Source organism: Rhamphochromis longiceps, linkage group LG20 (genome assembly GCF_057381845.1).
Source record: "Rhamphochromis longiceps isolate RC_006_pf linkage group LG20, R_longiceps_female_GT1.1, whole genome shotgun sequence".
Classification (NCBI taxonomy): Eukaryota; Metazoa; Chordata; class Actinopteri; order Cichliformes; family Cichlidae; genus Rhamphochromis; species Rhamphochromis longiceps.
The window spans coordinates 36,048,249-36,192,427 of NC_140576.1; the positions used below are offsets into that span (position 1 = coordinate 36,048,249).

The 144,179-nt window shown below is 41.6% G+C and overlaps 3 protein-coding genes across 8 annotated transcripts in view; 2 read left to right on the plus strand and 1 right to left on the minus strand.

The window, feature by feature from the left end:
• Positions 1 to 6,984: 6,984 nt before the first annotated feature.
• On the minus strand, positions 6,985 to 53,261 carry ptpn18 (protein tyrosine phosphatase non-receptor type 18). Of its 5 annotated transcripts, none has more exons than XM_085393371.1 (17): positions 52,810 to 53,261; positions 40,325 to 40,433; positions 39,838 to 39,914; positions 39,485 to 39,580; positions 38,127 to 38,165; positions 37,710 to 37,778; positions 37,480 to 37,542; positions 36,639 to 36,781; positions 36,170 to 36,236; positions 35,671 to 35,748; positions 33,692 to 33,781; positions 33,513 to 33,548; positions 30,734 to 30,771; positions 23,682 to 23,807; positions 22,919 to 23,103; positions 22,093 to 22,182; positions 16,316 to 16,815 (listed from the first exon to the last, which is right to left on the minus strand). In XM_085393371.1, exons 1-17 carry the CDS (start codon positions 52,879 to 52,881, stop codon positions 16,742 to 16,744), a joined length of 1,452 nt encoding a protein of 483 aa, XP_085249497.1. In that variant the 5' UTR covers positions 52,882 to 53,261; the 3' UTR covers positions 16,316 to 16,741. The 5 variants fall into 5 exon arrangements, with proteins under 5 accessions (XP_085249496.1, XP_085249497.1, XP_085249494.1 ...); XM_085393368.1 differs by lacking the exon at positions 33,513 to 33,548 and having other exon boundaries at positions 52,810 to 52,996; positions 53,027 to 53,259; XM_085393370.1 differs by lacking the exons at positions 16,316 to 16,815; positions 33,513 to 33,548 and adding an exon at positions 6,985 to 9,650 and having other exon boundaries at positions 52,810 to 53,260.
• A 1,166-nt stretch (positions 53,262 to 54,427) lies between these two features.
• Positions 54,428 to 100,073, plus strand: gripap1 (GRIP1 associated protein 1). 2 transcript variants are annotated; one of them, XM_085392776.1, is made up of 29 exons: positions 54,428 to 54,556; positions 55,972 to 56,038; positions 57,417 to 57,478; positions 57,653 to 57,679; positions 58,392 to 58,499; positions 58,589 to 58,754; positions 59,941 to 60,107; positions 60,434 to 60,473; positions 62,226 to 62,392; positions 65,168 to 65,215; positions 65,351 to 65,382; positions 65,719 to 65,766; positions 65,917 to 66,016; positions 67,119 to 67,196; positions 67,951 to 68,043; positions 71,890 to 72,024; positions 72,148 to 72,243; positions 72,345 to 72,455; positions 72,717 to 72,818; positions 72,957 to 73,070; positions 73,310 to 73,387; positions 79,783 to 79,878; positions 82,824 to 82,880; positions 83,121 to 83,220; positions 86,717 to 86,847; positions 89,694 to 89,810; positions 90,240 to 90,333; positions 93,207 to 93,379; positions 97,212 to 100,073. In XM_085392776.1, the coding sequence occupies exons 1-29, from the start codon at positions 54,509 to 54,511 to the stop codon at positions 97,290 to 97,292; spliced, it is 2,736 nt and encodes a 911-aa protein (XP_085248902.1). In that variant the 5' UTR covers positions 54,428 to 54,508; the 3' UTR covers positions 97,293 to 100,073. The 2 variants fall into 2 exon arrangements, with proteins under 2 accessions (XP_085248902.1, XP_085248903.1); XM_085392777.1 differs by having other exon boundaries at positions 62,322 to 62,392.
• Positions 100,074 to 135,469: 35,396 nt separating this feature from the next.
• Positions 135,470 to 144,179, plus strand: part of kcnd1 (potassium voltage-gated channel, Shal-related subfamily, member 1) — an 83,337-nt gene continuing 74,627 nt past the window's right edge. The window contains exon 1 of the mRNA XM_085394132.1: positions 135,470 to 135,686. The gene's annotated coding sequence lies outside the window, so the exon portion shown is untranslated. The remainder of the gene's footprint in view (positions 135,687 to 144,179) is intronic.

Sequence of the window (144,179 nt, forward strand, 5' to 3'; positions counted from 1 at the left end):
GTAGACGACTCGCTCCACTTGAGCCACAGCCGCCCTCCTAAAAGCAGACACACATTTAAACCCCTCATTGATTAATGGTTATTATAATGACATATAATCAAGTTAAGCATCAAAACAGTAAAAACAATAATTTTTCTATCAGACACTAAAATCAACCATCTAAAGTCAGCTATCAGAAGCTAATAGAAGCTAACTCCAGCTGAGGCTACGCGATCTGTGTCATTCAGGGCGTCGTGAGGATGATTTAGGGCAAATAAAACTGAAATAAAAGCAGCAGAAATGAGTGAAGTCGGAGAGAGTTGGATGTGGTCTGTTAGCAGCAGACTCAGTGTTTCCACACCGAGCATGCTGAGCCTAAAATAACGAGAGGGGGGACTCGGGCTGGTCCGGGTTCAGGTTTAGGCTGGGGTTACTTCTGGGTCTGCAGCACAGGGTTGGCCCTGTAATCAGCTGACAGCTCTGGTTTCGCCTTCGATCTCTCTGTAATTTTCTTAATTGAAGCCACTTGAGGGGTCGAGCGCTCAGTTCATCCTCCTTTTTTTCCCTTCTATGTTGCCTGCATCCTGCTTCCTCTGTCCTTTCCTTTATTTGGTCTCCTATTTGGTTTCCTTTCAATATTTCTTTGTCTTTATTTTTCTTCTCTCCCCTGACTTGGTTTCATTTTCTTTCTTTTCCTATTATTTTGATTCTTAAGTGCATTCCTTTCCTATCATTCACTTTCTCCTTTCTATGTTTCTTCAGTCTTGCTTTGTTTACTTTTCTGCTCTTCCTTTCCTTTCCTTTCCTTCCCTTTTCTTTCCTTTCCTTTCCTTTCCTTTCCTTTCCTTTCAATAGTAACTCGGGGTGAGAAAGAGGAGGAGAGTATAAGGGTCAAAATAAAGTGATGATAAATGTTTTTGTTTTGTCGTTTTTGTTTGTTTTCTAATTTAAAAATGAAAATAAAGCTTGGGAAAAAAAGTGACGATAAATGTTTAAATTAATGCTCATTTCCTTTTTTTATGTCAGTTGAACCAAAACTTTGTGAATTTAAAAAAAAGAAGATAAACTCTCGTCTCCTGCATTTGTCTTTTTATTTCTCCACCAGGCTTGTTTTCGTTCTCTCGATCATTTTCTTCTCCCCCTCCCCCGTCCGACCCCCATCTCCCCCAAAACTCCCATTCTTCAGTGTAAATTGATGCTGATCACCCGTTAATCTTTTTAAGTTGCCGTGAAACAGCCAGCAGCATGCATGACAATGGTCCTCTCTGTGAGTCTATGTGCGTAAATGACAATGGCTCTGTGTGTGTGTGTGTGTGCGCGCACATTGTGGTTTCAGGGCCTACTGTATGCTTCCTTTTTTACATCGCTGCTACTATTACTGCACATCTGGACCCTGCATGTGTGCGTGTACTCAAATTACTTGTGTTGTGGGAACTCTCCTCCATTACAGGGACTCAGCCCCGCTGTGTAAATTAGATTTATGCATGTAAACACAGTTTTTGGTTAGAATAAATCTTTGGAAAAAGAATCAAAGTTAACATAATGTCCTCTCAAGTCTATCAGCCATGTTGTGAGGGCAAAATCCAGATTACACATCGCATTGTGGGGACTTGATTTCCTTTAAGAAAATAAACAAAGTTATTTATTCATTTTTGGTGTGAAGACTGAAGGAGTAAGTCGTCAGGAAATGAATGGAAAACGGCGTAAAGTCCTCTGAAGTGATGGAAAACACGTGTGTGTGTGTGTGTGTGTGTGTGTGTGTGTGTGTGTGTGTGTAGCTGTTAGTTTAATCCTGAGTGGAGTTTACGAGGTTGAAGCCGCAGAGCAGAACAAATTCTCTGTGTCTCTGTCTTTATTTATTTTTACTTCTCTTGAGGTTTGCCTGATATCCAACACATCTGCTTGTTTGTTTGTGTGTGTGTGTGTGTGTGTGTGTGTGTGTGTGTGTGTGTGTGTGTGTGTGTGTGTGTGTGTGTGTGTGTGTGTGTGTGTGTGTGTGTGTAATCCAGAACCCAAACACACTTAGAACAGGGAGCACAGTTTGCAGCTCTAAGCTTGACGTGCGCCCTGCCCTCGTAGATTTGTTTCTGGCGGCGTCTGTTTTCAGTTTAGGAGCTGTAAAAACCTCTGACTCTGACCTGCCCATGAGCAAACAGCAGAATGACACAGTTAGAGATGAGCTCGTGAGCAACCAGTGAATCATTCACCAGCTACTTTCCCTCAGGCACTGGTGGAGGCCAAAAACTGAGCTAAAACATCAGGACTCCTTTACTAGGACTCATCAGCCTAACCAGATCATCCATTGCCCATAAGCACTGCAGTAGCATTACATGTTTGTTAAATCAATCAATCAATACACGAGTAGGGATGGATATTGATACGATTTTTACGATTCTGATTCCATTTTCGATTCTGTTTTCGATTCTTATTTTTAAAAAAGGAGAACACTAAGGTCGATTAGCTCAGAACTTTGTTTTATATCTTCTCTTTGAACAAGATAGAAATTTAGGAGTAACATGGCCTTACAAACCCAACAGTGAGATCTTAACAGAGCCACAGCCTACGGCTCTTCAATGGGGCGTCACAGGGTCCCCAGGAAAAAAAATTGTAAATGTAAAATAATAAAATAAATATTCTTCTGTAGCAATAACAAAGTATAACATAAATTATTCTGTAGCAATTACACAAGAATATCCAGTAATGTCCCTGCCTACAATTAAACACATTCACTTACTGAAAATCGGGGCATCTGCTGCGGCAAATGGGTGCAAGCCTTTGACCACAAACTGAGTCACTGCTCGGTGACATTCGTCTATCCTGGCCTGAAAGGAGACGCTACTGGTAGATACTGGTAGAGCGTCTGAGCCGCCATGTTTCCTGCCAGGTAAATGATGCGCCGCAACGTGGTGACGTCATTCGGGGCGACTGGAATCGATAAATCAGAATCAGAATCAGAATCAGAATACTTTATTAATCCCGAAAGAAATTAGGGTTACAGCAGGCAGCACGCTAATGGCGAATGCACACTTACAAAGGAACCTTCTGACCAACTTTACACAAACATCACATTGGGGAGACATGTCAGAAAGGTAGGCTGATAGGAAAAAAACAACGAAAATACATAACATTAGGTAAGAGAAGGAGAAAAAAAACTCCACTCAGACTGAGCTCCTAATGGGAGAACAGTTTGATAACAGAAAAAACACCTCAGCACAAAAGCACATGACTATCAATACAGCATAGAAACACAAGACAAGCAACAGGGGCGGGTAAAGGGTAAGAGAGAGCCGGTGTAGACAGCGCATCCGGTCCTGCAGCATGTCTGCGCTGGTCCAGTCGACTGCCATCTTCCCCGGTAGGGCACAAGCATCGAAGGCGTTTGGAAAGGGAGGGGGGATCAGTGTGTGCATATCAGTGTGTGTGTGTGTGTGTGTGTCCAGAGTTCAGCTGAGACAGTGTCCTTCGCCCCGCCAGGCTAAGTAAACAGTCTTCCAGCCAACCCAGGTGGCCTTGCATGGAATGGGAAGAAACAGACTAAACACAGTCGTTATCAGGGCGTTTTGTTCAGCTCCAGCCTTGAGGCCGCAGCTGGCGCCGAAGGGGTCTCCGCATGAAGTGATGATAGTTTTTACTTTAGTGCGAACAACTCATATGAATTTCAAAGCTGTTCTAACAGTCCAACACTGGTCTCTCAATCTCCCGTTGGAGAGCCGTGAGCTTTCTATGATGTTATCCAAACTTACGTTCCGTGATGTTGTCGTTCTTTTTGCTCAAAGAGCAGGTTCTGAGAACTCACGACCGCAGTGCACTTCCCCAAGATGTGATTGAATTTGCGCTCAAAGGTGTTGTTCGAGCTAGCCCCTCCAGATGTAATCCAGTTTTTCACTCAGAGGTCTTATTCTGAGTATTCACGGCAGCCATCAGCCTCTCCAAGATCTTCTCCGTGCTGACTCAATGAGCCCATGTTTAGAAACTCACGCCTCATCCCATGATTTCAATCCCAGCGGGCAGCCTTGTGGGGTTTGAACAGCCAGTTCCGCTTCCTTAATTCTTCGATAAGTCAGGGCCGAGCCAGCTCCGATCAGCAAGATCCCTGTTATCATGGTTCCGAATAGGTAGATATCTTCAGCAGTCAGGCTCACCCGAGCCCAGACTTCTCGTTGAGAAGGGGTGTCAATTGCATTCAGAGACCAGTTGATCAAATCCAAATCCATAATTCCTCCTTTAGGTTTTAGAGAACAGACTGTGAGAGAGTGTTCCAGGGAAACGTAATACAAAAAAACCCACGAGACTAGACAAGGACATAAGAGGCTAAGCAGGGAAGCTAAGGGAGAGGAGGAGAGGAGAAAAAGTGCGACAGCTGAGAGCCAACTACTCGTTGGGAATAAGGGAATCGTTTGCAAAAATGTCAAACAATTCCAAGGAATTGAAACAGTGGGAACCGGTTCTCAACAAGAACCGGGTTTTGATACTCATCCCTGTACACGAGTTGTGAAATTAGCTGCTTATTGGACTAAATAAGACACATTACTAAAGACACCTTTTTGTCTTTGGCCCTGCACTTATTGTTTGTGGCACAGTTCTACAAGGAAACAGAGATTGTGGTCCATAATAACATGTTAGCATCACACAGATTTGCCTGTCAGCTGAGATTCTCCCACAGAGGGATTTCCTGAATAGAAACAAAGGACAGACTCATTGACCCTGTTTTACAGCACCTGGAACTGAATGGTCCAGCTTTGCTTTGATATCACAGGAAGTGATTTAAATGTCTCAACTTCAAAGCAAATAATTGAGACATCAGTCAATGAAAGTGCAGCATATCTTTTATTGACATGTCAGAGGGTGGGGAGGGTTACCAAGGCAACCAGAGCCTGGAATGCCTGCTAGCGGTCGACCATCATCAACAAACTGATGTGCGATGAGTAAATCGTTTCTTGTCTGGACCCCCTTAAGTTCTGGAAATGTGTTACTGTAACTTTGGTCCATCCAACATTCCTCCTCGTCCTGTGGGTCGTTACAGGTGAACATTTGCGGCTTCCTGCCTTTAGCGTGGTCCAGGATCAACATTGCAACTAACCAATCCTGTTGTCTGGCAGTTCAGTTAGCGTTAGTGAAAAAGTTAGTTAATGCAATTAAAAACAACCATGAACAAGTTAAATTTGGCTAGCAGCAAAACTACTTTAATAATATATATTTTTATATTGCATAAATTAATAAAGGAAACACTTTAAATGCTTAGAGAGTTTTATATAAACAAAGACATGTTTCTTTCTTTTCCCTCCATATTCCAAAGCTTTGACATCACCACATGATCAGTCAGTAGCAATGCTGATCCTGGGCCGACATTATAATGATGATGCAAGGACAACAGCAAAACTGGGATATCAGATACAACTTTAGTTTATGTATGTAGCTGTCATACTGCGGTGTGTTATTAATGTTGCTGACTCAAATGCAGGAGGTGAGAATCAGGAGCTTAAACACAGAGCAGAGCTTTTAATGTCAAACAATCGTTACAAAGTCCAGAAAACAGGAGAATAAACTAAAGCAAGTCTGGGAATCCAAGGTTTCCAAAAGTTAAACATACAAATACTGAACTAAGAGACACACGCAGAGGAGGACTTGACAAAGGACAAAGGGAGACTAGGCAATATATACAAAAGACAAAGACTGAAATGGAAGCAGGACAACTAACCAAATCAGACGAGAAGCAAAATTCAACACAAGACAGAGAGCAACTAAACTATAAACGGGAAGAGGAAAGGGAAAACATGGTCAACTAAAAAGGGGAAGAAGAAGGACAAAAAGGTTAACACAAAGATGAGCTCAGAACAGAAAGGGAACCCTCAAGTGGTTTCTGCTAAACCACCATCTGTCTTTTATAACAAAACAATAAAGAATAAATAGTCATCAGAAGATAATAAAGCTCACTATAGTGCAAGGAAACACAAAACCACACTAATAAGCAGAAAACTGTAGAATGTGAACATAAATCACTTCTCAAAACCCAAAAGGAATAATGAACTAACCGCAAAACCAATGGCCCCAAACCAAAGACACCATAACAGTAACAGGACGAAAGCCTACATTTCATATTTGGTGTGAACGCACCGTAACAGAAAGCACCTACTGTGGAGCAGGGAAATTATTTTACTGCTATTGTTAAATAATTGTCATCATTACCATTGCATTAATAATATAATCTGGAGTTTATATTGCATTCAGATGTTTAAACAGTGTCTCTTTCAGAAAGACTGAGTTGCAGGCTGACAGGAAGTTGTATGCAGAAGTCAAAGCAGGAAGTTATTTTGAGCAGCAGGCTAAGACGAGGCTTTAACAATGTAACAGATAGCTTTAAGAAGGCTTTAAGGTTTTATGCATACAGGTATTAAATTAACTTTGTATTCCAGGTGCAGTTATAACTATTTTATACATATTGCATATCTGTGCTTATTTGAGTTGATGTTCAGGTTCTTTAAAGGTCTTAAGCTTCATCTAGTGAGAGTGTCTAGATGATCCATGCTGAGGGAAAACTAGAACATAGAAGGAATTGCAATACATGCTTACAAAACACTTATATATCAGATCATTTTATATTAAGGTTTTAGTAGAGGTTCTTGGTTAAAACATTTATTTAGTAGAAGACATACACATAGTCTCAGTGAGCCTCCGTTCTGGTGAAAGGTCAGAAGTGCAACAGGTGACACAGAGAGCATGTGAGGTCAACACACACACACACACACACACATTAGTTAGAGAAGAGGTTACTCATGTCTGGTTGTAACTACAAAAGTGTCTCGGTAAAAGAGGAACCGTTCCTTGTTGTCTCGGCAAGAAAGAGGAACAAGACAAGAACTGAAAGGTAGACAGGAAGGGCCAGCCATGAAAATAGAAGATGATCTTCTGGGGTAAAAGCCAGAAGATCATCTTGTATAAATCTATGTATAAAATGTATCTGTGACGCATGAAGGGGCGTCAGTAAATCAAACCCTGATGCTATAAAATATCTGTTCATGCTTTGATTAAGTCGAGGACTACTGGCTGTCTGCGTACAGAGTGTCTTCCCACACGTGTGTTCATTAAAATCATTGTTTGACCAAAGAGCTTCTGGACCAAGAGTGGTTTGTACTCTCCCTCCTCAATTTTGAACCTTAACACTACGAAGATTAAAAATAGTTATCCACTTAAGGGAAGGAAGGAAGGAACCACAAACTGACCCGGATAAGAGTAGAGGTCATGATTTCCTCATGTTGCAACAGCCAAGTGAAACCACCTTTGCATGGCTGCTGCAACATTAGGCAACTACAGCTGAAACACTTGGTTCTTCAAATATTTGGATGCAATCTATTCTTCTTGGCTTTGTGACAGTGATTTCTGACAAGTTGTTCAGGGAAAACCAAGCAGCGATTTAAGGTAAGTGCTAACTTACCTAGCAGCGTTGTCATTAGCCAAAGCTAATGACAACAAAGAAGAACTCGTAGACTGCGGCTCGCAAAGGTGAAGAAATCGTGACAACGAACGCCATGAACTCATGCCGTGAGGTTTTCTTTAAACCTTAGAAGTATGCAGCACATACGAGGAATAAGATGAAATACTGTGCTGAACAGGTGTCAGAGCTGAGCTATGATTAGCTCTGACTAAAGAGGATGTTATACTGAATAGATGTGTCTTCCAGAAAAAGAATAAAGCTTCGAGATAAACTTCTAATTCTAAGACAAAATCGTAAGTGAACAGCCCGAGGTTATTAAAAGAGGTGCTGAAGGATCAGATTCATGTTCTTTGTCTACTTTTGGTTTGGTTTTTTTGTAAAAAAGTGGGTGCTTGCATTATTTGAGGTTAACGCGTCACCGAGCTGATCATCAAGCTTCTTAGTGACAGAGTCAGCCTGAAGGAAGTCTAAGCTGCCAGGGTGAAGACAGACACTCTGTTGTTAACAACAGAGACAGAGTCATTGTTATTTACCGATGCATAGGATGGATTATGAATTAAGTTGTTTGAGGAGGTCTCCGCAGAAGTTGCTTGTCAGAAGTTTACACACATCATGGGCATGGTGGTCACAGTAATTTTGGACTTTTAATAATATTTTTGGACTGTTCTTTTCCCCGGGCTGGAATGATTGTACAGCACGAGTTTAAAAAAACATAAACTGGTTGCCCAAATTTGAAGACATACACAGAAATACATACATGCACTCACTTATTTTAATGAGTGGTGCTGAAGGTTCTGCAGAGTCTTTTAATTTGACAAGGCCAAAACCTATTAGCTTCCCATTAGTGACCATGATTGACTACAACTGGTAGTTTCACTCTGCCAGCATACAAAGGTTTTGTTTAACACTCTTCATCGGAGTGGCCAATGTTCCAAACAATGAGAAACTCCAAGAGACTCAGTAAAGATAATAGAAGGAAAACTGAAACAGTTGTACGCACGTTATTTGAATGTGTAACCACTTTGTCAGCCTCTAGTTTCACTGCCAGGAACTAAGAGGACCAACGAAGGAAGGTCTTTCTCCAAATTCAAAACATTCAAAACCAGCTGAAATTTAAAAGCACTCACATGGAGAAGGCAAATATCTTTTCCAGAAAAGTTTTATGGTCAGACCTAATTGACCAAAACAATAAAAGGTATGTTAGGAGGAGTAAAGGTGAGGTTTTTAAACCCAAGACCACGATACCAACTGTCAGGCATGGTGGGGGTAGCATCATCCTCTGGAAGAAGGAAGGAGAGGAACTATTCAGTTCAATTCAGTTTTATTTATATAGCACCAAATCACAACAACAGTAGCCTCGAGGACCTTTATTATTAAAGGTAAAGATCCTACAATAATAGGGTCTACTTCCAACTTCTTCATCTTCACCTCAGATCAACAGTTAGATGGTTGAAACTTGGATCAGGAGTTTGGTGATGGCTACCAAAAGGATATGGTCAAGGTACAGCTCGCTATGACCAAATATTAGTGGGGGGTTCTGTAAGCGTTTGACCCTGAATGGATTACAGAAAATCCAAAAATAAATTCAAACTTGTTCACCTAATTCTTGAGTTTTTAAAAGTCATTGAAAATGTAGGAAAAAGAAAAGCTCAAAGAAATAATTAAAAGAAGAAAATTGCCCTGACACTATGCCCATGATGAGTGTGTGTTCAAAAGTTTGCCCTGTGACTATGATAACTTATGGATAAGATTTCCACCACACAGTTAAAACTAGTAAAACTCTACTGCGCATGTGCCAGCACAACAATACGATTGGTACATTTGCTTCCTGGGTCAGCTGTGGATTGGCTCTCTTTGACAGGAGGCGGAGGCCAACTGCCATCTTTGCCATCACACAGATTTATATTTAGTGTCCTCTGAGTACCCGATGTCTCCGTTGTAATGTGTCTGCCCCCAGCTCTCCTACACAGGAGCACCACCTCTAACTGAAGGAGACACAATATGTTGTTTTCAAGGTTTTTAAGATCGTTTTCAACTCCAAACATTTGGTGAATGTCTTGTTTGTGTCTACAGACACTGGTAAAGTCGTCTCTGCTGACACCGTGCCATCTGATTGTGGTTTAACTTCAACCTCAGAGTTTCCCCCGGCCCAGAGTTTCTCTTTCTCTTCAGGGATGGGATGGCCACCAGGCGTGGTGCTGAGGTGGTTGCTATGGTTGCCACTAAGCCTCGCTCTGACCTGATTGTTCAAAAAGAAAAAGAAAAAAAAAAAAAAACAAAAAAAAAAAACAATGAGGGAAAACTTCAAAGAGGAGCTGCTCAGTTGCCTAGCAACAAGGCTCAGTGGCAGGACTGCGCTCTCTCTCTCTCTCCCTATCTATCCCTCTGTTTCATCACTCTCTCTTTCTGCTAAACCACTATCTGTCTTTTTCATCACTCTGTAGGTCTGCTTCCATCTGTCTCCGTCTCTCCTTCAGCCCTCACAGGCTTTATCTCTTCTCTCACTATTTTATCACTCCATTGCTAGGCTTCTGTTTCCCTCTCTCTCTCAGTCTCTCTCTTTGAGTTTCAGCCCCTCGTCTCCTCATTCATCTAAAGTTGCTCTTTCCCTCGGCCCCCCCATTTTTCCCTCTCTCACTCTCTGTCAGCATCATGTAATGGAAAATATGTGATGAACATTTATTTTTTTATAATTTAATTATGGATAAAAAAAATAAAAACAGGGATAGATTTAAGGCACGAATGTGGGATCTGGAAAGGGAAGCTAATGCAGAAGAGACTGCATGTCCAGCAGGGGGCGCCTCCTGTGGCTGTAAAAAGAAGTCCCTGGGTAAACGGCTCAACTTTTCCCTTGATCTGTGAGCTCAGCACGCACTTTCATTATCAGTGTGTGGTGTCTAGTTTCAAGTCCTAATGAATAAAACATGATTTTAAAAAAATTACTGCTCCCAAGGTTATGCTTGATCATGTGACTGACAAATTCGTTACACCAACTGCACAGCACACGATCAGTACTGTGACACAAGTTCAGTCAGAAGCTGATTAACCAAACGATTAGAGTTGGAACTATTCCACCATTTTCTTTTCATCACACTACACTAATAAAAAACTACACACACACAAACACACAAACACAGACTAATATTATTTGACCTTCCCCCAAAATAACTACAAATGTTAAAAGTTTTATGTAAAACACATTTTTGTTTAAAAAATGCATTGACTTCTGTTAATTAAGGTAACAATAACTCACTATGCAAAGACAAACTGTGCTTCCAACTGTAGAGTGAGCCCCCCACAGTCCACCAAAACCCCCTACCTCTTTCCTGAAATTACCAGGAAGAACTGGAAATGTATAAAACTTTGTGGAGGAAGAATTTATGGTAAATGGTAAATGGCCTGTATTTATATTAGAGATGGCACGATACCACTTTTTTATGTCCGATACCGATACCGATATCATAAATTTGGATATCTGCCGATACCGATATGAATCCGATATAGTGTTTTTTAATCAACAAAACTGTTTTTTAAATATCTTGCTGCATTTTGTATAAGTTCATACTCAAGTTTAAAACAACAACTACACTAAAGCTATTCTGTTATACCTGTATGCAAAAAAAAATATTTCATAGTTCAGCAATACTGATCAATCTAATAAACTTAAACCTACACCATCCTCCCTATTCTGGTATTTTAAAGAGTACTTAGCATAAATATTAAGCAACCTAACTAATAGGGTTCCAACTCCCAGCAACAACAAAAATAAATAAATAAAAAATAGGGAACCACCCCTCACGCTCCACCTCATGATGCTTAACCAACGTAATCAACCTTAATTTGATGCAGTGTGAAAAAAAATGCACAGAAATCAATTATTTTTCAAGAAATATTAAATAGATTCAACATCTTTCTTCAACAAAATTGCAGACTGCACAGATGGTACCTTCCCAAAGGAAAAAGTACTATAGCTTACTAGGGTATATATATTAGACTTAATAGTTACTATATACAGTAATTGACTTCTATTCATTTTACATCAAATTGAAACTTTGGGTGTCAGATAATTATTTATTAAAAGCTCGACATTTTAAATGAGAATAAGAAAGAAAAGTATGTCTTTGTGCCCCCTTTTCCCTGTTAATGCCCTATCGGCCCCCCTGGCTAAACTTTGCTAGATCCGCCCCTGCACAGTTACCAGCGTCAGCTACGTAGAAAAAGATCCTGGTGTAGAAAGTAATATTAAATACATTCTAACAACAGCTTATCAAGCTTAAACGTGCTGCTGTTGTTCAGCCGCTGGTTTCCTCTTTCTGGTGCAAAGTGGGCCAAAAGCAAACAAGAGACACGGACTCGCGACAGAAAAGCCGATCAGCTGATCATTATAAGCAGTTTCATGATTGAAGTAGCAGCCGGAGAGCGAGAGGCAGTCGCTTGTTAAGCTTAACGCAGGAATGCTTTACAAACATTCAGAGATGGACTTACACACTTGCTTTACTTCTCTCGGGATAACTTTGTCGGAGATGAAATGCCGGGTTGCTAGCGAAGCTCCAAATGCTATCCAGACCACCGACAGGTCCCGCATGCCACAGCCGCTCTATCACGTGATGCATACTGCTCCAACGTGCTAACGTTCTGAGGTGAGTTACGGCGTGTTGCAAGTTTTGTGATATTTAATGGATCGGATTACATTTTTTATTTTTCTCCGATATCCGATCCAGTAATTTAGGTCAGTATCGGACCGATACGTAATATCGGATCGGTCCATCTCTAATTTATATAGCGCTTTACTAGTCCCTAAGGACCCCAAAGCGCTTTACATATCCAGTCATCCACCCATTCACACACACATTCACACACTGGTGATGGCAAGCTACATTGTAGCCACAGCCACCCTGGGGCGCACTGACAGAGGCGAGGCTGCCGGACACTGGCGCCACCGGGCCCTCTGACCACCATCAGTAGGCAACGGGTGAAGTGTCTTGCCCAAGGACACAACGACCGAGACTATCCAAGCCGGGGCTCGAACCGGCAACCTTCCGATTACAAGGCGAACTCCCAACTCTTGAGCCACGATCGCCCCAGTGCTGTTGGATTGGATTGCATTATACTGCACAGGTGTTCCTAATAAAGTGCCCGGGAAGTGTACAGCTCACACATACACACAGGCGTAGATATGTGGACATGTGAGTGATGGGTTTAAAAAAAATATCCTCCTTTAATTTCCAATATCGCAGTCTATCACTCGATTTCATCGCTCTCCTTTTCCCTTTCTCCCTCCCTCTTTCTCCATCTATGGATGCCTGTGGTCTCTCCTCCACTGAAGAAGCCAACACCCATGACCTGTGTGTGTGTGTGTGTGTGTGTGTGTGTGTGTGTGTGTGTGTGTGTGTGCGCGCACGTGTAAAATGCCTGTAATAAATGGAGTGTGCTTTGCGGCAAACTGGCAGCGCAGCTGGCAGCACGAGAGTTGCATTTAGTGGTTTTTTAGACTCAAACCGAGGGACAGACAAGTGTGTGTGTGTGCATGTGTGTGTGTGCATATGCATGTGCATGGATGCGTGCGTGTGTTGGTAGACTTCTTTGATTACAGCAAGGCATGATAGAGAGCTCAGCCCTGTGGTTGCAAAAGACAAAAGACACAAAAATGCACACTGACACACACTTTGTTGTACAGTGTGTGTGTGTGTGTGTGTGTGTGTGTGTGTGTGTGTGTGTGCTGAATCATCTCCTCTTTTTTTGAACCTGATTCAGATCTGATGATGTCAGTCTCTCTCTCACACACACACTTTTGTGTTTCCATCACTTCAGAGGACATCACTTTGACTCATTTCCAGCATCACACTAAAAGTTGATGATTTGCTTTATGGGGACTTCTTTTTATCCAATTAAAAGAGTTGCGTTCCCACAATGTGGTTGTGTGAACACATTTATGTTCCCACAACACGAGTAATACAAGTGTGTCCACATGTCGCTGTGGCAAATAACCCAAACCTGAACCCTGAAACCAGGTCTGAACCCTCACATGGCTCTTTGAAGCTCTGTGCCAAAGTCAGCAAATGTCCTCACAAGGTCTTAAACTGACAGTGGTTCTCACAAAGACAGCCCCACACACGTGTGCACACACACACACACACACACACACACACACACACACACACACACACACACACACAGTGACCACAGTCCATTGAAGCCAAAAGTTTAATTGAAACCACCTTTTTCCCTCCCTCAGTGTGTTCTTTCTGTTCATTCACACTGCTTCGGGAGCCTCTGTTCTTCTTCTTCCCTTTATTGCTTTCACACACCAACAGGCTCCAGGCCTTCCTGCTGTTGGTTGGTGTTGCTCTGCTGCCTCCTGGTGGTCATCTGGGACACTGTGTTTTAGACACCAGGGGCCTGTTCTTCGTACCTCGCTAAGTAAATTAGCTGGATTAGATTGTTGACGATTTCGCGTGATCTTGGATCGTTCGGTTCCCCGAAGCTCATCCGGGACTTGCTGTCATAGCAACAGAGCCGTAAGCGTAAACCTGCTCGGGAGCAGGTTTACTTTATGTAAACAGGATTAGATCGCGGCCACTCAGGTATGTCCGCTTCATTTATACGAAAGCAACAGCGATAAATAAATAACATCAATGTAACTGAAGATAATGCAGCACCTGATCCATTTATTGATTTCACACAGATACATACAGGTCATTTCCTAAAAAAGGGAAATGTACTATTAACATTCTATTACATGTATGTGATTATTACAGATGTAATTCATATTTCAGAGTAGTAATTGTAAATTACTTCGTGTAATCAAGATGAGAGACCACGGCTATAAAAGCGAAGGTGGATTTGGGAAGCCTGTCGCAGCCATGTCCTGTCCGTATACGCGAGCCACCCATTGCGGAAGGTGCAAGATTGATAAGGAGAGTCCTCAGAATTCAGCGTATATTGCGGGACAGACAGGATCCTTCAGCTCAGCGTGACAGTGTGCTCATTGAGAGATATCGATTTTCCCGTGAGGATATTATTTACTTAACCAACTTGTTGACGAGGGGGTGCAGGACCACCACCTGTCTTTTTTTGCTCTGCCCTTTTCTTGGTTGCTGTTATAAACAAACAAACAGATTATTTCAGGCTCTCTTTCCAAGAGACGAAAAGCAATATAAGTGATAAATATTACCATTCTGTAGAATATTCTTATATTTCACTTTTACTTGTTCCCATGTTCTAGTGGGTCCTGTTGTGGCTCTAATGTGAAAGAGGATATAATATAACAATATAATATAATGTAATATAATATTGGATAATATAGTGTAATATAATAAATCTACCCTACCGCCTACTGGTGTTGGCCAGAGGGGCCGATGGCGCGATATGGCAGCCTCGCTTCTGTCAGTCTGCCCCAGGGCAGCTGTGGCTACAACCGTAGCTGCCTCCACCAGTGTGTGAATGTGAGAGTGAATGAATAGTGGCATTGTAAAGCGCTTTGGGTGCCTTGAAAAGCGCTATATAAATCCAATATATTATTATTATTATTATTATTAAATTACTTACGAGTTTAATTTGTCAGCAACTTTCTGCCAGCCCTCTCTCCTTGCTTTTGCAGCCTTTGCAGTGTTCCCTTGCGTTCTGATTAAACTCTGAAACTCCTGAAATCCCTCACTCAGGAGTTCTTGCTCTGCTGCCGAAAAATACCGAGCCGAGCGCACTCCGTCGACATTTTCGCCGACCAATCAGAGGGTTGCCGATCAATGTTTCTACTATCGATGCGTGGCCCCTTTTACGACACCCAGTGATGTCACATTACTGCGTCCAGCTGTACTAATCGTCAACAGCAGGTGTGTTCGGGGAACCGGATTAGCGAGCTCACGGTTAGCGCGATGGTTTGATCTTGGATGTAGTGAGCGACGTACGAAGAACGGACCCCAGGTTCAACAAACATACACAACAAGTGAGTTTCATAGGGAACATGTGTAATGTCATCAAGGTTGCTTTGGAACGGGTTACTTGAAAGTCTGCATTACAAAGTGAAGAGGCTGCCTCTGCATCCCATGTGTTCTTTGCCCCCGTGTATTAAAGAGGGGCGGTACTCCTCAGGAGGAAGGACTCCTCTACAAACAGCCAGGCCTTTGTATTCAGCAGCTGTTTCAGCTTCATGCTCAGACTTTGTTCTTCACCATGTGTTTGTGTTTTAAAAACAAATGTGTTCATGTTGTTGTGAATTTAACCCTAAATATATTTTAAAAAGTCAGGAGCACTAAAATGAGATGATAAAATACAGCTGCAGGGCTCGAACAAAACTATTTATGATGCAGTTGGCTCAAATATATTTAATTGATTTCATTTAATTGCTTTAAAATGAGGCTGCAAAGCAAGGTGGTTTTATTTTGTTAAATCCCAGTTTCCTTGGCTCATCCTTAGAGTGACAAGAGGAGTCAGGGATGTGCAATCTAGCACATGAGGAAGGCCAATATGAGGTGTGGCGTTTGGACAACCTGGCTGCAGGCAGGAGCTAATGAAAAATCCCATCAGGTGTATGATGGGAAATGTAGGCAACCAACCAGGAATATTATTCCATAGTGACTGACTGTACTGAGATTAGCTCTAAGGACTTCGAGGACTTCTGCTTTGGTGTGTTTGAGAGTACTTCACTTGTTGATATAATTTCCTTTTTTTAGGTACTTCACAGACCAAAGAACCAGGTTTTATCTTTTACTTTTCACCATTTTGTGAAAAGCAATCCTGCGTGGATCAGCTTCTTGTAGCATTTGTTTAAAATGTACAAAGCACAAAACCTTCAAATATAAAAACTTAAGGTGTGTTGAGCCAAATTAATCCTTTTCCCCCATGAAACCTTATAGTTAACAGAAATCCTTTATTAGTAAAAAAATTAATTACGCTCAGCAGATGTGATGTTCCATTTTTATTTTTACAATTTGTCATTAACACTCACGTTACAAAATCAAATGTTAGTGATACTGAGCTTTTGTGTCTTCAAATGATAGTGACAGTGAAGATTCAACATCTAAAATAAGATAAAGTCCCTGGTCAGAAGGTCAAATATGATTTAAGATTGTGGTCAAAGTCTGTAAACGTCTATTCGAAATATTTAACATATTAAATTATTCCCACCAAAAAGGTAAATTGAACCTTTAAATACATAAAATACAGACACGTCAAGCATGATTTCGATAAATATTTACAGGCAGCTTTCTGAACCCGGTCAGATGATCACAGTGACACCAGTTTAGCAAATCAAATCACACAAACAGTCAGATTCAAGTCTAATTCAGTCCAGTCCAGTCCAACAGTCTCTGATAAACCAGTTAAACCAGTTCATCTCTCCACCCGAGTCCACTCAGCTGGAGGATCTCTGGGTCCTCTGGGCTTCTGAATCCGACAGTTAAACCCTGAAAAATAACAAAATAAAGAAAATCAGAGAAAGTATAACTTCACTATGTGACACACAAATGCAGCAATAAGAGAGCAGTCCAACTGTGAGTAAACCGTCTTCTCTTCTGTCATCACCACTGCCAACTAGCACATTTTTTATCACCATCACCTCCCCCATACCACCTACACCATGTTCAGTATTCATAAGCAAAATTTAAAATAGTTAGTAGCACACCACAGTGTAGCTGTCAGATAATAGTAATAAACATAAAACAATCCTTATTTCTGAGCAGCTAGAAAAGCTCCAATGGAACACCCAAAAGGTTTCCAAGAGCACCTATTTGACATCTTTACTCATTTTTGGAGCAAAATCTTCCTTCAGTTCTGAAAAACAGAGACCAGAGAGTTAAACAGTCCAAACTCTTTCTCTCTTCGCAGGACTACTGACCAGATCGCGACCCCCTGATAATCCTCAGTCACTTGGGAAAATGCGTTTTCCCCAGCTGGTCAGCAAGTGGTTCCCAGTCAGCAAATAAGTCAAGTCAAGTCAACTTTATTGTCACTTCAACCACAGTTAATACACAGTGAAGCGAAACAACGTTCCTCCAGGACCAAGGTGCTACATGCAACATAAATTTACAACATCAATAAACAGAAAACACTAAACTAGCTAACTAAGAGGCGTAGTTAGCTGGCTAGCAGAGACAAGACAGACTGACCTAACATGAATTACAACATAAATTAACAAAAACTAACTAACTATCTAAGGATGACTTTTTTTCTTTTTTTTTTGTTAACAGACAGCAGACAACAAAATGCACGTGCAAATGTGCAAACAAGAGCAGCAAAGTGACAGTGTGACAAAACAAACAAACAAACAAACAAATAAACATTTTTAACTAGACTGACAGGTCTCCAGGGTTGGGCAACAGAGTTTAAATGATCAGTGTAACTAGTCACAGGTTTTATAATATTGCTTAATCCTCTTTCATCCATGAAAGAGAGGATTTACAAAGTTTAGCTAGATGTTTAGCTAGACGTTTAGCAGTTTAGCTAGAAGCTAGCAGTTTAGCTAGTTTGTTTCCATCTAAAGATTAAATACATCAGTAAGAACATGTTTTAAACTTTGGACACAAACTAAGATGGAAACTAAATAACAGTTTGGAGAGTTAGTATAGTTTGAATGGCTGACAAACAAAGATGTGATACCTGGTGACTAGCTATGGTTAGACTGGTTAAAAACACATTAGCACAGCTGTGTCTATGCTGAACGAGGGTTAAATTGTTCTTAAAGAAAGTTCATTTTTAAGGTCCCTGATGGGCAGAGTGTAACACATTAATCAGGCGGGAAGAAGAAACTGAAAACCGACCAAACTTGAGCCCAGACAACGTCTGAGACGATCCATCTACACAGAGGTCAGACATGGTTCACATTACTCTCTATAAAAAAGTCCTGACCCAAAGCTTAATGTCCACACCGAAATCTCAGTCTGAGTATTTCTTGTCGTTCTTGTCACTCTTTATGCTTAGCTTAAAGACTTTCTGCCTATGAGCAGCAGCCAGTCAGAAGTATGTTAGCTTAAAAGTGGCTTGAGTTTGATTGAGGATGAACAGCACCAGTAAAAGACATAATTATTTTGAACTGCAAGTCCTGCCAACTACCCATTGAGTCCTTGGATAAAAAAAAATAATATATGAAGCTAGAATGAGCACAATACATGCCCTTAAAACACTAACATGCAACCACTATATCATTACATACACATTAAAATGACATTTCTTAGTTGCTATTACTCAACCTATATTTACACACATGCTTTTTAGACACACCGACTCTCTAATTGGCCTAATGTGACACAGTGAGCACTACAACACACATATTGTGTAGTCCGAGCCCGGCACCGAGAGTGTGGAATCTCCCATTCAGGATCTTGTGTTTGTTTTCTTTTTTTGCTCTATTTTTTCTTGTGTGTTAGCTGGTTAGTTACAGAATCCACAGAGTATTTGATTAGGTTAGGAATGAGTTGGACTGGGTTAAACGATGCCCCTTCTCTGTGTAGAAAGATGATGCTTACTGAGTGTGTTCAAATGTGTCAAGCGCAGTGTTGGGTAAGTTACTTTAAAATAGTAATTTAGTTACATTACTAGTTACTTCTATCAAAAGTAACTCAGTTACTTCAAGTTACTAGGCAAAGTAACTTTGACCGCCGCCATGATTCTAGCCTACGTCACAGCGTCATGTTCCCTTTTACATCCAACACAAAAACTGCAGTCGTGGTGCTTTGATTGTACTCAGAACTCAGAAATTCTGCCGTCTGAATAGGAAGATGTAGGTAACACCAGACTGCAGATGAGCTGCATACAGGGCTGGACTGGGACAAAAAAATAAATAAATCGGCCCGGGCATTTTGACTAGAGACCGTCCCGCCATTATAGGAAAAATCATAAAGCCTTTGAATGAAAACAAACGCTGTTGTGACAGTGATGTACACTGTTCTGATGGTATATATGTATCAATCTATCAATCATTTGTTGTAAGATTCAGATAATTATTTATTAAAAGCGAAACATTTTAAATGAGAATAAGTAAGAAAAGTATTTCTTTGTGCCCCCCTTTCCCTGTTAATGTCCTACCTGCCCCCTGGCAACACTTTGCTAGACCCGCCCCTGCACAGTTACCAGCTGTCAGCTGCTTAGAAAAGGATCCTGGTGTTATTTGCCTCTCAGAAACAGTTCATAACTTCCCTTCAACTCATTCATGTCACCTAAAAGGTAAACCTGTTTCTCCATCACCTGTTCAGCTCTGATGATTCAGTAAGGACATCTCCTGGTTTCATCTTCATGTTTCCCTCTCACCACATATCCAAACCAACATCATGACCAGCAGCTTTACAGCTGTGGCTCCAGCAAACATCAGCTGATCCTAGAAATTAATATTAAATAAATTCTAACAACAGCTGATCAAGCTTAAACGTGCTGCTGTTGTTTAACGCGATATCCGCTGGTTTCCTCTTTCTGGCCCAAAGTGGGCGATAAACAAACAAGAGAGAAAAGCCGATCAGTTGATCATTGATCAGTTTCATGATTGAAGTAGAAACGGGAGAGGGAGGGGAGAGGATGAGAGAAGAAGAGGCAGCTGTGCAGCGTAAACACAGAATAACTCCAGCTTTGTGTCTTTTTCATTGTAGCTGAAGTCCGGGACAAACTGTGTTCCTTTTCACCTCAATACGAAACGCGTAATATTTTCTCTGAATACGGAACGATTCCGTTTTTTTATGGGACGGTTGGCAACTCTAATAATTAACCTTATGAACAAAATAAAGTTTAACATCAGTAACATAGCACCCACCCAGCTGTATAGAAACTCTGTCATGCTAGCTAGTAAAGAAAAGTCAGCATAACGAAAATAAACTCCACCTAAACTTGGTTTATATCTGACCCAGATAGACTGCAGGTCATAACTTCTTACCTGAAGTTCAGTTCACCTGACACTCGGACCGGCGGCCGCTTCGGGTCTCTCCTCCTCCTGCCTCCCCTTTCCCTCATCCACCTGCTGGCCTCCACCACTTGCTAATGTTACTGAATCTGTGGAAGCTCCGCGATAGCCACCACACGAAGCAACGAATAACGAGCCTATCTAAATCCCAGTAACGACTAACGCGTTCCTGGTTTTGGCATAATAACTAGTTACTGTGCTCGTTACCACAATAATAACGTAGTTACTGTAACGCGTTACTTAATAACGCGTTAGTCCCAACTAGAGATGGACCGATCCGATATTACATATCGGTATCGGTCCGATACTGACCTAAATTACTGGATCGGATATCGGAGAAAAATAAAAAATGTAATCCGATCCATTAAATATCACGAAAGCACCTCACAAAACTTGCAACACGCCGTAACTCACCTCAGAACGTTAGCACGTCGGAGCAGTGTGCATCACGTGATAGAGCAGCTGTGGCATGCGGGACCTGTCGGTGGTCTGGATAGCATGTGGAGCTTCGCTTAGCAACCCCGCATTTCATCTCCGACAAAGTTATCCCGAGAGAAGTAAAGCAAGTGTGTAAGTCCATCTCTGAATGTTTGTAAAGCATTCCTGCGTTAAGCTTAACGAGCGACTGCCTCTCGCTCTCCGGCTGCTACTTCAATCATGAAACTGCTTATAATGATCAGCTGATCGGCTTTTCTGTCGCGAGTCCGTGTCTCTTGTTTGCTTTTGGCCCACTTTGCACCAGAAAGAGGAAACCAGCGGCTGAACAACAGCAGCACGTTTAAGCTTGATCAGCTGTTGTTAGAATTTATTTATTATTACTTTCTACTCGAGGATCTTTTTCTACGTAGCTGACGGCTGGTAACTGTGCAGGGGCGGATCTAGCAAAGTTTAGCCAGGGGGGCCGATAGGGCATGAACAGGGAAAAGGGGGCACAAAGACATACTTTTCTTTCTTATTCTCATTTAAAATGTCGAGCTTTTAATTATTTAATATTTATCTGAATCTTACACCCAAAGTTTTAATCTGATGTAAAATGTATAGAAGTCCATTATTGTATATAGTAACTGTTAAGTCTAATATACCCTAGTAAGCTATAGTACTTTTTCCTTTGGGAAGGTACCATCTGTGCAGTCTGCAATTTTGTTGAAGAAAGATGTTGAATCTATTTAATATTTCTTGAAAAATAATTGATTTCTGTGCATTTTTTTTCACACTGCATCAAATTAAGGTTGATTACGTTGGTTAAGCATCATGAGGTGGAGCGTGAGGGGTGGTTCCCTATTTTTTATTTATTTATTTTTGTTGTTGCTGGGAGTTGGAACCCTATTAGTTAGGTTGCTTAATATTTATGCTAAGTACTCTTTAAAATACCAGAATAGGGAGGATGGTGTAGGTTTAAGTTTATTAGATTGATCAGTATTGCTGAACTATGAAATATTTTTTTTTGCATACAGGTATAACAGAATAGCTTTAGTGTAGTTGTTGTTTTAAACTTGAGTATGAACTTATACAAAATGCAGCAAGATATTTAAAAAACAGTTTTGTTGATTAAAAAACACTATATCGGATTCATATCGGTATCGGCAGATATCCAAATTTATGATATCGGTATCGGTATCGGACATAAAAAAGTGGTATCGTGCCATCTCTAGTCCCAACACTGGCCAAGCATAACTTTACAAGTGTCTATATACAAAAAGTTGAGAGGGAAAGACCTGAAATTATGAGTCTGAGGTGTGACAACATGAACAACAAAATGAGGTACTATTACATTAACTGTGAGAACAGGTGTACTGACCGATGCTACCAGGCGAACAGAAGCTGGTCACATCTGAGACTGAAGAGGAAAAATCTTCATAATCGTTACAGTCCATTGAAGATTTCTCAGCTGCAGGAAGAAAAGAGTGAATTTACTTCTTTAGTAGGCTTGATTACTGTAACAGCATCTTTACAGGTCTACCTAAAAAAAAAAAAATCAGTCAGACAACTACAGCTCATTAAGAGCTCTGCTGCTCGAGTCCTCACTAAGACCAAAAAAGTGGACCACATCAGTCCAGCTCTGAGGTCTTTACACTGGCTGCCTGTCCGTCAGAGGATAGACTTTAAAGTCCTGATGCTGGTCTATAAAGCTCTGAATGGTTTAGGACCAAAATACATCAGTGACCTCCTGACCCAGTATGAACCTTCCAGATCCCTCAGGTCATCTGGATCCGGTCTTTTATCAGTTCCCAGAGTCAGAACCAGACACGGAGAAGCTGCATTCAGCTTTTATGCTCCTTATATCTGGAACAAACTCCCAGAAAGCCTCAGATCAGCTGAAACACTCAGTTTATTTAAATCCAGGTTGAAGACTCACCTGTTCTCAGCTGCACCAAATCCACACTTTTAAGCTTAAATTTCAAAACTTATATTTTAACTACTGATTTTATCTACTGATTTTTTTAATCAATTTTAAATCATGCTTTTTATTGTTGTTTTTAATGTCTCTGTAAAGCACTTTGAATCACCTTGTTGTTGAATTGTGCTATACAAATAAACTTGCCTTGCCTTACATTTCGAGTCTTCACGTCCCCTTAAATCCCAAACAGCACTCGCCCGCCCCTCCTTCACCACCCTCTTCTTACCTGCAACCAGCTGATAGTCTGAGCCCTCCCCAGGCTTTTGACCGGTCGGTGATGCTATGTCATAGATGGGTGTCACTGAGGGTGGCAGGCTCTGCTGTTTAGCTCGGGGTTTGACGGTGCTGTAGATGGGAGCAGCTGACACACTCTTGGGGTCGTTGTCATAGTGATGGGAGGTGGGCATTGTCCTGAAAGGACAAAACAGCCATGATCAGTGAGTGGAGGTCTTGTGGCTCTATAGTGTAACAAGTGAAAGATCCTGGGACAAATCCCTTTGCGGTTGTGTCAGGAAGGGTGTCCAGCAAGCATGCCACGCCTTTAGGGTGGAGGTGTAAAGAGGCAAGAGGGAGTGAAGGGGTCAATCAGCCAAAGCAACAAAGAAAGGTCGGGAATAGACTGCAGGCAGAATGGCGAGGATAAGACAAAGTTAGAGAGGCAAGGCTGTGATTGGTTGGACATGTCCAGAGGAAGGAGAGCGGATACACTGGACAAAGGAGCTGAAGATTGAGCAGCCACGACCACGGAGAAGGATCATGTAGTGAAGGAGGACCAGCACAGGGTTAGTGTGACAGAAGATCTGTCCACACAGGATGCAAGCGATATGCTGAGACGACAGCAGACGAACTGCTGTGGTGAAGTAGAAGACGGCGAGGATTTAGGGTGTGGAATGAGACTTTTCATAAACAATAACCATTTATTCTTTTTACATGTTTGTGCATCACAAAATCCTAAAATGTCTGCATAAAGCACACTTTAGTTTCTTTACCTGCTTCCAGGATTGGATCTGGACAGGGGTACAGCTGAGTAGGTGGGAGCCGATGGGGGTGGATGGGCGTGTTTGGGCTTGTTGACCACAGCGTACGTATCATTCATGACAACCTGCTGTGATAATCTGCATGCAGACAGAGAGAAGGACAAGTACATCTGAGCTGCTGTATGAGGCCACATTTTCAATCGTGTGCAGCTCAGTGATGATCAGGACCAAGCGGTGGTAAAAATTACAGTAAAACGTCCAAGTACAGCAGCAACAACTCCACAGCCTGTGACTAAAAACAGCTTTGGTTTCTGCAGCTAGTTTCCCCCTTTGCAACACTTCTTTTTAGGGGAATGACACGTAACCGACGAACGCTAACACAGGAAGCTGTAGCTGCTGCTCACCCCAGCCAAGTCTCTAAACTGGACCATGTTTGTGCTGTTGTTGCCTTTTGGACTGATTTTAACAACGCACCAAATAACATGTCAGATAATTCCACAGCTTGTCCACAAAGTTTATTTTCCAGTTTTGGGGTATTAAATCCCAGCATTTCAATATGTTAATTAGTAAGTGCGTGTTTATTTGTGTACATTGCACCTGTACGGCGCACCAGAATTAGCTCCTGAGAGCACCTGTCAAATGTGGCCACATTTAGTTTCAGAAGACCAGATATAGAATCCACAAAACCCCTGCATCACATCTTCCTATTTACGTCAGCTTGTTTCCAGTTTGGATTCTTTGTATCCAGTTTGGTTTTCACAGAAACATCTTTATATTCTGACTTCAGAACAAAGATGCACCACGTTGTTTATTAATAGTAGGTATGTTTCTAGTTTTGGACAGAGATAGGTGACCACTTCCTGACAGTAGCAAACACAAAAGCATGACGTTAGCTTCCTAAACTAACCTGAAAATGACTGTTTAAGGCGTGACATGCTTTCACTCTTCTCCCACCAACAATATGACTGTTGATTAACAGAAGAAATAAAAATGTTGAAGTAGACACAATTTGAAAAGTGCCAGAGGCACACCAGAAGTGCGAAGAAACTGTTAGACTGGTGCGATCAGAGGAGAGGAAGCTTGAGTTTCACAGGCAAAACTAAAAAAAAAAAAAAAAAAAAAGAATTAAATATCGCAATTAAAAGTAAGAACTCAACAGCAGCAGTGTGGTTTCATATGTGATGAGCTGCAAAACTGAGCAGATGGGGAGTGCTGCCAATGTGCTACTCAACACCACATGCAACAGCATACCATCCCACTCGTCAACAGCTTTTCATTTTTATTTTGAGAAATGTAAGTAATATACAGTACTGTGCAAAAGTCTTGTGTCAGTCTTTGTCCGGGCTTTCCGAAGGTTTTGTGGCTGCTGTCTCACCCAACGTCAATGCAAACTTATTACTGAGCATTTTCACATGAGTGGTTCATTTTTGGGGTTTGTTTTTTTTAAACGCCATTTAACACTGACCGATGAACCATTTGCTAAAAATGAACTCAAAGTAGCGTCAGTCAGATTTTGCTCCACCATAACATCTAACTACAAAATGACAAGAAAGCCGTCTAAGAGCTGGGATGAAGAAACAATGTGGTCAAACTCAGTACAGCAGCTAAATGTTAACACGTATGTTTGCATTTATGAAAGCTGATGAGTGCGTCTTGGATATGAACACAGTTTCTAATACTTAAATGAGTTCAAAGCAGTGGGTGTATCATTTGATCCTCTACTGTTAACTGAAAGGTTTAAGGATGGCGTGACCTTTTAACTCCTATTATTAAAACTTTAAAATAAGCTTCGACTCAAATGTGACAAACGAGTCATGTACATGAACAGTTTCTTCCGGCTCTAAAACCTACAGACTAGAAGCTTTTTTGAAAACCCATCAGATTGTGGAAAAGGTTACGCATGGTTACATTTACTCAGGTTAGTCAGTTTCACTTCCTCATTTGCAGTCAGCCCAGATTAATCACTTGGACTCAGATTACTCAATGTTAGCACCTTTGCATGGGATCCCTGTGGTGCTGCTTTAATTAAAGCCTTAACACTCCCTCCAGACGTCCGTCATCCTGTGCTCAAAGTTCACCTCAAAAGGGCCTTTTGGACTGTGGGAATGATCCATGTGACCTCAAACAAGCATCAGCTGTGACCCACTTTAAATCAAAGATAATTAAACACTTCCTTCTTGGTCGAGCTTTTGGAAAGTGCTGATATCCGAGTTGTCATTTTATGTAACTAGCAGAGCATCTCTTCACCATCTACACTGCAGACTTCTCCCACAATTCCACCCAGTGCTTCCTGCAGAAGTTCTCTGATGACTCTGCAATAGTCGGCCTCATCACTGATGGGGACGACAAGGAGTACAGAGGTCTGACCCAAGACTTTGTGGACTGGTGCCAGCTGAACTACCTCCAGATCAACACCAGTAAAACCAAGGAACTGGTGGTAGACTTCCGCAGGCACAAGCATTCTCCACTGCAACCACTGAACATCCAAGGTATGGACATTGAGGCTGTGGACAGCTACAGGTACCTTGGTGTTCATCTGAACAATAGACTGGACTGGACTCATAACTCAGACGCCCTCTACAGGAAAGGGCAGAGCAGGCTGTACCTGCTGCGGAGACTCAGGTCGTTTGGAGTGGAGGGCCCACTCCTGAAGACCTTCTATGACTCTGTTGTGGCTTCTGCTATCTTTTATGGTGTGGTCTGCTGGGGCGGCAGCATCTCTGCTGGGGACAGGAAGAGACTGAACAGGGTGATCCGAAGGGCCAGCTCTGTTCTAGGATGCCCTCTGGACCCAGTGGAGGTGGTGAGTGACAGGAGAACGGCGGCTAAGCTGTCATCCCTGTTGGACAACATCTCCCACCCCATGCAGCAGACTGTGACAGCACTGAGCAGCTCCTTCAGTGGGAGACTGCGGCACCCACGGTGTGGGACGGAGAGATTTCGCAGGTCTTTCCTCCCCACTGCTGTCAGACTCCATAATAAAGACTTTAACTGATCAAGCACACACATCCATACATATGCAATAATACTAAGTGCAATAATCCTTTCTGGCATCGTTGTATTTTTACTCAGTTGTATATAGTATTTGTATTCTATTTTTATCTTATTGTATATTTATTTTATTTTATTCTACTGTATATAGTATTTTATTTTATTCTATTCTGTACAGTTGTGTACTGTATTTATTCTTATTGTATTCTAATTTTTGCCTCATAACTTTTGCACTGTCCACTTCCTGCTGTGACAAAACAAATTTCCCACGTGTGGGACTAATAAAGGTTATCTTATCTTATCTTATCTCACTGGTGATGTCCACAGGTTCTAGACTTCAGCCACTCGCTGAACTTCACACAGTGGACAAAACATGAAGTGAGTTTTTACAGCACAGCACTGTGGAACTATAAAAATGTATCGTTGTAAACTACAAGCCCCATGATGCATTGCAGAACCGAGCGTTCACATTAACACCGTCGATCTGATATCTTTATATTGTGGCTCATGCTGTCACTGTAGCACTGCTGCCGTCGGTTAAAATTTGCATCTCTGCAGGAAATCACAACTCTACTTCCTGCTGCAGCCTCGTGATCACGGTCGTCGTGGTTACAATGATTGCAAACACTGTGCACCAACTGTGGTCCCGGAAGGAAGTAAAGACTGCTTAATTGATTGAGCTTTGATCTGAGTTTCATCATTTGCTCCTACTCTAACCTCCTTGCTCAGCTGCTTCCTTACTTCCTCATGTTTCCTCTGCGCTTTCATCATTTTCTCCCTCTCACATTTCCCTTCAGTTCTCCTTTTTTTCCTTCCCCTCTTCTTTTTATGTCATTCCTTCAGCATCCCTGTCCTCCAATTCTCACCTCCTACATCTACTTCCTCACCCCGTTTCCTCCCCTTCTTTACCCGCTCACTCTGTCTCCACGGAAACATGATAGCATATGGGAATGGAGGGTGGGAAGGTGCTAATTTAACACCTCGGGGTGAAGCATGCTGTCTATATCGGTCTCTCTGCCTACACAGATGGGTGTCAAATTAAAGAAAGGGGCTGAACTCTCGACCCCCTAAAACGAGGACATTTTCCTGTGTGGTGAATTTTTATGCACCAATTTACAATCTTGTGCATGAATTTATGGTGAAAATGTCTTTGCAAAAAGAAAACACACAAAAAGACTCTTAGAAAGCCTAATTCTCCTCGACGTTCTCATTTATTATTGCCCCTCACACACATGCAGGCGTGATTTACTCTTCTGGTTTTTTGCCCGTTGTCTCATATGAAGCTGCGTGTGCGTCTTTTGTTTGGGAAAGAAACCTGCTTTAATGCGCGTGTGGCACCTGTCTCCCTCTGTGATATCTTAAATCTGTGTAATTGATTTTTGATCCCTGGATTCTAATAGCTCAGGTAGGTTTTAATTAAAACGTGCTGCACAGTCACAGATCTCTTATCGCTGCGCTTTAGATCGCAGCTTTGTCACCGAAGCTGACTGAAAACAAAGATGACAGGATTATCTAAAGACTTGGTTTAAAGCCTGACTGATATTAGGCCTCCTGATTTTCCTTCTGGCTTCTCCACGTTTGTGATCGCAGCTCTGAATGTGTGCAATGCAGCTGGGATGACCACTTATCACAAACACACTGGGAGTTTCCATGAGACTCAAAAATACCGACTGATACCAGCCGAAAGAACATTGTGAATAATCTTGTAACTATTCTGCCTCCTTAATGCTTTTACTGCAGCAGGATGAATGCATGCATTATAAACGTGTATGCGGGACTAAAATCTTTGCCCCTGAGTGAGGGGATGAGGTGACTCTGCTGCCGCGGGGGTCGTTTTGCTGACATGGTTTGGGTGCTCTTGTCTCCTCAGGGCAAAAGGTCAATACAAATCAATGAAAAGCTGTTTTAGTGAAACATTTCCAATCTGATGGATGTGCCCTTCTCTGCAATGACAACGTCTCCATTCATAGGACATGAGTGCTCACTGAAAACGATGTCAATCTAATGCCATAACTCGATCTCAGACCAATTCTACTCCTCTGGGAAATACAAATCACATGAGGGCCCGTCACGCAGTTTATCGACAAGCTTTAATTTAGTCAATAGCGCACGTGCCATAAATCATTTCCTTGTACATTTTGGTGCATATAAAACCCTCAGTTCTGCTTCCAGAACAACTGATTACATTTCTATTCAGCTCATAGAGCTGAATCTGACAGCTGCTGGTTCTATGGAGCACTCGCTAACACCAAATATATCCTGACGCTAAATCAAAATAATGAACCCTTACATTTGTTCTTGCAAATGTGCATGCAAGTGTCTCTCAGCCTGATTCGCAGGCCTGAACATGAAAGCTCCCTGATGGCATAGATCACTTGTAACAAACAGTCCAGCATTATACCATGAAGCTGGCTGCACATAAAACTTAAACCAGCCTTTGGCGCTTCGTCCCTTTGAGATTTGCCTTGAAGTAACATTCTGCTGTAGCTGCATGCCTCTTTTCAGCTCAGTGACTCTCCGGAGCGCCTGTTCTCTCCCTGTGACTCCGTCTCTCTGCTGGTGTGTGGATTCGAAAATCAAAACAAGAACGCAAATTATGCTCTTTGAAGACAAGGCGGCTACACGGGCCTCCGTTTACACCCAGTAAAGTTTTCAGTCTCCCACCTCAGTGAAAACCTTTCAGACCACAGCTATGCTGGTTGGGCCAGAACAAAGAGAGCAGGTCAGCTACTATTCTGCAAAATATCCTTGTTCTAGAAACGAATCCCAAGTTTCTCTCTGATGCCTTCACTGGAGTATTAATGTGTGAATGTTAGAAGCACTTAAGCATAGAAAAAAGTGGTTGTAAGAATTGATGAACGGGGCATGTTGTATAAATAGCTTTGAGTGCTCAGAGTAGAAAAGCGCTATAAGAACCATCCATTCACCTACTGAACCTGACACATGTGCCTAAGATGGTACAGGCCACAGTCTGCTGTTCTGAGACCATCATGGTAAATATAACTGACTCTTTTCTGGTAGCACCTGATGGCTCTACAGCTTCCTCTACAACTTTTCCACACGTTACCTGCAGGGCACGCAACAAAGCAAATGACTCAAATTCAGCATTAAATGGCCTTTAATCTACTGGCTCCCCATTACGATGTGTGTGTGTGAGTGAAACTGGTGTGTGCCTGCGTTGTGTCTGACAATGAAAGGTTAAAAGAAAGACCTCTGAGTAAACAACTTGCCTGCTCCAACTCCTATAACCAAAAATAAACAGTTGGGTCGAGAGTTAGCTCACCTCACTACAACTTCCAAGCTAGCAAGACGTACTAACAGTGCCTATATACACACACACACACACACACACACACACACACACACACACTCACTCACAGCATCTAGTAAAGACAGGTGTAATGACGACAATAACAAACTAAAACACACAATCAGAAACATCAGGGTGGATAAAGATATAATTAGTTTTTGGAAAATAAATGACACCGACCTCTCCCACAGGGGAATTGTAGCAAAGGGGAGAGGCCAAAGGGATACCCCAAACCTATAGGGCTGCACCAAAGAAGAAGAAAAGGATGAGGAGGGGCTCTAGCTTAATAGTCTGGAGCATTCACAGCTAGTGAGTGTTTGTCACGCTCACTGGCTCCTCCATGTTCTATCCGAGCAGCACCCTCACTAAACCCAACGGAGCATTTCCTAAACATTGTAGAGACCAAAGAGGTCCACGTGAGGAGGTCGGAGGGTTGGCAGGGGCACGTGCAGGAAACCTTTTCTGTTTTGGGACTTTTCCAATTACACTTTACTTTCAGCTTTACTCACTGGAAAGGTTTTGACACCATGAACTACGTGGTTAAAGTGCTTTGGGTTCACATTACTGACAGACACCTCTCACCAATGACAGCATTAGGCACGGATACCGAAAGACACATTTTGTAGAAATCAAACACACCAGCAGCTTTGGCAAAACCGCATTACCAAAATTGCCGGGAATGAGACAGATTCATGTGTAAAAGCAGATTGTGTGTTTTTTTTAATATATGTATGGTGCCTCTCTGTAGATAACATGCACGCACCTGTTGCTGGAAGATGCAGCTGTTGTGGTTTTCTTTGTCTGAAAATAGAAAAGAACAGTTCAGTTCATCTTGAAGAAGAAATGAAGGATTTCTGTACAGCAGATGGAAAAGGGCTTCTGGGCAGAGTGAGACAAAGATGACTGAGTAAACGTATGTAGCACACAGGCCTCCAACTGTGGAGCCAATCATCACTTTCATATTTATGTGGTGTGTCCCAACGTTACCCCTCACAGAGTAAATGCAGCAGCAGAAATTCAATTCAGTTTTTTCAGATCACCCGTGTTGACAATATGCACATCGATACGTCTCATTTCTGAACTTAAGCGCTTTCCTTTTATTTATTTCGGACCTAAATCCACAGAAATGAGGTCACGGGAGATGAAGATCACCTCCGAGTCTGACTTGAAAACGTGTCGGCTTCGCAGGCTGGGATTTGCATGTTGCAGCTTTAGCAGAGACTGCTGCAAGTGAGAGAAGATGCTCGTCAGCTTTGTTTGCGTCGAGCACTGTAAGTGGTTCATGTGTAGATCAGAATAATTCAAACCACAACACTGGAGAGGCTGCTTTTAAAACTCTGATGTCTGTTGTGTGTGTTTAGATCTAGAATAGCCATTGTGTGTCTGCAGACAGCAGCTCAAACTGGGGAAGGAACACTGATTTAAGAGGTTGTTTATGGGCTTTTTTGTGCGTTTTTTCCCCCCCATTTGCCGTCTTTGTAAGGAAACAGGACGTGCCGCTTCATGTGCTTTGATGCAATGGTTAAAAGGTGCATGAAGTTGTCATTTATCTGATGATCATGATGTTATGTTGTCCAGTATAATTCAGCAAGTCCTTCATCAGATCCTTAATCCAGTCACAGGTACAACATAATAAGGACGGCCCAACAAACCTCTGACTGTGTTTATCGTGCTGTTCGGCTATTTTAATACACGGATCACAAACCTGCAGCTTCCCCCGTCTCAAGAGGTTTGATAAAACATAAATAGAAATAACACAACATGACTGAGCTATATTACTAAAGCTAACAACACGTTAGCCTTCAATCAGTTGGACTTGGAGGGTAACTACACACCTAAACAGCACACTGCAGAGCACTCGTATGTGATAAAATAGGATTTATTTGCATCTAATAGTGATGTTGAGAAGCTAATTTATATGTAACAGTCTAAAATATGTTTTGTTACTCTATTCATGTGGTTTTAAATTTAAAACTCAATATAGGTTTTTCGATTGTAAACGTCCACAAACCCACTGATGGGCGAAGCTTCTTTGTCCTGAAAAAGACCCGATTGTTTAGAAGTCGATGGGAAACAGCCCGGCGTGGCTCTGTGACCTGTGTGACCTGTTTGTGCTGTTGCAACAGTGAAAACACAACCTTCACAACTGAGTGCTCTAACCCCTGCATCTGTCCATCATTTATCTACAGTCTTTGCGCAGAAATAAAAAAATATTTTAACCTAAAATTCAGAAAATGGTTCAGAAACGCTCATTCTGGTCTGTTTAAAAACTTACTGCTGTATTCAAAAATTTACATCAGAGTTTTTAAGTTATATAAAATGAACTAAAAACAACAAACGTGTTAGTCATTTAAATATACTACATAAACTCTTAAATTTATTTACTTACACTAACACAATACACAGTTTTAATGTGGCAAATTTTCTGTAAGAAAAAGTAACATGAGGCAAAAGCTGGTTGTACGTTTGGTTTGCATACGTTACAAGTTAGAACTGCACTGAATTTCTTTACACGCTCACGCAGCACTAATACTGGGTCCTGTCCCCGGACAGGCTTCCAGAAAGCGAGCTTTTGGAAGAGAAGCCAGTTAAATTTCTTTAATGCAAATACTGTGTACATATATTACTTTACTTATCACAGTAAAGACACAGATAAGTGTACAGCTGTCATTTTTCCTCGGGGTCCTGTGTCCTTAAAGTGAACTCTCACAGTATTTATGAGAGCTGCTGTTCGTGTCGGCGCTCTGGATCGAAGGTTAATGAATCTGTAACGTCACAAAACGGCGCACATTTGTAGCTGAAGGTGGTGAAATAAAAGGATAAAGATCATGAATGCTATTTTGTGGCAATGTCGACAAAAGTTTGATGCCCAGAAGAGCTTCGAGAATGAAGCTGTAGTACCAGGTAAAGAAAAATATTTACTTTATTAATGCCAATATGATCCACTGGAAATCACCCCATCAGCCTTAAACGTAGAAATAAATAAATAAATAAATAAATAAAGGCATTTGAGAAAATTTGGAACTACATTTACATTTAATAAAATTAAATGTCAATTATTAATAATTGTATTTATGCTACTATAAACAGAACCATCTGTGTGCTACTTCCTATCAGTTTCTCTCTATTGTGTGACCCACTGCTGGATTTTTGTTCCATTTGTACTCATTTTTATTATGTCAGCTTAAACACAAATACATAAAAAAAAAAAAAAAAAAAAAAAAAAAAAAAAAAAAACATTCTTGCACAAATAAAGTACAATTCTAACTTAAAAGGCGGCTCTCAGTTTAAATTCAAGTCCAAGATAAAAATAAAAGAAGGAACGTGCCAGTGTTTCTAAATATCACCAATTCCCTTTTTTGTTCAGCAATAGAAAAGCGAGCCATGGCTCTCAGCTCGCGAGGTGAAAGCAGAGATACCACTGAAGCAGTGACATAAACAACAAGGTTAGACTCAGATCACCTCAGAAAACTCTACAAAACTGATGTAGCACAGAAGAAAAGCACAACAAAAATAAGCCATGTTTGTTGGAGTGGACCTACCTTCCGCCTCTGTGCTCCGAGCACTCTGCTGTCAAACTGCGTGCAGCAGAGGATTTGCAAAGAGGAACTCTGAGTTAAAGAACATTTCCTCTTTCTGCAGCTGCTCTCAGTCTACTTCCTCTGACTCCAGCATACTCATTTTGTTGTTACTGTAACACAAATAGATATTCGTGTTTTACCTGTAGGGTGCTGTAGACCTGCTCCTTAGATGTCTGCAGGAATTGTTCAAACATAGAGATGGCAGCTGTGTAGATGAACTGGAACTGATCCTGCGAAGAACAAAGGAAGAAAAGTTTCCTCTCAGCGTGGAAGACTGATGGAAGCTGACCGCGCTGGGGTCGGAAAACAAGACGAGTCATAAATGCAGAAATAAAGCCACTAACAAAAAAAAAAAAGAAAAAGAAAGAAAGAAAGCCACTGTTATTCTGACGCTGTGCAACACAATACATTTTAATCTAAAAGTCACAAAGTAGGGAATGAAATGTTTCCATTACAGAAATCTAAAGTACGAGGAAAAGAGACAAACTTTCTCCATAAATATACACCAACCAGACGTAACATTCTGACCACTGACAGGTGAAGGGAATAACACTGATTATCTCTTCATCATGGCACCTGTTACTGGGCGGACTCAACCTAACATTTTATCCTCAAAGTTGACATGTTAGGAGGAGGAAAGATGGGCCAGTGTAAGACGGTGTGATGGTTAGACGACTGGGTCAGAACATCTCCAAAAATGCAGCTCTCGTGGGGTGTTCCCGGGCTGCAGTGGTCAATCCAAAGTGGTCCAAGGAAGGAACAGTGTTGAACCGGTGACAGGGTCGTGGACGGCCAAGGCTCACTGATGCATATGGGTAACGAAGGCTGGCCCGTGTGGTTTGATCTGACAGATGAGCTACTGTAGCTCAGACTGCTAAAGAAGCTAATGCTGGTTCTGTATAGCAAGAGACCCGTCAGGGTGCCCGCGCTGACCCGTGTTCAAGAATGGGAACATGAACATCAGAAGTAGACCATGGAGCAATGGAAGAAGGCGGCCCGGTCTGATGAACATGCTTTCACATCCTGGTGGATGGCTGGCTGCCTACATCGCTTATCTGGGAGGCAGCCAGCTGGTGGAAGCAGTGTGTTGGTTTGGACGGTGTTCTGCTGGGAAACCTTGGGTCCTGCCATCCACGTGGATGTTACTTTGACATGTACCAACTACCCAAGCATTGTTGCAGAAACCGTGCTCGCTGATGGCTGTGGCCTCTTTCAGCAGGACAGTGTGCCCTGTCGCAGTGCTGCCCCTCAGCCTGTCAGCAGATACAATTATGGTATCAATTTCAAAAACCATTGCTTTGTTTTCAAGTTGTTGCATTCACGAGGTTTTCAGAGAACCTGAAGCCGACCTTGAGGTTCACAAACTAAGATGACCATGCTGCATGCCGCTGACAATACCCCATCAGCCTTTTACGGGTGAAGGGTAAAAATGGTTGAGGAATGGTTTGAGGAGCACAGCTACAAGATTGTGATGGTGACTTGTCTCCAAATTCCACAGACCAAATCCAATCAAGCATCTGTATGATGTGCTGGACAAAGATCCACATCCCAGCGTACAGGACTTAAAGGCTGTGTTGCTAACATTTTTGTGTGGACACCACAGCAAACCTTCAGGAGTCTATGCTTCAGGGGGGCATTATGGCATGATGCTATGCCTGATCAATGTACATCCATCCATGCATTCCTATCCCAGCTACCATTGGGCGGAAGGCAAGGTAAAGCCTGGACAGGTCGCCACACAGGGCTAACACAAGGACACCAGAAACATTCACACCTATCCACAATTTAGAATCCCCAATTAACCCAACCCCACTAAGCACCTGTCTTTGGACTGTGGGGGGAAGCTGGAGCACCCGGAGAGAACGAATTCATGAACTGAAAAAGAATAAAAATTTTAAACTTTAACTTTTTAAGCTAAAGAGTTACAAAGAGAAAGATGTTGTGTGTCATGGCTGCTGTTGCGTTATGAGATAAAGTGATTTCACAACATTTTAACCGAATACCATTATAATGTGAAATTGACTCCCTTGCTGTTAAAAAGCAGCTGATGTTCTTTAAGTGCTGTTCCTGGGGATTAAATAACTCCTAAACTCTCACACTTGCTCGATGAAGCACTTACTTTAGTTTGCACTGTTGAGGGTCTCTGCCTCCTGAGCTCCAGGACGATGTTCAGGATGCTGAACTCTGGTGTGATCTTCTGCAGAGCGAGCAAACAAACACTGAAGAGCCGCCCCAAAACACAGAGAGGCTGCAACATTCACACGTTACATCTGACATGCCTGATCTCCTGGAAAACAGACTACGTGCTTTTATCCGGCCTCATCTTCTGGTTTCATTAAAAGGTTTACTCGTCACATTAGGAAGCTTTTAAACACACTGATATTAGCTCAACTCAGGCTTCTCAATCTGAGACGTTTGTATCTTCTGATCAAACTCCATTTATTACTCTTAGGTCACTAAAAGAAAACCATTTAAAATCTTTAAAAAGGGTGAAATGTGTATTTAAAAAAGTGAAAACATGAAAAGAGAACAAAGATTCAGGACACGTCAGATTCAGACATTCAGCAGCCACACGGCGGACCAGCACTGAGGCCATGTGATGTGTTATCATGTGTTACCTTGGTAACCAGCAGGTCATGGATGTAGTCTAGTGCACAGATGACTCCTGTCCTCCCACAGCCTGCGCTGTAACACACACACACACAAACATACACACACACACACACACACACACACACACACTCAGCAACAGATGCAGCATGCATGTTAACTGTGCCATCATTAGCAGGTGTTACCTGCTGCATATTCACAGCCTCCTGCTTTCGATGTGTGGGCATGTGTTTGCACGTGTGTGTGTGAGTGCGTGTCTGTTTGTGCACGTGTGTGTGTGTGAGATAAGCTGCCATATGTGTGATCTATCCTGCTGAATGTTAATGACCATCTGACCTGCGATCTGCACCAATTTCACAAACAAGCTGCAGTAATGATGAGGCATTACCAGCCGTTTGTGTGTGTGTGTGTGTGTGTGTGTGTGTGTGTGTGTGTGTGTGTGTGTGTGTGTGTGTGTGTGTGTGTGTGTGTGTGTACCTGCAATGTATCAGCAGAGGTGAGACGTTGGCTCCACGGCTGCTCCTGGCTCTCTCCAGCATGTCCAGGACTCCAGCAGTCTCGTAGGGAACGTCATGATCCGGCCATGAAAGGAACTGATACTGAATCACTGACCGGCTGGCCTGGAGGAGGAGGAGAAAACAAATTATTTTAAAACTGAAAAGGTCAAGTCATTGATATTAGCATTCATAATGATGCTTTAAGTTATTCAAAAGGTCCGTTTCCAAAGAAACTTCGGAATTAAAAACAAAATGCAACGAAAATGAAATCATTCTCCGTTTAACTGAAAATGGTACAAACTGAAAAAAAAAAAAACTGAAATTGAGATCATTGTTGGATGTGATGCCAGCAGTTCTTTCAAAAAAGGTTTTGATGGCCCAGAAAATCCTGGAAAATGTTTGTAAAACTAAAAGGAGAAGAAAGTTTTGAGTGCATTAACCCATAAACTCGAAACACTGCTGCCTCCTAATTAAGACTAAAGCAGAAACATCTCGTCAGAAGGAAAACGTCTCCTAGAAATCGCTGCCACTGTGTCCTCTGGAGGCTGTGCGTCTAAACTGGTTTATTCCAACAGGATGGCTCTGTATTGAAAAATTTGGGAGCTTAAGTGGCCTTTCCAGATATCCCGCCCATTGAAAGCACAGATTATGAAACAGAAAGGAGAAGTTTGGATTTTAAAGAACAGTTTCCAAACACACAAAAGAAGGCGTGATGAAAAACGTTGTCTTTGAACTATAGCCAATGAAAGCATTCTGCTTTGTAAGGTCCAAACTTCTTGTTAAGCTTTTTGAAACCACTCACTCATGTGAAAACTTCCTACCTGCTGGAATGTGACGGTCAGATTTCTCACCACTATATCTTCATTGGGATGTGTCTCCTCCTGCTGGAGACACACAGGAACAACACGTCAGAATCACTCCAGATTATTCTGGATTTGTATTAAATAAAAGGACTCAATACAGTCTGAACAGTTAACATCGTTAATGAGGAGGTGAACTGTGCTGTATGTTCTGTGTTAATCAGATTTATTAGCAGCCTGTTTGTTCTTACGTTGCTGACAGTAAACGGTCCAAATGAAGCCGACTGCTGAGCTGCAGCCCAGTAACACTCACACTTTCTCTGCAAAGGAAAATACAGACTTGTTAGTTAAGAACACGAACCTTTAATTCTGTTTTTATTATTTCTGGTTGCACGCAGCTGTTCCACATGTACAATCAGTGATGAAATACATGCATATGAAGTGTGAGATTCCCTTTCATTATTCAGGTAAGACTATGCCATACTTCACTCACTAATGCAATGATATTTTGGTAGTTATAGATTTGCATATTTGCTCTATTTGAGTAAACTTGAAAAAGCTTTGAGGTTCGAGAGGTTAAAGAAAATAAAGTAAAAGAGAAGAGTTTTTAAAATCTGAAGTCAAAGGTCTGAGCCAAGAAAGAGATCAAAGGGCAAAAAGGAGTTTACCTTTCCCATCTCTATCTCTCTGCAGGCCATGACTATCACCTGAAACACAGAGTCAGATGTTAGTCAGAGCCTCCTGAGGAGAAGCTGCTGATCTGATGAAGAAAACGTCCCTGTGCCTCAGCGATCACCGACTTCAGCTTAACAGTGCGTCTGACATGAACAACCTCAGAAGCTGAAAAGAGCACAGCTGTGTGTGTGTGTGTGTGTGTGTGTGTGTGTGTACACGCTTTGTTCCCCTGCTACACATTTTGGGACACATTTCTAAAATCTGGCTTTTATTCAGCGCCTGTGAAAAACAGGGAAGGCTGTAATCGTGGGCTGAGTTCAGGTGGCAAATTTCAGGACACTGCAAATCTCAAGTTCTCCAGATTTCAGCAAATATGATGAACAGGACAACAAAGAAAAAGAAATGCAGCTACAATAATTATTTACTTAGAAATGTAGAGGCATGCAAACAAAAAGGTGTAAATTTATGCTTTGTGTGCTAAACCTGGAAATCCAGGCTACCTTCAGGGTATGAACAACAAAGACAGCTTCTGATTTCCCATTTTCAAGTCTAGACTTCTACACACAGCTCACATGGTCCAGACAATCCTTAGTTTAAACTAGCAGACCCTACTTTCAGTCACTGTATTTGTTATCATCAGAAATACATTTCTTTGGGCCTTTCTGGATCCATATTTTGGATGCTTGCAGTCACATATTCAGCCACCATCAGCCACCATCAGAAGAACATTAAATAAGACGGAGAGAGTTTAACTGGTTACTAGTCGTCCATTCGTGTGTAGGCAGCATTTTATTGCACCGTCTGGTTGGATTAGAAGCAGCCAATCACATCGCGACACATTTGGGATGCTGGATCTGAAAGAACTGGCAGACTGTTACAGCGCTGCTTACTAATGTGAAGTTTAGCGTGAGCCAAAACATCATGCTTCATCTGTTTGGAATCCAAAAATCTGAGCACAGAAAACACTTAAAAATTTTCCCTTTAAATGCAACAGAGTGGAAGCCCTAAAAAAATAAGATAAAATAAAAATCTAGTGTTTCTGCCAGAGTGGCTTTGGTTGATTTACATTTCAGTACAAGCCTTGTTTGTCTCATCATGCATCTTGGAGCAGCTTCCTTTTAAGCCAGCTTTTGCTCTGATTGGCTGCCCCCCGTAAGCAGCAGGGCTGAACAGTATAAGACCTGCTCTTTGTGACGTCATACCAAAACCTGAAGCCTAAGTTTCAGGAAGAATAACAAGAAAAAGAAGAGTCCGCTTTAATGATTAAACTAAAGTTTATAAACACCATTTGTAGCTCAGACTAATTCGTGGATATTAACTGAATGCTAATGGTTTGCGTTGTGCGTTTGACCTTGACGTTGTACTGCCAGATCATCCTCCAGAAATCAGTCACAGTGGAGCTGAGGGGCCCCTGACAGCCAATGTATTTGCAGTCTCCTGTCGCCCCCTGCAGGACAGACGGCAGCATTACAACCCCATCAGAAACAGCCAAGCACGAATCGTTAAACACAGCAAACTGAACGCAGTGTGACATAAATCTGATTGTTTGACAGGTGTGGAGTTAAAATGATCTAAAGAGCATGCCTAATAGAATACAGAAACATGTAAGGGGCCTCAAACCGTGCTGCACGTGTGAACCAGGTGATGTTTTCACATTTAGAGGAACAGCTTTGAATGATTTGTGTGAAGGCAGACAGCGTTTACCTTGATGAAGCTGGCGTTGATGTAATCAGAGTTGGAGTCTGTGGTCGGCAGAGAGAGCTCCACCCGAGACTGGTCATCTACAGACAGACACACACACACACACACTTACTTAAAGGACACGTATTTGAGACCATTAAAGCAGGTTTCACTATAACTGTTCTTCATAAATATTCGATCAGTCTCTGCTGAGCCCAAACTGATTTCGTAAAGCACTTTGTTAGGATCCGTGTTCACTACAAGCAGTCGAGCTACAGAACAGCCACAGGGACCCACAACAACCAGAAAAAAATGCACGGCAATTGAAAGATTTCATGAAAGTTTCCAGAGATGCAAAACAAAGCTTTGTGTCTCTTGATAAAATGTTTTCCTCCTTCGCTGTTCAGCTTGTTTGCAACTTGAAAATAAGCTAATCCTTACAGGAGAGGGAAACAAAGGAAAGAGGATGGAGGTATGAATGAGAGAAAGGCTGAGAAGAGTGAGGACATACATGGCAGGATGTCTTTATATCTGTTCTTCTTGATGTTTTCCTTCAAAGCTCCAGCCTCAGAGGTCAAGCCCAGCTCTTTCTTATACCCCAAAGACCGTGAACGCACCATCTGTCACAAGACACAACAACAACAACACACAGGTTAGTGTGTGTGCAGGTCTAATGCACACCAAGTCCAAGTCACAAAGAAATGAACTTTTTCAATTCATTCATGTTTATTTCAGGGACAAAGTTGATCCTTTTTGCTCCAGAGTATGTAGTTAGAGGTCTATTCGCACGTGCATGTTGTAATTGTGTAAATGTGATGTGAGAATTTACTCCTTATGTATGAATGCAGTGCAGCACATTCATGTATAAGAGACAGGTGGCAGCAGTGAGTCAGGACTGTGTTCACATCATGAACTGAACATTTTGTAAACTTATTACACGGTGCTGTTAAAAAAATAACATAAAATAAATTACATGCGCACGCACGCACGCTCACACACACACACACACACACACACACACATTATAGCATTTGAAAAAAAATGTTGAAAACTATTCTCAGTGTTTGAAATGGTTACAAAAAAGGTTTGTAAATTGAGTCCAGTCTAATAGTCCACAAAGTTCCCTCCTCTTATTCCCATAATTTTTCTTTGACCTGGAAAATATCACGAGGTGAACGAAAGGAGTGAAGCAGACTTAAAGTGTTAAATTGCTCAGTATCAGTTTTCTGTTGCATGTTTGATGAGACCAAAGACTCATACATCAGGGTACTTTTTTGTTGATTACAGCTCCGCCTTCAGTACCGTCATCCCACACAAGCTGGCAACACTCGGCCTGCACCCCCACCCTCTGTGACTGCAGGACTTTTTGACTGGCAGGCCTCAGTCCGTCAGGATCAGCAACAGGACCTCAGCCAGCATTATCACTAACACTGGCATTCCACAGGGTTGCGTCCTCAGTCCCATCTACACCCTGTACACCCACGACTGTGTCGCCTCCAACAGTGATAACAGCATACTGAAGTTCGCGGACGAAGGTTCAGGAGTGTGAAACCCAGAACATCTCGACTCAACAACTCCTTCTTCCCCACTGCTATCAGACTCTTGAACAGCTGACCTATTTTAACAGTAATAATAATTTTTGCACATCAGGTAATCTCACATATCAAACCAGCATATTAAGCTCATTGATCTTTTGCACATAAATCTATTTAATACTTCAATTTTTTTGTCTCCATTTATTTATTCATGCTATTTGTATTGTATTTTTTATTGTACATATTAACTGGCATCTGTGTGTGGACAGCAGAGAAAGAATTTCATTATACAGAGAAATACTTTTTCTTTGCACACATGACAATAAACACTTTGAATCTTAAATGTTTGGAAAAGCAGCCTCAGATTGAATCATTGGAATTTTATTTACCATTTAAATAAAGTCCTTCTTGGGGATACATGTCAGTTTCACAGTCAAACTAAATTGTAAACATGTTTTAATTAGTTTCATTAGTATAACCTACACCGGTGGGACAAACAAGCATTCATTTAAATCCATTTAAATTCTGAAGCAGACATGGACCAATCTGACTGCAGGCGTTTTACCTCAAGTGACCACATCTTTAACTGTCCTGTGAGAAATCAAGCCTCACTGCCTCAATGGAAAATAAGAGGCTCAGTAGCAGCAAGGTTCAGCATGTCAGCACCTCTGCCAAAGCAGACGCTTTGGCAGTTTGCTGGTCCGGAGCGTTCAGCTGTGTTAATGACACGATGACGCTAATCAGAAAAAGACTGAACAAAGGAGGGTTGCTAGCACGATGCCTCTTATCTCTAAAAAGAACATGGCAGTAAAGTTTAAGCTTGATTTAGACTTCTGCAGGAAATCTAGTTCCAAACTTACAGTTCACCTAGAAACCTCTCAACCCTAGACCGCAACTTTCCCCTCCGTCTTTGCGGGCTGCGTCCACCTGACGCACAATGACATCAGATTATGTGAAAGGTTGTGGCGTAAGATGAAAAAGGGGTTTCTGATTATGTTGTAAGTTACTCATTTGCTACAGAAATCTACGTGATGGATTAGGTTTGCAAAGTAACATCTCAACAAACCACAAGTCTTCTGGTAGAATGTCCTGTGGACAGACGAGACCAAAGTGGAGTTTTCTGGCTGTCATGCAAAATGCCACAAGTGGAGAAAACCAAACACAGCGTATCGGCACAAACACCTCGGACCAGCTGTTAACCACAGCAGTAGATGGGTGATTTGGTTTAGTTTGGCAGCCACAGGATTCTCGGCACCCTGCAGTCATCGACCTTGAACTCTGTTTCGGATAATTTCATTGATAAAAGTGAGGACGTTTGTCTAATTGCTAAAACTTTGGGTTACTTAGCTGTGCTCGGACAATGATCCTGAGGTCAGCTGCAAATCTCTACGTCCAGACCCCGACATGAGTGAAAGGCTGTGGTGGGACCTTCAGACACCTGTGCATAAACAGGTCTCAGGTTCCCCACAGCGATATGAAAGACTAATGATAACTTATGTATTGTGAAAATTATTTTTCACATGTCATTTTGCACAGTTTATATAATGTATTGCTTTATTGTAGGTGTTTCTGCATGTTTATCGTTTATGGCTTCCTATCTTTAAATAATAAGGACATCAAACAGTGATGTCACAGTTGCTTCAGCCTTTTATATACAGGTCACGGACCCGGTGTCTGTGAGCAGTGTGGATTATTATTATTATTAGTAGTAGTAGTAGTAGTAGTAGTAGTAGTAGTAGTAGTAGTAGTAGTAACTGTCCCTGAGACAGTTAAAATAAAGTTGTTTATTTCATGTTGCTGTAATAGATTCATGCTTAATTTAGTTCATTTATTTATAAGATACGATGATAAAAGTGTAACACTGATTAAAAAACATGTCTAAAATATGTGATTACAAAATATGGGTTTGTTAAATATGTAAAGTGCTGTAATGTTTGTAATGGTCACATGACCAGGTTTGGTTGAGAGCACAACCATGGCACGGTGGAGCTAGCATGGATACATGGCTACAGATGCATCTACAGCCTCAACGTTAATGTCATTCTGCATGTGGTCCAAGAGGCGCACACGGTATGCTTTCATGTATATTGTTTGCATAATGTTGCATACGTGTTCTACACTGGTAATAAGAGGACATTTATGTTGTAAACATAAATGTAAACTTTGTGTTTCTTCAGTTTTCACGGTGTCTGAAGACAAGAGTGAGAGAGAGAAAAATAAATTTGATGCGTGGCCATTGTTTGTTGGACCCCTGTAGTTACATTATTATTATTATTATTATTGTGATGTGTGCGTCTTCTGCACGATGCTGTCATGTCTGTGTTGCACTTATTGTATGTATGCATGTATGCATGCATGCAGGGGCGGAGCGTGGGGGTGGCTTACTGGGCTTAAGCCCGGGTTGTTTTGTCAGAAGCCCGGGGTCTTTTGGAGTGTAATTTTTTCATAGTTAGATGTCTGGCTGACAACAAAAGTACACACAATATTCGAAGCACATAGTGCACACTGTGGGAATTTACGACTGTGCGTGAATCCCCCCTGATATTGGTATGATCCGAGCTCAGGCACTGAAGACTGAGCAGAGGGCGGGGCAGCTGCTACCTGTGAGTGCGCTGTTGGAGAAACGGAGCCAGCCATACTAAGGAGAGCTTAAGTTTGACCAGGTACCAAAGCAAACCATTCGTACCGTACAAATAATGTAAATATGACGGTGAATCACGAAAGATTGATATCAAACTGATCACTTGACCCATATTACGTTACTCGCTCTTCAAGTGAATCAACAAATGGCGAAATGAAAAGCCGAACAACAACAATGCTGTTTTTTTAGAGTCTTAGCTTACATGTGTTTATTTCATATTTTCAGTTGTTTCCCTCCATGGCTAAATAAATCGGTTTCAGTTATGTACTGATATACAAGAATGGACATAAGGGGCTTCTTTCAAAGAAAAAACTCTGGTAGTATTTGATATATTATGCTTTGTATATATTTTGTATATATATTTCTATGCAAAACAAGAGGAACTTCAATACACAGCAGGATATTCACAGTTGAAACCAGATATTTACTTACACTTTATGGAAAACACAAGAACATTTTTTTACTGTACAACATCAATTTAGAGTAAACTTGTTTGTTTTGGTTAAATAAATATTGAAATATATTTTGAATTAGTTAAATGTCAGAATAAAGAGAGACAGCTGTCTATTTTTTTATCACTTTCATCAAATTTAAGAGTACATATACACTAAGTTTATTGTTAATTAATAAGAAAACTCCAGACGATTCCATTCTGAGCTGAAGAAGCTTCTGATAGGTTAGTAGAGTCCATGTGAGTAAATTGGTGGCACAGCTGTGGATGCATATAAGGCAAAACACAGAGGCTGTTTCTGTGACATGGGAACATCAAGAGATGTCAACCAAAACACCAGGAACAGAACTGTGGAGCTCCATAAGTGTGGCTCAGTTTTGAATACAATTTGGTGCCATTTACAATTAAGAAATACAGATAGTTTCTCTCTTTACTCTTAAAGTTAACAAATATGTTATTGATAAATAATATATTTATCAATCTAAAAAAAAAACATTTAGTCTGATTTGATGTTACAATTAAAAAAGTGTTTTGATCTGAAGCGTTTGTAAATATCTGTATATTTGATGATTGTCAGCACAAAGAGGGACAGAGAGGGAGATGGAGAATGAGGACAGAACAGAGATGAACAAGAGCAGGTGAGACACACATGTTAGTCAAATGGTGGTTTACCAAAAGTATCATAGGTACTCATGTATCTCGTACCTAGTGTTTCTTTTTAGGTTTGTTATTTTTCAAATTCTACATTTATTAAGTTATGCAGCTTGTTTGCACAACAAGGCTAAATAATTATATAAACTTTTCTCAATTTAAATATTGTACTTTGGTAGAATTAAAAAATAAGTGTAGTGCAGGTCTATGATGATTTTTAGTGCTGCTATCATCTAGTTCTGATTCTGGTTCTGTCTTGGTTAAGTCCTCAGTAGTCCTGATTTTGAACTCTTGTAGTCCTGTTTTAATTCCGGATCAGTTCTGGGTCTGGTTGAATTGGGGTTTAGTCCTCGTGTCTTGATACAGCCCCGACTTTGCATATGTGATATATATTTTTCCCTATATGAAGTCATTCTTTTTTGAACAAAACTCAAAACAGAGCCAATTAATCTTTCAGTCATTTCAGCCGTACCAAGGTCGAGGCTGGTTCATAGAGGCGATCGAGCATTTGCAGTCGTAGCGCCTAAGCTGTGGAATAATTTGCCCCTATATGTCAGACAGGCTCCTACTGTCGGTCTCTTCAAATCTTATCTTAAAGTCAAGTCAAGTCAAGTCAAGTTTATTTATAGAGCACATTTAAAAACAACCAAGGCTGACCAAAGTGCTGTACAGTAAATACAGATAAAAATACAATAGAACACAATTTCGTAATAACACCTCGCTGATAAAAATAAAATAAAAATATATAAAACAAATAAATTAAACCTTTCTAAAAGCCAATGAAAAGAGGTGAGTTTTAAGAGCGGTTTTAAAAGTTTCTAGGCTTTTGGAGAGTCTGACGTGAGGAGGTAAACTGTTCCACAGTCTGGGTGCAGCCACAGCAAACGCCCTCTCTCCCTTTGTCTTTAATTTATACCTGGGAACATCTAAAAGCATCAGGTCGGCTGACCTCAAAGATCTCCTGGGGCGATAAGTACTAAGGAGTTCTGACAGGTAAGAAGGTGCAGTGCCATTTAAAACCTTAAAAGCCAGCAATAAGATTTTAAAATCAATCCTAAAGGCAACTGGGAGCCAGTGGAGAGAGCAGAGAACCGGAGTGATGTGTTCTCTTTTTTTTGAACCGGTCAACAGGCGAGCGGCAGTGTTCTGCACCAGTTGAAGGCGATGTAGACAGGAACGATCTAGGCCAGCATAGAGGGAATTGCAGTAGTCTAGCCGTGAAGTAATAAAAGCATGGACCACTCTTTCTAGATCGTTCCTGCAAAGGTAAGACTTGACTTTGGCTAAAATCCGCAAATGATAAAAAGATCCCTTAACTACAGAGCTGATTTGTTTATCAAGTTTAAAAGCATTGTCAAAAATAACACCAAGACTCTTAATGGAAGAAGTACAATCGGAGGTTAGGGGTCCCAAAAAGTCAAGAGAGAAGTTGGGATCTTTAGGAAGCCCAAACACAATGACTTCAGTTTTGCTTTCATTAAGGTGTAAGAAGTTAAGAGTCATCCAAGTCTTAATGTCAGACAAGCAGGAGAGTAGCGGCTGCAAAGAAACATTGCAGTTCAACCTCAGAGGGAGGTAGATCTGAATATCATCGGCAAAGATGTGGAAGGACACATTATGTTTACGGAGCACATCGCCCAGAGGGAGCAAGTACAGAATAAACAACAGGGGGCCTAGTATGGACCCCTGAGGTACGCCACAGGTTAAAGGAGCTCTGGGAGATGACAGTTCACCAAGGTGAACAGAAAAACTCCTATTATTCAAATAGGACTGGAAAAACTTTAAGACAGTGCCCTTTAAACCGACACAATGTTGAAGGCGGGATAGCAGTATGTTGTGATCAACAGTGTCGAAGGCTGCTGTCAGGTCCAGGGTTACTAAGACAGCAGCACAACCAGAGTCAACAGTTAAAAGCAAATCATTAAAAACTCTCAGAAGGGCGGTTTCTGTGCTATGCCGAGCTCTAAAACCAGACTGGAAAACATTTTTATTTACTGGCTTTTAATACAGAGTTATTTGTTATTTTATTAGGTATGTTGTATTCTTGTACAGCACTTTGGTCAACGCTCCTGTTGTAATTAAATGTGCTATATAAATAAACCATAATAATCATGTAGTTATGTTGAACTGCAGTGAAACAGAAGTGCAAAGGCACCACAAACAGGTCCCTGTTCCCCTCGTTCCAAATCTCACTTGTTGCCTTATTAAACCTTGCATCGACATGTCCTGCACCAGTAAGCAAACACCACACACTTACTGCAATCTAAAGCTGAGACCAGTGTGAGGAACAGTGGTGTGTCCCTCAGCACTTTCACTGGATGAGTCATTTCAGGAACAACAACAAGGAAGCTGCTGTGGTGGGTTAATCATAAACCAACCTGAGGGACAGAATGAGGAAGCAGGATTATTGACTAACCAACTTCTGCTGCCACACAGGAACAAAAAACCAACCTAGCAGCTCACCTTAAAACAGACAGCCAGAAAAAAGCTCAAGAAATGCAAAGCAGCCTCTGTGTGCACGGCTAAAACAAGGGTGTGTCTCTGTCGAATTAGAAAGTCCCTCAGGGTTTCATATGCTCCGACAGGTTTTTAGAGCAGGAAATTAAAATCTTGTAATGCGTGAAAAATAGTAGGCTACTCAGCATTTCAAATGAGCTCGAGGCTTTTTGTCACGTGAAGGTGGTTTTATTTTAGAAGCAGGTTGTTTTCAGTTAGATGCTGAAACCAAAAAAGGCTGCTGCCGTAGCCAAACTGAAACTCAGGACATTTCCTCTCCGTTTCGATCTCATTAGCTCCCTTCAAATAAACAACAAGTTCTCTCCTTTTTCCAGAGAAATCTTGGCGATGTTTTCAATCATAGTGTTTGGGAGTCGCTCCAAATCACAGGAAGTTTGGGAAAACCAGGTCTTATTAACGTGATGTTTCCTGAACAGCTCAAGGAGACATAATAATAAAAAGATATTGAAGTGATGATGTTTTAAAGCCACATGGTTATGCACATAGACTGTATATAAAAGATGGACAGTGTCACCATGGCAACCACGATGAGACTGTACCTTTCTTAGTGTTTTGAAACCAGATGTCACAAGTCTGGAAACATGTCTCAAATGAGCAGTTTGAACTCCTGTGAGTCAGCCTTCTTCTGGTTGGTTGCCCCTCTCAACAGAAGTTGTGAACTACAGGTGGGTGGAGCTTCTGTGTCTGAAGTGGAATTTATAGGCCAGCATATATCCATCTGCATACATGTTTCGGTTCCGAGAGGGGGTTTCACACACCAGAGTTGCACTCCTGTGCAGTCCTTCAAGATCTTGACTGCGTGTTGCTAGAAACAGATGATGTATGCGTCTGCCGAATGCTGATTGGTTAACACGTAGTCCAGAATAGGGCGTAGAGCAACAGAAGTTCACCGAGAACGTGCAAAAAGCACAGACAGTAGCTTCAGTGGACACTTTTCATTGTTTTTAAAACACCAATTTTCACTTCAGCTTCTTTGTTTGCAGCACAAGCAAGAGTGAGCGGTTGTACAGACTTTGTACAGCGCCTCCATCTGGCAGCGGAGCCTTCTGCAGACAGACAGGCCTGATCCCAGACTGGAGTAGACGTGTTGATGATGATGTTTGCACTGCTCTGTTCTGATTAAAGAACCAACACATTTGTCTAGTTGAATGTGTCGTCATGCTCGCTGGAGCACTCGGTGCATCCCACTTCCTTCTCTTTGGGGTAAAGATTATTTCTGGTGTTCTGTGGGTGAGTATTACACACTGTTCTATGAAAAGTTTTTTTTTTTTTAGGTGAAAGAAAAATCAGAAGAAATGAATCAACATTTCTTAGAATCAAAATAGTTTTTCCAACATGTTAAGATTATAACGAGGCACGGAGGATGCTGCTTTGGAGACTCAGCTGCGGTACTGCTCTTATATTCACCCTTTGAGCCTTGCTCACATACTTGGAAAATGGCTTTGTAAGAATCACTCAGCCTTGATCATTTAACGTGTCACTCAAACACAGCAGTCTTGGTTACTAGAGGGAAGCAGATTTAATCTTAAATGATTTTAATTGTCATTGAGAGCATGCTCACCTCATTTAATGCTATATTACATGAAGAACACTTTTTTTTTCATAAAAAGATTGTAGTCTGTATAGACGTGTGTAAATTGTAGCTTCATGTTTTCTGCTGCTGTCATTTAATTACACGAAAGACAAAAATAGCATCATTAAATGTCATTATCCAAAATAAAACCACACAAATTTGAGACAAATAACAGCTTTACCTACAAAAGCTACAAAAACAGAAACCTAGGCCTGTGGGTTAAGCTAAATTTATGTCACAAAGTAAGTCTCAGCTCATGTTGGATATTTTAAGAATATTGACCTAAAATGAAACCAAGTTCTAAAATAGAAGGAAGACAAAATAAATTTGAACCAGTGTTTAGATTTAATTACTGGCACTTCATCGCTAATATAGAGCTACAAAGGCAGAAACAACAGAAAACGCCTAAACTTAATTTAAGTTTTCATTTTCACATGTTTGGTTTGAATAAAATGTGATTGATTTTTATTGTAGTCCATGAGTACATGAGTTAGCGTCATGGCCCCTGAAGAAAAAACAGCAGCTTGCGTGCGTATGTTTTGTGGTGAATGGTTTCAGTGTAATGTTGACACTAAACTCTGCTTTTAGTAACTCCGCAGGTTGTTTCTGCTCATTTCTAACCTCACCGTGAGTTTAAATTCATCTTCTCTCAGAAATATGTGAGCAGAGCAGCAGCGGCAAAGTGACAGGCCTGAACACAAATACGTTTTGTGCCCCAAAATAATTAATTTAGCAGCGCCATGCGAGTTCACATCACTATTCACTCGATCCAATTACATAGGATGTAATGCCCGATCAGGCCATGTGACTCAGCCACACACCGATTAAAAAGTAGCAGAAAAAAGGCCCTAAAAGGTGTGAACTGTACTCTGATATAAAGAGACAGGAAAACAATAGCAGGGTGACCATTTTAAATATTGGATTATGAAATATGCCGCACACAGATTAACCTAACATCAATAAAATTAAAGAAAATTTGCAGAAAGCTGCAGTTTCCTTGCAGCTCAGCAGCAACAGCTGCACAATGTCACCATGCTTCATCGTTTCGACTAAGAGTTGTAATGTGTACTTAAATGTATGAAGATAAATAACACATTTAGAGGACAACACCGTCCTGAAAGGATTGTTTGGATGTTCCTCTGACCAGTGAGCCTGAGAGCAGAGGACAGCATCAGTTTGATGTCAGGAACATTTCATCTTAATTAGCGAGTACCGCGCTGCACTGCAGACAAAGCAAAGGTGGAAATCTCTCAGCATTGATATTTCAGACACTCGTCTGCTGTTCCTCCACAGAGGGACGTTGGGTTTGACATGTTAAATAATGGAAAACAGTTTGAGCAGTTTAAGGTCAGCGCTCACGCGACATACATGACTTTCAGACTGACCACAGCATTAAAGCATTTATAGTCCGAGTTATTGTACGTCCTGCTGCTGTAAAATAAATTAGCCAGTCCTCTCAAATAAAATGCATTTCCTTCTTGTTTTATGTTATAAAATAAGGATGTAGTTTTAGTTTCACAGAGAAATAAGACGATAGTTGGACAATGTCAACAGTTTGTTTTAGCAAAAACAGGCTTCCTTGTTTGATTCAACAGTAAAATGGAAAATTAGTTACCTGATATTTAAATTTATAATTACACTGGATTTGTTTCTGGACATAAATTGTATGTGACTTTGAAGCTTCATTACACAACGTTTTTAAAGAGTCTCTTATCCAAGCAGCCATTTTGGAAAGACAACAGGATAAAGGACACTGTGCAGTGGGGTCGGGTTCATTCATGAACAGAGCACAAAGTGGACCCAGAAGATGCAGATGGAGGACAAGTTAAAATTTCTGAAAGCCACAAACGAGGGAATTTACTACAACCCCCCCCCAAAAAAACAACGCCTTGATCCCCGAGTCTGACAAAAAGCCAAAGACTCACCAGCACGTATATCGACACCTTGACATCCACCTTTGTTGTAGCGTTCGTGTTGCATACCATCACATTACTGTGACAATGACCACGAGCATTAGGTGGCACTTGATTGCAATGGAAAACTGGTCAGTCCAGCTCGCCCTGGCGAGTTGATCCAAGTAGGTAGTGATGGAAAAGAGGCTATACAAAGTTGATGGAACAAACAGGGAAAACAGACAATGATGGAGACACAACTCTGGGAGACCAGACAGACATGGGGACGTGACCGGGGAGAGAGAAAGGGTAACGACACAGAAACAGGAGTGACTTCCACAGGAGACGCTGATGATTGAATTTTTATGCAAACTGGCCACCTGCATATAAATCTAGTTCCTGCAGCTTTTTCAGGAGCACGAGTGGATATTCTGTCAGTGTCTATCTGGCACATGATGATTTGGACCATCTACAGCTTTGCTGGTAAATTACCATAAGTGTGTCTGTTTGTATGATCATGGTAAAACATCAACCTGGAAACGCCTACAGAAGTGAGTCTCGTCTCTTTGTCATGTTCCGATAGCTCACAGTTGCTGTGGCTTTTGTGATCCAGTGGAAATTATTTTTAGTATTTTCTTGGCCTGAGTTTGACCTCTGAGGCTGAACATACACTTAATAACATACTAAAATTAAAAAGAGACATTATTTTTGTTTTCACTCACTGTTCGGGTAAGGTACCAGTGTGACTCGGTTCAGATTAGAAAAAGGCCTTATTTTGGGTTCAGATAAGCATGTTCACAGTCTTAACCCTTTGCATTTTAAATGGCATGCCGAAGAGTATCGTGTAATTGAAAGTGACACAGAGGAGTTTGACGTATGATGGACCGAGTCATAACCTTTCTGACAATGAAGAGGACTATTGGACCTGTGTGAGGTTTGTAAAGAATTGGTCTGGACCGCAGGTGTTTATTCTAAAAATAAACTTTGAAGAGAAATGGACCGAGATTGGACCCCTGAGGAACACCCGTGCAACCTGTCAAAATCTGGTTTGAGGTCATTGAGACTTAACTGAAGTGAAAGCAGGAATCTTTGTGTTGAATGAAGACAGGTAGGATTAACAGAGCAGGTTTTTGAATAGGTGGAGGAAAAGCTGGAGCTCTTAGAGAATTCAGGACCCTCTTAATGTCTTAATGTTAATGCTTAATACTAAAAACAGGGTATAGTGCTGATGGGGGTTCATGAAAATAAGAATATCTCCAGTCTGAAAACAACCTAACATGGTGTGCATGTTAGACTCGACCTATTTAGCTTTGCATGTTTTACACACACCAGCCTCACGTGACTGAGTTTATCTGATTATTGGCTGCAGCTCATTTAATTAGATGGGTCAGAGTTGAAACTAGGGGCAGGTTTTTCCAGGAAAGCACATAAAAGAAGTCATTGACAGAGATGAAAAGCAGCGAAAGGTCCACAACATACAGAAGTTTGTGCCAACATACAGAAGTTTGTGCATTGCGTATAAATGTGGCGTATAGGAGAAAACCTAACCTCAAGCACGACCTCAGAGTTACTCAAGCTGTTCTCAATCGTTATCTGAACTTCACAGTGCGTTATTACTGCACTTTTATTTCTATAAATACTTTTCTGACAAATAAGACGTTGGACTAGATTGTCGAGGATGTGAAAGCTCTCAAGCCGGCTTTTCCATAAACTGAGGAATGAAAACAAACACTCACACTGTACTCCTGATCCACAGTCCTGGAATCGACTGTCTTCAGTCTGGACAGCAGCGAGGGCAGCAGCTCCATGTCGAGTCAAGTAACATCCAACACCTGAGCCGAGCTCGTGCGCCTCACTGACTCTCCTCTCCTGGCTGCAGGCTGATCAGCCAAAACTGAAATTGAAATAAGCCTCTCTCTCTCTCTCTCTCTCTCTCTCTCTCTCTCTCTCTACCTCTTAGTTGTCTCTTTCCCTCTCTGTGTCTCAGTTCTGCCTCTGTCTGTCAGTTAATAATTTAACACCAGCTAATTGAGCCTCTCTCTCTTGCTCTCTCTCTCTCCCTGTCTGAAGAACAAGGAAGTATGTGGACAGTTTGAAGGAAATACAAAAACTTTATGACTGGTTACTTCACTGAATTTTAAAGCGTGTGTTACAGAAATATATTTCCTTCCTGAAGCACACAGCTAGTGAGTAATCTGGTACAGGCTGCATACCCATGTATGCAATCAGGCAACCTGTTTCACCTGTGTGTTCACCAGACAGCGTGCAGAGATAGATAATCTTGATAGAGAAGTGTTGACAGACGTGGAATTTAAAACAACTGCCTTGTCTGAAGCTGAAAGATATAGGCACGTGTTTAAAAACACTGAACTGTGATGGACACGTGATTAATTCTGCTTTTTGCCGACCAGGCGTGGAAAGGTTACTAGATAGAGATCTTATGTAGTTCAAAAGTTGAATAACCACTCTCACATAAATTGGAGGCAATCTTATCTAGCTCTTTTCTGTTCTACCTGAACACACCTCATTCACACACACTCATATAAGCATTTTTCTTTTCCTGTCCTTAAGTGCTTTCTATCTAACAAGGATATTTGGCATGCCAGGGCTCAAACCACCAACCTTATGGCCTGCGCTACCTCCTGAGCTACAGCCCCTAAAAACACTAGAGGCAAAAACCATCAAATACACTCAGACACCTTGCAAGAAACAGGTTTGACTCCCTTTTACCTTCTTCAGTGAGTGCTGGAAACACTCCTCAACAATTTTTGTCCATATTAACATAATTAAATATGGATACATTAAAAGCCACATACACAACTAATTCCCATTACTCTGGATGTGATATTTTCTTTATTCATTTATTAATTCAGTAATGAAATGACCCTGGCTCACCATTGCACATCTATTACAGCTGTCCAGAACCTAAAATGACACCTCAACAATGCTTGTTTTGCTCAGTATTCAAACAACAGCCTTAAGGAAACCCAGAGTTAATCTATAATGAAGAACCTCAGAAAGAAAAGGACAGCACGTCCTCACATGTGAGAAGCTGGGAGCGAAAGGTTTTTAAATTTATTTACTGGAATTATTTTGTAAAAGCATCACTCATTTGGCCTTTGAATGTTAAACAAAAGTTCGTATTTCGTTATCTTTCATGACATTTATATGGACATATTGCCATATATTTAAATCTGACCTCTTAATATTCGCAGGTCTTGAGTAAATGTGATTTGAGTGATCGAGGTTTCTCTTAGGTTCTCGGAAACAGCATCAGAGTGAGCGCTCTGTCATGGCGGCTACTCTGTCAGCTGCTCGGTTCTCAGAAACTGCGTCAGAGTGAAACCTCCATCCTGTCTCTTCCTCTGTGTCAGCTGCTGCGTCTCCTCCTCCGCTAGCTTAGCCTGCTAGCTCGCAGCAGCAGGGAAGGTAAACATGGCTATGTCGCAGGCTCTGTCCGAGGAGGAGTTCCATCGGATGCAGGTGAGAAAAACTACGGCGATTGTTCTTTTGGTGTGTAGGTGTCAGTGTGGTGAAAAACACCTGTGCGGTGCAGCATCACTGCCAGGGGCGTTTGCCCAGTCTGCTAATCGTGAGCCGTTGCTAGGTGGGAGCGGTTAGAACGGCTAGCTCGGCTGACATTATTCATTTAACGTTGGCAGGAAGGTAACGGGCAGCCAGAGCTTTGACATGCCTCCGGGCGATATACTTAAGAAGGGGAGGAAGCAGACACAATGAGAGAGAGCTCAGTTCAACACTTAGCCTAGCTTACACCCCCCCTGTAAAGAAAAGCACAGCGTAGCTAACCGTTATTTCTATCTGACAGCGGGCTAACATGTTAGCATTCACGGGACTCTCGCCCTGCTGAGAGTCACGGGGTCCTAGGCAAGCTGCCGTGGGCTCCTCTGTATCGGAGACAGGGCCGGGAAGCGCAAACACCTGTTAACATACTAACCACTGACCTCCCCGACTACTTTAATAGGACTGTTGTTCTCTGTTGTTGCACGAAGTGTAAGAACAGGAATCTTGACTGTCTTCACACATGGTAAACAGCAGTAGGGAAGAGTTCAAATATATTTACCACAAAAAAGCCGTTAATACAGCTGTTATACTGTAGTAAACGCATTTTTTAATTTCTTTAAATGCAGCTGTAAGGCCCCTCTGGGGCAGTAAGGTGGGTCCCCTCAGAACGTCATGCTGTTTATGAAATATTTAGGAAGAAAGATCTTTCTAAAAGATGGAGGTAGCCACTGGTGTCAGCAGCTGGTTTTGGACTTTTATAACTGTCATTGTTGTGTTTTTTGGTGTCAGCAGTGAGTGTATTTAGGCAAGTGAATAGAGTGCTCTATAATGAGCATAAACAGCATTTTGGGTGGGTGTAGCTGCCATGATGTCACCCGTTAGTTTGCGAAGTCCTGCTACAAAGCTTCAAGATCAGGGTGTTTAATGTCGCCCTCTTGAAACTGGATATCTGGGATGGATCCGACTATGAATCCACTTGTGTTAAGTGCTTCAGTTGAAGGCAGCTGGACTTCTTGGTTCATGAAGACATTTCATCTCTCATCTCAGGGGCATCTTCAGCTCTGAAACCTGATAGGGGGTCCCAGGTATTTAACTCTTTGGGGAGGGGTGGGACCACCTGTGCATCACCAGCGGTTATTTTGCCTCTTGCTGACATTCATTGATCTCTGGTCACCATGCTGCTGCTTGTTACAGTAATCAGTTTATTTACATGTTAGATTTGTTTTTAAAAAGATGAATAAGCTCATCTTCAGTTGACCTACTGGCCAATCAAAAACACAACATGATTCATGCAGTTTCTAAGTAAAGCCGGTCATAAATTAATACTGGTGTGTGTGTGTGTGTGTGTGTGTGTGTGTGTGTGTATCCTTGTGCAGGCCCAGCTGTTGGAGCTGCGGACGCAGAACTACCAGCTGTCTGATGATCTCAGGAAGAACACGGCAGGTAAAACCTTTCACTCTTTGTCCTTCTTGTTCCTGCTGTTTCATCTCATCAACACTTGAAATGACCACAAGCACACGAGAGGCTCTTTAAAGCAACAGATTTTTTAAAAACACTGATTAGAAGACCCACAGCATAAAACCAGTTTTCCTGCTCCACCTGAGCAGTTTTTATCCAGGTGAAAGTTTTATTAAATTTCTTTTTCGAGAGCGACCTTGCCAACGGGGCAGCAGACATTATAAGAGACATTAGAGGACAAGTGCAAATGTCACACAGTGCATGAGAGAGAACACAACATTGAGATTATATGAAATACAAAATAAAAGGTCAAGGTCAAAATGACTTCAAACTCATTTTGTTGCAAGTTTCAGAGAAACCACACTGACCGAGAAGCTTTTGTCTCAGGGTTTACAAGTGACTGATGCAAACCGTTAACTGTGGGGTTGTTTACGACCGTTTCAGGTCCGTCTGCATATTATTCCAGGAAAACAGGACCGGATAGATGAATCTTTGTTTGTGTAGAAAGGGCTGGGATTAGCTGGATTTTAAAAAGTCATAAAATAAACATGTGTAGTTGGAAACACTGTAAGGCCAGAGGAGGATTTTGGTGTAGTTAACTTGGAGCCGTCCTGTGTAAAATGAATCCGTGCCTTGAGTAACAGGCCCTCAAGAGTGCACAGATCTGGGTCAAAAACTTCTGGCCTTATTTTGCCAGCATTTTTAAGCCCTCATAGGTCCATGAGTACAAGGATATCCACAAATTTCAGAGTTAAAAGACACATTTACATGGCTGGACAAAAAAAGAAGACAGCATAAATAGATAAACAGAAAGGTCTTCTTTCTACCTACATTTTGATATCAGGCTCATCTCTAGCCACAATTCCTTCTAGGTCGTAATCATTCTGTAATATAGTCATGGTATGAAGGTAAAATTTCCATGGCTTTGTTAAATACACGGAGGGGCTCAGGTGGGAAGCATTTTAAGTGGAATGGTCCAATAGTCATAGTGATGGTATTTTTATTTCTGTCCCACTTTTTAAAATGTACATATTCACACAAAATAAATTGCACACAGATAAGTGTGTACATATCACAGCATAGCCTGCATGAAAGCAAGCAGGGTCCTTCACTAGAATAAAATAACACAACATGAGACGGTCTACGAAAACGCAAGCCTACAGGAGGGAATCTGCCCCCAGCCCCCTGACATTCACCGATACAAGCAGGCTTTAAATGCAGTCGATGTACAGACTCCACTTCAGCTAACGAACATGAAATCATTCATCGGATAAATATTTGATTGGCCCATGTTAGCAGTAAAACTTTAATGAAGAGGAAACGTGTGTTTTCTATAATTAAATGTCGTCCTGGTGCATTTCAGAGCTGAATGCCGTCCGTCAGAAGAATGTGGTTTTGGAAAGAGATTTTGTCAAAACACAGAAGGTAACGAACACTTTATTACTATGTAGTTGTTTTTGTAGATGAGTAATTGGAAAAAAATAACCTGCTGACCTGAATTTGGGGGTTTATTTTCTAACAAAGCTGAGCGAAGAGTTTTCCTCATCTCTTCATGTTGTTGATTTACATTAAATGTTTTTCCGCTTTTCTTCTTTTCAGGCCTTGACTAAGAGTAAGAAAGCTCAGGTAAGCTGTTGTTTGATGATAATTGTTACCTCAGTGAATTTCTAGAGTAAACATCTTTCAATTATGTCCTTTTAATTGTTCCTTATTTTGTCATTGTTAATGCTTTATGGCTTCCTTATTATGCTAACACAATCACCAATAATCTGCTTATTGGAGGTTATTTCTGTAACTGAGACAAACCGCAGTGCAAACATCGCGTCTTCTTGTACCGTCACATCCCAGGAGCTGTTTAAGCTCTGCTTCTCTGGTGAAAGCTGTAATGTTTAAAGGTCATTCAGGCAATAGGTGAACTGGAAGTGCATCAGAAAAATAAGAGTTTAGTTTTTGGCCGTGTGTCATTTCTCTGTTCTGAAGAAAACCTGAAGTACGACTGAACTGTGGTTTTAAAGTTTGTGTTTATTCTCACCTGGTGCTGACGTCTTCTCTATTTTTGGCACTGTAGTGTTTTCACCGAAAATGTTAATTCACTCTGACTGCAACATGTTCCACTAGCTTTCTGTCGCATTGTTTGGCACAGACACCCAATCACCCGCCACTGTTTGGATGGTTTAGTTGCAAAGAAATGACAGAGATATAACAATATGTCAAAATACTACATCATGAAAGTTTGGTCAGTCTGTCTGTGTGAGTGATCTCAGTTGGAGTTTCTGTAACCTGCAGTCAGCTTTTTATTCTGAATGTATTATTTTGTGTGTTATTTCTCTGTGTGTAGGAGGTGGATGCTTTGCTGAGTGAGAATGAGATGCTTCAGGGGAAACTCCACAGTCAGGAGGAAGATTTCAGACTACAGAACAGCACACTGATGGCTGAACTCTCCAAGGTGAGTCTGAGTGTTTGTGTGTAGTTCAGGCACTGTAGAAGCTTCATATCATTATTGTGATCTTAACATTATAACATTTATTTTTCCAGCTGTGTACACAGATCGAGCAGCTGGAGCAGGAGAATCAGTGCCTGAAGAAGGAAGGAGGAGCAGCCTCTGCATCCAGCCCCCCACCTAACCCTGCATCCAGCCCCGTGGATGGAGAACTGCTCCGCCTCCAAGCAGAAAACTCCACCCTCCAGAAGAAAATGAAGGGTGAGGTGACATTTAAAAGGTGTAGATCTATCATCTCTGCAGTTTTAGAGGCTCATATTTTAATATTTTTTTCACATAAAAATCGTCCTGAAGGTGTGTAGAGCCAAAGACAAGTAAAGGAAAAATATCACGATCTGATAGTTTATCTTCAGGTGTCGAGCTGATATTCGCCCACCTGTGTTCTCTCTCTCTCTTCCTGCATCAGCAGCAGTGTATTTAAAGACTTTGACACGCAGTAAGCAGTGTTGGGGGTGGATAGAGCTCCTTTAACTCCCCACAGCGTCGTATTCTGTGCAGTTCAGGAGACAGACAGAGGCTACTGTTGTTTTTCGGCATATAAGTATTAATTTTCACAGGTTTAGAATTCATCATTTAAAAAAATGTAATCATAAACCTTCCTGACACATTACAATATAAACTCAACTCTTCGTCCACAGAAGGCCTTTATCATTAAACATTTGCTGACATATGCAAACATTAGTCATTTTCGTCTGCTGCCCTCAGTTTTAACTGACCAGTAATTTTTGAGGAAATTAGGTAATTTTGAAAGGAGAAGTGTTGTATGAAACAAAACCCCAAACAGGACTCAGAGAAGGATGCTAGAAACTAGACTGATGAGACGAGCTTGTATAAATCTGTACGGATGGAGAAACGGCACATGTGTTAGCAGTGTGTAATTAGCTGGGTGTATTGTGTACTGATGACTGAAGGTATGGACAAGAACATTGTCATCATACTCATGAATTCTTAATGTTCTCACTGTGAGAGTTAACTTGTGTGTGAACGTTGTCGGTACGTGGGTGTGATTTTTAGATGCTCTTTAGATTGAAGTTTAGGTAGAAGCTCCTATTGGCCAGACAGACATCATTTACTGATCTGGTTGATCACAGCATGTTTGCAACATCAGGCATTCACGGTTGACCTCGTTCACATACAGTGACAAATAATTTGTGACAAGTGGACAGATGAACAAGTAAAGTTGGTTTAGAGTTATAACTTGTGCCTGGTTATTTATTTCCCTTTTTGAAGGTTTTAATACATTTTCATGTAAAAAGTTATGAAGCTAACCTGGGTGCAGTGACCGCTGGGCTTGTAGTACAGCTGTGGAAACCTTGTGATTCCTGTTAGTCCTTCATGAAATGAATGACTGAATGAATGAATGATGTGAGCTGCAATTCTCCTCCAGCCCTGCAGGAGCGCTTCGACAAGGAGCTGCAGAGACAGGCGTCCGTTCAGGGCACCCAGAGTGCGACCACAGAGACTGACGGATCAGCAGGTACCAATGGAGTCTCTGATGTCACAGGGACAGGGGAGGAGTCATTGCCAGGAGGATCCAATGAGAGACTGGAACAGGTGATTGGAAGTCAAAGACACAGCCGATGCAGCATGTTTGTGATATTTTCAGCCATCGAAGATGATGCGTTCAGATTAAATATATTCTTTGACCAAAAATCCAAAATCCTCAAATATTAAGTTTACAGTTTAGATATGATGAAGAAGGTGCTTTAATCTTTTTAAGTTGAAATCTTGTTTCAACTTTAGTGCGAGTCACCTGATGTAGTGCTGCTGGACTAGAGTTTACTGAGTGCTTCTAATATTTTGTCCCGTCACGTGTGCTCATGTTATAGCACACTATACTGTAATAAGTTTTTTTTTTTTATCCCTTGTCTGTTTTTCAGGCGGAGCCTGAGCTGCGGCAGACGGAGAAACAGCTACACGGTGAGTTTACAGTTCGCTCTTTTGCTCACACGGTGTTTCCACTCAGAGGAATAACTCCTGTTCTTTCATGTGGTAATTAGTAACTTCCTGAAGAATAGCATTTAAAATATATGCTGTTTATTACATAATTAAAGACTAAAGTATTGAAATGGTGTCTGTCTCACTGTAAGTACTTTTATTGCCCTGAAAAAATGACCATGACGTACTTATAGAAGACAGGAAGCTCAATGAACCGTATGAGCTTCACATGCAGAGACAGGATTTATCCTCCACAGTGGGTTACACTGAGCTTTGCTTTCTGCCTCCACTTAACATAAACCTCGAAACATAAACACTGGATTTTGATGTCAAATGGAGTTTTGAGTTACAGAGAGAATTTTCTGATGGTATTCAGGGTTTTTCTTGCAGTTGGCAGCCCCTGTGCAACAGGACCTTAATCTGTTTTACTGAACGTTCTAATTGTTGGAGCCTCTCAGCTTTGAGCACACTGGCTCTAAAAACACTTGAGTGTTTTTTCCCTGTCTTGGTAGTAATGAAGGTGCCTGAACAGCAGTGTGATTCACTGATGTGTCTTTGAAGCAGCAGTGAGCTCTGAGTTGATAGATTTATTTTCTATCTGCACAGGGGGTTTGTTGACAAGAAGAATAATGCTGAATATCACAAGATTTTAGGTGTAACATGTGGGCTTTAGCATTTGAGCTATTTTTATTTATGTGCTCATTACCACATTACATGCAAACTAACTGTATCAACATGCTGCACGAAGATGATCAAAATGGTTTTATTTTGTGTGTGAATGGATCTGACAGCTCAGACTTCAATAAGGTCATCTTCGTGCAGCGAGCTTTATAAACCGATTTACACCTGAAGCCAGCAGCTGAAAGGAAAACAGTCTAAAACCTGATCGCCACGCTGGTCTGAAGAAAAGCTTTAATCTGTCAAGCTTACAAACGCACGCTGTGTTTTAACAGCCGTCTTTTAGTTTGAATTTTTGGCTTCTGTAAGGTGAACCCACAGCTGGCTTTATAGGTGCAGAGCAGCTAGCTGGCTCAGGGCAGACACACACTACAAGCTGAAGCAGGGAAAAACAACGAAATCTGTTAGGAAGCCGCAGATTAATTAGGCTTTAATGTGGATATAACAGCTGAGGCTGCTTGAGCAGGTATTCCCTGTTAGAGCTGCAGAGCCAAACTCATTTCCACCTGTTATAAATAAAATCTTTGTTTTTGGCAGTCACTCCTGCAGTCTCTGCACTTTATGGAGACGCTCAGAGAATTTCTTGTAATATGAACAAGTGATTATTAATTTCAATACATAATTAGTGTGAGACAATCATACTGAAAATGGTAAAAAATAGCTGTATTTTGCAGCAGCCTGTGAGTCAAAGTTACCACTGGTTATTTTTCTGGTAACATATAAGTGAAGTGAAGAAATGTTGCGCTGCTGTTCTCTGTTTTGATCAATGTTGGATGACACCGCCTCTCTACAAACAAATGGACCTGAAAGTGAAAACCTGCAGAGTTCATATAAGCATGCTGTCAGTGAACGCAAACTCACAAGATGCAGCAGTTGATGTTTGACTTTGCAGCTCACCCGGAAAATCCTGGGCTCCGACTCTGTCTGCCTCCTCCAGAGATTAAAAACAAAACAAAAGAAAAGCCCAACCTCTCAGACGGCGTGTAAAGTGAGGAGCTGGTGTAGTGTGTGTCTGGCCTAACGGACTGCCCCTGCTGTGTGCGGCGCCCCCTTTAGGCCTGTCAGAGAAGAGCGTAGAGAAGATTGTAGCTAAGCAGGCAGCGCTAGGCTGGTCGGCTGCTCTCTGTCCAATAACTCACTGCTTTGGACCAGAGCTGGAGATGGCCCTGAACACCGAGCAGGAGGAGAAGAGGCTGCTGAAGGAGCAGATCCACACCCTGGAGGTACACATGCACACAACAAACACAAAAAACACATTTGCACTCACATATATCAGAGTAAGTTCTACTCGAGTACTTCCTTTATATATTTACTTCACTAAAAGTCTAAAGCGATAAAAAACTTTCCCCAGAGTAATGCTTTCAAATTCCCAAGAAAAAAAATTCCAATTAAAACTACTTAAAATGAACTGTTTTACTCTGTAAAATCTAAATGAGCAAACCAAAGTCAGGTCATAATTTCCTGTTTTATTGTCCAATGTTTGTGTAGGACATGTGCAGAAGTGTAACTCAGCGTTAGTTCACCTTCACTTGTGTTTCTTCTGAGAAGTACATGGATGCTTACACAAGGAGGCTGCTCCAACACTGCGGGCTCAATTAGTACACTGGATCATGTTTACCAGAAATAACTTTGAAGTAACAATCAATAATTATTGTTCGATAATACCTTAGCAAGCTAATTTTAGGTAGCATCCCACACTGAGCCAAACAAACATGTTTTTGATGGATTTAGCTGAGAGTGAACTCCTAAAATTTCTCCTCCTGAGTTTTTGGCTTTGAAACAACACAAAAATATGACGTCTCAGTCTGTGGACGTCTGCTGCTGGACTCCATAAGCTCCACGTGTGGACTGGTTCAGTATTTTCTCTGGTTCTGCAATCTCAAATGAGAATATTCACAGATGAACGTATTGACGTATTGTATGGAACATATCGTATTTCCAGGCCGATCACAGCAGATCATCGGATCAAATTTTAAAATTGATTCCATTCTGCAGTAAACGGCATATGAACAGGAATAACGTTTAAATATTAGACAACATTATAGAATATTACAGTAACATCTACTTCTTCTTTTTCATACTGCTTCTTTGTGGTGTAATGTTGCTCGATCTGTTGTGTAATTAACTTCCACTTATCCAAAAAGCCCAAAGAATAAAAAAAGTCTAAATGTTGGCAGATGAAACAGTTGTATGTCGTGAGTGAGAGAGGAAACTAATTAATTCATGACAGGAACATAAACGGCAGATGGAGAGCAGCGGTGAAATGTCAGCGTGACTAACGGACGACTGTGTCCTTTCCTCAGCGTTCACCCGCTGATGGAAACACTGAGGCTTTTTATGGGAAACATGCCTGAAGATGATTGTGATTTCTTGACCTTTAAATTGGTTGAACATTACAGGTTTGACAAATGAGTACTAAGGAGGAGGGGACAAAACATCTCGAGTGGTAAATGGTCTGTATTTGTAAAGCGCTTTTACTTGGTCCTAAGGACCCAAAGCGCTTTACACAATCATCCACACATTCACACACTGGTGATGTGTAGCCACAGCCACCCTGGGGCGCACTGACAGAGGCGAGGCTGCCGGACACTGGCGCCACCGGGCCCTCTGACCACCACCAGTAGGCAACAGGTGAAGTGTCTTGCCCAAGGACACAACGACCGAGACTGTTGGAGCCGGGGCTCGAACCGGCAACCTTCCGATTACAAGACGAACTCCCAACTCTTGAGCCACGATCAAGAGTGTTCGTGCTGTAAACCAAAACAGCTAAAACGCTGTGTGCTGCCCCTGTTTGAGTCCAGCTTTGAATTTGAATGCTTGAAAGTATTTAAACAGAAGAGCTACAGTGTGCATTTCAAATGAGCCAGCAGGCACAGCTGACAATTTGAGCCAAAGTCACAAGTCTGCTGTTAACGTGTCATTAAATTAGGTTTCTGTTTTTACTTTTTGATTTTGAAAACTGCTGCTAGCTCTGTCAGGGTCACCCACACTAGAAATGATTTTTGTTTGGTGGATGATGACTGTGTGATTGATACGTGAACCCTGAGCTTGGACAGAAGGCTGCACTTCTCATAGCCTTTGTTTCCACATCATATAAACACGTTTCTGCTGCCACAGCTCAGCTAGATTTTCTTTTTTGTTGGATTTCCAAACATGTAGCTTTGTTTGGACTGTTTGACTTGTTTTGCTCTTTTTTTTTTTTCCTTTTTCCAAAAGTGTTGGTGTCGAGTTCATCAGCATGTCATCGTCATGCTGCTTTCCTATTGGTTGTTCAGTCGTAGCGCATCGTGGTAGAAGTGCGTTATGAGATGCTCTGATTTAATCTCTGACACACTCCTGATTTTTCACACATTATATCACCACAGATCTTTCATGATTCCAGATTCTCACGGTTTATATTCAGCTTAAAGGTTTTGATAACAGAAGGATCTGTTGGTCACATGACACCTGTCAAAATCCACTTTCATCACCCAAATGCGATTTAAGATTACTTTAATATGTGAACTGTATTTCTTTTGGAAAGTCATTTGTGAATATTTGCTGCAGGATTATCTGTTTAACCAGAGTTATTAAAGTTTTAAACCTGGGCCTTATTTTCATATCACCTTGATGGTAAAATTGTTAATGGGAGCAAATGAATCTGAAAGAGCTGCACGTAATCCTAAAAGGCTCAAAGATTTTTGGAAAAACTTATCGTGATGCTGCAAACTGAGTTTCTTTGTGTTCGGACTTCCAAGAACCAAAACTCTGACTGCAGTTACCGTCGTTGGTCTAGGAACAGACGAGACATCCATTCAGAGGAGCAATAAGTTCACTTTGATTAATAAAAGTTAAGGAAATGTAATTCAGAGCAATACTTTTTAGACTCTTTGGACATTAGCCTGCATCGGTGTACTTAATAAAGTGGGGAGGATCTATAAAGTGAGCACTGAGCATGCTGTAAGTGTAAGTGTCTCTCTCCTCAGTTGACTGAACGTTTGCTTTCTGTCTGCCTCCAGGCGTCCAAACAGGCTGAAATCACCAAACTGCAGGAAGAAATAACAAAGGTAAATCTTCTCAGGGCTGACAACACACAACCACTGTGTAATAGAGATTTATTTTGCAGTAACTATGCCAGTGAACTGATATTGGCTATTAAAGGTGCAGCTTTTTAATGCTGTTTCCGTCTCTTTGTCCTGCAGCTGTCTGACAAGCTAAAGAAGAAGCAGGAGAGGTGAGATGACCTAACCGCAGTCACATTCACAGCTTTTTGACACAGTTATCGGCCAGTAATGTAGCAGCAGTGCTGTATAAACTGCTTCAGGCGTGGCTCAGTTCACTTAACCTTCACAGCAGCTGGATATTGTAGGTAGAACACCCTGCAGTACTAGAGAGAGAGAACCCCAGCCAAGTAAGAAATGAATAAGGATCGTCTTAAACTGTGAATCAAAGCTACTTGAGTAGAGGTGAAGATTTAAAGAATATATATCCCGGTCTGGAAACAGATTCACCATCATGTTAATCTGTTCTGGGCAACTAAACGAAAGCTTATGTTTTTGTTCTCCTGCAGTTTCCAGCGTCTGCAGACAGAAAAGGAGGCTCTGTACAACGACAGCAGGTCAGGACTGCCGGCACCCCGCTGCTCTTACTCCCACTAGTGTATTGACGGCTCTAATGTCCACGGTTCAGGGTGTCTGCTTTTTTTTCCCCTTTAAATGTGCTGCTTGTTGTGGAAATGTTGACCTTTTGTGGTTTTGATTCTCTGCAGGACAAAGATCGATGAGATCAACCAAAGAAAAGAAGAAGAGCTGAAGGCCATGAATATCCGTGTCCAGAAACTACAGACGGACCTCATGGCAGCCAATCAGGTTCGATCTCGCTAAGAAATCGCACCAGTCCATTACTATGTACATTCCCCCAGCTCCTCTATGATTCTTTCCCCAGTCAGGGTAATGTCCTACAAGGAAAAGTAACCATGTTGGAATTATTTATGTACGATAAAAGTTTACAAAAAACTAAACACAGGAAGTCTTGCTCGATGTTGTGTGGTGTAAGTTTAACCACTGAAAACAAACAAAGCACTTTCTATCTGAAATGAATTTTTTATGTGCAGATTGTTCATAACGAGTAATCCAAACCACGCAGCAGCATATTATTGACTAACCTGGTGTTGTGGATGGATCATCACAGATGTTGTCTTGACTGAAGTTGGGTCCTCTTTTAGTGCTTTTTTCCTGTCTTATGATTTCATTTGTCTCTGTCCATCTGGGACCACCACAATAGCTTTTATTGAGGGGGAAACTTTAATGTTCATCCTCCATCTTGGCTGTGTTAATGTGTTTATATTGTCCTAGCTATAGCTCTGTAGCTAGATACCAACTAGCCCAGCGTTAATGACACCACAGATATTGCTGCTGTTTAGTTTTCTTCAGTTATGTCTGAAGTGAAAGCAGAACAATACTTTTGGGTCTTATCTAACAAAGAAAAGAATCAGTGAGCTGCTGAGATAATTACACAGTGATGAAAGTTTGGACTTGTTTAAGAACACACCATGTCTTCATTGTTTGGACTTTATGTTTTTTTTAATTGACAGAAACTCTTAAAAATCAGACTTTGTATCATGAAAAGTAGTTCATGTCTGTGGCTGACGTCTGTTGAACACCTTTGGGTGTTATTGGAGAATCTGAATCAGACTGAATCCATTGGACACACTGAATAATTAAAACATGCATTAATAAAACATTCATGCTGTTTTTCATTTAAACGTGACGTCACATTTTCTGTACGAGTCCAAAAACAAAAAAACTTTGAATTCCAAAGTTTGCACACTTCACATGTCATTGTGAACATAGTGAAAGAGTCACTTTCTGTTCGGTTTTCTCCTCTGTAACGATCATTTCACCCTCGTTATGAACTTTGACTTTTTACTTTATAAACTAATCATTTGTGTTTGTGCGTTTTCTTGTTCAGACGGTGTCAGAGCTGAGAGAGCAGCTACAGAGCAAAGAGAAGGAACATGAGGTGGCTCTGCACACACTGAAGGACGAGGTAATGCATGCGTGCACGCACACACACACTCTGAGTCAGAGATCGTGAATCCTGCCACAGACAGGCAGACTTCTGAACATATTTCCATGTGTCAGGCGCAGCAGGAGTGCAGTAAAACACACACATATAAAGACGTGACGGCACTCTTATTTAGATATTTGTCCACATCCAAATTCTGCACACACATATTAGAATAGTTTTCTTTTTCTTTTTTTTAAATTGAAGAGGATAAGGTTGAGGGAAAAGGGGACAAGGTAGGAAACAGTGTGAAGGTTGTAGGAGTTTGATTAAAGCTGACTGTTTTCGGTTCTTTCACTTCTCTGTGAAGCTGCTTCTCTGCCAAAGTGATATAAATGTTTAAAAAGAATCCGTTTTCACCAAAAACAGGTTTTTAAAATGAAGGAAATGAAATGAGAGATGGTGGGATGGAGAAAGCTCCTTAATACAGATGATTTTTTCTTAATAAAGTACAAATATGTTTTGGAATATCACTCTGGTAGTGGAACTGGTACTTCTGTGTGTTTCTGAACTGCTTTATCCTTCTCTAATCCTCGACTCTGTTCTTTCTGTCATCTTTGTCATTTAAAATTTCTTTACCTGTACACTCTTACGTTTGTGTGTGTTCTTTTTGTTTTGTTTACCTCCTATATTGCCTTTGTTTTTCTCGCTTTCTTTATTTGCTCTTTACTGGTTTCTTTCCCATCTTATCTTTTCCCCTCTGACGCCCCCTGCTGGTGGTTTGGTGCAACTGCAGGTAGCCAGTCAGAGTGCAGTCAGTCAGGAACAGGTGGACAACATCCTGCAGGAGAACGATGCTCTGAGGACAAACCTAGCTGCTCTAGAACAGGTAATAAACGTTACACAGCATGGAGAGAGTTAACGGCACTAACTTAGTGGCCATGAAACCCGGAGAACCCCTCATAAGCATGACGTCATCTCTGAGCACTAACCCAGCTACTTTTAACATGTAATAAAACTGATGAACAGTACCATAACCCTGACAGTACATCATCTCTGTGTACTAGAGAAACTGACAAGAACGTTACACTGACCAATGAGGAAAAAGTCATTAATACCTCAAAGACCATCACGCTGCTGCTAATCACACAACAGTTACCTGATCCCAGTTGTTGCTTTAGAAAGAAATGACAAAAATGTGTCAAGTGGAAAAATAAATTCACATTACTGTGATTGTCTGCAGCACCTGGACTTGGACCATGCTAACACAAAGCAAGTAGTTAAAGATCAGAGCCGTGCGAACCAAGCAGCTGAAGCTTTTTAAAGGTTAAGAAAAATCTACAAAATATTAGCATCTTACAAAAAAGAGGAAATTTTGCTTATTAGAATGAACTGCTGTTACAAGAATTACTTGTAATCGACTTGTTCCATATATACACTGAACAAAAATATAAACGCAACACTTTTGTTTTTGCTCCCATTCCCCATGGGATGGACGTAGAGACCTAAAATTCATTCCAGATACACAATATAACCATCCCTCCCAAACAGTGGTCACAAATCAGTCCAAATGTGTGGTAGTGGGCACATCTGCTATATTGAGATAATCCATCCCACCTCACAGGTGTGCCACATCAGGATGCTGATCTGACATCATGAGTAGTGCACAGGTGTACCTCAGACTGCCCACAACAAAAGGCCACCCTGGAATGTGCAGTTTTTTGCGCTATTGGGGGTCTGGGGACCCAGAACCGGTCAGTATCTGGTGTGACCACCATTTGCCTCATGCAGTGCAACACATCGTCGCATGGAGTCTATCAGATTGTCAATTGTGGCCTGTGGAATGTTGGTCCACTCCACTTCAATGGCTGTGCGAGGTTGTTGGATATTCGTGGGAACTGGTACACGCTGTCGTATACGCCGGTCAAGCACATCCCGAACATGCTCAATGGGTGACATGTCCGGTGAGTATGCTGGCCATGCAAGAACTGGGACATTCTCAGCTGCCATCTGCCCTGAACAATGTGAACCATGATTCATCCGTGAAGCGCACACCTCTCCAACGTGCCAGACGCCATCGAATGTGAGCATTTGCCCACACAAGTCTGTTACGGCGACGAGCTAGAGTCAGGTCAAGACCCCGATGAGGACGACGGGCATGCAGTTGAGCGTCCCTGAGACGGTTTCTGACAGTTTGTGCAGAAATTGTTTGGTTGTGCAAACCAATTGTTCCAGCAGCTGTCTGGGTGGCTGGTCTCAGACGATCTTGGAGGTGAACCTGCTGGATGTGGAGGTCCTGGGCTGGTGTGGTTACACGAGGTCTGCGGTTGTGAGGCCGGTTGGATGTGCTGCCATATTCTCTGAAACGCCTGTGGAGACGGCTTATGGTTGAGAAATGAACATTCAATGCACGGGCGACAGATCTGGTTGACATTCCTGCTGTCAGCATGCCAATTGCACGCTCCCTCATTGCTTGTGGCATCTGTGGCATTTTGCTGTGAGACAAAACTGCACATTCCAGGGTGGCCTTTTGTTGTGGGCAGTCTGAGGTACACCTGTGCACTACTCATGATGTCAGATCAGCATCCTGATGTGGCACACCTGTGAGGTGGGATGGATTATCTCAATATAGCAGATGTGCCCACTACCACACATTTGGACTGATTTGTGACCACTGTTTGGGAGGGATGGTTATATTGTGTATCTGGAATGAATTTTAGGTCTCTACGTCCATCCCATGGGGAATGGGAGCAAAAACAAAAGTGTTGCGTTTATATTTTTGTTCAGTGTATATGTGTATATGTATAATATGGAACAGTGGATCAGGCTGTGTTAATGCAAAGAAAAGCGTGTCATGCTCCGCGCATTCAGCTTCAGCTGTTTAATAGCTTCATTTACTGGTTACAGGTTAAAGACAGACAGCCCAATCAGAAAGAAGTTTAATGTTTTATATAATTCTGACCTCAAAACGCTGGTTTGAACCACTTACTGTTTTTTGTAATTGATGTCATTTCACGTGAGGTTTTGTAAATCTGACCCTGAACAGGATCATCCAGAACACTTTACTCACACACTATCAAACTGTAACTCACCTTGTAGGAGAACAGTGCTCTGGGGACTGATCTGTGCACGCTTGACCCTAGAGTAGAGCCCTCATCTAGGACCCTAACCGTAGCTTGTTTTTCTGGACTAATGTGACTCTCGAAAACTAAACTACATACTGCTGCACCGAGTGCTAACAACAGAACACTTTAGAGAGGCTTACATTAAATCTTTTGTGCAAGTGTAAAATTCAAAGCGCTTGCAGGAAACTAGATGATAGATCTGTGAGGGCTGCCCAACTAATGATGGTAGGTGGAGTTAATCTAGAATAGCTTTTTTAGAGAGAGTATCTAGAACCTGTTTGTTTATTGTAGCAGCTGTCTTTAATGTCAGTGTGGAACACGTGTTGCAGGAGAACAGTGCTCTGAGGACTAATCTGTGCGCTCTTGAACAGGTAATTATTTCCTGACTCCTCATGTAGAGTTTAGCATTAGATTGAGGTCCTGAAATGAACTTTGATTCCTAGAATCTTTTCTAGAGGCTTTTTTTTAAAGATTGATCCCCTTAAAAATAAAATAACATGACTGTGTATGCTGAGTAGAATGTGTTGATGTCCTGAACCAGAAGCCTAAGTAGAGTGACTGGTTACAGTGACTGAGATTAGTTGGTTGGAGCTCCTCAAAGTAATCACGATGATCAGTTTTTCCTGCTTTCCAGCAGGTTCCTGCTTTAATTCTGATTTATGTAATGAAAATGTTGATGCTGGAGGAGGTCAGTAACCTCAGCTGTAGCTCATTAGGGTTCACATCCATGGTCCATGTTGCTTTCTTTGTTTGTGTCTAGCAAGATATATATTTGATGAAATGTACGACCTTTGGCCTGATTAGATCTGTTCGTGTTGTTCTTTGTCGTCATTCTGAAACACTTTATTTTGGAGAAGAACAGAGGATGAAGCATTTGGAGCGTCTCGCTCCAAATGCTTCATCCTCTGTTCTCAGACGAAACAATCCATGTGCTGACTTACACAAATCTTTGTGTGGTTTGTAAAGCCAAAGTATACATTTACACTCTTCTCACTTAAAGTCACTGTGCTGTACACGTGAATATTCTGACTAGAAATCAAAATAACACAAAAACATTTTTCTCCCAGGAACTTTGTGATGGTAGTAAAATGTTTTTTGTGTTTCCTCTGAGACCTACACACACACACACACACACACACACACACACACACACACACACACTGATGTTCACACCAAACCTGGCCGTGTGGAGCTGTGCTGCTTTAGAACATGAGAGCATGACTGCTGTCAAAGAAACTGGAAATTAAAATGTATTTATCAGATTCACTGCTTTGGGTCTTACTAATGCCGGCTAGTTCGCTCTCTGAACTGGACAATGTTATGTTTAAAAAACTGAAATGAATGTTTTGAAATTGTTATACCTAAAAGGCCAAATGATTTAATGCTACAACTTACATCTTATTTAACCTGTGGTCATTTACTGTTCTCTGCTTCATCTTAATCATCTGTCGTCATCATTCTTTTCTATCTAATATTTTCTGGCAGTTGTTATCTGTCCAGGACATTCTTGTACATGTACGTGTTTAAGTTGGACAGGTACTGCAAAGAGTCGTTCAGGAATTAAAGTGAACACTGTAAAGAGAAATAAAGTGTTTGAAATGTGTTTGTAGATCCAAACGGTGAAGACGCAGGAAATGAACCTGTTGCGAGAGCAGCAGGAGGCGCTGACGGGCGAACTGCAGCAGAGACGAACTGAACAGGAGAATCTGCTGGCTCAGAGGGATGACCTCAACTCCCAGCTGCAGGTAGATTAAACAGTGGTTTGTTTAACCTTTGGGTTTTATCTCAGCTCGTTCTGCCGATATAAACGACTCTCCAGCTGTTTGTTTACACGTGGCTTTCTGCTTCTCTCACTTTACGTCCTTCAGGAGTCGAGTTTTGCCAACAGGAAGTTGTTGGAGCAGTTAACCGAAGAAGGACAAGAGAAGGATAGACTGCTGAGAGAGCTGGACGAGGCTAAGAAGGTACACACATAAACAACAACAACACACAGAGTGCCACATGGTGTCTGTACACAAACCAGCTGAACCAGTAAACACACTTACACCTGTTTGTGTGTGAGCAGACAGCAGAGAAGAGGAAGGCCATGCTGGATGAGATGGCCATGCAGCTGAACCAGGAAAAGTCTGACCACAAGGAGGCGCTGTCAGACCTCAAACTGCAGCATGAGAAAGAGGCGAGTGGCCATGGATCTGCTGCTTTTAATGGCTTTTATCCATCACAGTTTTCATGTCTTCTTTGTTTGGTTTCTCTATATAGTTTCTTTGCTTTGAATTATCGCTGATCTGTTTTTGTTTGTGTGGTTTTTAGTTTTTAAAATGTGCAAAAATAAAGAAAAGCCACAAATTTTCATCAGATTTAGTGAATTCTTTTTGCTTTTGTCTCTTCTCTGTATTCCCTGACTCATTTTCTTCTTCTGTCTCCTCCTCTCTTTCAGGTTCTTGCAGTGAGGGCTCGATACGAGAAGGAGCTCAGAGGACTTCATGAAGACAAGAATCGCTCTGAGGAAGAAATCCGACAGCAGCTTAGAGATGAAAAGGTAAAGAGGCACGCAGGAGGTGAAAGTGGGTAAGGAGACAAAAGAAAACTCCTGATGTGTGTCTTCCAGATGTCTCGTATAACACGAGCAGCAGAGTTGTTATCGCACAAGTTCACGATACGCTTTGTGAGTTTTCAGGCTCGGACGAAGGAGCTGGAGGGTTTACAGCCCCGAGTGGAGGAGCTGCTGAGTCAGGTCCAGTCCATGGAGGGAGCCAAAGGATGGTTCGAGAGACGGCTCAAAGAGGCTGAGGTCAGTATCTGCTGAGTGCTGGCTGGTCACCCTATAAACCAGCGGTACTTTTCCGCCAATTCGTCCTCCAAATCCTCCGTAGTTTAAAGGTCGAGTTTGCACATTTGCATCATTATTTTAAAGTGAAAATGCCAACATTTACAGTTTTTAGCTTCTCGGCTGAGCAGATTCTGAGTTCCTTTGATTCCAAGTGTTCCTCTGTGACTGACTGTACTTTATCTGTCTGCTGATGCGAGCAGGAGAATATAGAGAAGAACAATCTGCAACATCAGGAGGAAATCAAGCAGCTGTGGAAAGAACACAAACTTCAGCTGGAGGTACACACACACACACACACTTTCATTTTGTTTTATTTAATCAGGTAAAGGTGTCACTGAGAAGAGTAATGTGTTTTCTGTGAGCACAGAATGAAAGCCGGTGTTATAAGAACAAAAGCAGACAACAGACGATGACTGTCACACTTGATGAGATTACACACATTAAAGCGAGCACAGAAACATTGATTAACAGATCCTGTAGAAGTGACTTAAACTCAGCAGCAGTAATCAGCTCTGACAGTTTCACCTCCGTCTCTACTTCGCCTCAGGAAAAAGATGCTGAAAAGATGCCGAGACTGTCTTCACTCAACATTTTATAGATGTCGCTTCTTTATGTTCAGCACAGTTGAGGAAGATCATCTTGGGGTGGAGTTACAAACATGTATAAAAGTCACTCGATTGAAATGACGGACAAGAAAAGCTCCTTATATCCAACCGTCACACCTTTGACAGGCGTTAGGTCAATTTTCAGGCACTGTGTCAGTTTTTCTGTTTATCATCAGTAAACTGTGTTTTATCATAACCCACTGCATAACCGTTCCTTTGCATAACATTACGTTTCCTCCTGTAGCCTGTCTGGTAGAATAATCATGTCTCTCTAAACTCCAAATGGAGGATTTGTAACAAGAAAAGTAATGAATACAGTGAGCTGTGTTTAACATTTTGCTCCATTTGCATTTATTTTATCGAATCAGTTGAACTCCTCGACTAAACTGCTGAGCAGTAATGTGGATGAGATGATATCAAACCCAAACTGCCTGCTGCACACCTGTGAACTATAAAAATACAGTTTCCCATCTTAGTAGTTATTATGGATATTTTCTTCTAGGAGATATTGTGCTATTTATCCCAGCGTGTTGGTCTCATGGACCCAGAATACACACACCATGTATGCAACGGTTTTAAACTGGATTCCTGTGTGCATACGTGCAGTGATTGGCCTCCTGCATTAGTGCACAGCCTGTAGTAAGACAGTCGCTTCAATCACTTCACAGCGATGTCGCAAACCTGCTGTTCAGTTACGGAGATCTGACGGGCTTCAGAGGTTTGAAATGCAGATACAACTGCAGAGCCGGGCTCAGCTAAACCTGCTCTCTGAGACACACAGCAGTGGTGCATCAGAGAACCGTGCAATGATTTGTGTGATTGCTTCCCAGCATGCACTGGGACAGAGGATTTATCATAATTTTTCATGTGTTAGTGTGCTCTGTAGTGTTTCCACAAGTGATGCTTTCCTCTGTGATTTTTTTTTTTTGGTCCCCATGACTGCATGAAACATTGATAATCTGGTGAGACATATGCAGTTTAATTAATGACTCGTGCTAATCAGCACACATTTAATTTGTCAGAGAATCGGTTACATTTCTGTGCAGAATGAGATGAAATGATACAGAATCTGTAGCTGGTTTAATAGTAATTCACTTTAGTTCAGTCTTATTTATATAGTAAAGCTCCAATTCACAACAGCAGTCATGTCAAGGTGCTTTAGTTAGATTAAGAAGCCTGAACTCCAATATAGGAGAGAAGACCCCATCAGTCAGACCAACCTCTATGAGCAACCCCCAGCAGAACCAGGCTCAGGGCTGGGCAGCCATGTACTATGATCAGTCAAGCGGTGAGGGGGAAAACAGGAACAAAAGGGATAGAAAGCTGAGAACAAAATATAAACTACAGGAGAGAAAAGGCACAAGATGAGGGCTTGCAGTAGTGGGATATAATATCCATGGAGAGTGGATGTGGAGAAAAGTGCTAAGTGTTTCTTGGGCCATGAGCAGGACTAAGGGATGGTTGAGGGTCAGCTGATCCAGCCCTACCTAAAAGTTTTATCAAAAAGGAAAGTTTGACGCCTGTTTCTGAAAAGTTGAGAGAATCTCGTCTCCCAAATGTACAGGAACAACTGAAGGCTCTGCCTCCATCCACAGAGCACAGGCAAGGCTGCAGTCTGAGAGCGATGTGATGTGAGATGGTGGCGCTTGATCATTCATGCCTTTGTATGTGAGAAGAAGTATTGTAAATTAAATTCTGGATCTAACAGGAAGCCAATAAAGATGAGCTAATGCAGGAGAAATATGATCTCTCTTTCTGGTTCCTGTCAGTACTCAGACTGTGGCCTTTCTGATCAACTGAAATCTTTCAGGGAGCTTTAGAACGGCCTGCTGATAAGAATTGTAGTATTTCAGCCTAGAAAAATCAAATGCATAGACAATTTTTTCAGTAATTGTGACCAGTTGCACTTTTGAAGCTTCTACGGAGGCTTGAAATCATTTCTGAATGTTAAACTGCAGCTCAGGTGAAGACGGAGCATCCGCGTCCAGAACAAGACGTTTCAGAAGGCGCCTCTATAAATATCAACACTTGTGTGCGTGTGTGTAGACAGGCACACAGTGCGTGTAGGCATGTACGTTTGTGTGTGCGCTCTAATTGAAAACGTTTCTAATTAAAGCGTAGTTGTCTCCATGGTAACTTGGAGAGGTTAAGCTGTGTTAACAGCCGATCAGAGTGGAGGCGGCTCATGTGAACGCTGACAGTCTGCTGCAGACACCCTGAACGCTTCACGCCATCTGTCAGCAGGACGGAGTTCAGCTTGTTGTTCAGCGCCGTGATTCTCGTTTCCACACTGACCCGTCGTCGTCGTGCACTCACAGCACAAAGACGAGGCTTTGTTTACAGCGTGCGACGAGTGGATACCGCTCGACGCGGTGGTGTTTGTTTCCAGTCTTGAAGCTGATTGATTTTGTTTGCAGTGTTTACAGACATCTCTGTTGTGAAACGAGGATGGATGGAGGGCGCTTTTTGGACCGCGCTGCTGTAATTGGTCACTGTGACACACTGTCAGTATTAAGAAGCACTGGATTAGCTCTGTCAACACTGTTTCTAGAAGAGTTTTGTAAATGAAATGGCTCCACTAAACAGACAAAAGATGCTGAGATTTTTAAACGTTGCAGATGTTTGTTGTTATTGATGTAAGGTGATGTGATGGGCCGCCAGGCTGCGTACAAGTTCAAATAATCCAAACATAAACACTAAATGTAATTTGCAGCTAAAGCAAAGACTGAAAGGAGAGCGCTTGCCACCTGCTCTGATTCCTGCAGTGGATATAAACACACTTAGTGTACAGAACTCCACAAAGACTAACTGAAAGGAGTAAATCAGAATCAGAATCAGAATACTTTATTGATCCCTGGGGGAAATTATTTTTTGTTACAGTGCTCCATTTTAAACCAACATTAAGACAAGACAGACAATACGCTAACTAAGAATAGTACAATATATACATATACATACATACATACATACATACATACATAAGTCACTTATAAATAAATATTTGGAAAAGAAACATGTGTAGTTGTAGCAGCAAACAGTGTGTTAAGTGGATGCGTTGTACAGGGAGATGGCCACAGGCAGGAATGATTTCCTGTGTCGTTCAGTGGTGCTTTTCGGTAATCTCAGTCTCTCACTGAACGAGCTCCTGTGACTGACCAACATGTCATGGAGTGGGTGGGAGGTGTTATCCAACATTGTCTTTATCTTGGACAGCATCCGCCTCTCCGACACCACCTTGAGGGAGTCCAGCTCCATCCCCACAACATTGCTGGCCTTACGGATCAGTTTATTAAGTCTGTTGGCATCTGCGACCCTCAGCCTGCTCCCCCAGCATGCAACAGCATAGAGGATCGCACTGGCCACCACAGACTCATAGAAAATCCTCAGCATTTTCTGGCAGATGTTGACCCAAATATTAACACAGTCTGATTGTGGCTACAGCTTGTGGAGATACAGAAATGCTGCCATATAACCTGCATCATTATAATTGCATTAATAACATTCTTTACAGCATTATTTCATCTAATAATATTTCTCACAGTATTGATACTGCATTACAGTTGTTTATTGAAGATGTTCATTTGAGGATCCTTCCATTATGTTAACTTTTATTACAAGTACGGTTAGAAGTATTTCATACACATTGCATATCTGTGCTTATTTCGAGTTGATGTTCGGTTCATTAAGGGTCTTAAGCTTCACTGGCGTGACTGTCCAGGTGATACATGCTGAGGGAAACCAGAACATAGAAGGATAACTGCAATGCATGCTCACAGTACATATAACACATATAATCTAGGAATGTGTCCAGCCTGAGGCCTTAACTCATTTGGTGTCTTAATATATTTTATTCTACTTGGTAACAGACGATCAGAGTCAATAATTAGCCTCAGAGACCCTGAGGGCTTGAAGTTTATTACCTTGTATGGAAGGTGTTATAGAAAAGAGAAGTTCTATGTCTGTTTATAGGCATTAAAGATGTATGATTAACTGTGACTAATGTCTGGAACCTATTTTAATCTGTCATTGACGCCATGGGGGGGCGTGTACCCCACTGCTTTATAAGTGTCCACAACATGTATTTTGGTCAGAAGACATAGGCTGATGTTTTCTCCGGGCTGTTAATAAACTCATCGTTTGATTGCACTTCTCTGGGGCTTCCGTGGTTTGTCTCACTGCTCTACATTGATTGATTTCGCGACAAGCTCCATATGTGGTTACCATTCGAGTCTCATAACCAATAATAATTCTCATTACTGATGAGCGTAATTATTGGTTATCAGTAACGAGCCCTTTCAGCAGATTAGATGACCACGGTGATCGTGTATACGTCTGTGAGAAAGTCTCTCCTCAGAGACCTGCTGCACTGATTAGTTTGTCTGCGTGTGTGTTTTATCTGCTGGATAACAGCCTGGTACTGAAACCAGAGTGAGGAAACTTAATAGGAAAAGTTAATTAATGATGGAAGAAGTCTAATTAGAGGGCAGGTCAGGTCCCGGGCAGGTGCTCCACGTGTCGGGGGTTTGAGTTTCAGCCGTCACATGTCGTTTCCTGTCTTCGTTCCTGAACATCAATGCTAAGGTTTGTTAAACCGAACGTTAAATGGCAAATTAAAAATAATCAGTTCACCCTGTTCTCTCCAGTTACATCAGAACATGCTGAAAAAAATAGCTGATTGTTCATAAACCTTAAAGCACACGAGTCCTGCAGCCTGATTTTACAAATTTAAATCACTCAAACTGCTCGAAGCATTCTGTTTGTAAACGCTGTTCACCATATCTAATCATCTGCATGAAAATACATTTTTTCCGATGTTATAAATTATATCTTGTAATATGTTCACCTGATGCACACAGTTATAATAAAAAAAAATGATAGTTTGGAAGAAATTAAGTCAAAATTATAGAGGCTGGAGAAGCAGGTATTTAAATGCAAGTCTTATCTCTTATTCCACAAGGCTTAATCCTGGAATTCAGGTGTTTTAATTCCCATTGCTACAGATGTGTAAAATCAAACACTTAGCCATGAAGTCTGCTTTCTTTTGTAAAAGAATGGGTCACTCTTAAGATCCTGCTGAAGTTAGGAGTGGTACCGTAACAGGATGCCACTGTTGCAAAACAGTTTGTGAAGTTTCTTCAGTCCCAGATGTTCCACGATCAGCTGTCAGTGGTGTTATTTCAAAAGTGGCCGACCACAGAAAGCTACCAAGGGGAGCCATCAACCAAAATGATGAAGAGTCTCCAGCGCTCTGCTGACTCAGTAGCTGCAGAGCTCCAAGCCTCCTCTGGCTTTAACATCAGCACAAAAGCTTTGCACCGGGAGCTTCATGCCAAGGGTCTCTGTGGTCGAGCAGCTCCTGCAGGTGTAATGTGTAGGTGGCTCAGGGTTTTTGTCCACATGCTGTACTTCTTGTAAATTTCTGTATTTGAGAAACTGTTTCCAATCTTCCAAAATAACTAATGCAATTAAATCGAGTATGAAAAACTGTGTCAGTGCCCTTATGTCTAAAACATCTGTGTGCTGCAATGAAGAGGGAACAGCTGGCAGGTCATCAATGGCATATTTTTATTTACAGTAGCATCCTGTAAGAAAGCAAAGAATAAACAAGTTTTCTTACAAAATGAGTTTAAAACCTGCAGTTTAGAGTTTTTATTATTATTTGTGATTTTTTTTTTTTAAATAAATAATGTCATACATCTCAGTAAAGTCTCAGAGCTTCTCTCCCACCACGTGGTGAGCTGTTGATAGAGGTGTAAGACGTTACAGGGAATTAACAGACTCTTGTTTTCCTCCAGAATGACATTTCCCCCTCCCTCTGTCAGGTGAGCGGCTACAGCCTGCAGATGTTTTTAATGTAGATTTTAGTCAAATTAATTAGCGGCAGAAGATTAGAAGGGAATTAAAAGCAGTTTCCCTTTTCAAATTAATCTCTGTGTCAGATGGATTAAGAGCATGGGGGCATCGCTGGAGGTGCAAATGTAGCTTGTTTAAATGTTTTTCGCCGCATTTCTCCTCCAGATGTTTGAGCTGCTGAACGAAATCCTGATGTGTCGCTTTGTGTCCTGCAGGAGAAGCAGTCAGAGATGGAGAAACTGAAGCAGCAGCTGGTGGAGGTGGAGAAGCAGAGGGAGGAGCACGGGGACACCATCGGGAAACTCAAACAGGTAATAGCTTTGTATCAGAGCTGATATATCTCGTTCCTCCAGTGTCCAAAGACTGCAAACTTTAATTCAGACCCACTCACACGGTTCTGTCTACGAGACCAAATGTGGTTTAATACGCCGCTGTAAATAGTCCCTTATAGTCCTTTTCCTACTGTTTATAATGATAGAACAGAGAGCAGCTTTTAGGAGCTTTATAAAAATGGAACTACATTTGTGATTTTTCGTTTTTTTTGTAAATAAAGGTTGATGTTTACAGTATGAACCAGCGGGCTGAGACCATACACTGTATGTACAAGATGGACATAAACAGACACAAATACCTGCTGTTTCATATGCAAGTAAAATGCTATGAGAAACAAACATAACAGAAATTAATACTCGTAAATTTAAATTGATTAATTTGTTTTTTAATTTGTCAGAAGCAGGTAGCACGGTGGGATGGTGATTAGCACTGGTCCCTTTGGGTTCTCCAGCTTCCTCTCGCAGTCCAAAGACATGCAGTTAGTGGGGTTAGATGAAGTGGTGGTTCTAAACGGCCCATTCAATTAGATTTGAATCGGGGAAATTTTGCCTCAGACAGTCAGAAATATTATAATTCTGATCATGCATCAGTACATTTCCATATTTTTATATTTATAAAAAGAAAGCTGAGACTTGTGAGACTTTATCAAAGGTGTGAGCATCACAGCAGAGGCCTTTGTGTCAAAGTAGCTGAGGATGAAACAGAAAAACATGAAGGAGATTTTCCTGGCCTGAGATTTTATACAAATATTCTGCAGTCGATCAAAAACGGAGGAAAACCATTAATCAACATATGAACGTGACCTGATGCTGCTGACGTGAAGCAGAGCAAAGTTACAGAGGTTTGATTACAGACACAGCTGAGAGTTTTGCAATTTTGCATAAATGTAAAAAGTTTACATTTGTTCAGCAGCCTGTTGAACGGCAGAAATTAGGTTTTCTTTTTGGAAGTAAGTAAAAGAAAAAAAAACAAACCAGGGGCCGACAGGCTGTAAACAACTTGTGCGTAACAAGCAAGTGAATAATGCAGAAAACAGACTTTTAGACGGGAAACTTCTTGAAGTACTGAGAGAGAGAGAGCTGTGCATGAAGTGTGATTTTATCCTGGTGGAAGCAAAACAGCAAAAGTCAGTGAATTCATGACGATGTTTATGTGAAGCGCAGTTTGGATCTTCTTTTGCTGCCGGTTCAGTCAATATTGTTTGGAGAGAGATAAAACCTGCAGCTTTTGAATCTAGAGCAAAAAGGGCGTGAACACAAAGCTCGACCCACCGAAACATCAGAATCAGCGCGCTGTCGGCTTTCAGCCCCGACGTGTCGGTGAGAAAGGCGACATCTCGCTGATTCTGATCGGTCAGCGGGTCGAGCTTTGTGTTTACGTCTGTGTTCCTGCTCTCAGTTACTGTTTTAGCTGTTTGATGGTTGTTTAAATTTTGTGAGGTTTAACCTGAGGGCAAAATAAATGTATATTTAAAAATCGATTCAGGATTTTAATGAATCGATATCACGTTATCCAAGCTAGAATCGATTTTAATCGATAAATCGATAATCAACACCCACCCCTACACAGAAGCTGTCAATCATGAGTCTCTGCCCCGCCCCTCCCCCTTCTTACATACACTTCTTAATAAATGACAAAGAATTTTACAATAAGAAATTAATAATACACAAATACATTTACTTATTTATTTCTAGCCTTTCGAATGCTCTTTAAATCATTGTAACTCCGGTAACCTTTGTGCTACAGACAAAATTCCAAGGTGAGCTTTTCAGGGATCACAAAGCATTCACAACGCACTGCTGTCTGAACACGGGCAGGAAAATCCGTTCTGCCGAGACTTGAGTAGGTACGCTTAACGTTAGCGCTGCTGCTCATCTTTTTTGAGCTAGAGAGAAAATTCAGAATTCTAAAACAAGTCTATCACTGTATGATACTTGGATGATAAAGGGTGAAACACTTCTACAAGAACAAAGCAAAGAACATGATAAAAAGAAACAATAATGAGGAGACACAACGGGATCGAAAACATGGCCACACCAAAGATTCACAAAAGCCTTTTAAAAGAGAAAATTTAAAGACGAGATTTAAAAGAGTATTTTGGTGTGAAGGGGCAGACGGTTCCACAGTTTAGGAGTCCTAATGGAAAAAGCCGATCACCTTTACTAGGATTTCTCCCAGCAGAGCTGAAGTGGTCTGCAGCACTGCAGCAAAGCTTTGAGCAGGTCCTCTGAAAGGTCTTTACATGGTTGATGCAGCGGCCCACGCTAGAGATAAAAGGAGACGGTCCCTTTGAGGCCGAGGTTTTTAACCTTTACAAATGTGTCACTTTGAACCCAGGAACTGTGGACCTGTTTAAAAAGCACCAAAATCTGTTTACTCTTCTCTTTGTTTATTCACCCAGCTTATGTGTTTTAGTGTCTGCCTTTAGCGTCACCCTCCCTTTATGCTGTGTGGAGGTGCGAGCGTCTGTTTAGCTTGGTGTTTGCACGATGCTCTGCAGATCACAGCACAGAATTTGTGGGCCAAAATGTTAAGGAACCAAAATAATTTGCTGAGCAGATTTAAAATCAGCTACAGGCTTGCTTTCACTTTGACATGGTTCTGGCTGGTGTCTGTGTTTTTGCTGGTTTGGGTTTTTTTTTTTCGTGTTTAATAATTTCATCAATCGTGACTGCAGATGAAAATGTCCATTTTAAGCTAGATCTGGCACGTTTACAGTATGGACCCAGGTGTTCATGTTTGGTATTGTGCATTTTTTTTAATAGTATAAAATGCCCTGAAAAAGTCAGAAAATATAATGTCTGACAAACAGAAGCAGTAAATTCTCAGTTCAGGAAATGTTTCTGGCGTTTTTACTTTGGAAATGAACTAGAACGATCAGAGTAACTGACAGTGATGTCTCTGACCTGCTTTCTTTGTTTAGGAGATAAAGGACACTGTGGACGGTCAGAGGATTCTTGAGAAGAAGGGAAGCGCAGCGGTAAGTTTACTGTTTATCTGACTGATGCTGCCAGAGACAAAGAGACGGATGGACTGTGTGAGTGACAGACGCAGACTGATGAACCGATACTGCAAGACGAGAATCTGAATAGCAATGAGAAAGGAAAAATATTTAGCAGAGTAATTTGAGAGCAGTGGTGCATGGAAAATAATAATTAGAAAATAAACCTGTGTGTGTGTGTGTGTGTGTGTGTGTGTGTGTGTGTGTGTGTGTGTGTAGCTGAAGGATTTGAAGCGGCAGCTGCAGCTGGAGAGGAAGCGAGCAGACAAACTGCAGGAGAGGCTCCAGGAGATTCTGACCAACAGCAAAACCAGGACAGGTACTGTACGCACCCCGAACTGTGATGCTGTCCTCACGTCTGCATGCCCCTACGTTTAGTTAAATGCTGGTATTGTCTGTTCATTCTTCAGTCCCACTGACGCAACATCAGCTTCAGAGTCTGAAAACCTTTAATCTGTTTCCTCTCATTCGGTGAAATGGTCAATTTTCCCATCAGGATTTACAAAACCAGAAAGAAGCCCCACCTATTTGCTCTGGTAGTTGCTGTTAGCAGGGCAACCAATTAGAGGCTTAAACAGTGTGACGGGGAGGCTGTGGCTCAGGAAGTAGAACAGGTCATCTGTTAATCGTAAGGTTGGTGGTTCTCTCCATGGCTGCTCTGATCTGCGTGCCAAAGATACTGTAGTTGCTGAGTTGCTCCTGATGCATTTGTTGGAGTGTGGAAGTTAAATAGAAAGGCCTTGGATATAGAAAAATGATATGTGAATGTGTGTGTGAATGGGTGAATGAGACATGTTGTATAAAGCTTTGTGCCTAGTATAAATGTGCTGTACAAGAGCCAGTCCACTTGCAACCACGCAAGGGAGAGAGTGCAAGCTCCACACAGAAAGACCGAAGGTGGCTGTGGATTTGAGTCCAGGAGCATCTCGCTGACAGGGAGGTGACCGTGCTAACCACTGTGCTCCTGTGCTGCCTTGTAGTACACTTTAAAAGGAAACTATGGAGCTTGATATGTGCGTACATTTTTTTTTGTTCATAGCACTGCTGTCTATCGTTACCGATTCTCTTTCATGTGCACATTATGCTCAGAATCGCCCTTTTTCACAGAACAGATGTTAAGTAAGCAGCCCGTAGTTTTAAAAGGTGAGTCTTCTGTGGAGTAACACATGTACATTACATGGAGACTTCAACATTATTGTATGCCTCCAGGCTCAGGATGTTTTGAAAGGAAAAAACTGCCCCCTTGGTGTAAATAAGGTTTTTGATGACGATTTGATAAATTCTAATAATAGCTTTTTAAAAATGAGTCTACGTAGGTTTGTCCTGATTTATGCCTGTAATTGTTAAAAACGTTCCAGTAAAAAAACTAAAAGTCATCACAGAGATGCCTCAGGACACAATGTACAAGATTATGCTGACGTCTGCTGCTGACGAAACATTCACAAACACAGGGTATCTGAGAAGCATGAAACATGTTGACACCATACCTGAAGTCATGTCACAGTTATTAGGTGTCGTTTCAGTAACAGTGGTCCAAGCTTTTGCTCGATGATACACTTGTCACAATCATGCCTCCAACCAATGAGCCAAGAGCCTTGTGCTCATGCAGCACAAGTTCATCCATGATCATCAGCATCTGTGCTGGAGGCTGGAGCCCTGGATGGCAATCAGTCGGTGTCTAAAGCAGGCGACCCACTTATCCTGGAAGAGCTGGGCATTTTAAAACCAGTTTCATGTCCTGTAAAACACCTGGTGTGATGTGCTCTGGATGGGAAACTCTGTTCCTCTCTCGAGTAATCTGTAGACATTAGCACTGCATGTTTCTGCAGGTTATCGATTGCTGCACACTTAGAGCTCCATAAAGCTGAACCTGACGGGACTCTGAAACTTAGAGGTAGAGGACGTAAATCCCCGAACAGGATGGTGCTCCCATTTAAATACTCCAGGAAGGAGAGACAGCAGTTTTGTGTGTGTGTGTGCGTGTGTGTGTGTGTGTGTGTGTGTGTGTGTGTGTGTGTGTGTGTGTGTGTGTGTGTGAGGCCAAGATGTGATTGTAACGTGACCAGTCCGATAATAAGCGGCATGCTAGCCCTGCGTCAGGAGGTTCTGGCTCAGTCCGGAACCTCCTGCTTAATATTTAATGGAGCGCTCTGGTTCCCAGAGCTGAGCTGGACACACTGGCGTCTGCTGGCAAAACACAAGCAAATACACACACAACCAAAACACTTCTTGCCCACACCTGCATCAAATGGAATTTTGAAAGTTTTAACTTTTTCCACTTAATATTATTTAAATGTTATTCTTTTATTGCATATTTTCTTATTCTCTGGTGCTTATTTAGCAGACTCTCTGTTGTCACACACAAACACACACACACTCTCAGTTGGAGCGGTGCAGGGTAGTTCTGAGCTTCATGTATAATCTATGAGCAGTGCTGAATGTTTAAAAGCCTCTTCTGCACAAACCTGAGAATCAGACATTTTAAAGTAGCTACTTATCCATCTCTCCCAGTACCTGCCTTATAGGGACGTCCCAGTGCCTTAAAGGGGCAGTTTGTCGTTTTAACAGGACAGCGTGCTGCTTTAAAAGTGACAGTCCACGGTCTTAATGGTAAAGTGGGATGTCTTATAGAGACAGTTCATTGCCTTGGACAATAAAGGGACAGCCTGAAGGGTCGGCCAGTTGCCTTAAAAGGACATCCTTAAAGGAGTGACTTTGTCCTTTAAAGGGACAGTTCTCTCACTGCTGTCTTACTTGGACAACTTGCTGCTTTAAAAACACAGTTTCACTGCCGTAAACAGACAGCTTACTACCTCAAAGCAACAATCACACTCTTACAGGAACTGCCCACATTTAAATGGGCAGCTTACTGCCTTAAAGGGCTGTTTGCATTCCTACAGAAACGGCTTGCTGCTTTAAAAGGATGTCCACATTTTTTTAAAAAGATTGTTTGACAGTCCAGCAGCTTAACAGAGCAGTTTGCTTTCTGAAAGCAATAACAGCCTTTATTGCCATAAATAGGTCTTATATGAACAGGAGGCTTTAAAATGATGTTCATATACTAAAAGGAATAGTCTTGGTCTTTAAATGGACTGTCCACATGCTTAACATGGTGGTCCAGTATCTTACAGAAACACTGTGGTGTTTTTAAAGACAGTTTTCTGCCATAAACGGCAACTTGCCACTTTCAAACAACAGTCTTAAAGGGGCAGTGTACGTTTTAATAGACAACTTACTGCCTTTAAGGGATGTTTGCAATTCTAAAGAGACGGCTTTCTGCTTTCAAAGAACGTATGCTCTCTTAAAAGGTATATTCACCAATCCACTGCTTAAAGGGATCATTTATTGCCATAAATAGACCTTATGTTACTGCTGTGCTTTGAACAGTGTCCTGCTTTAAGCACACTGAAGAAGAAAAGAATCAAGATGTTGCAATGCTCCAGTCCATGTCCAGACCTCAGCCGGATTATAATGCTCTGTCAGGACCTTAAGACAGTTGTGCGAACATGAACGCCCACAAACCTCAATGAACTGAAGCAAGGTTGAGTGGGCCAAAATTCTTCCCCAGTGATGTGAGAGACTGATGAAGTCATATAGATGCTGCTAAAAGTGTTTCTACGAGCTACTGAAACATGGAGTGTTCTTAATTTCTCACAGGACTGAACAGACTCAAAGTAAAAGGCTACGTATTAAAGGCAGTTGAAGTAAAAGTCTTTGTCAAACAGCTGGGGGATTTAGAGTTTGTCTGGGGTGGACTGCAGCTTTAAAGAGGTGAATATGTCCTGATGCTTAGAGTGAAATTGTTGTTCTTTCAGGTTTGGAGGAGCTAGTTCTGTCAGAGATCAACAGTCCCAGTCGAACTCAGCAGACCGGAGACTCGTCCTCCGTGTCCTCCTTCTCCTACAAAGACATGATGAAGGAGTCTCAGTCGACCAATCAGAATAAGGTGGGTGGAGCTCCTCGCCACCTTAAACACAGAGCTTGATGTCTGTGACACTTCAGGCTTTGGTGTGGACATTATCCCAGCCAGCACACTCAGCTCCAACTTACAGAGCAGGCAGTGTTTTTCAGTTTGCCTGATCATGGTGCGTTTGAATGGCTGCCATGCACTCATCTGTTCTCTCTGTTGACTGGTGTTTGGACCTCGTCTGGTTCAATATCTCACGTTATCATTTATTTATTTTTCATTGTACTGATGGTGGTTTATGGCTGAAATGTGATCAACATCATGAATCTCAAAATCCAAACACAAACATGAACATCTGAGAATATGTCCTGTCAGCCTGGAGTCAGCAGCTGCTTAAGCCAGAATGGCGTTCTGGCTGAACGCCTGAAAATGCTGAAAACGTTCCATCAGTACTTCATACATGACCAGCAACAGCAGCTGGATCGTCTTCAGGATGTGGAGATTCCGGCCGGCTCTGGATTCAGCCGTGAGCGAGATCACAGATCGACTGATTGAGGAAACAGTGAAAGGAAAATTTTCTGATGGGCCTTTTAATGCTCCAGCTGCAGTTTGCTGATGTTACTTTGTGACAGATTTACGCATCATTAAAGGCTTTACTGGATACGACTTCTCTGCTGTTCAGCTACTGGAGCACACATTGAGTGCTTACACAAAACCTCAGGCAAGTTGAAGAAATCTCAATTTCAGATGAAGGTTTAATTGAAGTGCTACTTTGTGTCTGCAGCTACAAACTAATGCTGTTGGAAGGACACATTGTTTTCATAGCAACAGCTATAAAAGGTTAACATCTGAGGTTTTTTTTTTTTAACCTTCTACAATAATAAACTGAGTAAAATGTGTGATTAAAATATGTTCACATTCAAGGCCATCTTCTTGTTCACCTCTGGACCATTTCCTGCAAAGACCCAGGTTCAACTCAAAGTTCAGTTAATGTGATGTAAAATTTCAGCCATGCTGGAAGCTGTGTGAATATGCCCAAGAGTAGGATTTTAAACAGGTTTTTATGGAGCTGCTCTCAGAACCTTCTGATAACTTTTGCCTTTTTGTTTGAATACTTCAGGCTTTAGGAAAGTGAAGCAGAAAATTAATTTGGCAGAATAATGGAGAATAGCTCTGACCGGCTGTGCGCTTTCATCACATTAAAATGTAAACAGTGGTATTTATTAAAGCTGTGTTAAAACTAAATGTAAGAAAAAGTCACAGTTTGAAACCTCGACAGATAAAAACTGTCGTGTTAAAAGTGGATTAATTAGTGTTTTTGGTGTATTCAGTGAAAGCTAAACAAGCTTCTGCTCCTGACCTCTTAGCTCTGTGTCAGGTCAAATCACGACCTCTGACCTCCAGGTTGTATTGAAAGACAGATTTAACTGTAACATCCTGTCATCCTCTCTTTTGTTCTTTTATTACGTTTTACAACTGATTTATCTTTAAAGTTCCTGGTGCCATATTTATCTCTGTCAGTGGTGTGTGTGTGTGTGTGTGTGTGTGTGTGTGTGTTTCTATTGATAGAAACACTGTAAATAGAGCTGACAGACTCTCTGTATGTCGATGAGTGTTTCTGTCAAAACATGACACTGCAGAGTCCTCCATCACTTCAGTTTACTGTGGTGATGCGGTTGTTATTAGCAACAGCATCACATGAGAGAAAAGAGGGTTTGATGATGTCCTGCTGCTGCAACGTTTCCCATCAGACACCTCTGTGATGATTAAAGCCTCAGCGTGCTTCAAAGGTCCCGTTTTGGTCCACACTTTAAATTTTAATGAGAAACTACAAACTGAATGCTTTTGTGTGCATTCAGACATATAGATCTCAGTGGGCTGATGATGATGACTTTTTTCGCTTGTTTCCATCCGACTTTAAAGTTCGGCTCAGCAGAGTTTAACACGCGAGACTACAAAGTCTGCTTATTATCTTGAACCCAAACTGTGATAGCAGCTGCTGTACCGAAGTGTAAAAGCAGAACAGACTGTGGCAGCAGTTTGATCCTCTCGCACACAACTGAGGTAATGTTCATGTTAGCAAGCCTGTGAAAGGCAGCAAAAGCTTCTGGCACAACTTCACCTGCTTCCAAGATGCATAGAGAGGATGAAACGATTCACAATGCAGGAACTCCAGGAACACTTAAGAGAAGAGGAACAACTTTATTGATTGACCAACGTGTAAATCTGCTAATAAGCTCTCTTATCAAATAGCTCACATGCCTCCATAATGGAAGAGGAGAAGTTCTGTCTTAGAAACCTTTTCTCAGGTGGAAATACGACACTCTCACAGTTGCATTTGAGAGTCTCCTCATGTGGCACCATAAATTTTTTTTATTTTTTTAAGACGTCTGTAGTTTGGCTTCACTGTCCTGCCATTAGCACCTGACTGTACCAGCAGGAAGCTGCACATCAGACACTGTAACCTCTGAGATACAGCGAATGATCAGCTTTTGAGTTTGATTAAACACAGAAAAAGCAGTTACAGCGACGAGTCTATTACCAAACATTATTGTGTCTGTTTTCCTGATGATTCTGGCCAGTGTGTTTAACCCAACTTAAAAGAGTGGTTATAAAAGTGTTGTTATTTCAGTCCTGGCGTTCCACACATGTGCAGTACATCAGACACAGCTTCAGTACTTTTTCTTTACAAATAAACTGTTAACGATAAGGCAGCCTCAACCTCATCCGATTCTTTAGGACTCTTCCCTGTGACGTGTCCAATAATGTGACGAATTCCCTCTTGGTTGCATAATGAGCTTCTGGGTTTGAATGAGCTCTGAAGTGCTATAAAGCAAGGCAGCAGAGCTTTCACATTAACTGAAGCCTCTGTGTGTGTCTGTCAGTCCGGAGGAGGCAGCCCTCAGTCTCAGCGCCCCGCTGAATTATCCGATGATGAGGTCGGAGAGCTGTTCCAGCGGCTCGCTGAGGTTCAGCAGGAGAAATGGATGCTGGAGGAGAAGGTGAGGAGTCTTTGGCTAAACCAGAAAGCAAACTATATGTCCTGTTCCTGAAGTCCTAAGCACATGACACAGGAGTGGAAAACTAACAGAGAAAGCAGAACATTCTCCACGTCCTGATTTAACGCCTCACTTGTGCCTTTTAGAGGCTTTAATGCTTCTCTTTGTTATTCGAGTCAACAGTAAAACGTCTGTCCTGTTTTTAGATGCAGGTTTGTATTTTTAGATGCATTATTAATGTCTGTTTAATATTTAGGTAGTTTGTATAGTAGCACTGTGAGGCCAGTGGATAATTCAGCAGAACTTTATTAATCACTTAAATATTAATAAGTTGTTTCAGGTTTAATGATGCTAAAGAAAGGACTTAGTTTGTTGTTACATAAACACATTGTGACATCAGTGAATACTAATTGTGTTTTTTGTCTGTTTCAGGTGAAACATCTGGAGGTGAGCTGTTCATCGATGGCTGAAGACATCTGCAGAAAGAGCGCCATCATAGAGACGTACGTGATGGACAGCCGCAGAGGTGAGAAATCGTTTCATCTCCTCACAGAAACATCTGGAACTTAACTGTAGTTAGTTATGGAGCATCTGTGATTCAGTTTTTGTTTCAACCACAGACCAGGAACATTTCTTTTAGCAAAAAAGGCAAAGACATGTCAAAGACGGCTGTTGGCGTCATGAACGTGTGTGCAGGCAGGAGTGGTCAGAAAGTGGAGATGTGGTGTCGAGTCCCAATTCATGGGAAACAGCCATGAATGTCATGTCAGGACTGCTGTGGACATCCACTCTGTGACTCAGCATTATTAATAATAGTTAGCTCCTGACCTAGCTAGCTACATTTCAGCTTTTTTCTTCTGTGGAGCCGTGCTCGATGCTCACAGGTGTGAGGTGTGGTGATTTTGGGTCTGTATATTGTCACTGAGAGCTGAGCGTTAACATGGTCATCTCATCTTTAACTGTGAGTCACGAAAAGCTACTTTAGTTGAGCCTAAGACTAAAAACATGGAGCTGGAAATGGATATGATATCTATCGATACTCTGTTTGCTGCTACAGTTTTGTAAACACCGGAGCTGGAAATGCTGTCCTCACAAACTTTATGACATCACCATTGCTAAACGACTCCGGGCTCTTTTTCTGCTTTATGATCTGTAAAGTAAGCACCAGGTAGGAGTGTGATGTAGTTCAAAGAAAAAAAGAAAAAGATTTTCTTTAAAATGCTGATTATCTTCATTTTTAGTGTTTTGGAACATTTAACAGACCGAGGTACAAAACGGTTATTTAATATGTCTTTGAAATAATCCTCGTCTCAGTGGTAAAACTGAGAGAAGAGTCGCTGGTGCAAAGTGCTAATCCAAACTCTGAGGTACTTAAAGTGCGTCAGTCAGCAGAAAGTTAGCCAGCTCAGCACGTCGTTTATCTGACAGTGACACTTAATTAGAACCACTTTAATCTGCCGCTTCACTTACCTGCGCTCAGGTTTACATGGACTCTTTGTGTTTGGAGAAAACAGGAACAAGCGGTGGAAAAAACAGGCGTGCTTAACACTTTCATGTGCCGCTCGTGCCGAGCCGTTTCCACTGCAACACGACGGAGAGAAGTTCGTGCTGGACGGATGTCAGGACGGAGAAACTCGTTGGTCTGAGTGATTTTCACTTTCCCACGTCTCTGTAAATACATTTGTACGTCTCTGATGTTTCACCGCTGCTATAGTTATCCGCTCGTCCGTCTTCAAAAGGTGACGCTGCCGTGTGTGAAGTGTTTTTAATAACTTGTTCAGCTATCAGCAGACTTATTTTTCAATTAAGTATCGTCCTCCTCGTCTGGCTGAAGTTATGTTCAAGGTCATCATTCCTGGCCTCACATACACTTTGTTTGGTCACACCTGGACCATTTGCCAGATTTTGACTCACCTGAGGAGCACCAGTGTTCACCGCACAGGTGTAAGAGGTGCAGAGGTCCACTTCAAGCGACTGATTTCAGCTTGTGTTGTAATAAATGTGGCTCTTTAGAATGAATTAGAAAGTTGGTCGCTGCTGCAGAAGGATATGATAGATATTGTGTGCCTTATTTTTGTGGCTTTGATTTCTGTGGTAAAAAAATCAAATTAAAGCCGTAAAATAGAACAATCTGAACAATCGTGCAGTCTGAGTGTGAACTGCAGATGGACTGAAACGTGGCAGGTTTGGATTTTAAACAGAAGTAAACAAAAAGCAGCTTCTCATGTTAATCCTCTCGCTCCCCTCAGTGTAAAACTCTTTGAACGACTCTGTGGGAAATGTGCTGTATAAATAGTTACCTTTCCTCCATCCCTCCCCCCCTCGTCCCGCTGCCTCACGCTGTCCTTTCTCTCCTGCTGTTTTCAATTTCATGTTTGACTGCTTCAGCCCTCCTCTGTCTCTCCATTCCACTCCCATTAACGCAGTAATGATGGTAAATCTAATGGGCAGTAAAACTGAGAGCGGAGCTGCTTCTCTAAAGGCTGGACTGTCTGTGTGTGTGTGTGAATATTTCAAACTGCACTCGTTAGAAAAGCACTCGCACACACAGTTATATGCTTTACATTCAGTGTTCATTTACATTTGTTTAAAACTTGTCTTGAAAAGCTGACTGAGCGCGCTGCAGTCCGTTTAACCAGCTGCAGAGTTTCCAGCATGATACGAGGAGCAGTTGAGTGGGCGGTGCCTTGCTTGAGGGCTTCTCGGCAGCTCCTGGCGAGATGATGACTCACTGATATTGTGATCGCCAGAATCTGGGTGAAACAGCTTTGGAGGGATGACAGAGTCACCCCAGTAAACCGTATAAACGATTTATTGTGATGATAGGAAACACATCGAATAGATGAGCTGCCGATGATTGATGACGGGGTTAGCTGACCAAAAACGAAATGTTCAAAGCCACCTGTAACTACCCAGAGTGTCCTGCACCACAGACCTCGTAGATAATGTCCATGATCTGTGTTGCAAACTAGCAGCGTGGGAAGATTTTTGATGTAGAACATAAATGGCTGTGTGTCTGCTGTGCTCGAGTAAATACAGACGTAACTATTCAAGCGGTGTGTAACCAAGCAGGTGAGCCTGCTGGTACTATTAGCACTGCTAATGTTAGCCACGCTGTGTTTTCTTACCGTTAGAGTCAGTTTTTAATGTCTGTTTCCATGATTGGTGGCGAGCTTCACCTCTGTGTTTTTGTGTGCAACGTTTGGTTAGAAATAAAGGAAAACACCAAAACAAACAAACCTCCTGTTTCCACTCCTCACCCTCCTCTTCATCTCCTTGTTCTTATCTCCTTATTTCCCTGTTGTGACTGCTTCTGGTGTTTTCTTCGGGCCGTTTGACCAGCATGTTTCTTTTAAAACGAATCTCTGTTGAATCTCGCGTCTTTGCTTTTCTGCTCAGATGTGTCGGGGAGCACGGTCGGAGGTCACGGAGGCTCTCAGGGAGACCGGGGAGGTCTGGGTTCGGTCCTAAGAGAGCTGGTGAAACCAGGAGACGAGAATCTGAGGGAGATGAACAAGAAGCTGCAGCACATGTTGGAGGAGCAGCTCACCAAGAACATGCACCTGCAGAAGGTAACGGTCCACACCAACATGCTACATGGACAGTTTCCACGGGGTGAGGGTTTAGTTCTATAAAATATCCTTTAAATTACCGATTCAAACACACACAGGGTGGATGATTTTCATCTTCACCGACTTGACTGTTTAGACCAATAACAGCAGAAAGAACAGCCTGGAAGTTTCACAGGTGGCTAAACAATGTTTTTTCAGATTGGCTGAGACTGATTGAAGTGTTTCCACAGGTCTTATTATTAATTTTTAATCTGCTAATCCATCAGTTTGCTGCATTCATCTTTGTCCAGGAAATCTTCATTGATCTCATTACTGAGAATGATTAATTAATACAGCTGAAAGAAATCTGATAGAAACATCAATAAACACTTAATAAAAGACTGAAGATGAAACACGTAAACAATGTATGTACAGTTTCATTAAGGTAATGTACACACACGGAGACCATCAGCCTTGTGGGTTTCTTTATGTGGTCACTCCACCCTTTTCCAGCTAAGAACCATCAGCTCAGACTTGGAGTTGATGGTTCTCATCCAAACCACTTTGCCCCAGTGCGAGGTCATCGCCAAAACAGCGAATGTCCATGGTCTACCACTCGCTTTTATCTCACACAAACAATTACACACACGCAGTAACAGCAAGTGTAGCAATCTGTGCTGTGCATACGGGCGCTTTGATGAAAATCTAACAGCACACCACGTCAACGCAACTGCTGTGATTGGCCTGTTCCGTAACATTGATTCCTCCTATGCTTTTTCCTCATATAGCATTTCACCGCAGGTTTGAATGAATCACTGAGAGAATATCAATCATTGTCTCAGCATAAGGAATAATCATCGCTCTTTCAAGTGTCAGATCTTCCTAGAGGGAGATCGTTGAAAGCATCAGGCGTGAGGTAAAGTCCAAAGATGTGGAAACACTTCAGGGACAAACACGTTTGACTTTGAAAAAGAAACAAAAAACACGCTACAAGAAAAAATGGGGGGAAAAGTCCTGACATATTATTTTTTTCTATCGTGGCTGGAACACACACACACACACACACACACACACACACACACACACACACACACACACACACACACACACGCACACACACACGGCGAAGGTGAAGTTGTACAAAGATTCGCTCAGAAGTCTAAATCAGCCATAAATGGGGATGTTCATGGTTTTTGAATAAAAATAAAATAGCTTACAAAGCTTAACCTTACGCAAAAACAAGTTTGTCATAAAATATAAAAAAAATTTACGTTTTTACGGACATCTGTCCGATCTGTCTTGTGCATGTAGTGTACCACTACCACCACAAGGTGGCTGTAATCTATCTGCCAGCTGTTTGCCAGCTTACAGTTCCGACAAAAACGGAGGAAGCAGATGTTGTGTGTTGGATTAGAAACGAGAGCACAAACAGGAGAAAGATGCACAGCCAAGGACGACTTCAAAAAGTAATCGAAAAATTCGGCCAGGTGAAGCCCAACCCCCCATAAGTCTGCTGCATCTAAGATCAGTTTTTAGAGAGCGAGTTGGTTTAGGGCAGAGCTTCCCAAAGTGTGGGGCCCGCCCCCTAGGGGGGGCGCAGAGCCATTGCAAGGGGGGCGTGGCATGAAAAGGGGAAAAAAAAACAAAAACGCTTGGACACTGCTAGCGTAATGGACAGGTTTTTGACGGGGCTCCACACGAACGCAAAGCAGGAGATGAAGCATCGCTGAATATGTTTCCAAACCAGCTTCCTTCCAAGACAAAGACTAGAAAATATGGTGAAGCATCTTCCCTTTGGTTTCACCTGCACAAGTGCCAAAGTAGGTCTCCCTGCAGAATTGGTTTTCCCTTCATCGGGAGCAGCGCTGGGCTCTTCAAATCACGGACAAACAGGATCCCACATTCTTGGCTTTTAGTTCACAAACACTTGTTGTAATGACTAACTGCTCCGGACTAGGGATGGGTATCGTTTAGGTTTTATCCGATACCGGTGCCAAACCGGTACTTTTGAAACGGTGCCGGTGCTCAAACGGTGCTCAAACCGGTGCTTAAAGAATGGAGAACACAAAATTGGTCCAAAAACCTCTCATGTTCAGCTGTTTTTTGTAAAAAGATAACAATGTTAGCCTTTTCTGCAGCTATGGGGCATATATGGCATCACTCTTGGCTGGAAGCAGTGCTTAAACAATGGAAAAAACACAAACTTTGTCCAAAACCTCTCATGTTTAGCTGTTTTCCACTTTTTCTTTGGTCATTTTAGCCTTTTTGGCCAGGGTGAAGGGAGTATCTGCCATCAAACAAGAAGACAGCCGCATGTAGCTATGATGATGTTTGCTAGTTCACCTTACATGCATTAATGTAATAACGTGGTTAGCCTACTCAACGTAAATTACACACGAACATTAAGCTACTCACGCAGAGAAGAACAGCTGCTGCTGCATCATCATCCTCATCATTTCTGCTATACTGGCAGGGCTAGGGGCCAGGACTCTCCTCTTCGGGCACCGGTACCCATCCCTACTCCTGACAGTTTAGAGATGTTTGCTCTTTATACAGTAAAGTTACAGCAGGATACAAATAACATCAGGCTGATCCTGCCGTAATTTGTTCCCCCGGTTCAAATCACAGACAAACAGGATCCCACAGCTGTTTGTTTTTGAACCCATTTTGCACAGAGAGGCATTTTTTGATTTGATAGTAATGCTGAATAATATTACACAGGAAAAAAACAACTACACGCAAAATAATCACACCGTGACACCTCTGCCTTTGTAAATGGAGGGACAGTAACTGTGTGTGTATGTAAGCCTGTAAAACCTGCAGACAGTCAGATTAACAGTATTTTGTCTCTATCTGCTATTCATCTCATGTAAACAATAACGTGGCCACAGCATGACGTGAAAAAAGGGTCATACCTTTGACGCTGCGTGACGAACTCTGTATTCCTCGTCCACACATAAACGGAAAAAAGGAGTTTTAAAAAAATCTCCGTTTTCGGTGATTCGAAACGCCGTTTACGTGGACGAAACGGCTGCGTTTTCAAAAATACCCGTGTAGGTGCGGACGCAGCGTAAAAGAGTCAGTAGATTATTTTCGTACTACCTGCAGATTACTTGTATTTGCTTAATTGTTTAGTAAATGTTTGAGGTGTGAAATAAACCGCAATGGAGCAAAATATGGGCGTGTGTGGTTGGAGGACGTGTTTTGTTTTTTTCTTGGGGGGGGGCATTTTTCTTGTAAAACAAAGAGGGGCCTAGCGAAAGAAAAGTTTGGGAACCACTGGTTTAGGGGGAGAAATTCAAAGAATTGACTTTAAATGTCCCATTTGTCAACATTTTATTTTGAAAAATCGTTTTCTGCTGACCAGTGCAGCCACATCCCATTCAAAAGAAAATGGCTACATATCTGATCAATCAGCTGAGAGAAAATTCAGTTTTCAGAGCCTTCAAGCACAGATCAGTGGCTTTAATCATGGAACAACCTTTTTCCATGAAATGTGTCTTATTAAGTACTTGTGTTTTTCACACTGAGCGTACTGCAGCTGTTAGTAACAGATGTTGTAAATTACAAAATGATGTTTTACTTGAGGCACTTGCTTGAAATCATTTCAATTACTGAGTTTACAAATTTATAGCTTATAGGTTTGTAATAATTCACTTTTGTGATACAGACTATAGTCTGGGCTCTGCTGTTATTTTCTTTTAGCTGCAGATGAATTAAATGATAAAAGATTACATCGTATCTCCTGGTCTTCATGTTCAGAGTAAGATTTTATCCAAAAACGGGTGCTGCTGTTTCAGAGATGGGCTGTAAAGCTGTTGATATATAAACATTTTCTTTCTGTTTTCTGCAGGACCTGGAGCTGTTGTCCCAGGAATTAGTTCGTCTCAGTAAAGAGAGCAGTCCCGGTAGCAGTGCTGCTGGGTCAGGATGAGGCTATCACCTGGATTAATCCATGCAGTCACTTCCATCTCACCACTACCATTCACCTCAGCTGGAAGGTGTCAGCCAGACTCAGGCTAACACCTGGAACCAAGTTTTCTTCCTTACCCCATCTCTGCGCTAAGACCTGCTGTAGGCTCTGACTACTGCCTGAAGCTGTTATGTTTTCACCATTTCAGCCTGGGTTGTGACTAAATGCTGAAATAATGTCCATGTCATGCTTTTCAGCCTGGAGGAAGCAGTACTTTTTAAAGGCGTAGAAGAAGACACTGAATGGAAACACTGAGGATATTAAAAGCTGGCCTCAACTCATGTACGTCTATGTTGAATGTACTGTCATTAGAGCGCACTGCTCAGTTTGCTCTGAGTCCTGGCTACGACCTGCAGTGGTCACATTATAACAGACTCGTGCTTTCTGTTGTCTGTAAATCTTTGCTTTCACTGGTTTCTACTTTATGTCTTAACACTCTGTCTGTCTGTCAGGGCCTGGCTATATCCTGAAGGACGCTTATCCTAAATGACTGACATTGGTTCCTGTATGCAGTAACTCTGTTGTGATCTGATTATGTCCCGTCTGCTAACGAATCGCACATTACTGAGTATGTGGGCTATGTCTATGCTGTCAGCTGACCTTTTTGATCTTCTTAGGGAACCAAATGTAAGATTTTTATGAGGTCATCATGACACCTGAGTACCCCCCCAAATTAAAAGATGCAGTATTTGCATATTTTATTCTGAAAGTTCAGTTCGCCACTGCCTTGTCTTTCCTGCCTGCATGGTGGTCAGGTCTCTGTTGTGGTGTCCTCTATGTCGTTCAAACTCTCGTCCAGATGTGTTCACTTCTGACTTTTATATCAGTGGCTACGACCATCTAACCACCAACAGACCTCCAGAGCAGACCGTAGACTCTGAGGTGAATGACGTCAAAGACACCACAGAAACTAGGCCAGGAAAGTAGTACGAGGCTAGCTGTTTGTCAGCAACTGAGCTTTCAAAATAAAATACTTACTTTGGACTTTTTAAGCAGTTTCAACCAGAGATTGAGCGATAATCCACCAGCTGTTGCAGCTTTAATCACCTTTTCTTTGGTGAAACTCAAGTTTTACACGTTATAGTGAAACTGTGATGACACTAAAAAAAAAAAAAACACTTCTTATTAAGTGTTTTTCTAAAAGAACTTCATTCCATAGGAAAGCTTGTTTGCTTTAACAGATTTAACATAACCACCAGAAAAAATAAATGCCTGTACCTTAAAGACTACCTACAAATGTTCACGTTAAACTTCCTGTTAATCTGTCAGCTGGTGTCACACGTTAACTGATTGTGTCCTTAGATTAATTAAGAGTTGCTTTATCTGTCTGTGTTGGGCTGTGGCTACGTCCAGGAGTTCACAGTGTGAAATGTCTTAGGCGTCACAGGTTCTCTGTGCAGCTATTTTGCGTCCCGGCCTTTATTTATTGCTTTTTATACACTTTAGGATGCAAAATGGTCTCCCGTGTGTTTCAGCGCCTGCCACCAGAACAGTCATTAAAATTCATCAAGGATGGCAAAGGGATCCAGGCTTAGACTATTAGCTGGATTTTCAGACAGTTTCTTTTGTCGAACCTAGTGTGACCGTGTTTCTGTGTTTCGATGGCTTTTATTCAAAATAACATCTCCGAGAAATAAAAACTGAAATGCTAAAATATTAAAACACCAGATTTGGTGATTATGTTTCCCTTTGTTTTAGTCGGGTTACTCTGGATAAAACCTGGTTTAAAAACATCATTGATGACAAACAGCAATCAGTAATAGCTGGACAAGGAAAAATCTGCACAGCTTTAATTAGCGTGACGCAGCCTGGGATCCACAATGGTTCAACAAAAGCTAAATGACTGCCTTGGTGTGGTCTGTGTCTATATCCTGGATGAAAAGAGCTCTAACATTTCTTGCACTATTATCAGTTTGTGAATACTTCCCTCTTTACCGGAGTCACCAAATGGCACACAACAAAGACAGTTTTCAGGGGTTTTTTTGCTTTTCTGCAGGGTGGGTCTATTTCCTGCTCTATAATGTTCACTGACTTTGACTGTATCGTTGCATTTATTTCTGTTTCGTGAAATCTGACAGGAAGTGACAGACACTTCCCTTTTGCTTTGCCTTTGTTTCTTCTGGACTCTGGCCCTGGGCCCTGACTATGCCCTGGATTATACTCTGCCCCAGGCTAGCTCCATCTAACTGGGCTGTGATTATATCCTGGACATTATGCTTGTAACAGATTTTGTGTTTTATGTTATAACTGCCTGTATATCACTGCTTTTTTTTTTGTTTTTTTTGGGTACACTGCAGCACATATCCAGCACCGTCTGATGTAAGGAGTTTAAAATGTCAACATGTGGGAGGAAAACTCGAGCTGTTTCTGGTGCAGCTTTAAGGATTTTCAAATCTTAAGCTCAAGGGTGTTTAAACCAAACGTTAAGCAACTGAAAATTCCCCCAAAATGATCACTTAGCAGTTGAGCTGCACCACAATCAGATCTTTTTTTTTTTTTCCACTTTTGCTTCAAAGATGGCACTAACCTGATCCACTGGGATTGGTCTATGTGCTGGACAGGGACTCGGCTGGAGCTTTTTGTTTGCAATGTTTAAATCTGTACATAAACGCTGCGATATGACTTCTAACTGTATGAAAAATCAACTGATCTATTTATGAAGCTGATAATGATCATGACGCTAATTATTGTAACTATGACGAAATGTGATTTAAAAAAAAAAATACTGTCTGAACATGATGATCACGTGTTCGGGTTTTTTCGGCTCAATTTTTCCAACATTTTACTGCCTTTAAATCAAAGCTTGATTTTGGGGATCTGAACGCAGAATTCTCCTTCATGCCGTCAAATATGCAGGACGAATGGTGGTGCTGATTAGGCCTGGACATTTTATCAGATTTTAGTTTCAGTTACGACTTTGCCTGCCAATGAATATGAAAGCGGATCTTATCAGGCGCGCCCCATTTCTAACAGGGCTCAGTGGTGGCATTTGATAAAGCAGCTCAAAAAGAAACCAAAGGCTTATTTCTCTTTAGTTTCAGCTCTTTGTGTCAGTCCAGACTAAACCTTTCTAATATTATTAAATTCATCCAGTGTTGAGAAGTCCTACCAGACTGAAGTTTAAAGACTGTACAACAGCACAAAAACTCTCTGTGGGGTCATCGAGGGGTCACCAGCTGTTACCACCTAAAAGTGAGATGTTGCAAACAGTAAACATTGTAAAATATTGTAGGTTAATCTGTGGAGGATGATCTGGTTGCCTGCAGCCGTCTGTTTCTCAGTTGTTTTTGCCCGTCTGCGAGACAAAGGTTGGTTGTTGGCTGCAGCTCGCTGTGCTGGATTGGTATCTGTCTCACAGACATCGGGCGGCTCAGGTGGTCGACCAGGTCGTTTACCAAACTTCAATCAGAAGGGAGTGGACGGATCCCGTCCTCCTGTGCATGTGTCAAAGTATCCTTGTGCAAGATGCTGAATCTCAATTTGCCCCTGATATACATCGGAGTGTGTGTGTGTGTGTGTGTGTGTGTGTGTGTGACGAAAGACTGGTTCGTTTACCATGATTATCACCCCCAGTACAACCCTGTCTCCCCTGTTACCCCAGACTTTATATTTTATCTGTTTGCCTTTTGAAATAATTTTTAAATTCAATGAAATCCATATATTTTTAAAGTTTAAAGTGCCCGACGCTTGTTATGAATAATATGAATCATCATGTTGAATAAAATCCTAATTTTGGAGTCTCCCATAATTTAGCAGCAGTGTCTGACCAGTTTGGGAGGCCCTGAAATTAAGATAAATGGACAGAAAAATAAGAAACAGAGGAGTGAAGAGGAGAAAGGGAGCAGTCGGGCTTTGAAGGACGCTGTAGGAAATCACACACAGGTGTTTTTCAGAGTTTTAGTTCTTAAACATTTCTGCTACTTTAATCAGTGGCATGGCATGAAGTTGAAGTGTTAGTTTTTTTTCTTTAGCTGGACAGTCCTGATCAAAATAACTGAAGAATTATTATTTTGAAATGATTTAGGGCTCTGTCTAAGTCCTGGATTAGGAAGGAGTCTGAGTTCTGGCACCACGTGTTTGAGGATCAGCTCCTAAAAATCTTCTAAAAGTTGAATGAAGTTCGGTTTCTTCTGAAGTTTCACTCTTCAGACAAACGTACAGGAGGGTAGACTCCGCCCTCTCTGCCATCCCACAATCCTCGCTGTTTCCTTTTTTTCAGAATCCAACTCTTTGTGTTCCCAGTAAAGTTTGGAGATGGAGGTCGAGCTTCGCGGCTCTCTGCAGGGAGATGCCGCCTGGCTCAGCACTAATTAGCTCTCGGGCGCTTCCTGTCCCACAGAGAGAGGCGGATTAAAGAGGTGACCGCTCACCGCAGACGGGGTCCACCTTAACGAGATAGCGCCTGATTGGCCAGGCTGTGGGTTAATTGAAGGGGAGAAAGTGATGAGTTTTAATTAAAAGGAAACCTCAGAGGGAGGCCGACAGCCCGAGAGCTGTATTTCTCTGATTCGTCACCAGCTTTACTCTCAAACTTTTTAACTATTCGTTTTTTGATGACACTGATCTGAACCTGCAGTTTTTCAATAAGAAACACTTGTTTTCTACTAACTTTGTGACTTTAATCTTCAAATTTTCATGAATTTCTAACTTTATAGAGGCAGCACGGTGACGCTGTGGTTTTGTTGCCTCACAGCAAGAAGGTTCTGAGTTTTCACGGGTTCTCTCCGATACTCTGGCTTCCTTCTTTTCTCACATATTAATCATATTCTGATTTTGTTCAGTTGTCAAATTTAGGCCTATATTTGGATCCAACAGTGTTATTGATGCTTTGCTCCCTAATCTTGTGAATCACTGCCTCATTATTAGTAACGTTTCCTAAACTCTTCCTTGCAGTAATTATCACTGTAACTAAATGTTTTTCAAAAGAAGGACAAACTGCAAAAAAGGCAGGAGACACTGGGAAATGAAAGAAGAGAGGATGGAATAAAAAATAGAAATGACAGGAGGAGATGAGTGGAGGAGAGAAAAAGGATGAAAGGACCTGAGGCCTAGAGGGCAGGAAGTGAAAGAAGAGATGAGATGAAGATGACAGTGATGAGGGGAGGAGATAAGATGAGGAGGTGAAACAGTAGCAGAGAGATGAGGAGAGGAAGGTTATCTTCTGGTGATCGTTTGCATTAAAATCTCAAATTCACTCATTTCTGTTCATAAAGATGCTCAAAGAACCTTAAAAGGGTCCTGTAAACTGTCTGTTTTGTTGCTATGGGTTACATGAACTTTACACTCTCCGTCTCCATTGTAGAGATTTGAGGACTTGAGTATGTGGGTAAAAAGTGCAAACTCACTCTTCTTATTTTCTTTCTTTGAGGTTCACTTTAGAAATACACGTCAACGTTACGGTCTCAATCTCATCAGATGCGTCACAGCACCAAGCGCCAACGGTGCCCAGCTACTCACTGAAAAAATAATATAGTGCTGGGTTTATTTTTTATTGAAGGGCTGCACAGAGCGGATGACAAGGGCATGAAGTCCGACAGAGGAACAGAATAAAGAATGTGCTCAGATTTCAAAATAAAAGACCCCATGCAGAGTAAAAGTGCGAGTGGGAGTCATGCAGACCGCTTCACAGACATGAACCAGGTGCACTGCCAGAGTTAATCTACCGTTTAACCTCGACATGCTCATGCGTTACACAAAAGTTGGATGTAGCCACTGTGACATCATAAAGTTTGAAGCCTCAATTTGAGTGTTTGGAGTTGGAGACAGAAGAGACCATATTTAAGAGTGTAATATGGAGGGTTTCATCTTGGTTAGCAAGGTGGAAGTCTCACAGACTCAGATACAGATACCTGCTGATTAGTGGTAATATTTTAGTACTAAAACACTAGAACTTCATTCACCAAGTGTGGAAGAGACATTTGTCGAACTGACCACACACAAAGCTGAATAGCAGAGATGAGACCTAATGGAAAGTGGCCACGCCTCTAATAATGCACTTAATTATTACTCACACAGACGTCTTACATAGATGCTTACTTAATTCAAACCATTTTCCCCAACGGGTCACCAGGAGATGGATTTACTTTAATTCTGGATTTGGTGGAGATTTCACAACAAACCGGCCTCCTTACTCAAGCTTCCCGTTTATCCAGGCTGCTTGTCTTTACTCCCAGCTGTGACACAAAGACCTTTTTCTTTCCGGACACACGGGTGAGTTATGACTGCACTTTTATTATGAAAAGTAATATTAATTATGAAGACCAAAAGCTATTCTTGTAGCAGACTGCAAACCTTTTAATTCTGCTCTAAAGTTGAACATTTCAACTAGTGATGCCAGCCTCAAGTGGCCATTTGGGGAACTTCAGTTTTTCGAGCACTGCCTTTATTTTTTCAGATCACTGCTGTTTCCTGAGTAAAACGTCGTCCACACCGGCATTTCCAAAGTCAGACTTTCATTCATAACAATGCCACAGAACAAAGATTTGCAGACTGTAGGATCAACTTATTAGTGGATGTTTGATAAGTAGTCAGACTGAAGACTTGATGAGATGGAAGCGGACAGGCTGAAGCTCCTCAGGTGAAAAGACAAGTTGTCGTGTTTCCTTTTGGTTTGAGGGTGTCGGGGAACGTCCTCACAAATCCAGATGCAGAGACGTGTGTGAGGTCGGGGTGATTATGTAACTGGACTCTCTTTTTGCCCCGGGAAACCAGGGGCTTGCCGTGGAGATCCCCTCATATCTGAATGAGGGTGCGACAGTTACACGGAGAGGGAGGAGGAAGTTGGTTTACAGAGTTTAAAAAATTCACGAGTTTTCTCCTGCAGCAGACTGCTAAATATAGACTGTGTGTGTGTGTGTGTGTGTGTGTGTGTGTGTGTGTGTGTGTGTGTGTGTGTGTGTGTGTGTGAGAGAGAGATACAGAATCCGTCTCCACAACAGAGAGGTCTTAAATGCATCACAGGATGTTGGTAAATGATGCACCATAAATAGTCAGTGGACATCATGAGGATGAACAGTAAACGCATCACCACAGCACACAGCCAAGAGACCAACAAGTCTGTGAACACATCACCATATGATCATGAGAGGAAACACAGACACAACCAACAGACTGCAAACATGACGTAAGAAGGAACTGCGTGCTGATGAATGCATCAGCAGAAAATCGGCATCACGAGGGAGAGCAATAAAGTCAAATATGAGAGAAAGGAAAAGAAAATGAAACTAAGGTCATCATCAGAGATAAGGAGGAAAGAAGTAAATGCATCAGCTGCACACACACGCAGTAGTCCTCCACAGTAGACGCTAGCTGCGTCACAGTGGAGGACATTGAAGGCATCATTGGCAAATTCAAACAAATAAACCATGAATGAACTGAACCATAATCTGCTAATCTGCTGATTTCAGATTCAGTCATCTTCTCAGAGATGTTCAGCTTCCAGCTGCATCTTTACACCTGTGTGTTCTGTGATTCACCTCAGAGGTGTGCAGAAGCATCGGAGCGGAAAGTTACTGAAAAAGTGGACAGTGGGAGAGTCCATAGTTGTGAAGTCCGAAGGCACTGTGGTCTTCCACTACACCACCCTGACGGGAAAACTCAGACGCGGAGCAACACAAATACACCGATCAGGCGTAAATAAAGACCACCGACAGTGAATGACGCGTATTATTTCTTCATCATGGCACCTGTTAGTGGGCGGGACCAAACTATGACGTCTTGTTTAACACATGATTCTTCTTCATTCTTTCTTATGGCCAGCAGGGGGCGATTTCTGTGGTTGTATAGAAATCCGATTGAACTCAACAGGAAAACGACCTTACTGCTCGCTTGATGTTTGATTTCACTAAAGACTTTTCTGATGAGTTCATGGTCTCTGTAACAAGCTTTACATTCTGCTGAAAGCAACACGATGTTTGTTTTGTGAATAAACGTCCACATTAGTCTCCGGAAGGATGACAAACACAGCTTTAAGGCGGGGCTACCTTGTGATTGGCAAGTTGCTAAGACATCGGCGTGCACCCCTCAGTCATCACGTCTGAGGCCTCACTGCCATGGCCACATCCATCTTTAATAAGCAGTGCAGGACAAACAACAACAACCTGAACTCACATCAGCTTCAGACTTGCTGCGTTAAACGGACTTAACTACACACACACACACACACACACACACACACACACACACACACACACACACACACACACTCAGAGTGCACTGTGGCCTCAGAGGCCTCTGAGTATTGATTGGACTCTTAGCGTGTGTAATGAAAGCCGCTGCGTTTGTTTTTAGCTTCAGAGTGGGAGGAGAGAGATGTGGCACTGCGGCAAGACACACACACACACACACACACACACACACACACACACACACACATGCAGTATCAGAGATGTACATGTCTTTATATAGACTCACTGTGAGCTGTGTGGGAGGCTGTAATTGAGAGGAAACAGCCTGAGGTCTGATTACACCACCGCTCTCCACTTTCCTCACTTCTTTCTTTCTTCATGTAATTTATCTTCTATTCACTTTGTTTCTCTTTGATTTGTTGTCCGGTCTCCTTTAAGCCTCCAAACCAATACCTGGATAAACTCTAAGTGGATTTCCATGAAATTTCATCCATTCTACCCCTGAGCATGAAGTTCAGATACGTTTGGGATTCTCTGACATTTCCTTTATTTTGACTTTTTAACCGAGGTGAACCTTTGTGAGTGTGTTTGGTTACCTTCAAAGGGAAAAGTTGAATGTGTTGGAAAATTCTTTGTAGTAACTTTTAGCTCAGGTTTTGGTCTCTGCCAAGCGGCACCTTCAGAGGGCTGAATAGGAAGCAACCTCAGACGTGCTCAAAACTGCAGTTTTGGTTTCACTTTACAGTTTTAACAACACATGCATTGCTTAACAATATCAAAGCTATGCTTCATTAAGGGTGTGGCCTCATTGAGTGACAGGCAGGTGTGCTTGGTTTTACTGAAAGTCTTTCTAAGGAGTTAGCTGTTTGATCTTTACTAGCCAAAATTAGCCTCCTGTGTAATATCACAGCTGCTGTGTCTCAAGTTGCATTTGTCAATACAGTAGCTATTTTTGAATGACTACACAGATGGTGCACCCTGGTCACTTCTCATCCTCACTGGAGATCGTTACGTAACAGAAAAGCCCCATTTCCATTAGTACCCAGACTGACTCGGCACAGTTGCTTGGAAGCATTGCTGTGACAATGACCACCAGTGTTGGTCAAGTTACTTGAAAAAAAGTAATCAGTAACTAATTACTGATTACTTCCCCCAAAAGTAATCCCGTTACTTTACTGATTACTTATTTTTAAAAGTAATTAATTACTTAGTTACTTAGTTACTTTTTAAAAACCCGATTTACAACCTAAAGAGGTGATAAAGCGATAGATCTTTCAGCCCAATTCTACTTTTTCTGCATAATCCATCATACAAAATGTAATCAGATGGAAAAGTCTCTTTTTAAAACTTGTTTTATCAGTTTTAATCTTTTAACTTTATGCATCAAGCAAAAATGTAATTATATGCAACATTCTCTGACTGGAAGAAATTTGTTTAACATTTAAACCTATTTTCTGCAAATTCCAGCACATAAAATATTTTTTGTGTTTACACTCAGTCTTTCAAATAGATGCAAGTAAAACACAGCAGAAAATAAATAAAGTCAAAGACTCAGCCGTCCTGTTGCTCTGTTTTCACCTGTAAAGCAGGAGTGGGGCAGGCGGAGGTTTACCCTGGTGCAGGTGAGCCGCAGCGGTCAGTTGAAGAATCCGTGAGTTTCTCTGTGAATTTCCCATTACGTTGTTGCGCACTCGGTGCTTGCTTGGAGGTTTAGGGGTTTTTTTCGCTGTAAAACGAAGTTTTCTTCCCACGCACAGCGGACATGTAAAATGAGGGGTACACTGTGCACAGATTGGCAATCTGTTGTAGGGCTGTAGTGAAAAAACTTCATTTTTTAAATTCAGAAAGGATGATGATCAAGCTACTATTTTCACCTCATTATGATCCTCATTTAAAGTAAGAACAATATAAGTGTGCAGAGACAGATATGTAAATAAATGATAACCCAGAGAGCTGCATCGACCCCGAAAGTGACCCGAGCTGCACATAATTCATGAAGTCTTAAACATCAGTGAATAATTCCATACATCAGATCTGAGCACAGGATCATGAACCCAGCTGCATGTATGAATCAGACGTGATGAATAATAAAATCTGAGGTTCATCTCTGGGTCACACACATAGAATGTATGTCCTGCTATAGATCGAAATCTGATTTCATTCATTTATTCTCTGCATGCTTAGTTACAGTATTTTAAACCTCTGACTGTTTTAACCCCCGAGCCTTCGGGACTGTCATACTCTGTATTTTCCCAGTGACTTGGCTGCAGGTTAAATAATTATTCTGTTTCTATAATTATTATGTATCAGCTGGTTCATTTGAAAGTTTAACGAGTGAAGCCTGCTGCGTGCTCACTCAGTATTTGTTGTTGGTGCAGGTGTGTGTTGTGTGTGTGTAGTTCAGACATCAAACCAGACTGACCTAACTACCAGGTCACATGACCCTACTGTCTGTCTGCCTCACCCCCCGCCCCCTCTTGTCTTTGCTATGTGACCTGATTGGACTTAATGAGGTTTCATTGGTGCAGCAGGATCAGGTTCCCCAGAGCTGCTGCAGGACGACTCCTGACAACTTTACAGTGAAGCTGCTTAGTTTGCTTTTTTTCCCCAGCATAAAATTTTTTTGCACTTAACAACAACAACAAAAAAAAATATATATAACCAGACTATTTACAGTCATGTGGAAAAAAGTAGTAGCCAGGTACTGCCAGTCAAATGCACTCGATCAAATCGTCATCAGCACCTGTAAAAGCAAAAGTCCTGGCGTTTCCTTAGCACAATGCTAAGGAGGAAAGGCTTCAGCAGCAGGTTTAGAAAAGAAACTGTTGCTGCAAGTTAGTTTGAAAAGGGTCATACATACGACCATGATTCTAGATTATTCACAAGGCAGTTTCCAATCTTCCCAGGAGTCGACATCCCAGCAAATTCACCCCAAGGTCAGACCGGCAATGCCCAGAGAAACTGCAAAAAATGAAGTGAATCATATCTACCACAGGCTGTGACAGGCTCGCTGAAGCTAAAACCGACCTGTGTGGTTTGATTCCACAGAAGAGGTGGACTCTGTGCACCACACCTGCAGTCTCATAAATGCCCACACCTGAGTTTGACCCAAGGAGCACATCCTTACGGTCAAGCACGGAGGTGGAAGCATGCTTTGGAGATCTTTCCCCCACTGGATGCTTCCTGTTCATTGGGAAAGTTATTTTAAATGTTTCCTCAGCGAATTAATGAACATTTATTTCAATTTGTACGTTCTTGTTTTAGTTTGTCCTGCTTACTGATCATTTCTACTACAGGCAATATTATTAGCATCTCTTTTTGTCTCCACTGCACATAGAAGTTTATCCTGCCTCCACCCTACACCAGCCCAGCCCTGATGCCAAGTGAGTGTTTAGTAAAACAAAACACTACGATTGTCCCAGCTGGCAGACAGGACGACCCGTCGCCACCTCTGACAGCCGAACACAAACTGAATCTGGGGTCGAAGCCAAAGCTTTGCAGCGCACAGACAGAGTGTCAACTCAGCGCGTCACTGACTGATCCACAGGTAGATAAGGACGACAGGTAGGCTGATGGACACACGCTGAACATAATGAAGCCGTCAGGCTGAGAGAAATCCTGACCCTGAACACCTGAACGCCTCGCAGACTGATCTGCTGCAGAAAAGTGAAAAAAGACATCAGAGCAGATGAGCATAGGACACAGGGCCGGACATTTTTATGATAAAATTATAGTAAAAAATATCATTTTTTCATGGGTTCATGGGTTAATTCAGTAATCTCTCATTCAGATGCTGTGGGACTCAACATTTTCTCGTGTGAGTTTGTACTTTGTGAACAACTGTAATAAAATGATAACGTTGGTTTTGGTCATTATGTATTCACGCTCATAGAATTAAATATTGACCGAACAGGTGCAGCCTGAAGTGCCAGCCCTATTTTTATAACCTGTTCTCAGCCCTTTCACCAGCAACCCCACCCACATGTGATCATACCTCAGGTGTAACCGCTTAGCTCGTTCACTGTGGCAGCTTTGCTGGATCCATCTCTCAGACTTTCAGGATTTTAGACGCTTCTCATCTTAGGCTGACAGACCAGGTGACTTTTTTCTCTTTACTTTTTTCCTTTATCGTTTTCTCCATGATCCACTTCACAGTAAGTGGTGGCATGGCAGCAAGCAGATGGTGAACACAGGCTGACTATGAGCACCGAACAGTGCGCATCATGAACGTACTTTCTACTCATGTATTAATGAAGGGTGAGCACAGTTTTGGGACATCGCGTCCAACAGCTGTTTGTGAAAACTGAATAACCTAAATAATGTTATTCAGACTTAACTATTCTGCCACCTATGGTCACGAGCTGTGCGTAGTGACCGAAAGAACGAGATCGCGGCTAGAAGCAGCGGAAAAGGGTGGCTGGCCTCTCCCTTAGAGACAGGGTGAGAAGTGGGAGGGGCTCAGAGTAGAGCCGCTGCTCCTCCACATCGAAAGGAGCCAGCTGAGGTGGTTCAGGCATCTGACAAGGAGGACACGCCTCCTGGGTGAGGTGTTCCAGGCATGTCCCACAGAGAGGAGGCCCCTGCGCAGACTCAGGACACGCTGGAGAGATTATATCTCTCGGCTGGTCTGGGAAACCCTGGAAAAATGTGGCCAAAGATTGTTTTTGAAAATTAGTTTATTAGTTAGTTAATTAGTTAATAGTTAATTTCACAAGTTTAAGTAATTTGTAGTATACAGTTTCTCTTTGCATCTGTTTAAGAGATGATTAAACATGTGTAGGAATTAATGTTCATGTCTAAGTCAATGAGACGTAAGTCTACGATGGATGATGTGTACATGTTACATTAACAGGATTTCCAACCCACATACACAAAACTGCACAAAACACAGAAGTCAGATTTAAAGTTTTTGTGAAGCTTTTTATTAAGAATCAATATGAAACCTTTAAAAATGCTTTAGGGACATTTTCTGTGTCATTTAACTCTATTGTGAAGTCTTAGTGTTGAGCTATGTGATAAACGGGATGTAGGATATTTTGTTCCATTCGGCTGAATCACTGGACAATACTGCATTTCTTTAAATTCCATGTATCTAAACATGAGCATGAATGCACAGATGCAATTATTTAGATTCCACATGGAACAAGTTTGTGCTTCACTTCTTTTGTACCAACACATCACATATTATGTAATTGTTCTATGCATTTATGATCACAGCAGAACAATGAGTCCCGTGACAGTCATGGTTCTGCTGTGAGTGCAGGAAGGATGCACAAACAGATAAACGAAACCATTTTATTTAATGGAAAGTTGAAGTCCAAATTCTTCCACAACTACAAACACTGAAAACAAACTAATATGTTTCATGAAATGGAAAAAATAGATTTTACTGTTTTGCGCGAACCAAACCTGATGAACACTTGATGGATTTATAACCTTTTTTTCCCACCTCATAGTTACACGTCCACCCTCATGCCTGCTGCAGATTTCAGTCCAGGGTTCATGTTTCATAACATACGTGGTTACTTTTAGATTGTTTTTATTTTTTCTTTCCCCCCATGTAAATACAGTAGTTACATTGTTACACAACTTGCATGTATTTTAAAGAGGTTTTCTGTTAGCTGCACCGTTGGGCAGCAGACAGATTGAGAGGGACGGCTGCAGACAGAAAGCATCGTGTTACATATGAGAGACAAACGGGTCTGAACAGGTAAGACTGTGCAGGGAGGATGGATGGACAGGTGAAATGACAGGTAAGAGTCACAACTGATCCTGTTCCTGTGGTGTGTGACACTACAGCTGGACACAAAGACCAGGATCTGGGGACCAGACAGGCAGAACCACACAGAGCATCGGGTTTCCTTCGTCCCTCAAAGTTTCCACAAACACTCAACTGCAGACTGACAGACACCTCCCACAGCAGGAGTTTCAAATATGTGGTGGGCGGTGCCTGAATCAGCTGACTGGATGTTGTTGCAAAGTGTGAAAAATCAGTGAGGTCACTAATTAAAATGTTTTCAATAAAATGCTGCTGTTCAGTCTTGACAGGCTGAATCATAAATACTTCATAAAATACTCCATGAAGCTGCAGGTTTTGGGCCTTTCTGTCACTCTGATCTGGTTCACAGATCACAGAGTGGAAGACACTAGAAATACATAGGTGCTGGTCAGTGGGGTTTTAAACCCAACAGGAAATAGAAATATTGATTTTTCACAGCTGAGCTTTAAGTTCCCCAATCAAATTTATTGGCACACCCACTCCAAATTAAAGACAAAACCTTGTTTGTTTAGGTGAGTCTGAGTAATATTTTCTGAGTATTGTTAGTTTCAAAAGAGAATCTGCAATATTTTAATGCCTAAGAGTTAGACTAGAGAGAAAAAAAGAATACTTTAATAATCCCTAAGGACATGATGGGGGTTACAGCTGCTCCAAGACCGTAACAGTAACAGTAACAGACTAAACTAATTAAATAATACGATATATTACAATAGATCAATTATAAATACCAGGAATATTACAGAGGTGAAATATTGACCACTGACATGTGACTGTAAAACTTTGTCATTTGTTATTTTACTGTAGAGCGTTGCAATGAGTACAGTGTATATTTTGGAATCTAGGACTTATTATGGAGCTCTTGTACTCTGGAGGCTATGAGCGCTCAGAAATGCTGTAAAATATGGCAAAATAACTTAAAACGAAAATAAATGGTCCCCAATTTGATCCCCACCTACACTTGATTCGATAGACCAAGTTATTTGTTTGGTAAAACAAATATGAAATCAGGCAGCTCAGTGCATTTGGGTGTGTAGACATGATCTATTGAATCTCAGACTCAGCATCAGAACATCCTTTTAACACAGCATGTTAGTTTGTGCCTGACAGGCTGGTGTTAGTATTTAAAAACTGATGAACTGTCTGGATTTTCTCACACAATCATCTTTAAGGTTTATAGAGAACGGTCTGAAGAAGAGAAAATATCCAGTGAGTGGAAGTTTTGTGGGTGACAATGCCTTGTTGATGTCAGAGGTCAGAGGATAATGGCCAGACTTCTCTGAGCTGATGGGAAGGCAACATCTCTGGATACACAACACGTCAAACCTGGAAGCAGAAGACCACACTGGGTGTCACTCCTGTTAGAGAAACTGGCTACAATTAACACAGGCTCACCAGATTTGGAGAAGATTGGAAAAACGTTGCCTGGTCTGATGAGTCTGTTTGTGCTGTAACATTGGATGGTAGGGCCAGAAATCGCCATAAACAACATCCATCCCAGCTTGTGTTAATGGTTTAGGTTTCATGGCACACTTTGGGCCCTTTAGTGAGCCTCAGTGAGCATTGTTTAAAAATCGCAGCCTGCCAGGATGTCCTTGCTGACATTATTTTATGATCACAGTGCTGCTTCCAGCAGGATACCACATCCTGTCACAAAAGAACATCTCAAACTGGTTTCCTGAACATCACAATGAATCCCTGTGCTTAAACAGCCTCCACAGTCACCAGATCTCAGTCCAATAAAGCACCTTTGGGTTATTGTGGAACACCACAGTCGCATCATGGATGTGCAGCTGACAAATCTGCAGCGACTGTGTGATGATGTCATGTTAACATGGACGAAGATCTGCGAGGGACGTTTCCAGCATTCAAATCTTTAATCTGTGCAGTTCAGAGGCAAACCTGGCCGATCCCAGCACAAGCAAGGTGTAATGAAACGAGTGCATGCATTTGACAGTAAGTTTGCATCACTCCTTGAAATACAGCCCAGTGAGTGGGTCAGGTGGACTGCTCTCAGAAGGTTTCTTTTGCTTTTTACAGTGTCTATTTTTTAACGATGGCAGATTATTAAATATACACATCAAAATAAAGGAAAAATACATTGTCACATATTCAGGCGATAGACAAACTTATGAAAAATAAGTTTCATGTACAGATGGAACCTCATTAACACTGAGAGTCAGATCGTCTCTGCAGTCGTCACTGCAAGATAAAAATACGTCTCAGTCTCATTGCAGCTTCTGTTTGTGCGACAGCTGAGGGAGAAGATGGATTTATGTGGCACAAAAACGGCACCATTTGTTTCCATTAGTGGGAATCAACAGTTTCTGAAATTGAAGCTTCCAGCTGAGTGATATTATTCATGTGACATTAAAATATAGTTTTTTGCAATATTTCATAAACATGGTGTAGATCGTGTCGTGGCAGCAAACTGCCGTCTTTTTTCTCACATTGAGTACGGTGGACACACTCGCAGTTTAAACCAAGGACAGCCGCTTCTGTCAAACTGCACTTGAGCTCTTTTGACTCTAAAAATAAAAACGCCACAGTTTTCCTGGTAAAGTTCACTGACCTGATTTGATTGGTTTCTCTGTATTAACATTAAAGCAGCACAGACTTGGTAAAATCTTGTCATGTCCCATTATCTAATTGGATTTCCCGAAGATAATGTCATCGCCTGGGGCAGCAACGGCGCTTGTGATTGGTCAGAGCTGTCAGCCTGCAGCAAAACGCATTTTAAATTAATGTATTTTTTTGATATATTGATTTGAGCTAGTTTATGTTTTGAATGCAAATTTCTCTTTTCATCTTCTTCTCCGTCTTTGGTTTCCTGCCTGCTGTGTGTAAAGCTGCCTTTGTGCGGCTACATAAGCCAGAGAGAGAAACCATTAGAAGCTTTCTTGCGCTCCTCCTCCAACCGTCACTTCCTTATTTCTCATGTATCTACTCCATCCTCTCACTCTTGACCTGCTCCTCCTCCTTGTATCAGTGGGTAGATCATTAAACTGACACACCAATAATTACTTCTTCATGTTCTTTTTCTTCTACAGTCCAATTCTGTGAAACACCCCATTATCCACCCGCCTGCACTCTCTCCCAGCTTCTCTGAACTCTCATTAATTTTGGCTCAGCTGAGACCACCATGCAGCTCTCTCTTTACTCCTCTCATTTCAGTCCACTTCAAACAAATGTGACTGAAATCAGCTTTTAACTGTTACTGATCAATCACAGCCTCATTACAGTAAATGGCTAATCTGATGTAGGGTTAGGATGTTGTTTATGGCATTTAATGGTACATTAAAAAGCGTTATCTTGTGTTGTGATACAATATGAAATCATTTGGTGTCTTGTCGTTGTTACTTCCTGGTGCCAGGCTGTGATAAAGGCTGCTTCACACGGTTTTTCATGATCTCAGGTCTTCACCTGCTTTCCTTTCAGTAGCTCTGCTTGTTAGGCTGCAGCTGAATAATTAAATGAATACAGATCACTTTCCTAGAGTACGATAAGGTATCGGTGTCTTGTCTTTAGCAGAGGATGTATTCTCTGCATGCCTTTGGCGGTTTTAACCTTTAAATGCATATTTTTGCATCAGGCATCAGGCAGTGAAACTTGCCTTTTTTTCTTTGACGTATGCTTGAATCCCTGCAGGACACATAAACACACATGAAGACATTTATTGTAATTTCTCAGCTGCACCACAGCTCTGAGATTCTCAGACACACAATACAGGTCGCACATGTTTTTGTTACTTTGTGTCTTTTTAAATGTTTTATATCATGTGTTGCGCTGACATGTGTGGTGTTTGTTCTGCACCGCTCTGAAATCTTTTTTATTGAGTTTCCAGCAAGAAGTCTGAACATTTCACTGCAGATGCTCGGGCCCAACGAGCCCTTGGCGTTTTGGAGGGCTCGGGCCCGGTGAACATGTTGAGTAATCCATCCACGTGTGTATTTTTGTGAAACTGTGGCAGGAAGGATGGTATTGTGTATCTTGTGCAGCTGGAGTCTGATGTTGAGGACGACAGTTTAATTATAGAACAAGCATGTCAAGAAGATGATACCAGCCTCAGAGTGAGGGCTGGCTCAGAGCGCGTGTGGGTGTTAACTATAGATTTGATTTGATATTGAATTTCTTTCTAAAGAAATGACAGTTTTGTCACCGTGGACCAGACAGTGCAGAGTGACGTGGGTCGCAGCTGTCTGCTCGGCTTTCCAAAACGACCTTCAAGGCACGAGTACAGTAGCCTAGAGTGCTAAAAATAAATGTCTGGGTCTTCCTGCACCGTGAATTATTTACTCTCATCTGAGTTTTTAGGAGAATCTGATTTCGTCCTGACACAGTGCCTAAAATGCAGCTCTGTGGCCTCAGATCACTATCGGCTAATAAACCAAAACATTTAGACACTGATCTTCTGAATTTCCTTCATTAAATCAGAATTTAAACAATCAAATTAATTAATTAATTTTCAATTAAAAGCATCACAATAGGCTTTGCTTTTAACCCTCGTTACCCTGACCCTAACTCAAAATGGTCAGTGAGACCCTGATTTTTACAAAAGAAGAAAGAAAGACAGATAAATAAACTAGAGGGAAAAAAAATGTCCAAAGACAGAAGCAAGATAATGACAATCAGAACTCCAAATAGACACTGAATGACACAGCACATCTGTAGGACACACAGCTGGAAGTACAAAGGGATATAAAGATGAACGACACTTCTTTGGTTTGAGGTCGTCTTCTTATCTCGTTCAGAGTGGAGGTCTTGGGGGGTTGGTTGTTACGTGGGGGGGTTGACACATTGTTTGTGCCAGGAGCCCTGGGATTGCCTCCCAGTCCATCCATAATGAAAAGAGTCCATGATGCAAAACAGGATGGGAATTAAGTCTCCCAGTTTGTTTCAGTGCATGAATGAGTTAATATGAATGAATATGAATGAGATTTAGAGACAGTGTGTGAATGACTCTGTGTGTGTGAGAGACAGAGACAGAGAGAGGTAGAGAGGATTGCGTGAGAAGGAAGTGCTTCTTTGCTTTCTCTGTAAATGTAAATCGACCACTCACTGACCTTCCAGTGTGTGTGTGTGTGTGTGTGTGTGTGTGTGTTCAAGCATATAGTTTGCGTGTCAGGATCTGCATCTGTTGGCCTCTGGTTGCCTGTTCGTGTGCAAAAACACTGTCGTGCAGTGTAACATCTGCAGTTTTCGACCTCCACACTGAGACATTTAGTCTTTAGATTGTTGCGTGTTGAGGATTCTGACTTGGTTGCAAGGTCAAGGTTATAATAAAGTTTGTGTTTATAGTTGTGTGTGCACCATAAAGACTTTTTTGTCTTTAAAGGGAAATGGTCTGTATTTCTATAGCGCTTTACTCGTCCATAAGGACCCCAAAGCGCTTTACATATCCAGTTATCCACTCATTCACACACTGGTGATGGCAGCTACATTGTAGCCACAGCCACCCTGGGGCGCACTGACAGAGGCGAGGCTGCCGGACACTGGCGCCACCGGGCCCTCTGACCACCACCAGTAGGCAACAGGTGAAGTGTCTTGCCCAAGGACACAACGACCAAGACTGTCCAAGCCGGGGCTCGAACCGGCAACCTTCCGATTACAAGGCGAACTCCCAACTCTTGAGCCACGATCGCCCCAAAGACTAAGAAAAGAAGCATGTCTTAGAAAAAGAGTAGCAAAGTCAGATGTTTTGACATTCTTGGTGTCACCGCTCGGGGCAGCGGCTGTGTGAAGAGTGGAAGGAGGACTCAAATGCAGCACTTATTCAGACGTGAGGGTAATTTATTAACAATACCAAACATAAAGTGGAGATGGCAAAACAGAACTAAGGACGAACTAAACTGGGAGAAACTACACAAAGGAGTAGCAAACCTGAACATGAAGGGAGAACAGCAGGGAGAGCACGCAGGGGATTTCACAGGGTATGAACACAGACGACGCGACGAGGAACAGAGGCAAACACACACCATAAGTACACAGAGACACTGGGAAATCACACGCAGGTGGGAGACACAGCTGGACCTGGTTAACCCGACGAGACAGGGGAACACTGACACCAGGGACCAATAGAGGGAGCACAAACCCAGAACCCAGTATCTAAAATCCCAAAACACAAACCATCCCAAAACAGCCATGAATAATAAAGAGAATAATAACAATAAAGAACACAAACACAAAGTCACTGAGTCATGGCCGCAGGACCATGACACTTGGTGCTTTGTACTGTGAATTATTCCTTCAGGGATGGATGTCTGCAAATGTCTGCCCTGAGGGAACACCACCACAAACGACCAAGACTGGGATTCTCTACAATGACAACAGATGCTCACAGTGTGTTGAAAGTGCATGAATTTTGGCTGCATGAGTGTAATCATCCCCAGGGTCAGACTATTAACACAGAGTTATTCTGTAATGCCTGCTGTGGAAGGGGTCACACAGTAGACAAGCACACCTTGGAGTAAAATATACTGTCTGATTGTATTATTATCATGGTAAATTTTGTTTCAAGAAACATGAATTAACATTAATTTTGCCCACTGCCATGAGACTGTTAGATGGTGGCAGTAGAAACACGTCTAAAAAGCCTGTGATGCTTACACGAGCATATGTAAGCATCACATAGGCAAGCTCTGACTCTAAAATCTGCAGTACCTCTTGTAGCCACTTGAGGCTGACTTGAGCAAGAAAGTCAGTCCCATAGACTCCTATTTTAAAACGGCCGAGCTCATAGCAGAAATTAATTATGTTCACAGCTTAATACAAAAACTAAAACAAAACAGTTTTGACCCCATGAATATTTCTCCCTTGTAATTACTCTGCAGTGGGTGAACTTAAATAACTCACCTTTTTAATTCTATCTCCATTATGTGGGGTAGACCAACATGTGCTTCAGTTCTAGCATTTTATTACTCTGGTACTTCATAATATCTATATGGATGTTAATTTTGTTCTTTATCGCTCATCTATCCAGTCATAGAACAGGACCTGATGACTGCAGAAGCAGCCCACCCAAAATCATATACTCCAGTAATGGCATTAGTATGACTGGTACTGATTAGCATGTCTTTATATCTGTTCCAATGTAGTTTATAGAGATGGCTTGCTAACCAAGCTTGCTAACATTAGCTGATCTCATACAAAGATGGTCTCTACTGTACAAAAAACACTCAACACGGTGATTTCAGAGACGCTGACTCTTTCCTCCAGCATAACCTACCTGTTTCTGCTGAGCTGGTCCTTCTTTATCGGTGATCTCACCACATCAGCTCACCTGCCCGTCCAACTACGACTCTGTTCACTGGACTCAATCAAACCATTGGTCCCCATCTAAGAATCCTTCTGTGCTTCTCACAAATGAGAAATCGTACTCGACTCATACACAATACTCTGAAACATTCCTCTGGACTCCTTACCTGAATCAACCCACCTCTCCGCTCTCTCATTGACACCGGTCCCCATAAACCAAACTGTCCTCTGGAAACCTGCATGCTGACACCTCTTTCTTTAATTGCTTGTTGTCTATTTTATACACAGCCTATGCATATGTCACTCCCACGGTATGTTTGCTGAGACTTTGCACAGCTTAATTTTAGTAGATTTGCTTCCTCATGCAGTGTGACCCTCAGAAGAGTATCTTCTATCATTCTGTCATTCTCCTTGTTTTACTCTTTGCTTTCCTGTTGTTTTCTGCTCATTTTTCTCACCTCTTTTTAACTGATCTCTTTAATCTTTAGTCCCCCCTTTTGATCTTTCTATCAAACCAGATCATTTATCCATCTTTTCCTCTTCTTGTTGAGGTCACTTTGTCTCATCTTTCTCTGTTCATCCTCCTAACAGTCTTCTTTTCTCTCTCTCTATTGTTTAAACCCACAAATATAGTTGCACACATAGTGTGCAACTATATTTGTGCCTGCATTTCTTCTCTTATTCTCCTTTGCTGTAGATATTCTCTCTCTCTCTGTCCAAATCTTTTTACCCCCTCCCTCTGCTCTTCCGTCTTTCAGCCTTTAAATGCAGGACTTTGTGTCTGAATTTGGCTCGTTCTGTGTGAGTGGCTCATCTATCTTTCATGAGTGTTAAATTATAAACTGTGGGTCACTGCTCCGCCCTCTGCTAACATCCCCTTGACTCTGAGAGAGACATAAACTAGCAGAGAGAGAGAGTAAACAGTAGATGGATATCAGGCCTCGATGTTATCGGGGTACTTGCTGGTGTTGTCCATTCTCCATCTACCTTGCACTCAAACATTATACTGGGCTCTTGCTCCTCGTCTGTAATGGAATGGGATTCTGTATCATTTTAGGGGATCTGAATCATCCTAAAAAAGACCTTGCTGCTCTCCCTTGGCACATAAAAAATAGTTTCTGCACCAAGTCTCTAAGATGTTATCAGAGCGTTAAAAGACTCTTTGACCTCTTTGAACACACCAGGTCACTGTGATCCGGTGTGTTCCCCAGCCAGTGATTGCTGAAGTTTCTTGGGTTTCAGGTGAAACGATATCAAGATATTGGCCAAGTGTCAAGACTGTCACAGGTTCCACAGAAGCACAGAAGGCATACAGTGCAAAAGTATTCGACCCCCTTGAACTTTTCCACATTTTGTCACATTACAGCCACAAACATGAATCAATTTTATTGGAATTCCACATAAAAGACCAACACAAAGTGGTGCACATGTGAGAAGTGGAACAAAAATCATACATGATTCCAAACATTTTTTACAAATAAATAACTGAAAAGTGGGGGTGTGCGTCGATCCTGCTTGCTAGATTTAGCTCATAATTAACAACATGAGCAGAATTATTAAAACAAGACATAACGTATTGCTTACCTTCTCATATTGAAGTCTTATAGCTATCCACCGGTCAGCCACTGAACTGCATGCATATGTTTAGTTTTGAAGTTTGTTCCAAGCTAGCTGTTTTGCTATATTTCCAGTCTTTATGGAAAACAAGGCTTAGCACAAGAAATACAGCACTGTGCAGATAGATTGACTATTTTTTTAAAAACTTTGATATATTTTTTCATGGATTGAAAATGTAATTTTTAGACAATGTAAACTTGCAGAATGACGATATCCACTAGTTGATCACAAGAAATTGTAATCAGGGGAACTCCTGTTGATTAAAATAGAACTAAAATTAAATTAACAATATTAAAGTATCATTCAGTTAAATGTAAATCACACAGGAGATGTGTAAAAAAGCTGTGAAACACATGGAGGAAGTAAAAGCTTTATTCGCCCTGGTGTAGTGAGCTGTAGTTTATTGGACAGAGATCATGAACTCATGGTGAAATGTTGGAAAGTTTTTAAAACTGAGAATAAAATTAGTTTCAGAGAACTTGTGTTATATTTCAGAATTCAGAACTTTTGGCTTCAAAATACAGGTTCATGCATTAATAATACAGCAATATAGACAGTATTCCTAATTCAACAGTTGAATTATTGTTGTTGTCAGAAGTGTCCTACTTTCTGAAAAAGTAATCTGGTTTCCCTGAATGGAAAACGCTGAGACACCTGGCGCGCAGGTGTAGCAGGGCACCGCTCAGCTAATCCCGGCTAACCTCCACAGAACTATTTACACCTCTGCATGAATGATTCATCGAGAAGGAACTCTTATAAATTACACATGAAACAAACTCTTAGCTGCTGGGTACATACTAGATTAGCACAATCTCTCAGCTCGGCATTTACAACCTCAGGCCCTCTGCAAGAAACACAAAGCCACTTCAGGTTTTATTGCTGGACTCTAAAAAAACATCATCTGATTGGCTGAAAGACGTTAGAGTGAAGCTTTTTTGTAGGAGAGTGGCGTGTTTCCAAAGTAAACTCCTGCACCGAGGGTAGGGAATACTTCACAGTCACTGCCGCTTTTTTAATGTCCAGAGTGAAATAAGCTTGACTTCATAGATCATCAGTACATTATACATATCAACACAGTCAGTGAGTTTATTAGTTTTTCTCTCTGGAGGCTTCAGACCAGACTATTAAACAAGGAGGACGAGCGCGATATTGGAGATGATTCAACAGGGATGACAGAGCGGCGTGGCGAAGTGTTTGTTGATGAGATGAGTTATAAACTTATGACCGATGACGGCGAGTGACTCTTTTGCTTCGGAGTGAAATGAAAAGTGGGTGTTTTGATGACGGAGCTGCTGTTAGGAGGGACTCCAGATGTCTTTAAAGGCTTCTGCAGATACCAGTGTAACATACTGGCTGTGAGTCAGTCTGGAGCTTAACGTGAGTTTTTCATAGGTCAATATGAACACAGCTGCTGTTTTCTGTATTGCACATGAAATTAATAATGAATGGCCGCTTAATGGTGAATAAATAACGATTCATGCTTTCAATTTCTGTTGCTGGCTTCCTGCTTAGACTCAATCTCTGGCCACCAGTCAACCTTCAGAAGGTTTCTGTCTTTGCTGATGGGCTCCTGAGGGGATCATTGTTCCCCCAGGTTTCCAAAATGATTCCACCTTTGGCATCAGTTTCCTGCTCGGGTTCTGAAGGACTGTGCCTGCAGGTTCGGTGTCTCCAGTGTGCTCAGCCAATCACATGTTTGCTCTGCCTCTTAGTCGCCCTCCAGAGTCATGCTGATTGCATTCCCCACCTCCAAGCCTCCAGACAGTATGCCTCCTGGCCATTCTCCTGAGTATTCTCACCTGTTTGCCCTGGTCCTCTGGCATTTTTGCTTCAATATGTCAATAAACAGAAAAAGATGAAAAGTCCTGGACATCATGGGCAAGATTGTTTAATAACCTCGGCTTGGATGGACTCAGTCAGGACTGAGAATGATGGTGTGAGCAGCAGTTTGATGGCTTTTTACACTGAAGGTAGGAAGTGACTCTGAAGTCTAACATCAGAGGGGAGGAACATGATCAATATTAGTATGTTTTGAATTTGATGGCAGCAACACAGTTGCTGTGCAGCATCCTCTCGTCTTTTAACAACAGCCCGTAAACATCTGGGAACTGAGGACACCAGCTGCTGGACTTTCTAACTGCTCAGCAGCCCTGGTTTTTTCTCATATTTCATTCATTTCATGATGTGTTTTCAGCTGGTGAAGCTGGTGTAGGCTGCAGACAGGCCCGTTCAGCAGCTGGACTCTTCTACTGTGAAGCCATGCTGTTGGAATAGAAGCAGTTAAGCATCTATTCCTTTTTTCTATGTCCTATTGTGAATAAAATATGAGTTTATGAGCTCTGCAAATCAATACATGCACTTTATTCTGTTTTTATTTACGTTTTACACAATATTCCAACTTTTTTGGAATCGGGATTTTGGCTTTTTAACAAGGTCCAATGATAAACTTCCTGTGCTGGCAAACGTGTCGGTCAAGCAGCCACCGTTACCTCTAAGCTTTGATAAGATTGAAATGCTTGAATTATACAAAAGTTCACCAGTGTGGAGTTGTAAAGAACAGGAAACAAGCTCCAGAGACCAAAATCATTTCTTGTAACCAGCTGAAAACTTGTTTATGAAAGCTGACTTGCTTTGTGGCCATCAGATAAACTGCACTTTCTGGCACATTCAGATTAGCTTCATTTATCAGCCTCAGAGGACGCTGTCCGGCCAGGTGGGAAAACTGAAGAGTAAAATAAAAAAATAAAAGTGTTTTTTTTTTTTTGGTTTATAAAGTTCAGCCTTTGATATTTGTATTAACTTTCAGTTTGTCTTTCGTTTTATCTTCATTGATATTGTTCAGTTATTATATGACCAGTACTTCCTCGGTAACACATGATCCTGATTTCTCAAAGAAAGATTTGTCCAGAGAAGAAGTCTGACTCTAATCTCCCCTCATTGAACCCTGAGGACTTCTGGGAGTTCCCGGTTTGTCTGGGAAATGTCAGTCCACTCAGTACTGATGTCTATATATAGGCATCACACACACACACACACACACACACACACACACACACACACACACACACACACACACACACACACACACACACTGTTCATGTGTTCTTCTCTCCTCCTTTCTTTAGATTCCTCCTTTTTTCTATTCTGTTCTTTCCTCATTACTCCCTCCATCCCTCTGCCAAGACTGCACTGGGCCGCTCTGAATTATTAATGAGGCCACACACACACACACACACACACACACACACACACACACACACACACACACACACACACACACACACACACACACACACACACTATGTCTTCCTCTGTGATCAATACAGCCACAAAAAGCTTTTCCTCTGACCCTCCCTCCACTTCATCTTTCCTTTTACTTCTCCGCTTTACTCCTGGCTCATTCTATTCTATTCTATTCTATTCTATTCTATTCTATTCTATTCCATGTTGTGCATAACTGGGACCCATGGTAATATATCACAAACTGTTCTGTAGGAGCATTTAATGTTACGAGTCCTGGTCAGTTTAATCTGTGCATATTTCAATCACATCCAAGTAGTAGTTTTAGCTGCAATTACTTTTTAAAAAAAAAAATCTCCCATGAATTGAAATCTACTCCAGATCCATGCTGTTGTATTTTAGAGTGAATTTTCCTTTTAACTTGTTCTGTGAAATTTGACTTTTGTGTCATAACTGTGAAAGCCAGAAATGTTAGCAGCCTCGTAGATAGAAACACCCACATATGAACCCTTTTAGAAACCAAAACGATGACAGTGATGAGCTTTGAGATTCTGCTGTTGCCTTGTTTGCTTGTTTTCTTTGTTCAGTGTTTACTTAGATGAAAGTGTGATGATAATGTGATGAAAACATTCAGCATCATGAAGAAAGTAAGAGGTGAATAAATCAGATGAACTGATTATGTGGAAATGTGAACATAAATTATGAAAACAAAAAGACTAATTTCCACTTTGTACTTTGAAATCCTTTTTAACAACTTTCACCTTTACCCTCAAAGGGGGGAAGATGACCCTCAGCCCATTCTCATTCACCAGGTGTCACTTAATGCCGTTTGTCAAATCTGCTGGCTCGGCTCATTTACATACAAAATGTACTTAGTGTTGGCTGTAGATCGTCTGTCACTCCCAACTTGCCATCTACCAACTTGCAGGGCAATGAAAGGTGCATGTTTGAACCCAAACCTGCCCAGGTAGCTTTAGTCTCCAAACATGACTAGAAAGGAAAAATTAAGTGACAGATGAAACAAAGTGTCATGGTGTGGGTGAGTCACAGTAATTTTCCACAGTCCCTGCTCTCTCGGAGTCTTCATCACTCCTCCCAGGATGACCACCTGAGACTAATCAAGCCAGCTGTATTTAAGACCAGCGTTCACAACCAGCCTTCGTCAGATTGTCTGCTAACCTACGTTAGTGTGCGGCTTCATGACTTCCATGTTTCTCATAGTTCATGTACTTACCTTTGCTCTCTCAGTGGTTCTTTGGAAAACTCCATCATCATCACAATAATCTCACTAACATGGACGCTGGTCTCTACTCAGGTCTCCACTGCCTCTCAGTTTGTCTTCTCCAGTCTCACCTGCCGTCTCTGTTTGGAATCTCGGATCGTTACTCTACTGGACTTACCCAGGCCTCGTCTCCACGCTCCCCCTCTTGTTAAACTCTACCTGCGAACGAGTAAGGCTGTTCCATTCTTCGGATCTGCCGAACCAATTTCCCAAACCAACTCTGACTCAGCTTCTGTTTCAGTGCCTCTCCACCATCGGCTCTCGCACCACAGTTCCCTTTGCTGGTCTTTGTCTATCACAGCTTATGTTCACAGTATCTCATAGCTCCTGTTCATAGTATTCCCCATTCATGTTCATTTACCCTAGCCTCACTCCTAGCTTTAGCACTTGTAAATATTGCTGTCACAACATCACTTAAAGTTCTTGTTCACTTCATTGTGAGCCTCTGAGTCTGCGTTTGGGTCCACTTCACGTTCTGGCTTCGGCCCTGACACAAAGAGAAACAAAATGCTTGCAGGTGTAAAAGTTTGGTGGACAAACTTGCAACTTCTGACACCGTCATCCCTCCAACCTCCTAGTGCAGAACTTTCAGCTCCCTAAAGCTTGACTGTTATCACTTGACAGTCAATACAGCTGCAGCCAGCACAGCAACATTACAGGACACCTTGTTCATAAAAGGATCAAGTCGAAGCACCACAACTTCTTAAAACTGCATTCAATGATTTCAGCAGTTTTTTGTGTTTTGACCATGAACTTGAACAAAACTGTAACACTGGTTAGGTGGAGGTAGTGTGAAATTGTAGAAAATACTGGCTTTTTGTTGGAGACTGGTTTCCAGCCTAATATTCATGTATATAAGTCTATATGACCATCCATGCCGAGGACTGAGCAGCTTCACTGTATGTAATGTGTAGATCCTTTGTTGTAGTTTAGTTATTTCATAGTTGCTGATTTCTTCTTGGCCTTCTTATGTCTCCTTGAGTTCATTTCCTGTGGTTAATATGTGTCTATTTCCAGGACTTGCTGTCTTTGTTGAAACCCAAAACCAAATTGGAGGTACTGGGAACATGAATCAGGCCTCTGGGCCATTGTGGAGGTGTGCAATGGAAACCTTTCCTGTACTATTTATTACACACATCTTCATGAAATCACTCAAATGATACATTTTTAGAAATAATATTTCATCAAAAATGAGTGTAATTGCATGGTGTGTGTGTGCGTGGTATTTCCTGTGTCTCCTACAGCAAGTCAGTCAACACAATTAGAGCCCAACCTTTGCTTTGATGAAACCAGACGAGACAAATAAAAATGGAAAATGCAAAAATAAATTCAGACCAAATCCAAAACTCATTAAACTCCTTACATTGTGTAACGGGGGGAGTGACACATTGTTATCTGATGAACATTTCACTTCTATTAAACCCAGTAGATGCTGGCGGTTTGCACACCCTCGGATAGATCTTTGGAGACAAATATGCAGGTAATAAGATTATAGAAGACTTTGATTAGTAGCTGTATATCGACAACAGTGACTGACAGTCAGCTGGTTAATTTTATATATGGACAGACACTAAACAAATGCTGGAGTCTGCAGGCTGTGATCTTTACCAGCATGAGTATAAAAGCTGGATGTAACTTCAGTCTCCAGAATGAAACCATTAAGCCAAGTGTTACTGGAAAAAACACTCATTTGAAAGGTTCAAATAGAAACTTTGCAAATCACGTCACAGGGGACCAGCCAAACGTAGCTTCTATGAAATTACAAAATACCCATAAGAGATGTAAAATATCCAAAAGGAGACACATAAGTGCATCAGCAAAATGGAAAAACAGTCAAAAAACGACAAAAATGAAACACAGGAGGCTTCAAAGACACAGTAAAGTAAATGAGTGCAATATTAATACACCTGCAGAGTAATGTAAGAAGATCCAAACTGGCTATGAAAAATGACCAGATGGTGTCATAAAGAATCATAATTTCACAAAAGTCATGGCAGCTGTGAGAGCAGATAAGACTTACACTCCATATCCATCACTCTGATTTCCACACTTGGAAGGGATTTTTTTCAAGTCTATTTGCCTGAATGAATCTATCTATCTATCTATCTATTTTCGTTGGTATGTTGCAGTTGTGCCCTGACTCACTGCTCTACATCTGACGCTGGCCCTAAAATTTCGAAGCACTCAGCCTACCTTCCAGAAAGCCATTGTTGTTAATGACAGTCATTGTCGTAAATGAACTGCAGTTACCATTTAGCTGTTTGCATTTGTGTGCAGCTCATGCTTATTCCAAACCAGCACTGGCCAAAATACTGGCAGACTTACAGAGGACTGTCATATATGCTGCACTCTATATAATTATCTTGTACCGTAACTGAGAAACCAACTCACATGTACATCTGAGTGTCAGCATGAAGACGTCAGCCACCAGCTGATGGACAGTGTGTAGCTGAGATACAGTTTGGTGGCAGCTCCTGCTCGATACCTTATGAAGCAAATGTTAATTATTGTCCTTTTTGCTTTTGTAATTTAGTGCTGGCCAGTATCAAATACAGAGCATCATGGCTTATGTTAGAAGGTGAAATTATCCACAGTAGCTAACCGGTCAACTGACATTTGGTGATATTTAATTTTTAGCTTTAGTTGATGAAGAAGCCAGAAAATCTGGAGCTAAGTGTCATGGTTGGCTGTGTGGCAGGCAGGCAAGCAGGAGTGGTGGATCCAAAATGCAGGACTCAGACACAGAAGTTCAACTTAAAGCGCAGCTTTATTGCTGGGAAAACCTCTTACTAAACTAAACTCACCAAAGGACAACAAAAACGCTGGTGGACTAAAACACTGAAGCAGAAATACTGAACTGGAGCTAGAGCTAGAGCTGGAAACAAAACACTGGTAACACAGAGGCAAAACACACACAGCTTGTTGAGGGTACGACGCAACACTGACTCAGAGAAACACAGGGACTAAATACACTGGGAAGTAACGAGGAGAATGAGACACAGAAGGAGAGCACAGCTGGGGGAAATTAGAACTGATGAGACAAGCAAAGCAGGACACATTCACATAAGACACGGACCTACAAAGTAAAACAGGAAGGATCACACAGAGACGCAAACTTGACACAGTGGAGACAGCAACTAAGAAACACAGAGACATAAACCATAAGGCAGAGGACTCTAAGAACCGAGAGGCACAGAGGGGAACTCAAACATGCAGACACAGACTTACACAGAACAGAGGGGACATAGAGAAACATGAAGGGCAAGGGATCGAAACTAGAAACCATAGAAACTCACACAAGTACAATAATACAAAAATCACAAAGAACTAAAACGCTGGGTCAGGAGACCCAGGACCCTGACACTAAGTTACCAGCAAGATTAGACCTAGAAATTTGGATTAATGCTCTGACCTTGCCCAGCATATTTCCTTCTGGGGAAGATGACATGCAGTTTATGTGTGTTAGCTAAATGAGCTCATCAGCTAATATTAGCCCAAACCAAGACCTGTCCATGAATGAAATTCCCTGCTTATCCGGACCCTCATTTCCCCCGGCATCTGTCAAATTTCAGATTTTATGGGTAAATCTTTCTTCCAGCAATGTTCGCTAACACTGACTTACCTGCTAAATACTGATTTATACCCGATGTAACAACATGATGGCTAACCTTAGCTTTTTCTTTCACCAGCGTAATATATGAAACCATATGAGTTTAATTGTTCTTTTGATTCTTTATGATGTTTTTCTGACTATCAGTGTTGTGCTGGGGGCCGGTTGTTTGCTTTGTGCACTTGGGGGTCTCATATAGAGCTCAGAGTTGTTCATTTTGGTCTTGACATTATGGTGCTGTTACTGATTGATTTCAGGGATATTTTTCAGGCTGAAATTAAAGAAAATTGCCCAGGGCTTGAGGGCTCAATCAATGGAAAACTCGTTTAAAGGGCCATGCATGTACTTCTGTTCTTTCAGCCCATTAACTATAAATGGTGTACATGTAACAATCCTGCTATCTCATCACCTGTTAGATCACTTTTCATTCTTTCCATTCAGCTTTATTCAGGTTTCAGTATTATGTCACCAGAAAACAAAATCAGATCTTTACATGCAGGAGTCGGGTTAAACAAAGACACATGGGTAATCAACACTGTTGCACAGTCACAGTGAAACAAAAGCATGTGTGGCAAGAGCTTGAATTCTGTACAAAACCCCTAAAAAACACAAAGGTCTTTGTTGGTCTTCTCAGTGCAAAGTAAAAGCAAAGATATCACAAAATGAGTATCGCAGAAAAACCCTGAAGGGCAGCAGAGCGAGTTACAGTGTTAACACTAAGGAGTTGCTGTGTCTCAGGGTCGTGTAGATGTGAAAAACATCCAAGAAGCCTCTCGGTCAAAGATGCAATGATTTGTGTGATCTGACCCTGTGAAGCTTCACTCAGTCAGGCTTTACAATAAAAATGTTTTGTGTATGTCACAAAACATTTTATTTTATTTTAGACATCCAGCTGGTCTGAAGATGTGTCTTTAGGTTTGTGTGTCTGTGATGACACCGTGAGTGGCAGCTGACCAAGAGGTTTTTTTGCTTCACATTCATTATTTAGTTGTAATTGAAGTGTGTATATGTGCGGGTGTGCATGTTGTCTCTTTAATCTTGATCGAGTGAGTTGTCAGTGTGGGGGTGTAAACCTGCTGCACTCACACTTTCAAACATGTTGCTGCCTCATGTTTGAATTAACTTTAGTTTTTTATTTATTTCTCACTTTAAATTTGTCATTTTATGATATTTGTAGTGTACTGCTCACTCAAATGTATTCTGGGACAGTAGACTTTGTATGGTCTCCCAAAGCAAACTGATGCCAGCTAACGGGACAGACTTAGAGGTATCCCCAGAACCTTGAAAACGTTCCCTGGATAGGAAACAGGGACCCTGGGAGCCGGAAGGGGAGCTCCTCATGAGCAGGCCTTGAGTGCATAGCGCTCCCCAAGAAACAACAGACTGGGCGACTGACAAAAGTGTGTAGCTGGACCCACATCTGAACTATTGGCGAAGAGCATTCTGATTGTAACCAAAGGGATCTCACAGGGTGTTGGGTACACTGTTGTAAGCTAGGAGTGCGGGAACTCCAGGCCTCAAGGGCCAGTGTCCTGCAGATGTGTCCTTGACCCAACACAGCTGATTTACAGTTTTTCTCAGTTGCTTTGGTGCATTTCTCACAACAGAATTAAACTTTGCACAATAGTCAGTTCAACCTTCACAACATGTAGTCATTTTGGCACAACCTTGTGGCGGTTTCATGTTCATTTCGGCAAATGCCTTTGGACATGAAGCAGTTGAGTAAGTACAAATATCTAAAGAATGGTCACTTTTGACTTGCTATTCATCACTATCTCCTTGCTTTTATCATGAATGTCACAATTATTTATACTTGTACCGGCTGAATAGTCATTGTCCTTACAACTAATAGTCTTCATTTCATTGCTTGTGTCAGTGCACTCAAAATTGTTGAACATCTTGTCAAACAATTTGTACACCCATTTTGAAAACCCTACTTTTAAGGAGTTTCCATGAAAATCTCCATAAATTACTTTTCTCAGGTGAACCTTATCTCACACTAATGAAAATTGGTGTGTGTTACTCTTACTTGCAACCAATGAAAAGCCTCTTCTACCCAGTCACGGGTGAATCGCGTTACAGTATCCCCTACTCTACAAGTATATATATAATGTAAACCAACAGACAGGATTGGCATGAGGTGCATACTGAATCTACAAAACTGCAGAACATGGAACGTCAGCCTTGTGGAAGAGGGGTGAGGATCGGTGGAGGACGAGGACAAAACCGGGTAAGAAGAGGCCAACCACATAGACACGTCCCTGACGAAATCAGGGCAACACTTGTGGATCATGTGATAAACCATGGCCTCACAATGGCCGAGGCTGGTCGAAGGGTGCAGCCAAATGTTGGGAGAACTACTGTAAGTTCCATTATTCAGACATTTCATCGGGAAAACAGGCGAGCATACTGTAATGTAGTTATTCAGCACAAACTAATTTGCTCTGCACTTTCATAGTCATACAGGAGACTTGCATTAGGACATGACCTTATAGATCTTTACATACAGTATAGACGTACTGTAACTGAAGCGCAGACTTGGCCCAGGTGTGGCATAGTGTGCTGTGGTACAATACAGTAATGCTGTAAAGAAAGGAGTTTTGAATGATAGTCCTGTAACAATTACTGTAAGCGTGTTTGCGCTTAAAGGACTGCCAGACAACCTAGAAGAGGTGGACGAGGTCCACTTTTGACTCCGCAGCAAGAGGAAAGAATTTGTGCAATGGTGGCTGCAAACAACGCTTTGAGACTGAGAGAAATACAAAGAACTGTCGTAGAAGATGACACCATCTTCGGAAATATTCAGTCAATATCAATTTCCACCATAGACAGAGTCCTCAGACGGAATGAAATGTCCATGAAGCAATTGTACAAAGTACCATTTGAACGGAACAGTGATCGAGTGAAGGAGCGCCGTCACCAGTATGTACAGGTAAAACATGTTTGCATATGTACCTCTGTTTACTGTAAAAGTTTAGGCCATGTACTGCACTTACATTTATGCATGTTACTGTAATCTTATTTACAGTTCAAACTGTACAATCTGTTGTGCCAAATGGACCATTACAGACTTTTTTATTCTCATCCTTTGTATAGCGTATCCTGGAATTGGAGGCCAGGGAACCCCTGCACACATTTGTATATCTTGACGAAGCGGGATTCAATCTCGCAAAAGGCAGACGGCGTGGACGAAATCACATTGGCGAAAAAGCCACCATTGATGTCCCAGGCCAACGAGGAGGAAATATTACGATGTGTGCAGCAATCTCAGAAAATGGCGTTCACACCCATATTCCTCGTATTGGTGCATACAATACACAACCCCTGTTGGCTTTTCTGGACGCTCTTTATAGGGACCTAATCCCACAAAATGAAAGGGATGATCCTGGTGACAATCGGACAATGTATGTAGTGGTTTGGGATAATGTTAGCTTCCATCACTCTGCTGTAGTCAGGCAGTGGTTTGCAGCACACGACAGGATGCTTATGGAGTTTCTTCCTCCTTACACTCCATTCCTAAATCCAATTGAGGAGTTTTTCTCTTCCTGGAGGTGGAAGGTATACGACAGGCATCCACATACCCAAATGACCCTGCTAGCAGCTATGGATGCAGCTTGTGATGACATCACAGCAGAGTCCTGCAGAGGGTGGATTCGACACTCCAGAAGATACTTTCCCCGATGCATCGATAGAGCTGACATTCGCTGTGATGTTGATGCAAATATGTGGGCAGACAGATGGGAGCATCTAGATATCAATGATTGATATGCAGCAGTGTCTGTTTTTCAGTTTGTTTGTTTTTTGTTTCATAACTACTGCAGTGAGGTTTACTGTCTAAGTGAGTTTATCTTTGCTGTAAAATGTTTGATTTACCGTATTTCCCCAGTTGCACAATGCTGTGAACAGTTTCAATTAAATATTATCAAGAGTGCATATGAAGTGTCTTGATTTTCCTTTACAATTAATGGTTTTCAACATGCCGTGCATGCTGTCCAGACTTGACATGTCATTGGGAAGCACCTACAAAGAAATCCGTCACAATGAGAACATGTTCAAACCATTTGATTTTGTGACCAAAGGTGCTGGTGTAATGACTTGTAATTGTGACGCCCTGACACTTTGATTGATATAAGTACTTGCTTTTGATGAATATATGATCTGTTTTGATTAAGGGACTTGCTTTTGAACAACTGACTTTTCTTTTTGATGAAGTGACTCAGTTTTGCAAGTTATCCACCATGTTTTGCAGTTTGCACTAACTGTTTTGAGAAGAGCCTTAGTAGTGGTGCAGAGATCAATTCTGTTGTGAGAAATGCACCAAAGCAACTGAGAAAAACTGTAAATGTCTAAATGACCTCCTCAACATGTCTCGAAGTTTTCCAGAGGCTGGTAATGAACTAATCATTTGATTCAGGTGTGTTGACCCAGGGTGAGATCTAAAACCTGCAGGACACCGGCCCTTGAGGCCTGGACTTCCCCCACCCCTGTTGTAACCCATCAAATCATTGTATATTCAAGATAAGATTTATACCTACAGTGATGCGAAAAAGAAAGTTTAAACACAGGATTTTGTTCAGTCCTGGAAAACTTAGTAAACTCTTCCTGCTTCCGTAGAAATTAAGAGGGTAAGTAGCAGCCATGTGCTACTAATCAAATAGCCTCTATTAAGTAATCATCAGCAAGTGTGACCCCCGGTAAAAGCAGAAGCTTTGCTAAGTTGGATCATTTATTTGTGTTAACACAATGCTCTTCCCGTGAGTCGGTGTCCCAGCAGATTCATCCCAAGATCAGACCATCTCAGTCTTTAAAGGTCTCAGTTTTGTTAGATTTTAAAGTTCATGATCGCATAATTAGAAGAACACTGAACAAATATGGCTCGTGTTGAAGGGTTGCCAGTAAAAAAACCTCATCTTGGTCATTGCATATTTCTCCTTAGTCCTCAACAAAAATGTGACAGACTGATAAAGTCATACAGAAAACAATTACTTTAACTCAAATGCTGATATAAGTGGATCTACAAACTCTCATGTGACACATTTAGTTTTTCACACAACTGCATGCAGTCTTTTGAACTTCACAAACAGAGAGACTTCAGAGGTAAAGCTTGTTGATTTATCAGTTGCTGTAACTCTTACCTTTGGTCATCAGCTCTTGGTAATGATCTCAAGGATGAGGTGAAGTAGCTGAAAGGAGTTTCCTTCTCAGGATGATTGGACTGAGCCTTAGAGATTAACAGTGAGGGGGATCTTGGACATCCAGAGCAAGTTCAGACTACACTTTGAGTTTAAGATGTTTGGGGCATCTGATCCAAATGCCTCCTCCCCTGTGAGGCTTTCCAGGCACCCCAACTAGGAGGGCATCCTGAGGCAGACTTGCAGGAATGGTTGTATCTCATTTTGCCTGGGAGTGCCCTGAGGTCCTCCAGGAAGAACTGAACATTGATATTAGAGAAAAATTCTTATGGGGAAGCAAATGGATGGATCAATATCTGTGATGCAAAGATGATTAACAGGTAGTAGGAGAAATACTTTGAAGGGGACCAACTCTTCTAATTCTCAGCTCCACATTTAATCTAAAAAGCAAAATACAGAAAAACACATGGTTTGCTTTGTCATCAGGACAGCTCACTGGCTCTTTAAATGTTTTAGTGCACAGCTCCAGTGTCCGGCTGTGTGGGTGTTTGCGCGTATGGACAGTGTTTTGTCTGATTAAGTGTTTAAGCTGATTGTGTTACCTTCAAGTGTCTAAGGGAACAAACGAAACCCGACCCTTAAGATGATTCAAGGAAACCTGCTACATTCAAACTTGAATTAAAAACTTCTGTACTTTGTGTCAATAGATTACACATGACTGCAACTTAAAGTCGTATTGAGTATTGTCAGATGCTCTACTTATATGGATCCTCATGTAGTCGTGATGTTTGAATGGGCTGCAGATGGTCATTGTAGGATATGTAGGAAAAAAAAGATATTTTGAGAATTAATATGGAAATAAAATTTTAAATATGTGAAAAAAATCTTACCTGGGTTAAAACTGTAATTTCACCAAAGCATTAGTCAGGGTAAAATATCAGATCTATGTAAAGTCAATGTCATCATGTCACTGTGCATGAAAAGTCACAACAGTGTGTTGTGTAATGGAACATTATTGGAATATTGTCCGTTTCAATATTGCCTAAAAATAATGCTGTGTAAGGTTTCACAATGTAAAGTTTTAACTTTTGTAAGTAAATTACTTTTGAATAAATCAATAGAGATTATATTGCATCAGTTGCCAGTTAAATACAATTATGTTAATTTATAATATTTAGATTGAAGTTCTCAGAATCAGGTGGTGTGAAAGTATCTCAAGAGGTAAAGTTACAGAAAATAGTCATTATAAAAACAAACAAAGACTCCATTCATGACACATCCCTAAAATCTGCCCCATTACAACCCCAACGAACATGTAACACCTCTCTGTTTTTTTAAAATAAAATTGTCACAAGTAATTTAAATTGACACCATAAAGAATAAAGGTCATAGCTACGTTTATGTTTTTAAAGTGAAAATAAAGTTAGTAATTTAACAAAGAAATAAGTTTGCATGCAGAGCACGTGCTAGAATTTGGAGTATAGAATAGTCTCTATTACACAAACGCTGTAATTTTAAGTGTCGTTCTAACAACAAATATACATTTTTTCCTTATAAATAGTGTTTTTAAATTGCAACTTTATTGCACTGTATGTTCGATGAGGGTTTTTCTTTGATAATGATATGAAAGATTTTGTAATGTAATCTGAACACTTTACATCAGAAGTTGTAATTTTCCTCCCCCCCCCCCTCTCTGTCCATTTTTCTCTCTCTCTCTCCTTCCAACATGAAACTCCCATCAGTCTGTTTAATGTAGAGCAGTGTGTGTGTGTGTGTGTGTGTGTGTGTGTGTGTGTGATGAGAAAAGGGAGGGACACGAGGAAGAGAGCAAGAAATGACAACGAACAGAGAGAGAGAGAGAGGAGAGTGAGAAAACAAAAAGGAGACAGGGGGAGGGTCGAGCAGGAAACAGGAGGTGGAGCCACAGAGAGAGAGAGAGAGAGAGTGAAAGAGAGAGAGAGAGAGAGAGAGAGAGAACGAGAGAGAGAGAGAGAGAGACAGAGAGACAGAGAGAGAGAGAGAGAAAGAGAGAGGGAGAGAGAGAGAGAGAGAGAGAGAGAGAGAGAGAAAGAGAGAGTGAGACAGAGAGGGATGACAGGAGATGTGGTTGTTGCCGCGGCAGCAGAGCAGGACAGATCTGAGACAGTAAAACAACACTCCTCCTCTTCTTCCTCCTACTTCTTCTTCTTTTTTATTCTTCTTCTTCTGTCCTCCTGCATCCGTCCACAGTGGTTTCACCTGGAAAACCTGCCTCCTCTTCCTCCTCGCCTTACTCTTCACCTTCATCATCAGCAGCCGCACCAGCACCAGCAGCTGTGGTAAGTAGGATGGAAACTGCTCCAGATACACCGCTACCACTGCTGAGAATAGAATAAGAAGGGAGTGGAAAAGTCGAGTGGAGGAAGAGGAGCGGGACGGGATGGCGTGGTGGAGAGGGGTGGGGGTGGAGAGGGGTGGGGGGTGGGAGGGGGTGAGTAAGAGTTTGGAGCGAGGAGGTGAAGAGAATAAAATCAGAGTAGAAAACTTGGAATAAAGAGGAGCAAAGAAGAAAAAAGTGGCGTTTGTGACTAAAAACTGTAGATGGAAAAGAGCAGAACAGGACGAGGGAGGAAGAATAGAACTGAATAAAACAGAATAGAAAAGAATAGAAAAGAAAGGTTTGAGGTGTTTGGGATAAACAGGAGACAGCAAGTTCACCAATTTATGACAAATAATTAAGACAAAGCCTCAAGATTAAGATTTAGATAGAAGATAGAAGCAGATAAATGTGGATAATTTTCCTTTGTGTGTGTGTGTGTGTGTGTGTGTGTGTGTGTGTGTGTGTGTGTGTGCGCCTGCGTGTTGAGGTTGACGTAATCCAGCTGTATGAATTAGTGATGAAGTTCTGTGTGTTTGCTATTAACAGTGGTTAGCAGTCTCGCATACACACACAGACACACACCTGCCGCTTGAACACTTGTCATATGCATGCGTGCACACACATACATGTGCACACACTGTGCTCATTAATATTCACACACCTCCTGCTTCTGCAGTCCTGAAACTCTTTAAACCTCCAAAAGGGAGTTGGAGGCTTCCTAACTCACTTATTGTCTTTTTTTACCTTTTAAAGTTTCATTGAGAGTCGATAGGAAAGATTCAAATCGTGCAAGTCAAGAATTTTTGATGCCATTGCACGCTCGAACGTCTTTTGTAGTCTTGATACTTTGTGGCCTCACGTCTGGCTTCAATCCATTACGAGAGGTGTACATCTTTAAAAACACCTCACTCATGTAAAAGTTGATGTTTTTATTCTGAAACAGCCGCTCAAGTAAACAGTGCATTCTTGGGGACTAATTTCATCTGCAGATTAATGACTATTTTGTACTCTGCAGAGCATTTGTGGCATTTTCTGTTTCGCCCAATAAGGGAAAGTGAAAAATATCCTTTTCCCCTGTAAGGCTCTGTGGTTTCCTAAATGTGGACACTGTCGTTTCTAGCACAACGTTCTTTAAGAAAATAAACATTTTAGGCTAAATAAATGTTTTTTTTGTTCTTATCAAAGATGAAGATTGTTGTGAAGTCACTGTGTTATCAGACTGTTTCATGGTAGCTGGTCCTGATTTGTGTCAGTGACGCAGTCGGTCTGTTTCTCAGCAGTCAGCTGAGAAGCAGACGGTAAATAATCGAATGTGAAACGTCTTCAAATTCAATCTATGCCAGTTCATAGATAATGTGATGCTGCACAGGCCTTTAACTGGTTTTAAGGTTGCTTTTTAATGCGCGGGCACACTTTGGTAGCTAAACAAATTTCACTCGAGGTTTTACAGTGAAAGAGGAACACAGGCTGTGATGTGCTTTTACTTTAACAGTTTTTTGGTGAAACTCTGCAGGATATCCTGATATGACACATATGCAATACTTAATCAATGCGAGTTTGGTCAACTCCTCCTTGGCAGCACATTTAATCCACTGGATAAGAGCCTTTGCTGTACTGGGCGATGTTGCTCTGGTGTGTTTGTGTTGCTCTGCCATCGTGAGTGGAAGTGAGCGGACTGTGTTGGAATGCACGCAGGAACGGCTGAAGACTTCCGAGCCGATGATCAGAGCTGTGAAAATGAGAAAAATGGCATATGTCTTCATTTCAGGAATACTGGCAATGCATTAGCAAGCTTGATGCAATTACAGAGCATTACATTAGCATGATGGACTAAAGCAAAGAATTAATGCAGTTCTATAAAGCAAGGATTTGTGTATTTTCTAGCATGCAGGAAGCTGGTTCTTATACAGCGCGTTTCTACTTTACCTGAGCACTCGTCTCATTCAGCCGTTCATACAAAAAGCTTTTCTATAGTTTTTCTACATAAGTGCTTTCTATTGAACATTCACACTGCAGCAGGTGCATCGGAGATGGGGTTAGTGTCTTGCCAGATGATGTTTGGTATGCAGACTGGGGCAGCCAGGAATTGAACCACAAACCTTCCAATTAGTAGATGAAAAGTTCACGACTATGGAGCTTTGCCTCCATAGTCGTGAATATCAGAGTGGCGGGTCACACCCCATCTTTTTCAGATGGTGGAGGGCATCTTTTGACATTTATATTGCGTAAATAAAATTTGACAGCTTGGCATTAACCTCCTATCATCCCTAAGGTCAATATTTAGAGGCAGGGAGTAATGTTAGGTCTAGTTTGAAGAAGGAATCATACTTTCCACGTCTGCAAGGCAGTAAGGGTCCACTCGGATCAGGCAGCAGACTTCAAGCAGATGTCAAACAATGTAACAGGAGTGACTCGGCCGTGGGGTCTCCAGCTGTCCAGCATCCACAATAGAGTATAATCTAGCCTTTAGCTACATGCTAAAAAAGTTTCATATCAGAACCCAGAATAGTTTTCAAATCCAGTCTCTAACATGCAACATGTTTCTGTTAGAAGAGTTTCCTTTCCAGATGTTTTATGTGCAACTCGCTGATGAAAAGTCAGTGTTCAGTGCTATTTGCACACGGAGTAAACATGCTGTTAAAGATCTGAATTGTCAGAGAAACGTGTTCATACCATATGGTTTGGATTGTTCAGTGAGTCAAGTACGCACTAAAAACCCAACAGTGGCTGCTTTAGTAACAAAAAGCTCGCGGGTACATTGATGTGTGAAAGCAGTGCCACGCTGGCTGCAGCCAGAGCGCAAACCAAGAAGCAAATCTGTCAATTTTAAGGACAAACACATATCTGGCTCTTCACCTCAGTGAGTCGATGTAACTGTGTGTCAGCTAAAAGTTTAGAGCAGCCACTAGATATAAATGAACGGCACAGAAAATAACATAAAATAGCACATGCGTACGATTTAAATGGTCTGAGCCGGCTATAGATCAGTCCTTGTGCAAAAAATGGACACAGCTCTCAGCAGTGAGCGTGGAGCTGCATGTTATCTGAAAGCGCAGTCGCGCTCTGCATGTTCCGATAACATGCATCCTGGTGCATTTATGCAAAATTTACGCTGCCTTTTCCCACCACTTTTCTCCTGTCCTCCCCGTGTTTCTTTTGTTAATTTAAATGATCTTCTCCTGCACAGAGTAGGAGAACAATCTGGAGCATAAAATAACCTCACAGTAAGTGCTAATCAGCATGAAGGTGCTAAGACCAGTGAGTCAACAGCTGCCAGCCTTGTTACATGTCTTTGAATGTATGGGCGTCATTTTGGTTTTCCACATAGATGCAACAGTTTGCTGCAGTCATTTGGAAAAAATAGGAAGAAAATATCTTTTTATATGTTTTCCACAAAGTTTCAAGTGTCATCTTTTTGTACCTGCTGATTGTCTTTATTAGCCAACAACATTATTCCACACAACAGTGAATGGAAACATTGATAAAATAATTTACATTTTAAATTGTTCATGAGATGATGTAAAAATGTCTTCATAGACTGGGTTAACCTGTAGGAGCTTTACTACCGGATGATCCCTGATGTTGTTCACTTTAAAAATAAAAAAGGAAAAGCCAGCAAAGGTCGAAAATAAAATATTAAATGTCTAATACATTTAACTCCAGGTCTATAATAAAAGAATCAAAGCTTCGGTAGCTCTGTGTGCAACTGAACGAGCAGTGTTCATCAAACTTTGCAACAACCTTGTCAAACATCGGTGAATAAAAATGTGCTGAACTTTTCTAAGACTGGAGGTCCAGCAAAGGCTAGAAGTGCAATCTTCCATGTGTCCGGTTTATCGTCCGGCTCCAGGCTCTCAGGCACAACATGAAAGGCCAAACCTCTGCCAGCTTTATATTTTACTTCTACTTTTTATACTTCTACTTCCCGTACCATGTAATACTTCTAATACACGTAGAAACTTGAGTCGAAGACCTTCGAATGTGGCAAACTATTCCGCGTACAGAGCCATAATTACAAGCTGCTAATCATCAGGTACAGCAACAGGTATTAACAGGACATTGGCACCTTCTACTGGTCAGGAGGTATCATCAGCTCTTATTAAACTACTGTCGCTGCATTCGTGAGCAGCTCCGTGCTAATTTAAGTTACTGTTCTGGTGGGAAACGCCAGCATCTGTACAGATGGTGAGACTCAAGCAGACAAAACAAAACAAAGAGGAAATAAATCATAAATCATGATCAGAGTCACAGCAATCCAGTGATAGTAGTCGGTACATCAATACGTACATTGAAACAAGCGTTTTAATAAAGACTTGTGCTCCTCTCCATTTGAACTTACCAATATCTGACATCACCGTGGTGCATTTATAAGCTGGCGTGGAGGAGCTCACCTGATCCTTTCATTTCTTCCTGTCATTATACAGGTTCTCAAACAGGCTACATGTTGGGGTTGATGTGAATTTCACACTGAGGTACCTTTAGATCCTCTTTAAAAAATAAGGAAGATGATGGGATTTTAATGACAGGAGGAGCAGCCTGTTCAGGCCTTTTCAGCTGGATTTGTTGGCAGTTTATACTAATATAAAAGTTCATGTGTTCTCATCAGAAAAATGGTGAGATTATGATGATGATCATGTTTAAAAAGAGTCAGCTGTGAATGTGAAGCTTCTGAAGTATTAGACGCTGACATGTGCTCATGATCTTTGGGTGGTTGCATGTTGGTGCGTAAAGGAGTGGAGCATGGAGCCACATGATCAGGATGCATCCTGACCTCCTTACTTTCCAGGTTTTCTGGGCAATTACAGTTTTTGAAGGAGACCCAGGGGCAGACCTAGAACCCGCTGTTAGATTATATGTCTCATCCGGTCTGGGAAATCCTCAGGATCCTCCAGGTGGAGCTGAAAATGCTGCTGCCACCTGACTGTGATTCAGCAGCACTTAATGGTTGGATGGGTGGGTGGATGAACAGATGGGTTGATGGATGATGGATCATTTCGCTTTTGTTTGCTTTTGTCAGCTGACATATTTTCGGTTAATCATTATATCCAATGTGCAGATGCTGTATTCTTTTGCTTGTACTGAACTGTGTGTGTGTGTGTGTGTGTGTGTGTGTGTGTGTGTGTGTGCGTGTGTGTGTGTGTGTGTGTGTGTGTGTGTGTGTCTGCCGGCCGCAGTGAAGCGCTGCTCAGTGATGGCCGTCTAATGGTTTCACACAAACACTTAGAGTGGCCGGCCATGTGCTGCCCTCCATCACTCTGTGAGTGTCTGTGTGGGAACAGAAGTTTCCACTCCAGCAGAAACGCTGCTCCTACTGTTTCAGAAGCTTTCCTTTCATTTAAAACAAACTCATTTCATCTCTGAATTCTCAAAATTTATATTTAATCATTTTTGGTAAGCGTTTTCCAGCTGTCGTGTGAGGCAACACAACTGCTTTTAACAGCACCCTCTGAGAGCTGTAGTAACGACAGGTGGAGGTCAGGGTGGATGGATGGGTGGACTGCTGTTTATTGAGTTTACTGACCTCAGATTTGCGTGTGTCTGGTCTTTGGCAAGTTCTACAAACACTTGCAGTGAACGATGGAACAGCATGACAACACTACATCATAGCATGATAAAGTATATACATGAACAGGTAAAGGTGGAAAAATAAGGGAGTACTTAGCACTTAACAAAAATGATAACAAAAACAGTTTCTGAACCAAAAATATACCAAATACATGCCCGTAAAAATACCGTACAATGCAAAACATTGAAAGTGGAATAGTATCCTTCAAAGCAAAACTTCAGTTTTGAAGAACCGATGACCAAAAGTGTAATAAAAGTAGGCTTCATTTGTACAACGCAAATGTAACCTTAAGCAGAAACACTAAGTTTTATTTTAGGAGCAATAATCCTAATTTGAGAAAAGTAACATAAAAATAGATCAAAGAAGAGATTAAAATGATAAAAAATAAAATAACTCAGCTGTAGAAACAGGATGTAACCACGAGCTGAACAAAGAACAAACCCCAATCAATAAAACAAGAAGGAAAATTGTAAAATCAGAAAGACTGAAAAGTCCCCACCGCACTTCCCGAGGACATTTTATTGATCTGTGAGCAGACAGCCTGGTTTCTCTTTATTGATTAGTAATCAGAAGCATGTTTTCTGCTGATTAGTGATTGGAGACCTGTTGTTTTCCTGTTATTGACCAATTTATGTGAAGAAGAGCAGATGCAGGAGATTTATGTTTTACTGAAAGGTTTACACTTTATTTAGTTGTGGCAGTTTGTATGAGGGTGAAGCACAAGGTGATCTTCCTAAAGGGAAAAATATCCCTTGGAAAAAAGAAACTTGGAAAAATAGATATATTTTTTTCTGTTAAGAAACTGCTTTGCTTACTTTACAAGGTTGCCTGAAAGGGATGAAAATCCTGATGATTGTACCCAGAGTCACCGTATTATCAGAAGCATCAGGAACGTGGAGAGAAGTTGCTGGAGTTCAGAAGAAAATTGCATATTGATCTGAATGAAAGTCTCCTGCTTGTGGTGTTTCATGTTTCCTGATGCATCTGTCTATGAAGAAGTTTCTTTCCAAACAATTTTCCAACATTGTGCTTATTTTTTTGGTTAAATATTACACTGGAGCAGCTCGTTACCCAACTGGTGTACAAGTGTTTCCACACTAGGAGACCGGATATTACCGCGTTTCTCTGGTCGTCCTCTGGGGAAGCTTTTGAATTGTCGCGCTTGTTTGCACAGAGTACTTTGCATCTGTGCGATTGTAGTGAGAGCCTGAACTACATTGCAAGTCAGCCTCATACTCTGCGGGTGCTGGACTCCAGCAGGGCTGCCCTTTGGCACCACTTCTGTCACAAGTTTTATGTACAGTTTCTAAACACAACCATGGAGTGGAGGGTGCGCTGCTTGATCACTTTGGGATGATGTGGACGGGCAGATGGATGTCTGGGCCTGCCATATCAGACCTGTGTGGGAGGAAGGGGATGGATGATGGATGGATGGGATTGGACATTTGAATGCAGGTTTTATTATAAAGTGTTATTGAACATTTAAAAGGAAGCCCACTGAATGATGGAAGCTCTTTACCTGATCTAAACACACCTCTGGTCCCACTATTGAATAATGTATCTGTTTACTTCAGCTGATTCATTTCATAATCACAAACAGATGAATGTAGAAGAGCAATCAGGCAGATCCCATTAAAGGAGAACTCCTTTCAGGTTTGCTCAAAGCTTTTAAGCTGTACAGACAACACAGTGACTGATGGGGAAATGGATTACATGTGAACACAGTTCACTGTATAGATAAATGCAGGACTATAACATGTTGACTTTTATTCTGAAACTTCAGTTGTTTATGTTCTTTGAATTGTAGAAACTCTTTCAAACTTTTGGGAATCAGCTCTTGGGTGGTAATGACCATAAAACCATAAAACCAGCAGCCAACACATTACCAGAAGGGTCGAGGTGCAGCACCAGCTGCTTGATGGGAGCTAAACGCCAATCCCAGAGCAGTGGCTGTAGATAAAAGGCATTATGCGGGTGCTGTAAATATCTAATGTTCACTCAGAAACCATGATGTCAGCAGGGATTCCCACAGAGAGGATGGGCAGATGGGTTTACTACAGGCCTGCAGACTGAGGAAAGAACTGCAGGTGGAAAAAGACTGTCCAACACGTGCCAGAAACAGAAAGCCTTTCAGCTTTTTAAGCTGTTTACTACAGACATTACTCACCTTGTGTGGTACTTGAAGGACATTCTTCTGGAAGTGAAACTGCTGAACTAACCTGAAATACCCATTTCAGAACCTAACCTCTATTTTCTTGGCCATTTAATTCAAATTACAAAATGAATCACAGGGAAGACATTCAGTTTGCACATAAAACAACACCAACCTGTTATCATTCCCAGGAAGTCAGACACTGCCATTTCATCAAAGCGCTCTTCGGCTTTAGTACATAATGCAGTGGGCGATGGCAACATGGAGGAAGGTTTTACTTCCAGTCCATCACATGTTGATGCTTGTGAAGGACACTTGGCATCTCATTTAAAAGCACTTGATAAAAAGAGACATTTGAACCCACAGCAGTATTTTCCTCATTCTAATCAAAGCTGTATTCACTCATGGACTCAAGATCAATAATGCCCTAATGCAAATGTATATGGTATATATATCACCTCCTTGTTCATCAACATTTTGGCGAAACGCATTTGTAACATTTAAGCCTTGATAAAAATTACCAGTGAAAATATAGAGAAAAGAAATAAGCGTCATGCCAGAGTGACTGAATGTTGCTGTTCAGTTAAAGCTTTCCTGCTGAGATGATGGAAAGCTCCACTTGGAGCACGTTCACCACTGAGCGCAGGGAAGCTGTGTGTGTGCGCGCGTGTGTGTGTGTGTGTGTCTGTCTCTGTGGTGGATTGTATGTGCTTAGTGGTAACTGAGGCAGTGCA

Coding starts and splice junctions, on each gene's coding strand:
- ptpn18 (XM_085393371.1), bottom strand. CDS start 52,881: ATGGAGCTGCTGCCCTCGCTGCTGTCCAGACTGAAGACAGTCGATTCC. Junction 38,166..39,484: donor TCTGGCAGTACAACGTCAAG/GTCAAACGCACA, acceptor TCTGTGTTTCAG/GTGATAGTCATGGCCTGCAG. Junction 37,543..37,709: donor GACCGTTTACTGTCAGCAAC/GTAAGAACAAAC, acceptor GTGTGTCTCCAG/CAGGAGGAGACACATCCCAA.
- gripap1 (XM_085392776.1), top strand. CDS start 54,509: ATGGCTATGTCGCAGGCTCTGTCCGAGGAGGAGTTCCATCGGATGCAG. Junction 65,767..65,916: donor GCTCTGTACAACGACAGCAG/GTCAGGACTGCC, acceptor GATTCTCTGCAG/GACAAAGATCGATGAGATCA. Junction 90,334..93,206: donor CGTGATGGACAGCCGCAGAG/GTGAGAAATCGT, acceptor TTTTCTGCTCAG/ATGTGTCGGGGAGCACGGTC.